Source organism: Apodemus sylvaticus, chromosome 20 (genome assembly GCF_947179515.1).
Source record: "Apodemus sylvaticus chromosome 20, mApoSyl1.1, whole genome shotgun sequence".
Classification (NCBI taxonomy): Eukaryota; Metazoa; Chordata; class Mammalia; order Rodentia; family Muridae; genus Apodemus; species Apodemus sylvaticus.
Window position 1 is genome coordinate 58,143,296 of NC_067491.1, and position 144,179 is coordinate 58,287,474.

The window sequence follows — 144,179 nt, forward strand, 5'->3', positions numbered from 1 at the left end:
TTATTATTAAGAGTTTTACTGATCGCTCATTCTTGTGGAAGTGTTTTAAACATTTTTAAATTATCTAATCATTTTGACCTTTAAAGAAAAGTTATCAATTACTACTTTCTGACCTCATTGTAACAAAAGAGATATCAGGCTGTTTATATTAACTTCCAGAGTCCAAGGTAAATTTTTTTCAAAATAACATAAATTGAACTTCCCTGAGAAGAGGAATCTTAGTATACATAGTATTTCTGAACTTCTTTCATCAAGGAAAACCTGTCAAGTATTATCATAAAACATGGTAGTATGAGGGACCATTAATATGGGAGATATTTCCCTAATTTATTAAAAAATGGGATTAGAAAAAAATTAGTGAAAAACACCCTTACCAATAATAACCACAAATAATGTAAACTATTTTGGTGTAACTCTAACAAAGGAAATCAAAGACATGTATGAAAACAAATTCAAGTCCTTGAAGAAATAAACTGAAGAAGATGTCAGAAGATGGAAACCTCTTTCATCCTCATGGATGAATTTGATTAACCTAGTGAACATTGGAAATTTAGAGTGTTCCCTAAATTTTACAAATTTCATAAAGGAATTTACAGATACAGTGTAATTACTATGAAAATTCTCAGACAATTATTTACAGACCTTCAAAGAGCAATTCTCAACTTCATATGGAAAAACAAAAACCAAGGATAGCTAAATGAACCTGAACAATAAAAGAACTTCTGGAGAAATCACCATCCTTTCCCTCAAAATGTAATACTGAGCAATGGTATAAAGCATTTATGGTTTCCTATAAAATGAAAGTAGTTGATCGGTGGAATGAAATCAGTTCCCTGTAGTACATTTACGGAGACTTGATTTTTACAGAAGCCAAACCTTACAATGGAAAAAAGAAAGCATCTTCAACAAATGATGTCTCTCCCACTGAATATATGCTTGTAGAAGAATGCAAATAGACCAATATTTATCACTCTGAGGACACCCAAAACCAAGTGCATCAAAAACCTCAACATAATACCAAGATACACAGAGTCTAATAGAAGAGAAAGTGGGAAATAGTTTTGAACCCATTGGCAGAGAAGACAATTTCCTGGACGGATCATGAAACCATTGATAACTAAACCTGAAACACTTCCATAAGGCAAAGGACATTATCAATAGGACAAAAATTGCAGCTGATAGACTGTGAAAAGATCTTCATTAACATTACATTCAGTAGAAGCCTAATATTCTAAATAATAAGTAATTCAAGAAATTAGATTCCTTAATTTGAAAAGCTAATAACAAAATTTTTAAAATGTGGTAAAGATCTAAATAGAGAATTCCCAAAGGGTAGCCTTGAATGTCTTAGAAGCAGTTAAAGAAATGTTCAACAACCCTAGTCATCAGGGAAATGCAAGTGAAAATGACCCTGAGAAATCATCTTACACCAATCAAAATGGCTAAGATAAAAAGAAAAGCTCAAGAGATAGCATATGGTAGTAAGGATATAAAGAAAGGGCAGCACTCCTCCGTTTCTGGTGGGATTGCAAACTTGTACAATCACACAGGAAAACAATGTGGCATTTTCTCAGAAAACTGTAAATAGTACTACGTGAAGACGTGTGTATATATACTGCTCCTGGGCATATAACCAAAACTGCTCTACCATATCAGAAAGACACTTGCTCTCCTATCTTTATAGTAGCCTTGTTCATAATAGCCAGAAACTGGAAACAACCCAGATAGGCCTCAATGAAAAAATAGATTCAGAAAATGTGGATCATTCACATAGTGGTCTACTATTCAGCTATTAAAACACTCGGCCATTATAAATTTTCAAGGAAAATGGATGGAACTAGAAAATATCCTCCCCAATGAGGTAACCCAGACCCAAAAGGCATGCACAGTATTTGCAAACTCTTGAGAGGACATTAGTCATAAAGTATATATTAGCCCTGATTCAATCCACAGACCCAATGAAGCTAAACAAAGCAGGATACTGAAGCGAGGATATATGAATCTCTCTTAGAAGTGGTTTGAAACGGTCATAATGGGTAGAGTGAGGGAGGAACTGGGTGTGAGAGGGAAGGTGGTAGGGAATGGTGGTCTCAGTATCAGGTGTTGGGAGAGAATGAAAGGCAATCTGTAGCTGCCATCAGTATAGGGTTTGGGGGAGTCACAAGGAAGTGTCAGAGTCATCGCTTTAGGAAGGGTACCAGTAGAAAATTCGGGTGACCATAGCTGAGAAAAATAGCCGTGGAGATATAGTACATGAAGAGGACAAACAACTCCTATAGCCATGCTGGTCCTGCCTTGGGGGGATAAGGACAACAACACAGACACAAAAAGTTTGACCCCAAATCTGTCCTATTTAAAAGAAATGCAAGGATGGAAGAGAGATTGATAGAATGGCCAACCAATAATTGGCCCAATTTAAGATCCATCCTGGGGCAATACTCAGTCCCTGAAACAGTTAGTGATATTCTTTTATGCTTGCAGAAAAAGACCTAGCACAAGTGTCCTCCAAGGTGCTTCACCCAACAGTAGACAGACACAGATGAAGATATCCACAGCCTAACACTGGGCAGAGCTAAGGGTCTCTTATGGAAGGATTGAGGCCCAGAATAGTTTAGGAACTGCACAGGAAGACCAAGAGTCTAGTAACCTCAAACCTTGGGGGCTCTGTCAAAATAATCCACCAATCAAAGGCCATGCATGAGATAGACATAGTCTCCACACCCTCAAAATATGTAGTAGATGTGCAGCTCAAACTCCATGTTGGTTCCAAATAGCTGAAGTGGGGGCTGTCCTTAAGCTATCTGTGGGACTCACTCCACAACTTAGCTGCCTTCCTTGGCCAGAGTGGGAGAGTATGAGGCTAATCCTGTAGAGACATGATGTGGCAGAGTGGCAATAAATCCAGGGGGCCCACACCCTCTCAGCAGAGTTGGGGAGGGGGAGGACTGTTAGGGTGTGAACCGGGAGGGGCAGCATTCTATATGGAAATTGAATAAAACAATTAGTGAAAAAATAATCTCACAATGACACATAAAAAATGGAGTGGTGTCAGGTGGTCCTTAGTTGTTTAAGAATCATGGGTGAGAAATCCATGATTAGCAGGATAGTAAACAGAAATACTGCACGTTCTCCATTTCTATTAATTTTCCAGTTTTCTGCTTTAACTCCTGTCCTTATTTCCATTGATGAGAAACATGTCTGTCCTCAGTTTACTATTGGGACGCTGTTTGATCACAATAGAAACCACAACTAAGACAACTAGATAGGCAGTCACAGTCAGTTCTCAGGTGGCCTTTGCTTTTAAGCCTTTGGCAGACACACAACAAACTGAGAGGATGTTCTTTTATTTTTAAGTCTCATCTTGGAAAAATGGCAACAAAACCAATGCGAGGAAAGTAGGATTCTCTTCAGAACATCACAGTTGGAGGGTGAAGTTCATCATGGCAGGGAATCAGGACAGCAGTGATTTGAGGAAACTGGGCAGATTTTGTCCACATTCAGGAGGAGGAAAGCGATGGCTGTTGCTGGCCAAACTTCATTTCCACTTTTCATTCAATAGCCAAGTGGGGTAAAACAGCAAGTTTGTACGTTTTTAAAAATAAATTTTAATTAATACACCTTCTATTATAAAATATGTACTTGGGCACTGATTAGGAGCTAAGCATTTTGTATCTTGTATTAAATATTTTTCAGATTCCTCGGTCTGTCTGCAGTGAGAGCTGCAGCCCTGGATTCAGGAAAGTTGTCCTGGAGGGAAGGCCTACCTGTTGCTTTGACTGCAGTCCTTGCCCAGACAATGAGATTTCCAATGAGACAAGTGAAGGACAAGTCTCTCAGAGGATTTTACATCCTCTCTACGGCGCACTGACAAAACTAAGTAATGAAAAAAATTAGACAAGAGAACTACGTGGCAATTACATTACTTCAGATTCGCAACTAAATCTTTAAGTCTATGCTCTTTCTTTAAATTTTTTTATTGTTTGTTTTATTTGTTTACATTTCAAATATTATCTCCCTTCTTGTTTTGTCCTCAGCAAACCCTCCAATCTCATCCCTCCTGCTTCTATGATGATGCCACCCCCACCCACACAACACCTTCCTACTTCAGAGTCCTAGCATTCTCCACCACTGCGTCATCCACCCTCTACAGGACTAAAGGGCTCCCCTCCCACTGATGCCAGATAAGGTAATCTTCTGTTGCATATGCAGCTGTACCCATGGGTCCCTCCATGTGTTCTGGTTCGTAGATACTGTTCTTCCTATGGAGTTGCAACCCCTTCAGCTCCTGCAGGCCTTCATCTAACTCCTCCATTGGGATTCTTGTGCTCAGTCCAGCGGTTGGCTGTGAGCATCCCCATCTGTATTTCTCAGGCTCTGTCAGTAGACACCTGTATCTGGCTCCTCTGAGCAAGCACTTTTATTGTTATTAGTTATATTCTTTATTTACATTTCAAATGTCGTCCCCATTCCTGATTTCCCCCCGAAAATCCCCTAACTCATCCTCCCTCCCCCTGCTCACCATTCCACGGACTCTCACTTCCCTGTCTTGGGGATCCCCTATACTGGGGCATCTAGCTTTCTCAGTACCAAGGGCCTCTCCTCCCTTTGATGTCCAACAAGGCCATCCTCTGCTTCATATGTATCTGGACCCATGGGTCCCTCCATGTGTACTATATGGTTGATGGTTTAGTCCCTGGGAGCTCTGGGGGAGCTGGGTGGTTCATATTGTTGTTCTTCCTATGGCGCTGCAACCCCTTCAGCTCCTTGGGTCTCTTCTCTAGCTTGTCCATTGTGCTCAGTTCAATGGTTGGCTGAGAGCATCCACTTCTATATTTGTCAATCACTGGCAGAGCCTCCCAGGTGACAGCTATATCAGGCTCCTATCAACAAGCACTTGTTGGCATCCACAATAGTGTCCAGGTTTTGTAACTGTATATGAGATGGATCCCTAGGTGGAGCAGTCTCTGGTTTATCTCTCCCTCAGTCTCTGATCTACACTTTGTCTCTGTATCTCCTCCTGTGGGTATTTAGTTCCCCCTACTAAGAAGGACTAGAGTATCCATAATTTGTTCTTCCTTCCTCTTGAGCTTCATTTAGTCTGTGAATTGTATCCTGCCCCTCTTCTCCCCTCATCCTCTGCTCTGTCAACCAATTTTCTCCCTCTAGCTCCCATTATTATTTTCTTCTATCTTCTAAGTAGGACTGAAGGATCCACAATTTGGTCTTCTTTCAGCTTGATCTTCATAGTTTGTCCACTGTATGGTGGGTATTACAAGCCTTTTGCCTAATAGCCACATCACTATGAGAGAGTAGTATATATGTTTCATGTTCTTTTGCTGCTCAACATTTTCAGTGAGGATGGTATTTTCTACTTCCATCCATTTGAATGCAAAACTCAAAGTTGCCATTTCTAATAGCTAAATAGCAGTCCATTGTGTATTTGCTTGATAAGTATTGTATCCATTCTTTCATTGATGGGCATCTGGGTTGTTTCAAGTTCTGGCTATTATAAAAAAGGCTGATATGATCATATTGGAGCATCTTTTGGATATATGCCCAGGAGTGGTGTAACTGGATCCTCAGGTAGTACTATTTACAATTTTCTGAGAAACTTTCACACTTATTTCAAGAGTGGTTTTACCAGCTTCCATTCCCACCAGCAATAGAAGAGTTTGCCTCTTTCTCCACATCCTTACCAGCATTTGCTGTCACCTGAGAGTTTGATTTTAGCTATTCTAAAGGGTGTGTGGTGGAATCTGAAGTTCATTTTGATTTACATTTCCCTGATGACTAAGAATGTTGAACAATTCACTAGGAGCTTCTAAGCCACTTGAGATTCCTTATTTGGAAAGTCTTTTATTAGCTCTGTATTCCATTTTTAATAGCATTACCTGGTTCTCTGGAGTCTTTATGCTAATGTCTTTGATCCACTTCACTTGAAGTTTTGTTCAGGGTGATAGATATACATCTATTTTCATTCCTCTACATCAGACATCACATTAGCTCACCACTATTATTTAGATGCTTTCTCTTTTCCCCATTGTATGATTTTGGGTTTTTGTCAGAAATTTAAGTGTCTGTAGGCATGTGGCTTTGAGGATTGATTCCATTGATCAATATGTTTGTTCCTAGACTAGTATCATGCAGATTTTATTACTATTACTTAAGGTCAAGGATGGGGTTACCTCCAAAAGTTCTATTATAGTTCAGGATTCCCTTACTGATGCTGGGATTTTGTTTTTCCATATAAAGTTAAGATTACTATTTCAAGGTCTGTAAAGAATTGTATTGAAATTTTTATGGGAATTGGATTGAATACGTAGGTTACTTTTGGTTTGGTAATCATTTACATTATGTTAATTTCGATTTCAAGGACATGAGAGATCTTTGGATATTCTGATATCTTTCTCAATGTTTTCTTCAGTGATTTCAAGATAATTTCTTATAGGTTTTCAGTTGCATGGCTAGAATTACATGAAGATATTTATATTATTTATAAATATTGTAAAGTAATCTGTTTCCCTAATTTCTTTCTCAGCTCATTTATCATTTGTGTAAAGAAGGAATATGGCATTTTTAATGTTAATTTTGTATTCAGCCACTTTTTTCTGATTTTTAATATTTCTTTAATTATTATTTCTTTTTTCTTTTTTATTAATTTTATTAATTTTATTCGATACATTTTTTATTTACATTTCAAATGATTTCCCCTTTTCTGGTCCCCTACTCCCCGAGTGTTCATCAGTTGTACGTGTTCTCTGGTAGAAATTTTTGGAATTATTTATGTTTATTATCATATCATCGGTCAAAAGCAATACTTTGACTTCTTTCTTTCCAATTTGTAGCCACTTGATCTGTTTTAGTTCTCTGACTGTTCCAGCTACTACTTCAACCTCTGTATTGAATAGATTAGTGAGAGTGGGCAACATTGTCTTGTCCCTGATCTTAGTGGAATTAGCTAAGTTTCTGTCCATTTAATTTGATGTTAGATACTGGCTTTCTGTATGTTGTTTGTGTAAAATTTAGATCTTTGACATATATCCCTGATTTTCAAACACTTAAAAAATGAATTAATGTCACATTTTCTTTATTTTAATTAATTCTTTACACTCCATATTTTATTCCCCCCCATTGATTCACCAACTGTTCAACATCTCATACTTCCTTCACATCCTCTGTCTCCACATGGAGGTCCAGACCCCCACCCTGCCTGACCTCTAAACTCCTTGAGGTCTCCAGTCTCTTGATGGTTAGGTGCATCATCTCATAACACTGACCCATCAGTCCTCTACTGTATGTGTGCTGGGAGCTGGTATATGCTGCCTGTTTGGTGGTCCAGTGATCGAAAGATCACATAAGTCCAGATTAATTGAGACTGCTGGTCCTCCTACAGGATCGCTCTTCTCCTCAGCTTCTTTCAACCTTCACTAGTTCAACAACAGGGGTCAGCTGCTTCTGTCTATTGGTTGGGTACAAATATCTGCATCTGACACTTTCTGCTGCTTTTTGGGATTTCCAGTGCTCTGTCAAGATAGGAGGTTCCTTTCTGTGAATGAATTGGTATCACATTTTCATAATGTTTGCTTCAGCATTTAATGAGATGATCAATATGTTTTTTTTTCTTCAATTTTTTTATATGGTGAATCAGGCAGAAGGATTTTCATGTATTGAACCATCTTTGGATCTCAGGGATGAATCCTACTGAGTTATGGTTTATGACATTTTTGATGTGTTCTTGGAATTGGTTTGTGAGTTTTGATTTTTATAGATTGTTTTTAGTATTTCTGCATCAATATGCATAAGTGAAATAGGTCCGAAATTATTTTTGTTTGTTGAGTCTGTGAAATTTGTGTATCAGTTTGACCGTGGACTCATAAAATGAGTTTGGCAGTGCTCCTGCTTCTATTTGGTGGAGTAATCCGTGAAGCATTGGTTTTAGCCCTCCTTTAAAAGTCTGGGAGAATTCTGAAATAAAACCACTTGGCCCTGGGTATTTTTTTTTATTTGATATATTTTTTATTTACATTTCAAATGATTTCCCCCTTTTCTGTTCCCCCCACTACCCAAAAGTCCCATAAGCCCTCTTCCCTCCCCCTGTTCTCCCATACACCCCTTCCCACTTCCCTGTTCTGGTTTTGCCCTATACTGCTACATTGAGTCTTTCCAGAACTAGGGGCCACTTCTACATTATTCTTGCACATCATTTGATGTGTGGATTATGTTTTGGGTATTCCAATTTTCTAGGGTATTTTTAATCAAGAGACATTTCATGACTGCTTCTCTTTTTTTTTTTTTTTTTTTTTTTTTTTTTTTTTTTTTAGGGTTTTACAGATATTTATATAGGATACCTGATCTTGATTTAACTTTAGTAAGTATGGAATTTGTTTAGAAATTCAGCCAGTTCATTAAGCTTTTCCAGTGTTGTGGAGTATAAGCTTTGAAGCAAGCTAACACTTTTTTTTCTTGTGTGTTTTTGCCTCCCTTTTCATTTCTGAATTTTTTTATTTATATATATTTATTTATGTTTGATCAGATATTTTCTTTACTTACATTTCAAATGTTATCCCCTTTCCTCGTTTCCCCTCTGAAAACGCCCTATTCCATCGCCCCTCCCCCAGTTCACCATCGTACACACTCATGCTTCCTTGTCCTGGCATTCCCCTATACTGAAGCAGCGAATCTTCTCAGGACCAATGGATTCTCTTCCCTTTGATGTCCAACAAGGCCATCTTCTGCTACATACGAAGCAGGAACCATGGGTTCCTCCATGTGTACTCTTTGGTTGGTAGTTTAGTCCCTGGGAGCTCTGGGGGGGGGGGGTTCTGGTTGGTTCATATTGTTGTTGCTTCTATGGGACTACAAGTTCCTTCAGCTCCTTGGGTCCTTTCTCTAGGTCCTCCATTGGGGACCTTATGATCAGTTCAGTGGTTTTCTGAGATCATCCACCTCTGCATTTGTCTGGTACTGGCAGAGCCTCTCAATAGACAGCTATTTCGGGCTACTGTCAGCAAGTGCTTGTTGGCATCCACAATAGTGATTGGGTTTGGTGACTATATATGGGATTGATCTCTCTGTGGGGCAGTCTCTGGAAGGTTTTTCATTCAGGCTCTGCTCACACTTGGTCTCTTTATCTCCTCCCATGGGCATTTTGTGCCCCCTTCTAAGAAGGACCAAAGTATTCCAGACTTTGTTTGGTCTGGGAATTGTATCTTAGGTATTCTGAGCTTCTAGGCTAATATCCACTTATCAGTGAGCACATACCATGTGTGTTCTTTTGTGATTGGGTTATCTCACTTGGGATGATATCTTCTGCTTCCATTCATTTCCCTAAGAATTTCAAAATTAATAAATTCATTGTTTTTAATAGCTGAATAGTGTATTCTATTGTGTAAATGTACCACATTTTCTGTATCCATTCCACTGTTGAGGAACATGTAGGTTCTTCCCAGCTTCTGGCTGCTATGAACATAGTGTAGCATGTGTCCTTATTACATGTTGGAGAATCATCTGGGTATATGCCCAGCAGTGGTAAAGCTGGGTCATTAGGTAATACTATGTCCAATTTTCTGAGGAAACAGCAAACTGACTTCAGAGTGGTTGTACCAGCTTGCAGTCCCACCAGTAGTGGGGGGGGGTGTTCCTCTTTCTCCACATCCTTGCCAGCACCTGCTGTCACTTGAGTTTTTGATCTTAGCCATTCTTACTGGGGTGAGGCAGAAATTCAGGGTTGTTTTGATTTGCATTTCCCTGATGACTAAGGATCTTGAACATTTCTTTAGGTGTTTCTCAGTAAGAGAAAGAAATTACAAAAATAACATCCTACACAGTAATCACCAACAATATAAAGTATCTTGATGTGACTCTAACCAAACAAGTCAAAGATCTGTATGACAAGAACTTCAAGTCACTGAAGAAAGAAATTGAAGAAGACCTCAGAAGATGGAAAGATCTCCCATGCTTGTGGATTGGCAGGATTAATATAGTAAAAATGACCATCTTGTTAAAAGCAATATACAGATTAAATGCTGTCCCCATCCAAATTCCAACTCAATTTTTCAGAGTTAGAAAGAGCAATTCTCAAATTCATCTGGCATAACAAAAAAACCCAGGATAGTAAAAACGATTCTCAAAAATAAAAGAACTTCTGTGGGAATCCAGGATCCTGGACCTCAAACTGTACTACAGAGCAACAGTGTTTAAAAAGTGAATGGTAAACTGGTACAGTGACAGACTGGTAGATCAGTGCAATGGAATTGAAGACCCAGAAATGAAACAACACACCTATGGTCACTTGATGTTTGACAAAGTAGGTAAAACCATCCAGTGAGAAAAAGATTATCATTTCATCAAATGGTTATGGTTTAACTGGTGATCAGCTTGCAGAAGAATGCAAATTGATCCATTATTATCTCCTTGTACAAAGCTCAAGTTCAATTGGATCAAGGACCTCCACATAAAACCAGATCCACTGAAACTAATAGAAGAGTAAGTGGGGAAGAGCCTCGAGCACATGGACACAGGGGAAAATTCCCTGAACAGAGCATCAATGACTTATGCTCTAAGATAAAGAATTGGCAAATGGGACTTCATAAAATTACAAAGTTTCTGTAAGACAAAGGACACTGTCAATAGAACAAACACAATGGCAACCAACAAATTGAGAAAAGATCTTTACCAACCGGATATCCGGTAGAGGTCTAATATCCAATGTACACAAAGAATTTAAGAAGTTAGATTCCAGAGAACAAAAGAAACCTATTAACAATGGGGTACAGAGCTAAACAAAGAATTCTCAAGTGTGGGTTTTATTTATTTTGATACGATTGCTATGTAGTTAATATGGTGAGGTTTTCTCTATCTTATTGATTTTCTCGATGAACTAGTTCTTGTCTTCATTGATTAATTTTATTCCTTTTGCTCTAACTGATTGATTTCAGCCCTGATTTGATTATTTCCTCTTCTTGCCTCCTCTTCCTTGTTTTTCATTTTTCTAGAGCTCTCACATATATGTTTAAATTACTCTTTTGAGAATTTTCAAATTAAATTCTTTATAAAGACACTCAGTGCAGTGATCCTTCCTCTTAGCACTATTTTTACTGTTTCCCAAGAATTTGGGTTTGCTGTGCTTTGTTTTTATTGAAATCTAAAAATTTCTTTATTTCTCCCCTAATCCAGAGATCATTGAGTAATGAGTTCTTCAGTTTTCATGAGTGTTTAAGTTTCATGGTATTTCTGTTGTTGAAGTCCAAATTTCCTCCAAGGTTCTCTCATAACAGAAAAAAATGATGTTTCAATTTTCTTGTATCCATGAAGGATGCTTTGTGACTGATTATCTGGTAAATATTGGGGGGAAGAATCCATTAGGTGCTCAGAAGACAGTATATTCTTTTGTGTTTGTGTGAAATATTCTCTAGATGCCTTTTAAGTGCATTTGATTCATAATGTCTGTAAGTTTTGTTATTTCTCTGTTTAGTTTCTGACTAAATAACATGTCAATTGGTGAAAACAGAGTGTTGAAATTAACCACTAGTAATGACCAGAGTTTGACATGTGGTTCAAGCTTTATCAATGTTTCATTTACAAATGTTCATGCCTTTGAACTGGAGGCATGCATGTTGAGAGTTGAAATATCATCTTAGTAGATTTTTCCTTTGCTGAGTATAAATTATCCATTCCCATCTCCTTTTATTAATTTTAGTTGGAAGTTTATTTTAATAAGTATAAGAATAATTATTTCAGCTTACTTCTACGGCTTTTTGTCCTGGAAATTTTTTTCAGAACTTACTCTAAGGTAATGTCTATTGGTATTGCTGAGTTCTTTGTTTTATACAGCAAAATGAAAGCAACTTAGTCAGGGTTTCTGTTCCTGCACAAACATCATGACCACGAAGGAAGTTGGGGAGGAAAGGGTTTATTCAGCTTACACTTCCACACTGCTGTTCATCACTAAAGGAAGTCAGGACTGGAACTCAAGCAGGTCAGGAAGCAGGAGCTGATGCAGAGGCCATGGAGGGATGTTACTTTTGGGCTAGCATCCCTGGCTTTCTCGGTCTGCTTTCTTATGGAAAGCAAGACTACCAGCCCAGGGATGGCAACACTGACAAGGGGCCCTTCCCTGTAATCACTAAATGAGAAAATGCCCCACAGCTGGATCTCATGGAGCCATTTTCCCAAATGAAGCACCTGTCTCTGTGGTAAGTCCAACCTGTGTCAGGCTGACACACAAAACCAGCCAGTACAGAGAGTTCCTGTTTTTGTACTTGTTCTGTTAGTCTGTGTCATTTATTGAGAAATTGAATCAATAGATGGTGAGAAATATTAATGATCAGTGTTTGTTTATCCCTATTATTTGATGTTGGTGTTGTGTGTATATGGGTTTGTGTGTGTTTAAATTGATTTTCCTTGTATGGAATTACCTATTTCTTGTGTTTCCTTCAAATTAGCTATCATCTTTCTGTTTGAGTTTTCCTTCTAGCATTTTGTTTTAGGAATGGATTTTTGGATAGATATTGTTTAAATCCAGACTTGTCTTGAATTATGGTTGTTTACTCCATCTATTGTGATTGACAGTTTTGCTGGTTATAGGACTCTAGGTTGGCATGTGTGATGTTTTCATAGGTTTTAGATATCTGTCCAGGCCCTTCAGTTTTTAGAGAATCTATTGAAAATGCACAATTCTAACAGGTCTGCCATGGAATGATACCTGGTCTTTTCCCTCAGTGCTTAGTCTTTCTTAGTCCTCTACATTCTGCATTTTCATTATTTTGTTGAGGGAGGACTTTTCTGGCCCACTCTATTTTGTGTTACACAAGCATCTTTTATGTTTATAGGTATTTCTCTCTTTACATTGTGATTTTTTCTAATATAATTTTGTTGAAAATACTTTCTTACCCTGGGATCTGGGACTCTTTACCTTCTACTATTCCGATCATTCTAAGGTTACTTGTTTTCTTTGTATTCCAGATTTCTTGGCTTTTTTGTTTCAGGGATATTTTAGCGTTAACATTTTCTTTTACTGATGTGTCAGTTTCTATTTTTGTATGCCTGAGATTCTCTCCTACATCCTTTCATCTTATTGGTGATCCTTGCATTTGTTGTTCTGTAAGCTTCTTTAGGGTTTCCATCTGCTGTTTACCCTCAGTTTGTATTTTCATTCTGGCTTCTATTTTCACTTTCATTTCCTGAACAGCTTTACTTACTTCCCTGGTTAACTCTAGTTTCTGCTATTACTTTAAGAGATTTATTTGTTTCCTCTGTAAAGTCCTATATTTGTCTGATTGTAGTGGGAGCAATCTCACTGCAAAAGCACATTTGCAGTAGACCAGCTCATCAAATACTAACAAGTGGAAAATGACTTGTCAGATGATTTAACAAGATCAGAGTAATGCAAAAGTTCACAACTAGCTGAAATATTTCATTTGGCTCTCTAAATGCCCCAGGTATATATCTTTTTTAACTTTGGAAGAACCATTGATGCACTTGATAAATCTTTTACACTGTTGTGCAGTTACACCACGTCAGGAAACACTTTGCACTATGCCCCATTTCTGACCAAGAGAGTGTAGTGGGAGCAATCTCACTGCAAGATATGAAATAAGACAACAGAATTTAGGAAGTATTAAATATATTTATATTCGCCTTATTTAATTTAATTTAAAAATATCTACTTTTCTACAAGAAAGGGTATCTGAATATAAAGTATTCATATAAAGTAAATATAGAGTAAGATCTATTAAATTTCATTCATGCTTCTGATTAAATCTTTTATAATAGAGTGATGCGGTGCACAGTCATTTGAAAAAGGATCTTTCTGATATTCTTCCTTTTCCTTTTCTATGTGCACAAGTGCAAGTGTCATGGTCACAATGAACACAATGATCATGTGCTTTAGAGTGGCTAGAATTATGAACCTTAACACTGGAGTTTTAATTTACGCGTGTGTAATTGAACTCATTTTCTGATTTTTTATTATTAATCCATTTTGCAATAGTTTAGTGGAAGGTATTTTTTTAATGAGAAAATATTTTGGAATCATAAAAGCAGGCAAGCATGAAAACCCCAAGCTGAAGTGTTTCCCAATAAAATGAAGTCTGCATGTTTGATCCATTTTATATACTGGTGTTTATAAAACTATAACTTTTTTCAGCAAATTATTGCTAGTAATGCCTTCAGTTACAAGGATATTTGGTGGATATCAAACCACCCAGAACATCCTAATCATTTAACCGTAGAATTTTTGGTGTAAGGTGATTTAAATTAAGAAAATAACATGACAATAGTACTATGGAAGTGAAAGTATATGGTAATAAACAAAAGAATAAGATCTTTTTATTTTTTTATTTTTTATTTTATTTATTTATTTATTTTGGATTTTTGGAGGCAGGGCTTCTCTGTATAGCCCTGGCTGTCCTGGAACTCACTCAGTAGACCAGGCTGGTGTCGAACTCAGAAATCTGCCTGCGTCTGCCTCCCAGAGTGCTGGGATTACATGTGTGTGCAACCACTGCCTGGCAAAGAACAAGTTCTTTATCCACACATGACACTAATATTTGTTACATTGTGAATATTCTTGCATTGTCCCTTAAGCCCTATTTCTAACTCACTGTCTCAAAATCTGTACCTCAGAGCTAATCCACTTGTCAGTGAGAACATGCCATGTTCATCTTCCTGGGTCTGGGTAAGCTTGCTCTGGATAAATTTTTCTAGTTCCAAATTCCATGATGCCCTATTAAAAAGTTGAGTACTATGGCAGTATGTAAACTTAACACATTTTTGTCTATTCTTTGACTGAGGGATATCTAGATTGCTTCTGGTTTCTGGCTGTTATTCAGTAAGTTGCAAAGAACATGGTTGAGCAAATGTCCTTGGGCACAACAGTAGAATATTTTGATGTAAGCTCAGCAGTGGTATGGCTGGCTATTGAGTTGCTGATGGACAAGGTCTCTGTAAATGTTTGCCATGAATGGAGGAGCAAGCACACCCTTTCCTTGAGGTCCTCACCAGTGTCAACTGTCACTTTTGTTTCTGATCTTAGCCAAGCAGACATGTGTAAGATGAAATCATGGAATCATTTTGATTTACATTTTTCTGTTGAATTTTGAATATTTATTTAAATGTTTCCCAGACACTTAAGATTTTTCTGTTGAAAATTCTGTTTAGATATGTACTGCATTTTAATTGAAATATTTGATTTGTTCTTTTCTAGTCTCTTGAGTACTCTAAATATTTTGGATAAAAGCTATCTGCAAGAAGTGGAATTGGTGAAAATCTTTCTGCATTATGAAGACTGCTGTTTTGAACAACTGGTCTTTCATTGGCTTTACCAAACCTTTTTTATTATCATTTTATTAGCTGTGATAATGTACAGCAACTGCATGATTGGTGTTCTGTTCAGAAAGTCTTTCCTCTTCAATGCGTGCAACGGTTTGCCCTAATTTCTCTAGGATTAGATTCAGTATTTCTGGTCTAATGTTAATATCTTTGATCTATTTGGAATTTAGGTTTGTGCAAAAAGCTAGATGTGCATCTAATTGCATTCTATAATCATTGGCATCTAGTGAGACCACAACAATTCATGGAAAATGCTTTCTTATTTACAATTGTATAATTTTTGGATTTTTATCTGAGATCAAGTGTCCATAGGTGTGTTGATTCCAATAAGGGTTTTTTGTTTAATTCTATTAATAAACCTGTTTGTTTTAAGCTAAAACAATGATGGTTTTATTAATATTGCTCTGTAGCATAGTTTGAAATCAGGGAAAGTAATACCTTGGGATTTTCTTTATTGTACATAATTGTTTTATCTACAGTGGGATTTTAATTCTACGTATGAAGTTACATATTCTTTTAAGTTTTGAAAAGTATTCTGTTGTAATTTTGATAATGATTAAGTTGAAACAGATTTCTTTTTATTGGAAGGCCATTTTCATTATGTTAATCCTACTATTACATCAGCTCTTGAGATCTTTCTGTCTTCTGACATCTTCAATTTATTTTCAATGACTGAACATTTTTATTATACATGTTTTTTAACTTGCTTGGTGTTTGTTACCACAAGATTTTTTAATATAATTTGGGGCTGTTGTAAAGGGTGGTTCACTAGCAATTTCGTCCTTGGTCTCCTTATTGATTGCATATAGGGTGGTTATTGATAATTTTTAGTTAGTTTAGTATATGCGACTTTGGACTCACTTATTTATATTATCGTATCATCTGTGAATAGTGGTATTTTGATAGCTTCCTTTTCAATTTGAATTCCCATAAACCGCTTTTCTGTTTTATTGTTCAATCTACAACTTCAAGTACTATGTTAAATAGTTCTGGAGATAGTGGACAGCTTTGTCTTGTTCCTGATGTTCGAAGAATTGCTTTCTTGGATTTAGGCTTGGTATAAACTGGCTTTCTTAAGTGTATGTCCCTTATACCACAGATCAGTAGAAAACTATTTATCTTTAAAGGTTTCTCCATATTTTCAAATGCTGTTTCAGCATTTAATGACATGATCATGCACTTTTTTTCAGGTTTTTCATATTGTGGATTACATTGAAAGATTTGTATATATTTAACCATTTCCTCATCTCAGAGATGAAACCCGGTTGATCATAGTAGATGATGTTGTCAATGCCCTTTCAGTTCTTTGCAAGTCCTTTATTCAGTAGTTTCACCTACTTTCAGTAGAAATTTTTCTACAACAGGCTTTCTTATACTCTGTGGTGTTTGGTCATTAGGTGTCAGTGGCATCATAAAAGGAATTGGGCAATGTTCCTTTTGAATGTATTTCTAGGAAGATCAGCATTAGTCTTTCTTTGAGAGTCTTGTTGAATTCTCCTCTAAAACCATCTGACCTTCAGTTTTTGTTTTTGTTTTTGCTTTGCTTTAATTGAATTATTTTAGTGACTTCTTCTATATCCTTTGGGGCTACAGGTCAATTTGCACTGCTTATCTGATTTTCATTTAACTGTGGTAAGTAGTATTTATGAAGAAAACTGTCCCTTTCTTTTACCAATTGTTTGGAAGAAGAGTCTTTAAAGGAGGAACTAATGATTATTTGAATTTCTTTGTTTTCTTAGGTTGTTTGCCTCTTTTTCTTTCTGAATTTGATAATTTGGGTACAGCTTTCGTGTCTTTTGGGCAGTTTGGATAAACATTTTTTCATCTTGTTTTGTTTTAGAGAATCAACTCTTGTTTAACTAATTGTTTTGTTCTTTCTGTTTCAGTTTTAATAATTTCAGCCATGTGTTTGACTATTTCCTACCATGCACTTATCTTGCATGTGTTTGCTTCTTTTTATTGTAGAATATTCTGGTGTGCTATTAAGTTGAATGTAGAAGATCTCTCTAATTTCTTTATGAAAGTACATACTGCTTTAACATTTCCTCTTAGTCCAACTTCATTGAGTCCCACAACTTTGAGTATGATCTGTATTCATTTTCATTCAATGGCAACGAAGTTTTGAATTTCTTCCTTTATTTATACCTTGATCCAGTAGTCATTCTGAAGAGATACCTTCAGTTTCCATGAGTTACTATGCTATTTGTTGTTCTGTCATTCATGATAGCTTACAAATGATGTCATTGTTGATAGCCTGTTAATTAGTATTTGCCTGATCAAATATAAAGGTTTATTTCAATGTTTTTACGAGTTTAAACATACTTTGTGAATAATTATGTGGCCATTTTCTAAGAGTGTTAGAGGAGGTGCTCAGAAGAAAGTATTTTCTTTTGTGTTTGGGTGAAATACTTTTTAGTTATCTGCTATGTCCATTTGGTTCATATTGTCTATTACATCTACAATTTCTATGTTTAGTTTTTGTCTGGTATGTCCAGACTATTGGTGAGAGTGGAATATTGAAATCTTGCACTACAAGGGAGTGAAGGATGATGGGATTTGAGCTTTAGTAATGTTTCTTTTCAAATATTGGTGCCCTTGAATTTGAGGCATAGTTGTTGAGAATTGAAGTATAATATTGGTAGATTTTTCCTTGGTAAGTATGAAGTCCACTTCCCCATCTCCTTTTGGCAATTTAAGCTGGAAGTCTATCTTGTTAGATGCTACCTTACTGATCTTCGTGGATATTGGTTGGGAAACTCCTTCCAGGCTTTTATTCTGAGATAATTTTTTTTTTTTTATATTTGATGTTGAGGAGTTTTTGTATTATAAAAATAAAATAGTAACATCTTGATTTTGTAGTCATTTTATTTGGTTGTGTTGTTTTTCAGAGAATTATTTCCATTGTTAATGAGAGACAATGATTAATGATTATTAACACTTGTTAGTTTATTTTAGGTATTGATGTAGGTGGTAGTGGTGGAGTGTATGTTTGCATTGCTTCTTTTGTAATGTTGGTATGAGATTATTTATTGTCTGAATTTTCAGGGCTACATTTGACCTCCTTTAGTTTGAATTTTTCTACAAGTACATTGTGTATTTTGTCTTTCTCATGGACTATCTCGTTTTCTTCATCTATTGTTATTGAAGGTTTCACTGGGTAAAATACTATCCATGGATATCTGTGGTCTCTTGGAGTCTATATGAAATCTGCCTTGGCCCACATGGATTTTAGAGTCTCTCTTAAGAATTCTGATTTAATTCTATTTGGTATGCCTTTATTTATTACTTTCCATTTTCTCTCTTTAATTTTAATCTTTTTTTGTATTTCTTCTTTTCTTTTCTTTTGTGTACTTAGTGTTTTGATTATTATGTAGCAGGAATGTTTACTTAGCTTGTCTTTTTGGTATTTTGTAAGTTTCTTGCATGATTATAGGCAATTCTTTCTATAGGATATGACATTTTTATTCTAAGGCTTTGTTAAAATATCCTGGATTTCTGACACGGGGATTCTCTACTTCTGCTATTTCTATGTGTCTAAACTTTGTTTTTTATATTGTCCAAGATTTTTCTGGATGTTTTGGGTCTGGAATTTTTTTTAAATTTCACATTTTATTTGAAAGATGTGTCTATTTTATCTATGCTGTCTTCTTTTTTCTTATACAAATACATTATTTATCGTTTTTGTTTATATTTAAAATGAGAATTCCCTTTCCAGTTACACTTTCACAAAGACCCCCATCACATTGCCCCTCAACCCCCTACTCTTTACCTCTAAGAGGGTGCTCCTCCACCCACTCACCCCCTTCTGCCTCACCCATCTAGCATCCCTTTACACAGGGAATCATGCCTCCTTCCCCTTCCTTGATGTCAGAGAAGGCCATCCTCTTCTCCATATGTATCAGGAATCATGTCTTGTTTCATGTACAATCTTTGGTTGCTTGTTTAGTCCCTGGGAGACCTGGATGGTCCAGTTACATGATGTTGCTCTTCATATGGAGCTGCAATCCCCTTCAGCTCCTACAGTTCTTCCCCTTCTCTTCTATTGGGGTCCCTGCGTTCAGTCCAGTAGTTGCCTGTTAGTTTCTCCATTAGTAATAATCAGTTGCTGGCATAACCTCTCAGAGAACAGTCATACCAGGCTCCTTACAGCAAGCCCTTGACATCAACAATATTGTGGGGGTTTGGTTCTACAGGTAGGATGAATTCCTAGTAGGGGTGGCCTCTAGAAGGGTTTTCATTCTGTCTGTCTTCCATTTTTGTCTCTCTCTTTCCTTTGGACAGGAATATTTCTGGGTTTAAAGTTTTGAATTACATGGGTGCCATCATGATTCAACTGGGGGTCATGACGATCTACTGGAGGTTGTCTGTACAGGTTTTGTTTCTCTTTCTTGGATATTACTACTAAATCCATCCACATTGCACCCTGGGAGCCCCTCACTTTTCTGGAGTCTGGGACTGTCTTCTGGCTACCCCCATTTCCCCATCTCCACTGCTACTTGTTTCTGTTTTATTTTCTGTCTTCTCCCCTGTCTCTTCCATTACCTGTTCATGCCCCTCCCTTTTGCCCTCCTGCTCCTCTATCCCTCTCCGGTTGCTCTTGTTCTCTAACTCTGTTGGTGTGCTTTATAGTTCTTTAATTATGTTTAGGTATGGAATTGAATTCCGGATCTCTCCTATACTTTTATAATGAGGGGGTGTTTTATTTTGTCAAAAGTTTTTCAGGATCCAATGAGAAGATCATGTGGGGTTTTTTTTGTTTGACAATGTTTATATAATGGATTAAGTTGATGGATTTCCATGTATTGAACCATCTCTGCAACCCTGAGATGGAGCACAATTGATCATGGTGACTAATCATTTTCATGTGTTTTGGATTCATTTTGCTAGAATTCTATTGAATATTTTTACAGCAATATTCATAAGGGAAATTGTTAACTGTTCTGAAGTTCTCTTTCTTTGTTGGGTCTTTGTGTAGTTTAGCATAAATGAGGCTTTACAAAGCATAAATGAGGCTTTGTAAAATGTATTGGGTAGTGTTCCTTCTGTTTTTATTTTGTGAAAGAGTTTGAGATTATTGGTATTAGGACATCTTTTTTGTTAATTTTTTTTATTCGATATAATATATTTACATTTCAAGTGATTTCCCCTTTTCTACCCCCCCCCACTCCCCGAAAGTCTTGTAAGCCCCCTTCTCTTCGCCTGTCCTCCCACCCACCCCTTCCCACTTCGCCGTTCTGGTTTTGCCGAATACTGTTTCACTGAGTCTTTCCAGAACAAGGGGCCACTCCTCCTTTCTTCTTGTACCTCATTTGATGTGTGGATTATGTTTTGGGTATTCCAGTTTTCAAGGTTAATAACCACTTATTAGTGATTGCATACCATGATTCACCTTTTGAGTCAGGGTTACTTCACTTAGTATAATGTTCTCTAGCTCCATTCATTTGCCTAAGAATTTCATGAATTCATTGTTTCTAATGGCTGAATAGTACTCCATTGTGTAGATATACCACATTTTTTGCATCCACTCTTCTGTTGAGGGATACCTGGGTTCTTTCCAGCATCTGGCAATTATAAATAGGGCTGCTATGAACATAGTAGAGCATGCATCCTTATTACATGGTGGGGAATCCTCTGGGGATATGCCCAGGAGTGGTATAGCAGGATCTTCTGGAAGTGAGGTGTCCAGTTTTCGGAGGAACCGCCAGACTGATTTCCAGAGTGGTTGTACCAATTTGCAACCCCACCAGCAGTGGAGGAGTGCTCCTCTTTCTCCACACCCTCTCCAACACCTGCTGTCTCCTGAATTTTTAATCTTAGCCATTCTGACTGGTGTAAGATGAAATCTTAGGGTTGTTTTGATTTGCATTTCCCTAATGACTAATGAAGTTGAGCATTTTTTAAGATGCTTCTCCACCATCTGAAGTTCTTCAGGTGAGAATTCTTTGTTCAACTCTGTACCCCATTTTTTATAGGGTTGTTCAGTTTTCTGGAGTCTAACTTCTTGAGTTCTTTATATTTTGGATATTAGCCCTCTATCTGATGTAGGATTGGTGAAGATCTTTTCCCAATTAGTTGGTTGCCGATTTTTCCACTCGATGGTGTCCTTTGCCTTACAGAAACTTTGGTATTAGGACATCTTTAATTCTGATAGAAATCTACCCTCAAATCTTCAGGCCCTGTGATTTTTTTTAAATTTCTTTTTATTTTTTTGGTTGGCAAAGTTTTAATGCCTGCATCTCTTTCTTTCTTTCTTTCTTTCTTTCTTTCTTTCTTTCTTTCTTTCTTTCTTTCTTTCTTTCTTTCTTTCTTTTTTATTGAGTATCTTCTTCATTTACATTGCCAATGGTAAACCTTTCCCAATTTACCCCTCCCGAAGGCCCCCTCCCAAACGAGTCCCTACACCTCCTCCCATCCCCTGCCTCCATGTATATGCCCCTATACCGGACACAGTCCCAACTTCCCCCCAACATTTCCCCTGTTCGTTTCCCTTTGTTGCGGCCTCTCTTGAGCCTTTACATGACCAAAGACAACAAGCCTTCCTCTGACACATTTTTGGCTAGAACCATGTGTACCCCTTTGTTGAGAGTTCAGTCCCTGGGAGTCTTGGGGTGTCTGCGTGTCCGAAGTCATTGTTCTTTCCAGGGGGCTATATACTCCTTCAGTCCTCCGGGCCACCCTCCATATCCTCCGTTGGGGACCACAAGCTCAGTCCAATAGTTGGTTGCTAGTTTCTGCCTCTATTTATAAGGATCTGGAAGGGCCCTTCTGGAGACAGCCATGGCATGCTCCTTTTGGTACATGCTTCTTGTCATAGTATCAGGGTTTGGTGACTGTTTATAGGATGAATCTCCACATAGGGCAGTCACTGTGTGGCCTTTACTTCAGACTCTGCTCCACACATTACCACCCTTATTGCTCCTGAGAGTATTATGGATACAGAAACTGTGGTATATATACACAATGGAATACTATTCAGCTATTAAAAACAATGAATTCGTGAAATTTTTAGGCAAATGGATGGAACTGGAAAGTGTCATCCAGAGTGAGGTAACCTAGTCACAAATGAATGCACATGGTATGCACTCACTGATAAGCAGATGCTAGTCCAAAAGCTTAAAATAAACAATTTACAATTCACCCATAACAGGAAGCTCAAGAAGAAGGAGGACTTAAGTGAGGGTGCTATGGTTCCTCTCAGAAAGGGGCTTACAGTTTTGTTGAGTATAGGCTATGGTATTAGGACCTGATAATTTCTTTAAATTTCCTCCATCTCTGTTGCTATGAATCCCTTTTCATCTATGACATTGTTAATTTGGATACTGTCTCTGTGTTGTCTACTTAGTTTGGCTAAGTATTTCCACTATCTTGTTGATAAAGAAACAGCAACTGCTTTTGCTGATTCTTTATATAGTTCTTTTTGTTTCTACTTGGTTGATTTCATCCTCGAGTTTGATTACTTCCAGCTGTCTACTCCTCTTTGGTGTATTTACTTATTTCTGTAAGAGAGCTTTCAGGTGTGCTGTTAAACTGCTAGTGTATGCTCCCTCCAGTTACTTTTTGGAGGCACTCAGAGCTATGAGATTTCCTCTTAGCACTGCTTACACTGTGCCCCATAAGTGTGGGTATGTTGTGTCTTTCATTTTCATTGACTTCTAAAAGTCTTTCATTTGCTTCTTTATTTCTTCCCTGACCAAGTTACCATTGAGGAGATAGATGTTCACCTTCCATGTGTACATGGTCTTCCCATTTTTGTAGTTATCGAAGATCAGCCTCATTCTGTGGTGGTCTGGTAGAATACATGGTATTAACGCAAAATTCTTGGATCTGTTGATGTTTATTTTGTGTCCAAATTATATGGTAGATTTTTGAGAAGGTACCATGGTGAGAAGAAGGTTTATTATTTTGCTTTAGGGTTAAATCATCTGTAGTTATCAGTTAAATCCATTTGTTTCATAACTTCTGTTAGTTTCACTGTGTCTCTCTCTTCAGTTTCTGTATCCATGATCTGACCATTTGTTAGATTGAAGTATTAAAGTGCCCCACTCTTATTGTGAGGTTCACTGTGTGCTTTGAGCTTTTATAAAATTTCTATTATGAATGTGGGTGCCCTTGCATTTGTAGCACAGATGTTCAGAATTGAGAGCTTTCCTTGGCAGATTTTTCATCTGATGAGTATGAAGTGTCCTTCCTTATCTTTTTTGAAATCTTTTGGTTGTAAGTAGATTTTATACAGTATTGGAATCGCTACTCCAGCTTCTTTCCTGAGACCATTTGCTTTGAAAATTGTTTTCCAGCCCTTTACCCTGAAGTAGTTTCTGTTTTTGTCTGTGAGGTATGCTTCCTGTATGCAGCAAAATGCTGTATCTTGTTCATATATCCAGTCTGTTAGTCTATATCTTTTTATTGGGGAGTTGAGACTATTGATATTAAGAGATGTTAGGAAATAGTGATTGTTGTTTCCTGTTATTTTTGTTGTTAGAGATGAAATTATGTTCTTTTCTTTTGGGTATCTTCATTGGGGTTCCTTGAAAGAAGATTACTTTCTTCTATTTCTAGGGTGTAGTTTCCCTCCTCTTCTTGGAATTTTCATCTGTTATCCTTTGTAGGGCTGATATGTAGAAAGATAGTAGCCTGGGCTGGCATTTGTCTTCTCTTAGGGTTTGTATGATATCTGCTGAGGATCTTCTAGCTCTCATAGTTTCTGTTGAGAAGTCTTGTGTAATCCTGATAGGTCTGCCTTTATATGTTACCTGACCTTTTAAACTTACTGCTTTTAATATTCTTTATTTGTTTTGTGCATTTTGTGATTTGTCTGTTATGTAATGGGAGGAATTTTTGTTCTGGTTCAGTCTGTTTGGAGTTCTGTAGGCTTATGGGCATCTCTTTCTTTAGGTTATGGAAGTTTTCTTCTATAATTTTATTGAAGATATTTAATCGCCCTCTCTGTCGGGAATCTTTGTTCTATTCTATACCTATTATCCTTAGGTTTAGTCTTCTCATTATGTCTTGGATTCACAGGATGTTTTGAGTTAGGAACTTTTTTTCATTTTGTGGTTTCTTTGATTGTTGTGTCAATATTTTCTATGGTGTGTTCTTCATCTTAGATTCTCTGTTCTATATTTTGTATTCTCTTAGTGACGCTTGCATCTATGAGTCCTGATCTCTTTCCTAGTTTTTCTATCTTCAGTGTTGTCTCCCTTTGTTTCCTTTTTTGTTTCTATTTCCATTTTTAATCATGGATGGTTTTGTTCAGTTCCTTAACCTATTTGGTTGTGTTTTCCTGTAATTCTTTAAGGCATTTTTGTGTTTCCTCTTTAACACTTTCTACCTGTTTTCCTGTATTCTCCTGTATTTCTTTAAGGGAGTTATTTATGTCCTTACAGTCCTCTGTCATTATCATGAGATTTGATTTTAAATGAGAGCCTTGATTTTCTGGCGTATAGAAAGTAGATTGTTGTCATATGCAGGGCTTGCTGTGGTGGGAGATCTGGGTTCTGCTGATGACAAGTAGCATTGGTTTCTGTTGTTTATGTTCTTGCCCTTGGCTCTTGCCATCTACTTATCTCTGGTGTTAGTTGGTATTCCTGTCCCTGATTGTGTCTTGTCCCTTCTGCAAGTCTGCGTGTCAGCACTCCTTCGATATCAGTTCTTTCTGGAAGGAATTCTCTCTGTGGCCCAGGGTCAACTCTGGGCACAGACAGAAACCCAAGGGATCCTATCTCACACTTCTCATTGGTTCCTTTGATCTGAGGGCTCTGGTCAGGTCCCTCAGAGCAGATTGTTAGTCTTATCTGTGCTCATAGGTTTGTCATCACTACTTGGAGACTAACTCTCTATTGGCAGTATTTTGCTATAGAGAGCTGGTGCACAGGTTCAGCTCTGGGATGGAAACCAGAAGTGAAACTAGATGTTGTTTTTGGGCAGGGAAAATATCCTGTCCATGTTGCAGCTTCAGAGCTTACGTGGGCTTCCATGAGTGCTCATCAGTGAGGAAAGGCAGAAATCACCGAATCACTTGAGGCTAGGCGTTCATATGTTATTCTGACCTTCAGACCTGACTGTCCTCTTTAGCAGTGCAGTCCTACTATGTTGACTCCTTTCTTTCTCCTGTATTTTAGAATCATTTAGCGGAGTGCATCTAACTTAGCCAAAAAGTCAAAAAGTGATAACTTAGGTACTTTTAACAATATTTGTGACTTCACAGTGGAATTTTTCTACTTTTTCATTTTCTTTGAGATAGGATTAATGTATATCCAGGGTTGTCTGGAAGCAGGATACAGACAGACTCATTTGGAATTTACAGATAGGCCTGCCTCTGCATGTTTAATAAGGTTGTATGTAGTAGACTCATGCACCCACCAGTGGTACAGATAATGACAGATGCTTTTCAATATTTTAAGGCATAGGAGTTTTAGGTGGGCAGATTATCAGAAAACTTTGAAACTCTCCACTGAAATACCTGCCACTATGTCCTGGATGTGGTCCACTTTACTTCTCTGCTCATCTTCAGGTCCATCCAGAAACCACAGTGTCCTGCTAGCAAGACTCCCACCTTTGATTTCTGCTTTGAAGTATCCTTATATCTCCTGGAAGTTTTGCTATTCACTTTCTTCCCAGCTATTGGTAGTCAGATATATCTTACATCCAAAAGGAAAGTGAGGAAGGATGTATGTTCACAAAATATCAGGCCAGTGATGGTCTGTAGAAATAGCAAAACCAAGAACTGACAACTAAGCTAGCACTTTACTCCCTGAATGATTAGAATTCAGCAATCCAATAATAGTGACAAAACATCACACAATTTGCCCCAGCATAGAAACTTGCCACCAATCTTGATCCTCTTCCTAGTTTTCTTTATTACTTACTTTCTTTCTTTCTTTCTTTCTTTCTTTCTTTCTTTCTTTCTTTCTTTTTTTTTTTTTTTTTTTTTTTTGGTTTTTTGGATTTGGTTTTTTTTTTTTTGAGACAGGGTTTCTCTGTTCCCTGAGACAGAGTTCCCTGGCTTTCCTGGAACTCACCCTGTAGACCAGGCTGGCCTCGAACTCAGAAATCCACCTGCCTCTGCCTCCCAGAGTGATGGGATTACTGGCGTGTGCCACCACCACCCAGTTTTCTTAAGGAAATGAGTCTGGTATAGTATATAAAGTAGACAAAACCAGAAACCTAGTAAGCGTGAATATATCTGAGACCCTGGCACCCTGGTACCCAGGCACCCACTAGAGATTGTAGGCATCTCCTAACTCACTACTACATTCCTGAATTGGAAATTTGCCATATTTTCCACATAAGGACATAAGACATGTGATCACATACCACAAAACATAGTTTTCCATGCAAATGAGGTACCTAGTGGCTCTGAGGGTTTACACACTATGATTCGCTTTCTAGCTATTCCATCTTGCAAAACGTATTTAATCTCTGGCCCACACAGAGAACGTTGCATCCATCTATTTTCCAGGGTAAACCAAAAATGAACAGTTTGGTCAAAAGCCAAATCTTGCCACAGATAGACTGGAATCACAAAGCTAGCCCTTTCATAATAGTAAATCACATGAATCTGGTGACGTCATGAAAAATAAACTATTTTACATAGTTTGGCATACTGGAAGATAAGAAGAGTGGATAATTTGTCAAGAAATATATTTTATTCTACGATGGAATTATGTTATATTTCCACATCTGGAAGTCAGAGAAAGCAAACTCCCTTGGATATATAATTAACAAGTTTTGCTCTTCAGTATATCATTTGAAATGAAGAATTTGTTGAAGGACTGTGTGTTCTAAGCAAACACAAGCTTTCAGAATATAAAAGCCATTGTTCTAAAGTTATAGGTATAATAGTTATAAGTTCCCAATATGAATGCTGTGATACTTCTATGCAGGATGAATATACAAAACTACCAACTTGTTTTGGCAATGTTATTTGCCATCAATGAAATCAACTTGAACCCTCATGTTTTACCAAACACGTCTCTGGGACTTGAGATATATAATCTCCCAGATGCTGAAAGGAACATTCTGAAGAGTGTATTCTATTGGCTCACAGGTTTGAGCATATTTATCCCTAATTACAATTGTAGAAAAAAGTGGAAATCGGCTGCTACACTTACTGGAATATCATGGAAATCATCTGAAATTATTGGGACATTGCTGGGTCTTTACAAATTTCCTCAGGTAAGTGCACATTATGTGAGTCGTGGGAAGCCAGCTTTCTTTTCTCAGAATTAGCTGTTTGCAAAATGAAAAGGAGAGATTTTGATTAATTGGCATTAAAGAGCAAATACAAAGAGAAGTATGGACACAGTCTGTTATTTTTTACTTTGATGTAGAGTAAGGAGGGTGAATAGTACACGAGGCAATTTAAAACTTTAATACTTTTCAATAATTTTTCTGAAAACACTCAGGAGATTAGATGTGACATTAAGAACTATTGAGCAGAGTATCAACTTTATAAATTAAATCGGGTTTTTAAGACTAAGACTATTTACATGGCATTTATTGTTCTACTTTTTAAAATACTGATTTCCTTTCAGCTTCCTGTTGGGCCTTTTGATCATGCAAAGACTGACACAAATCAGTTTACATCTCTGTACCAGGTAGCCCCCAAAGACACAGTTCTGTTCTGTGGTATTGCCTCTTTGATGCTTCATTTCAGCTGGACCTGGGTGGGACTGCTCATCACAGATGACCACAAAGGTTCTCAGTTTGCATCAGATTTTAGAATGGAGATGGAAAAGAACAAAGCCTGCATAGCTATTATGGAAACAGTATCATATGTGGGAGAATCAATATATCATTCACTAACTTATGATCAGATGCGTACTCTAGAGTCATCAGCAAATGTGATTGTAATTTATGGACCCATTAATTTCCTATTAACTGTAATAGTAAATATCCATAGAAAGTACACAATGAATAAAATCTGGGTTATGAATAAAAACTGGATTAGCCCAAGTATTCATCCATATACAGTGTTACATTTATCCCATGGGGCTCTCACTTTTTCACCCCATCATTGGGAGATTGTTGGTTTCACAAAATTTATGTGGGAAGCCAATCCTGTTAAGTACCCAGAAGATACTTTTCTTCTTATCTTGTGGATGATTTTTTTCAATTGCTCAACATTGCCTTCTGCACCTAAAATCATCGAAAAATGTGTGCCCAATGCATCTCTGGGATTGTTGCCAAGGAGTCTTTTTGAAATGGTCATGACTGAAGAGAGTTACAATGTGTACAATGCTGTGTATGCAGTGGCCCACAGTCTCCATGAGAAGAATCTCGATCAAATACAAGTTCAACCACAGGCAAATAGTGATAGAACTCTGTTATCCCCCTGGCAGGTAATGTGCCTTTCTTTGTATTTTAAATTCACCAACATGACACAGTTGCTTTAAAAGCTCTCAAACTAGTAATGCTATATTATTTTTTCCATTCAATAATCTATAAGACATAGTGCATATTTCAGTGCTTAGATATCAATATAGTTCAATGTCTATGTATATGATGAATGGCCTGTAGAAGATTCTGTTCAACACACTAATTTTTCTTTTTGTGGAAATAGCCGAGACAGCTTGGCATGGTGGCACATGCCTGTAATCCCAGTACTTGGGAGGCAGAAGTAGGCAGATTTCTGAGTTCGAGGCCAGCTTTGTGTACAGAGTGAGTTCCAGGACAGCTAGGACTACACAGAGAAACCCTGTCTTGAAAAAGAACCAAAAAACCCCAAGCAAACAAAAAAAGAAATGGCAGAGATATTTGTCTTGATAATTTCTCAGTAAAAAAACCAAGATTTTCATTAATGTGCCGATCCCTGAAGAATCTTCATGTCTTAGAGTTGGGAATACCCAGGGGATGCTCCACTATCTCAGAGAAGTTGATGGGGACTGGGTGGTGAGATGGATTAGTCTAAAAAGAGGAACTGCAATCAGGATGGAACTGAATAATTACATTGAAAAGCATACAAAAACTATAAAAAAGGAAATGTAGATCCAAATTCTAGAGTAGATTTAGAAAGTAGAATGGGAATTGCCAAGAAAAGGTGATTAGAGGGTAAAGGCAATGAAAATGTTGTTTAGAGGATACCAGACTTTAGATAAGTAAGAATAATTTGTTGTTTCACAGCATGACATATAGTTAGTTGTGATGGGTAGTCATAGTTGTCAATGTGACTGCATCTGCAATCCAAATCCAAGTGCCAAGCTGCTGGGTCTCCTGGAGTTTCCCTGATTAAGCTGTCTTGAGAGGCATGTGTCAGGCGACTTTGGGGCATTAGGCCATTGGATCTAGGGAAATTTTGTGTGTCTTTGTATTCATAGGAACAATAAGCACTCTCTAAGTCAGTGTAGCATACAGGGCAACTGTGTACCTCTGGGTTTCATAAAAGTCAACATACATGTAAATCATGGCTACCAATTCATGTTAGGCTATGCTTTCTAGTTTGAAAACTGCCATTGTATTCTATGTTGTTAAGTTTATAAAACATTTGATTGTTTGAAATGCATGTTCCCATTCTTGCAAATAAACCAGAACAAAAAGAAAAAAGAAAAAAGAAAAAAAATCCAGGTTTTCAAGTTCATTTTACACAAAATATATCCAAAACTCCTGTATGCCATTAGAATAAGTATGTATTCTAAATCAGCCCACTCCCGATTATTCACCAAACTCAAATAACCTCATCTTAAGCATTGAGGCTGTGAAAATGTCAGAAAATATAAGGATATACCTAGTTTTTCAAAGAAGTTGAGATCCGTTCACTCCATAGTCCTTGAACATTTGGTAGTACTTGGAATAGTAATAAGATCATTTCTTTAAACCATGGCAAAGTAATAGGCTCTTTTGTAGCATTTGATAGATTCTTGGAATTATATTTAATTCTGTTAGATAATAGTGATAGAAATGAAGTAGTTTCAATCTTTTGAAAAGGGATAAAAAGTTGTGACTTGTTTGCTGTATTATCTTTGATCCTTTGGCTCTTCTTGGCCTGGCATATTCTATGCAAATTGACATTTAAGGAAAAAATTATATTTATTTTCTCCTAAGCTTTCTTTTGTTGTGTTCAATCCCATAGATAATTAATTAAAACAGTGTTAACATCATACATTATTGTCAGGAAATAACTCCTTATTCATAATTAAATTATAAATCCATAACTTCAACTTCATCATAATATTTCTCATATCTTTTAGCTTCACCCTTTTCTGAAGACTATTCAATTCAAAAACTCTGTTGGTGACCCTGTGGTTCTGGACTGGAAAAGGATGGCTGATCCAGAGTATGATATTAACAACGTTTGGAACTTTCCATCAGGTCTTTCACTATTGGTGAAAGTGGGAACATTTGTTCCTAGTGCTTCCAAGGAGGAGCAGCGGATGATATCTGAATACATGATTAACTGGCCCATAGGATTTACAGAGGTGTGATTCTAAGTAAATCTTATATGCTTCTTGAAGTAGTAAATCTTGGTTGTTAATAATTACCCCATCAATACACTAATAACTATTATTATTAAGAGTTTTACTGATCGCTCATTCTTGTGGAAGTGTTTTAAATATTTTTAAATTATCTAATCATTTTGACATTTAAAGAAACGTTATCAATTACTACTTTCTGACATCATTGTAACAAAAGAGATATCAGGCGGTTTTCATTAACTTCTAGAGTCCAAGGTAAATTTTTTTCAAAATAACATAAATTGAACTTCCCTGAGAAGAGGAATCTTAGCATGCATGGTATTTCTGAACTTTTTTCATCAAGGAAAACCTGTCGAGTATTATCATAAAACATGGTAGTATGAGGGACCATTAATATGGGAGATATTTCCCTAATTTATTAAAAAATGGGATTAGAAAAAAATAGTGAAAAAACACCCTTACCAATAATAACCACAAATAATGTAAACTATTTTGGTGTAACTCTAACCAAGGAAATCAAAGACATGTATGAAAACAAATTCAAGTCCTTGGAGAAATAAATTGAAGAAGATGTCAGAAGATGGAAACCTCTTTCATCCTCATGGATGAATTTGATTAACCTAGTGAACATTGGAAATTTAGAGTGTTACCTAAATTTTACAAATTTCATAAAGGAATTTACAGATACAGTATAATTCCTATGAAACTTCTCACACAATTATTTACAGACCTTCAAAGAGCAATTCTGAACTTCATATGAAAAAACAAAAACCATGGATAGCTAAATGAACCTGAACAAAAAAAGAACTTCTGGAGAAATCACCATCCTTGACCTCAAAATGTAATACTGAGCAATGGTATAAAACCTTTATGGTTTCCTACAAAAAGAAAGTAGTTGATTGGTGGAATGAAATCAGTTCCCTGTAGTACATTTATGCACACTTGATTTTTGACAGAAGCCGAACCTTACAATGGAAAAAAGAAAGCATCTTCAACAAATGATGTCTCTCCTACTGAATATATGCTTGTAGAAGAATGCAAATAGATCAATATTTATCACTCTGAAGACACCCAAGACCAAGTGCATCAAAAACATTAACATAATACCAAGATACACAGAGTCTAATAGAAGAGAAAGTGGGAAATAGCTTTGAAACCATTGGCAGAGAAGACAATTTCCTGGATGGATCATGAAACCATTGATAACTGAACCTGAAACGCTTCCATAAGGCAAAGGACATTATCAATAGGACAAAAGTGGCAGCTGATAGACTGTGAAAAGGTCTTCATTAACATTACATTCAGTGGAAGTCTAATATTCTAAATAATAAGTAATTCAAGAAATTAGATTCCTTAATTTGAAAAGCTAATAACAAAATTTTTAAAATGTGGTAAAGAACTAAATAGAGAATTCCCAAAGGAGGAGCCTTGAATGTCTTAGAAGCAGTTAAAGAAATGGTCAACAACTATAGTCATCAGGGAAATGCAAGTGAAAATGACCCTGAGAAATCATCTTACACCAATCAAAATGGCTAAGAGAAAAAGAAATGCTCAAGAGATAGCATATGGTAGTAAGGATATAAAGAAAGGGCAGCACTCCTCCGTTTCTGGTGGGATTGCAAACTTGTACAATCACACAGGAAATCAATCGGGCATTTTCTCAGAAAACTGGAAATAGTACTACTCATAGACGTGTATATATACTGCTCCTGGGCATATAACCAAAACTTCTCTACCATATCAGAAAGACACTTGCTCTACTATCTTTATAGCATCCTTATACATAATAGCCAGAAACTGGAAACAACCCAGATAGGCCTCAATGGAAAAATAGATTCAGAAAATGTGGTTCATTCACATAGTGGTCCACTATTCAGCTATTAAAACACTCGGCCATTATAAATTTTCAAGGAAAATGGATGGAAGTAGAAAACATCCTCCCCAATGAGGTAACCCAGACCCAAAAGGCATGCACAGTGTTTGCACACTCTTGAGAGGACATTAGTAATAAAGTACATGATAGCCCTGATTCAATCCACAGACCCAATGAAGCTAAACAAAGCAGGATACTGAAGCGAGGATACGTGAATCTCACTTTGAAGTGGCTTGAAACTGTCATAATGGGTAGAGTGAGGGAGGAACTGGGTGTGAGAGGGAAGGTGGTAGGGAATGGTGGTCTCAGTATCAGGTGTTGGGAGATTTAGAAGAATGAAAGGCAATCTGTAGCTGCCAGCAGTGGAGGGTTTGGGGGAATCACAAGGAAGTGTCAGAAACATGGCTTTAGGAAGGGTACCAGTAGAAAATTCAGGTGACCATAGCTGAGAAAAATAGCAGTGGAGATATAGTACATGAAGAGGACAAACAACTCCTATAGCCATGCTGGTCCTGCCTTGGGGGGATAAGGACAACAACACAGACACAAACATTTTGACACAAAATTTGTCCTATTTAAAAGAAATGCAAGGATGGAAGAGAGATTGATAGGAAGGCCAACCAATAATTGGCCCAATTTGAGATCCATCCTGGGGCAATACTCAGTCCAGAAACAGTTAATGATATTTTGTTATGCTTGCAGAAAAAGACCTAGCACAAGTGTCCTCCAAGATGCTTCACCCAACAGTAGACAGACACAGATGAATAGATCCACAGCCTAACACTGGGTCTCTTGTGGAAGGATTGAGGCCCAGAATAGTTTAGGAAATGCACAGGAAGACCAAGAGTCTAGGATCCTCAAACCTTGGGGGCTCTGACAAAATAATCCACCAATCAAAGTCCATACATGAGATAGACATAATCTCAACACCCTCAAAATATGTAGTAGATATGCAGCTCAAACTCCATGTTGGTTCCAAATAGCTGAAGTGGGGGCTGTCCTTAAGCTATCTGTGGGACTCACTCCACAACTTTGCTGCCTTCCTTGGCCAGAGTGGGAGAGTATGAAGCTAATCCTGTAGAGACATGATGTGGCAGAGTGGCCGTAAATCCAGGGGGCCCACACCCTCTCAGCAGAGTCGGGCAGGGGGAGGAGTGTTAGGGTGTGGACCAGGAGAGGAAGCATCCTGTATGTAAACTGAATACAACAATTAGTGAAAAAAATTACCTCACAATGACACATAAAATGGAGTGGTGTCAGGTGGTCCTTAGTTGTTTAAGAATCATGGGTGAGGGGCAGCAGCGGCGGCAGCAGTGTAGCAGTAGCTGGTCCAGCTGAAGGGCCATCAGCAGCAGAGCCAGGGCAACACAGGGACCAGTTAGGCCCTGTGCCCACGACCACTGACCTTCGCTGACCAGCCGGGCGGCAAGCAGCTGCAGTTGTGCTGCGCCTTTCCTGCACGGAGGCCACTTCAGAACTCGGCCTCCCACCAGTCAGGAGGGGTGCATCCATCTTGGTTCCGGACTCCGAGGATCGGACAGATTGAGGTACACAAACATAATCTGAGGCCAACACCGCGGTGCTCTGAGCCCGACGGGCATTGGCCTGCACCCAGGCCCTGGGCGGGTCGGGGGGCCATCGGGGTGCCAACCCAGCCAGGGGTATTTTTTCCCAGGCCTGCATGCGCGCCGCCACCATTTTGCCTGCAGGACGACAGAGAGCTCTGGCGGGCAGACCTGTAACAGGCATAGCCTGAGGCTAACAAAGCGAGGGTCTAGGCCCCAAAAGGCACAGGACTGACCCCAAGGACTGGGCGGCTTGGTGGGCCATCTGTGAGTCAACCAGCCCAGGGGATTGTTAGCCCAGCAGACTCTCCCGGCGCTTTCAGGGAGCTCGGGCGCGAACGCCCGCCATCCTAGTCACCTGGCAGAACCAATTAACAGTCATAGCCCTAGGGGAACTTTGCTCAGACCTTGGCCTCCCAGGCTTTTGCCTGGACTCAGGGACTGGGCGGCCAGGCTAACCTTGTATGCTACAGCCGGGATGGCGGATCGGCTACCCAGCGGAGTGAGCGGAACACAGGGGAGATCACAGCAGCATACACCATCGGCAATCCCTGGGGGTGCACAGAGGCTCCATCTGCTCCACAGACACAATCTGGGGCAAGGCCTCAGGCGGAAGCCCTCAGCCCTACTCCCTCCGCTTTCTGATCCAGATCAGCCTGGGCCGCAGCACCACATCTCCAAGTCCTGCAGGTGGCTGGCTGGGCTTCCGGGCGGCCAGCTGGGAGAAGTCAGTGTGCTCCAGTGAATCCAGCGGGCCCCAGCGGGAGCCTTCGGGTGCCTGCTTTGGTATCTGAACAGCCTGGGCAGCAGCACTCTGTCTACAAGCAGTGCAGGAGGTAAGCTGTGCACCAGAGGCCAACTGGGAAGGGGCAGCTTGCACGGGTGAGTCCAACACTGACAAGATTAACACCAGTGAGAACTAGATGGCAAAAGGCAAACGCAGGAACGTCACTAACAGAAATCAAGGCAATATGGCAACATCTGAACCCAATTCTCCTCTACCAACATGTCCTGGATACCCCATCACACCAGTACAACAAGATTTGGATTTAAAATCACTGGTCATGATGCTGGTACAGGAACACATGAAGGACATACTTAAAGAAATTCAGGAGAAAATGGATAAAAATGTTAGAAGCCCTTGCAAGGGAAACACAAAAATCATTGAAAGAAATCCAGGAGAATACAAAAGCCAACAAGGAGGAAATGCAAAAAACACTTAAAGAAATACAGGAGAACTTTGGTCAACAGGCTGAGGTCATGAAAAAGGAAACACAAAAATCTCTTAAAGAATTCCAGGAAAACACAAACATGCAAGTGAAGGAGCTAAGCAAAACCATCCAGGATCTAAAATCAGAAGTAGAAACAACTAAGAAAACTCAAAGGGAGACAACTTTGGAGATAGAAAGCCTTGGGAAGAAATCGGGGGACAGAGATGCAAATATCAACAACAGAATACAGGAGATAGAAGAAAGAATCTCAGATGCTGAAGATTCCATAGAAACCATGGACTCAAGAGTTAAAGAAAATGCAAAATGCAAAAAGCTTGTAACCCAAAATATCCAGGAAATCCAGAACACAATGGGAAGACCAAACCTAAGGATTATAGGCATAGATGAGAGTGAAGATTTACAACTTGAAGGGCCAGCAAATATCTTCAATAAAATTATGGAAGAAAACTTCCCTAACCTAAAGAGAGAGATGCCCATGAATATACAAGAAGCCTACAGAACTCCAAACAGACTGGACCAGAACAGAAATACTTCCCGTCACATAATAATCAAAACACCAAATGTTCTAAACAAAGAAAGAATACTAAAGGCAGTAAGAGAAAAAAGGCCAAGTAACATATAAAGGAAGACATATCGGAATCACAGCAGACTTTTCACCTAGTCTATGAAGGCTAGAAGGTCCTCGGCAGATCTCATGCAGACTCTAAAAGAACACAAATGCCAGCCAAAACTACTATATCCAGCAAAACTCTCAATCACCATAGATGGAGAAACTAAGATATTTCATGACAAAACCAAGTTTACCCAATATCTATCCACAAACCCGGCCCTAAAAAGGATAATAGGAGGACAACACCAATACAAGGAGGGAAACTTCACCCTGGAAAAAGCAAGATAGTAACCTTTCATCAAACCCAAAAGAAGAAAAGCATTCAAATTTAAAAAATAACGTCAAAGATGATAGGAAGTAACAATCACCATTCCTTAATATCTCTTAACATCAATGGACTTAATGCCCCAATAAAAAGACACAGACTAACTGACTGGATACGTAAACAGGACCCTACATTTTGCTTCTTACAGGAAACACACCTCAGGGTCAAAGACAAACACTACCTTAGAGGAAAAGGCTGGAAGACAATTTTACAAGCAAATGGTCTCAGGAAACAAGCTGGAGTAGCCATTTTAATATCAGATAAAATTGACAGTGACAGGCAGGCATCAATGGAACAGGATTGAAGATCCAGAAATGAACCCACACACCTATGGCCGCTTGATCCTCGACAAAGGGGCTGAAAACATCCAATGGAAAAAAGATAGCCTTTTCAACAAATGGTGCTGGTTCAACTGGAGGTCAGCATGCAGAAGAATGAGAATTGATCCATCCTTGTCTCCTTGTACTAAGCTCAAATCCAAATGGATCAAGGACCTCCACATAAAGCCAGACACTCTGAAGCTACTAGAAAAGAAACTGGGGAAGACCCTTGAGGACATCGGTACAGGGAGAAAGTTTCTGAACAGAACAACAATAGCGTATGCTCTAAGAGCAAGAATTGGCAAATGGGACCTCATAAGGTTACAGAGTTCCTGTAAGGCAAAGTCACCATCAAGAGGACAGATCGGCAACCAACAAATTGCGAAAAGATCTTCACCAACCCTACATCAGATAGAGGGCTAATATCCAATATATATAAAGAACTCAAGAAGTTAAACTCCAGAAAACCGAACAACCGTATTAAAAAATGGGGTACAGAGTTAAACAAAGAATTCTCACCTGAAGAACTTCGGATGGCGGAGAAGCATCTTAAAAAATGCTCAACTTCATTAGTCATTAGGGAAATGCAAATCAAAACAACCCTAAGATTTCATCTTACACCAGTCAGAATGGCTAAGATTAAAAATTCAGGAGACAGCAGGTGTTGGAGAGGGTGTGGAGAAAGAGGAACACTCCTCCACTGCTGGTGGGGTTGCAAATTGGTACAACCACTCTGGAAATCAGTCTGGCAGTTCCTCCGAAAACTGGGCACCTCACTTCCAGAAGATCCTGCTATACCACTCCTTGGCATATATCCAGAGGATTCCCCACCATGTAATAAGGATACATGCTCTACTATGTTCATAGCAGCCCTATTTATAATTGCCAGATGCTGGAAAGAACCCAGGTATCCCTCAACAGAAGAGTGGATGCAAAAAATGTGGTATATCTACACAATGGAGTACTATTCAGCCATTAGAAACAATGAATTCATGAAATTCTTAGGCAAATGGATGGAGCTAGAGAACATCATACTAAGTGAGGTAACCCAGACTCAAAAGGTGAATCATGGTATGCACTCACTAATAAGTGGTTATTAACCTAGAAAACTGGAATACCCAAAACATAATCCACACATCAAATGAGATACAAGAAGAAAGGAGGAGTGGCCACTGGATCTGGAAGGACTCAGTGAAACAGTATTCGGCAAAACCAGAACGGGGAAGTGGGAAGGGGTGGGAGGGAGGACAGGGGAAGAGAAGGGGGCTTACGGGAATATCGGGGAGTGGGGGGGCTAGAAAAGGGGAAATCATTTCAAATGTAAATAAATTATATCGAATAAAAAAAAAACCAAAAAAAAAAAAAAAAGAATCATGGGTGAGAAACCCATGATTAGCAGGATAGTAAACAGAAATACTGCACGTTCTCCATTTCTATTAATTTTCCAGTTTTCTGCTTTAACTCCTGTCCTTATTTCCATTGATGAGAAACATGTCTGTCCTCAGTTTGCTTATGGTATGCTGTTTGATCATAATAGAAACCACAACTAAGACAACTAGAAAGGCAGTCACAATCAGTTTTCAGATGGCCTTTGATTTTAAGCCTTTGGCAGACACACAACAAACTGAGAGGATGTCCTTTAATTTTTATGTCTCATCTTGGAAAAATGGGGGCAACAAAACCAATGCGAGGAAAGTAGGATTCCCTTCAGAACATCACAGTTGGAGAGTGAAGTTCATCATGGCAGGGAATCAGGACAGCAGTGATTTGAGGAAACTGGGCAGATTCTGTCCACATTCAGGAGGAGGAAAGCAATGGCTGTTGCTGGCCAAACTTCATTTCCACTTTTCATTCAATAGCCAAGTGGGGTAAAACAGCAAGTTTGTACGTTTTTAAATATAAATTTTAATTGATACACCTTCTATTATAAAATATGTACTTGGGCACTGATTAGGAACTAAGCATTTTGTTTCTTGTATTAAATATTTTTCAGACTCCTCGGTCTGACTGCAGTGAGAGCTGCAGCCCTGGATTCAGGAAAGTTGTTCTGGAGGGAAGGCCTACCTGTTGCTTTGACTGCAGTCCTTGCCCAGACAATGAGATTTCCAATGAGACAGGTGAAGGACAAGTTGATCAGAGGGTTTTACATCTTCTCCATGGCGCACTGACAAAACTAAGTAATGGAAAAAAATTAGACAAGAGAACTACGTGGCAATTACATTACTTCAGATTCATAACTAAATCTTTAAGTCTATGCGCTTTCTTTAAATTTTTTATTGTATGTTTTATTTGTTTACATTTCAAATATTATCTCCCTTCTTGTTTTGTCCTAAGCAAACACCCAATCCCATCCCTCCTGCTTCTATGATGATGCCACCCCCACCCCCACAACACCTTCCTACTTCAGAGCCCTAGCATTCTCCACCACTGGGTCATCCACCCTCCACAGGTTTAAAGGGCTCCCCTCCCACTGATGCCAGATAAGGTAATCTTTTGGTGCATATGCAGCTGTACCCATGGTTCTCTCCATGTGTTCTGGTTGGTTGATACTGTTCTTCCTATGGATTTGCAACCCCTTCAGCTCCTGCAGGCCTTTGTCTAACTCCTCCATTGGGATTCTTGTGCTCAGTCCAATGATTGGCTGTGAGCATCCCCATCTGTATTTCTCAGGCTCTGTCAGTAGACACCTGTATCTGGCTCCTCTGAGCAAGCACTTTTATTGTTATTAGTTATATTCTTTATTTACATTTCAAATGTCGTCCCCATTCCTGATTTCCCCCCGAAAATCCCCTAACTCATCGCCCCTCCCCCTGCTCACCATTCCATGGAATCTCACTTCACTGTCTTGGGGTTCCCCTATACTGGGGCATCTAGCTTTCTCAGGACCAAGGGCCTCTCCTCCCTTTGATGTTCAACAAGGCTATCCTCTGCTCTTCATATGTATCTGGAGCTATGGGTCCATCCCTGTGTACTCTGTGGTTGATGGTTTAGTCCCTGGGAGCTCTGGGGGAGCTGGGTGGTTCATATTGTTGTTCTTCCTATGGCGCTGCAGCCCTTCAGCTCCTTGGGTCTTTTCTCTAGCTCGTCCATTAAGCTCAGTTCAATGGTTGGCTGAGAGCATCCACCTCTATATTTGTCAATCACTGGCAGAGCCTCCCAGGTGACAGCTATATCAGGCTCCTATCAATAAGCACTTGTTGGCATCCACAATAGTGTCCAGGTTTTGTAAATGTATATGAAATGGATCTCTAGGTGGGGCAGTCTCTGGTTTATCTCTCCCTCAGTCTCTGATCTACACTTTGTCTCTGTATCTCCTCCTGTGGGTATTTAGTTCCCCCTAGTAAGAAGGACTAGAGTATCCATAATTTGTTCTTCCTTCATCTTGAGCTTCATTTAGTCTGTGAATTGTATCCTGCCCCTCTTTTCCCCTCATCCTCTGCTCTGTCAACCAATTTTCTCCGTCTAGCTCCCATTATTATTTTCTTCCATCTTCTAAGTAGGACTGAAGGATCCACAATATGGTCTTCTTTCAGCTTGATCTTCATAGTTTGTCCATTGTATGGTGGGTATTACAAGCCTTTTGCCTAATAGCCACATCACTATGAGAGAGTAGCACATATGTTTCTGTGTTCTTTTGCTGCTCGACATTTTCAGTGAGGATGGTATTTTCTACTTCCACCCATTTGAATGCAAAACTCAAAGTTGCCATTTCTAATAGCTAAGTAGTACTCCATTGCGTATTTGCATGATAAGTATTGTATCCATTCTTTCATTGATGGACATCTGGGTTGTTTCAAGTTCTGGCTATTATAAAAAAGGTTGATATGATCATATTGGAGCGTCTTTTGGATATATGCCCAGGAGTGGTGTAACTGGATCCTCAGGTAGTACTATTTACAATTTTCTGAGAAACTAACAGACTGATTTCAAGAGTGGTTGTACCAGCTTCCATTCCCACCAGCAATAGAAGAGTTTGCCTCTTTCTCCACATCCTTACCAGCATTTGCTGTCACCTGAGAGTTTGATTTTAGTTATTCTAAAGGGTGTGTGGTGGAATCTGAGGGTCATTTTGATTTACATTTCCCTGATGACTAAGAATGTTGAACAATTCACTAGGAGCTTCTCAGCCACTTGAGATTCCTTATTTGGAAAGTCTTTTATTAGCTCTGTATTCCATTTTTAATAGCATTACCTGGTTCTCTGGAATCTTTATGCTAACGTCTTTGATCAACTTCACTTGAAGTTTTGTTCAGGGTGATAGATATACATCTATTTTCTTTCCTCTACATCAGACATCTTATTAGCTCACCACTATTATTTAGATACTTTCTTTTTTCCCTATTGTATGATTTTGGGTTTTTGTCAGAAATTTAAGTGTCTGTAGGTATGTGGCTTTGAGGATTGATTCCATTGATCAATATGTTTGTTCCTAGACCAGTAGCATGCAGATTTTATTACTATTACTTAAGGTCAAGGATGGGGTTACCTCCAAAAGTTCTGTTATAGTTCAGGATTCCCTTAGTGATGCTGGGATTTTGTTTTTCCATATAAAGTTAAGATTACTATTTCAAGGTCTGTAAAGAATTGTATTGAAATTTTTATGGAAATTGGATTGAATATGTAGGTTACTTTTGGTTTGGTAATCATTTACATTATGTTAATTTCAATTTCAAGGACATGAGAGATCTTTGGATATTCTGATATCTTTCTCAATGTTTTCTTCAGTGATTTCAAGATAATTTCTTATAGGTTTTCAGTTGCACGGCTAGAATTACATGAAGATATTTATATTATTTATAAATATTGTAAAGTAATCTGTTTCCCTAATTTCTTTCTCAGCTCATTTATCATTTGTGTAAAGAAGGAATATGGCATTTTTAATGTTAATTTTGTATTCAGCCACTTTTTTCTGATTTTTAATATTTCTTTAATTATTATTTCTTTTTTCTTTTTTATTAATTTTATTAATGTTATTCGATACATTTTTTATTTACATTTCAAATGATTTCCCCTTTTCTGGTCCCCTACTCCCCGAGTGTTCATCAGTTGTACGTGTTTTAGAGATATTTATATAGGATACCTGATCTTGATTTAACTTTAGTAAGTATGGAATTTGTTTAGAAATTCAGCCAGTTCATTAAGCTTTTCCAGTTTTGTGGAGTATAAGTTTGAAGTAAGCTAACACTTTTTTTTTTCTTGTCTGTGCTTTTGCCTCCCTTTTCATTTCTGATTTTATTTATTTATATATATTTATTTATGTTTGATCAGATATTTTCTTTACTTACATTTCAAACGTTATCCCCTTTCCTCTTTTCCCCTCTGAAAACGCCCTATTCCATCGCCCCTCCCCCAGCTCACCAACCTACACACTCATGCTTCCTTGTCCTGGCATTCCCCTATACTGAGGCATCAAATCTTCTCAGGACCAAGGGATTCTCCTCCCTTTGATGTCCAACAAGGCCATCCTCTGCTACATACGAAGCGGGAACCATGGGTTCCTCCATGTGTACTCTTTGGTTGGTGGTTTAGTCCCTGGGAGCTCTGGGGAGGTTCTGGTTGGTTCATATTGTTGTTGCTTCTATGGGACTACAAGTTCCTTCAGCTCCTTGGGTCCTTTCTCTAGGTCCTCCATTGGGGACCTTATGATCAGTTCAGTGGTTTTCTGATATCATCCACCTCTGTATTTGTCAGGTACTGGCAGAGCCTCTCAAGAGACAGTTATTTCGGGCTACTGTTAGCAAGTGCTTGTTGGCATCCACAATAGTGATTGGATTTGGTGACTATATATGGGATTGATCTCTCTGTGGGGCATCTCTCTCTGGAAGGTCTTTCATTCAGGCTCTGCTCACACTTGGTCTCTTTATCTCCTCCCATGGGCATTTTGTGCCCCCTTCTAAGAAGGACCAAAGTATTCATACTTTGGTGTTCCTTCTTCTTGAGCTTTGTTTGGTCTGGGAATTGTAACTTAGGTATTCTGAACTTCTAGGCTAATATCCACTTATCAGTGAGCACATACCATGTGTGTTCTTTTGTGATTGGGTTATCTCACTTGGGATGATATCTTCTCCTTCCATTCATTTCCCTAATAATTTCAAAATTAATAAATTCATTGTTTTTAATAGCTGAATAGTGTATTCTATTGTGTAAATGTACCACATTTTCTGTATCCATTCCAGTGTTGAGGAACATGTAGGTTCTTCCCAGCTTCTGGCTGCTATGAACATAGTGTAGCATGTGTCCTTATTACATGTTGGAGAATCATCTGGGTATATGCCCTGCAGTGGTAAAGCTGGGTCATCAGGTAATACTATGTCCAATTTTCTGAGGAAACAGCAAACTGACTTCAGAGTGGTTGTACCAGCTTGCAGTCCCACCAGCAGTGGGGGGGGGTGTTCCTCTTTCTCCACATCCTTGCTAGCACCTGCTGTCACTTGAGTTTTTGATCTTAGCCATTCTTACTGGGGTGAGGCAGAAATTCAGGGTTGTTTTGATTTGCATTTCCCTGATGACTAAGGATCTTGAACATTTCTTTAGGTGTTTCTCAGTAAGAGAAAGAAATTACAAAAATAACATCCTACACAGTAATCACCAACAATATAAAGTATCTTGATGTGACTCTAACCAAACAAGTCAAAGATCTGTATGACAAGAACTTCAAGTCACTGAAGAAAGAAATTGAAGAAGACCTCAGAAGATGGAAAGATCTCCCATGCTTGTGGATTGGCAGGATTAATATAGTAAAAATGACCATCTTGTCAAAAGCAATATACAGATTAAATGCTGTCCCCATCCAAATTCCAACTCAATTTTTCAGAGTTAGAAAGAGCAATTCTCAAATTCATCTGGCATAACAAAAAACCCAGGATAGTAAAAACGATTCTCAAAAATAAAAGAACTTCTGTGGGAATCCAGGATCCTGGACCTCAAACTGTACTACAGAGCAACAGTGTTTAAAAAGTGAATGGTAAACTGGTACAGTGACAGACTGGTAGATCAGTGCAATGGAATTGAAGACCCAGAAATGAAACAACACACCTATGGTCACTTGATGTTTGACAAAGTAGGGAAAACCATCCAGTGAGAAAAAGATAGCCATTTCATCAAATGGTTATGGTTTAACTGGTGATCAGCTTGCAGAAGAATGCAAATTGATCCTTTATTTTCTCCTTGTACAAAGCTCAAGTTCAATTGGATCAAGGACCTCCACATAAAACCAGATACACTGAAACTAATAGAAGAGGAAGTGTGGAAGAGCCTCGAGCACATGGACACAGGGGAAAATTTCCTGAACAGAGCACCAATGACTTATGCTCTAAGATAAAGAATTGGCAAATGGGACTTCATAAAATTACAAAGTTTCTGTAAGACTAAGGACACTGTCAATAGAACAAACACAATGGCAACCAACTAATTGAGAAAAGATCTTTACCAACCGGATATCCGGTAGAGGTCTAATATCCAATGTACACAAAGAATTTAAGAAGTTAGATTCCAGAGAACAAAAGAAACCTATTAACAATGGGGTACAGAGCTAAACAAAGAATTCTCAAGTGTGGGTTTTATTTATTTTGATACGATTGCTATGTAGTTAATATGGTGAGATTTTGTCTATCTTATTGATTTTCTCGATGAACTAGTTCTTGTCTTCATTGATTAATTTTATTCCTTTTGCTCTAACTGATTGATTTCAGCCCTGATTTGATTATTTCCTCTTCTTGCCTCCTATTCCTGGTATTTCCTTTTTCTAGAGCTCTCACATATATGTTTAAATTACTCTTTTGAGAATATTCAAATTAAAATCTTTATAAAGACACTCAGTGCAGTGATCCTTCCTCTTAGCACTATTTTTACTGTTTCCCAAGAATTTGGTTTTGCTGTGCTTTGTTTTTATTGAAATCTAAAAATTTCTTTATTTCTCCCCTAATCCAGAGATCATTGAGTAATGAGTTCTTCAGTTTTCATGAGTGTTTAGGTTTCATGGTATTTCTGTTGTTGAAGTCCAAATTTCCTCCAAGGTTCTCTCATAACAGAAAAAATGATGTTTCAATTTTCTTGTATCCATGAAGGATGCTTTGTGACTGATTATCTGGTAAATATTGGGGGGAAGAATCCATTAGGTGCTGAGAAGACAGTATATTCTTTTGTGTTTTTGTGAAATATTCTCTAGATGCCTTTTAAGTGCATTTGATTCATAATCTCTGTAAGTTTTGTTATTTCTCTGTTTAGTTTCTGACTAAATAACATATCAATTGGTGAAAACAGGGCATTGAAATTAACCACTAATAATGATCAGAGTTTGACATGTGGTTCAAGCTTTATCAATGTTTCATTTACAAATGTTCATGCCTTTGAACTGGAGGCATGCATGTTGAGAATTGAAATATCATCTTAGTAGATTTTTTCCTTTGCGGAGTATGAATTATCCATTCCCATCTCCTTTTATTAATTTTAGGTGGAAGTTTATTTTAATAAGTATAAGAATGATTATTTCAGCTTACTTCTAGGGCTTTTTGTCCTGGAAATTTTTTTCAGAACTTACTCTAAGGTAATGTCTATTGGTATTGCTGAGTTGTTTGTTTTATACAGCAAAATGAAAGCATCTTAGTCAGGGTTTCTATTTCTGCACAAACATCATGACCATGAAGGAAGTTGGGGAGGAAAGGGTTTATTCAGCTTACACTTCCACATTGCTGTTCATCACTAAAGGAAGTAAGGACTGGAACTCAAGCAGGTCAGGAAGCAGGAGCTGATGCAGAGGCCATAGAGGGATGTTACTTTTGGGCTAGCATCCCTGGCTTTCTCGGCCTGCTTTCTTATGGAAAGCAAGACTACCAGCCCAGGGATGGCAACACTGACAAGGGGCCCTTCCCTGTAATCACTAATTGAGAAAAAGCCCCACAGCTGGATCTCATGGAGCCATTTTCTCAAATGAAGCACCTGTCTTTTTGGTAAGTCCAACCTGTGTCAGGTTGACACACAAAACCAGCCAGTACAGAGTGTTCCTGTTTTTGTACTTGTTCTGTTAGTCTTTGTCATTTATTGAGAAATTGAAAATCCATAGATGGTGAGAAATATTAATGATCAGTGTTTGTTCATCCCTATTATTTGATGTTGGTGTTGTGTGTATATGGGTTTGTGTGTGTTTAAATTGATTTTCCTTGTATGGAATTACCTATTTCTTGTGTTTCCTTCAAATTAGCTATCATCTTTCTGTTGGAGTTTTCCTTCTAGCATTTTGTTTTATGAGTGGATTTTTGGATAAATATTGTTTAAATCCAGACTTGTCTTGAATTATGGTTGTTTACTCCATCTATTGTGATTGACAGTTTTGCTGGTTATAGGACTCTAGGTTGGCATGTGTGATGTTTTCATAGGTTTTAAGATATCTGTTCAGGCCCTTCAGTTTTGAGAGAATCTATTGAAAATGCACAATTCTAACAGGTCTGCCATGGAATGATACCTGGTCTTTTCCCTCAGTGCTTAGTCTTTCTTAGTCCTCTACATTCTTCATTTTCATTATTTTGTTGAGGGAGGACTCACTTTGTTTTCTGGCCCACTCTATTTTGTGTTACACAAGCATCTTTTATGTTTATAGGTATTTCTCTCTTTACATTGTGATTTTTTCTAATATAATTTTGTTGAAAATACTTTCTCACCCTGGGATCTGGGACTCTTTACCTTCTACTATTCCGATCATTCTAAGGTTACTTGTTTTCCTTGTATTCCAGATTTCTTGGCTGTTTTATTTCAGGGATATTTTAGCATTAACATTTTCTTTTACTGATGTGCCAGTTTCTATTTTTGTATGCCTGAGATTCTCTCCTACATCCTTTCATCTTATTGGTGATCCTTGCATTTGTTGTTCTGTAAGCTTCTTTAGGTTTTCCATCTGCAGTTTACCCTCAGTTTGTATTTTCATTCTGGCTTCTATTTCCACTTTCATTTCCTGAACAGCTTTACTTACTTCCCTGGTTAACTGTAGTTTCTGCTATTACTCTAAGAGATTTATTTGTTTCCTCTGTAAAGTCCTATATTTGTCTGATTGTGTTTTCATTTTCTTTTGTAAGCATTTTATTCCTTTCCTCTTTAACGGCCTCTATCATTTTCATAAGACTGGATTTAAGGGCAACGTGGTTCAGTTGTGTTAAGATTTGCAGGGCTTGCTGTTGTAGAGTAAGTTTGCCCTGTTGGTGTCATAATATTATTGAATTTTGTGTTTGAGTTCATTTCATGCCTTTAGGCATCTAGATGTTTTTTTTTAATAATAAAACAATAAATAAAACAATAAATAATTCGACAACATAAGGAGGTCAAAGGGATACAAATTGGAAAGGAAGAAGTTAAACTATCATTATTTGCAGATGACATGATAGTCTACCTAAGTGACCCAAAAAACTCCACTAGAGAACTCCTACAGCAATCTAGATGTTTTAGTCACTGCATGTTCCTGTTATGATATATATTGGGATGATGGCTAACCACCGTGATCTTGGTGTGATAGTCCCCTGGTGTATATTTTGGGGCTATATGGTTCTAGAATAGCAGGTCTTAAAAAGATGGCAAGAGACTTGGCAGAAAATTTTATATCTGGCAGGGACGATCTCCTCAGAGCCATGCCTGACAAAGTTTTTTTGGGCAGGGACGATTAGAGAAGGAAAGAAATCTAAATGTTTTGGTTCTGGATCAACAGACTTGATGAACCTGGGCAGAGATGTAGTGGGAGAATAGAAGTCTGGTGCAGATTTCTGGATAACTATATTTCCTCATCTATTAATTTCCATTATTTGACTGTAAAATATTTTATATAAGGTATTTCTCTGCTACATATAGACTACCTAATTGCCTGTTAATTCGGTTATAGTTCCTGTATGCAGATTGAAGACATATAAATTTCACTTATGAATTTAATGTGGTTGTAGAAGGACCACTTCAACTGTCTCCCCAAAATGCTTTTTTTTTTATTACAGACTGAAGTTCAGACACTTTAGAGATATGTACATTTGGAGGGATGGAATAGAATAAAGGTTTAGACCTACATCACAGTATCAGATTGCATTGATTAAAAATACAGCTACATATATGTTGAACACTCAAAAGTTAAAGAAATTACTGATCAAAGGAATTTGAATACAGGGAAATATAATAAACATATATTTCAAGACAAACCATACGCCTTATACGAAATAAATTTTGTCTTATAGATCAGTTGCCATAAATTAATGAATATTGTTTATAAGATATAATATTAAAAGCTAGCATAACACAGCAACAAATATAATCTAACAACATAGCAGAACAGATTTATGTAAAATTGTTACATTAGCATGAATAGTCACATTGAGAAAATGTTAACTATTTGACAGGAGAGCTTAAGAAAGCATAGGAAAGATACAAAAATACAGAACTGAGTGTAAAAAGAAGTAAATGTAGTCTTTATGTATCTTTTAAGGAAAAGTGAAACTAAAATAGTTTTTGAAATAAAGCCTTTACAAAAATACGGAAAGTTATTTGTGACAAGAAATATGTGATTAAATAATATTAGGAGCATTTATTTTTCTCCTCTGAGTTTTATTCACAAAGATTTAGTTCTTAAAATCTATTCTGGAGGAAAAAAGAAAACATAAATTTAACTATTAAGTAGTTCTTTTCCTGGAAATGTTTCAAAAAGTTTTCCAAAACAGTAAACTAATAGCCACGAAATTATCTCAATTTGAAAAGGAATTTACATCCCCTACTCTACCCTTAATTTCATCACAGAACCCAGTAGTAGTTAAAAGAGAAAAGGCCTACTAACTTTTCTCAAACATCCATATATTCACTATAATACCTGTGAGAACTTCCTTCCATCAAAAAATGAAAGGGGCTGGGGAAAGATAAGGAATGGTTTGAAGACATATTTAGTAGTTTCCAACCAACATCACATGAGAAGAAAATATTTTCAAACTGAAAAAAATTTATAAATAAAAATGAATTTGTGTCATATATCCCAGACTAAAAAATCATTTTACATAAGAAATTCAATGAAAAATGTTTATTTCAAAATTGATTTCGCATCTTCTATTGGAAATTTAGAAATATTTTTGAGAACTGGAATAAAAATTGAATTAGTTATTGCCATGTAATTTGGTATTTTCTAGTTTGAAAATATATGCTTCAACTGTATTACAAAATATAAATAAAAGAGAGGTAAAAAGCAAAAAAATAAGAATACTTCAATATACAACTAAAATAAATCGGCTCTAGGTATGAGATTTTATGGGTGTTTTCATTGTCAATTTGACACAATCAAGATTTATGTAATAAAAGAAAACCACAATTGAAAATCCTTTGAAGGGCTGGACTGTAGCAAAACGTTTTATACATCCTCATGTTTAGTGGTTGCTGTGGGCTGCGCTGCCTCACTGAGTTGGTGTAGCTCTGAGGAGGTGATAATAAGCTACATAACAAAGCAGGTCAGGGAAAATAGTAGAGGCAGGGCGGGCAGCACCACACCCCAGTGGACTCACCTTCAGTTCTTACCTCCTTATTCTACCTTCAGTTCCTGCATGGTTTCCTCAGTGATATATTTATAATGTATAATGTGAAAAATACCCTGTTCTCCAGAAAAGGATACTCTTCATGGGGTTTTTTGAAAGGAGTATAAACCTTACCTTGTGTGATTATTATTATTTAGAATACTCATATCTCCATACCAAAAGTGACAAGGGAACATGGTTGTAATAACAATCCAATGAGTTTGAAGCATAAAAAATATTAGGATCAAGGGAAACTTGACCATGCATTCATGATCAACTTCATTTCTACCAGGTATGAATCAGTGTGTGCACTGTCCAGAAACTCATTATGCAAATGCAGAGAAGACACACTGCCTGGAGAAAACTGTCACCTTTCTGGCCTATGATGATCCCTTGGGGAAGGGACTCACACTCGTGTCCTTTGGATTTTCTACTCTCACAGCTCTTGTTATTGGGGTTTTTATAAACCACAGAGACACTCCAGTAGTGAAGGCCAATAACAGATCTCTCAGTTACATCCTGCTCATCACTTTGACCCTCTGTTTCCTCTGTCCATTGCTCTTCCTTGGTCTTCCACACACAGCCACATGTATCCTGCAACAGAATGTGTTTGGACTTCTGTTCACAGTGACTCTATCCACTGTGTTGGCCAAAACCATCACTGTAGTTATGGCCTTCAAGATTACAGCTCCAGGAAGAAAGATCAGATGGTTGCAGATATCACAGGTCCCTAAGTGTGTCATTCCAGCTTGCACTCTGATACAAGTACTTCTCTCTGGCATATGGCTGGGAACATCCCCTCCCTTTATTGACATGGATGCTCACTTTGAACAGGGACACATCATCATTCTTTGCAACAAGGGCTCAGCTGTTGCCTTCCACTGTGCTCTGGCCTACCTGGGAGTCATGGCCTTGGGTAGTTACCTCATGGCTTTCTTGTCCAGGAACCTTCCTGACACATTTAATGAATCCAAGTCCATGGCTTTCAGCATGCTTGTGTTCTGCAGTGTATGGGTCACGTTCCTCCCTGTCTACCACAGCACCACTGGGAAGGTCAGGGTAGCCATGGAAATGTTCTCTATCCTGGCTTCCAGTGCAAGCATTCTAATTATAATCTTTGTCCCTAAGTGCTACATTGTTTTGTTTAGGCCAGAATTAAACACACTTCCTCATAACAGGGATGAAAGACACCACAGGGGCAAATATTTACTTAAAACATAGTTCACATGATTCTTCATCTAAACTGAATTTCACTGGATCTCTACCGATCTGACCATCACGTATTAGGTCACATGTTTTTCCTGTGATGGCTTTGTGGGTATGGCTTCTTCTCACCAGATATTATATTCTGACCTTAATTCCCTGGAAACCCATGATGAAGTAAGGAATCGATTTTCTGAAGTTGGACTAGTGCATTTCCAGTCCCCAAAATAAGTAAACATATGTAATATAACTTTAGAAAACCCTTTTGAAAACAATCATTACATTGAGATGATTGCATGAGCTCTTATTGTTTCCACTGACTTAAATTATTAATTTTTCCTATTGAAATCTCTCACATTTTGCAGTAAGGACACTCTATTCACCAAATCATGTGATTGTCCTGGGGCTTTTTCTCTAAATTCTTATTTCTAAATCATGTTAATTACTTCAACCAGTGGTGTTTTTTACTTTAAGGACTTTTCATTTCTCTCAGTGCTGACTATGCAATGTCTTTCTGGTGGCATTGATTTCTAACAGTTTCAGATATCATGAATTTCACACAGTTTGACTGCCACATAAATCTTCTTACCACAACATTCCTCATAAATTTTTACATTTTCAAATCTTTCAGTACTGTTCTTATTTCAAATGAAGTCCTGAAACAGCAATCAGCAGAAACCATGGCATAGCTAAATGTGACCCATTCTTCATGTTTCTCCTGCTAAATAAGCAATTAGTTCTCTGAGTCTGCGGTCAGCATCATGTGGGCGAATCCCTGACACTGCTTCACATATGTACAATGTGTAACATGATTATATAGACCAATAAAATTCTTGTTCCTCTAGAACCATAAGTTAATTGTGACATCACTCTAACCATTATTCTCTACCTTCTTATCCAAAATTATGAAAAATGTCCTTTAACTCTTCCCACCACATTTTGAAAATTTTGTGTATCTCAAAATCTAAAATTATTTCTTGACACCATATAAAGATAACAGTGGATTAAATCCTGAGTCTTTGCAAACAAACAATGTGCTCTAAAATTATGCATAATTTTTAGCACATATAATTCTTTACTTTTAAAATCTATTCAAAATGTGGGCATGTAACCCACATTTTCAGACTAAGTTAGCAGACCACTTGCCCAAAACTCACAATGGTAATGGTTTGCTCCTAACATGAATTAAAATTTGCTTGACCATCTTAAATCTGTGGTTCACAAGCTCTATAACTCTGTGACCCTTTAATATATTCCCAAATATTCTGGTTACTCCAATAATAATATTATTTTCATGGATAATTCATCACAATAATTCTGCTACCATTATGAATCATTAAATAATTATCTCCTGATCAAAGGTATTTGGTGACTCTTGGGAAGAGTCCTGTGAACACAGATGGGACATGACTCAAGGGTTGAGAATCAGTGCTCTCACTGAATTTACAGTAATTTCAGAACTTCAAAGGCATCTTTCTTTTCTTTCAAGAAAAAATAAACTAATTCCAGTATACTCTCGTTTTCTTCCCTCCTTCTTCCTTCTTTCCTTCCTTCACTCCTTCCTCTCTGCTTCCTCTCCTATGTTTTTCCTTTTCTACTGATAAAATCTTCCTTGAAGCCAAAATTATCTGTCTTCAACTAAAAGCTAATTGTCTAGATAACCATCAGCAGCTTTGGCAGTCTAAATATTTTAGGGGAATATTTTTTATTCTCTCTGAACCAAAGACTGCTATTAATAGCTATAATGGACTCATTTATTTACTGTACTTTAATTCAGTTTAAACATTTATTACCAACTCACATATTCGCCAACCATTGGCAACTTATCCCTTTTGTTAAAAATTGATTCTTTTCTTAAACAAAATATCCTGATTACAGTTTTATCCCAATTTAATCTTCCCAATTTTGCTCTACTCTCATCCCTTCAGGATCTAGTCCATTTCTGTTTCTCATTAGAAAAGAATAGGATTCTGTAAGACAAAAACAAAACATACTAGCAAATCATATAAGAAAAAAAGCCCATCTCATTGAACTAGGACAAGGCAAATCAACCTAATGAAAGGAGACTAAAAGAATTCTTTTTATATTAATTATTTTAATTGTAAACACAGATATTTACAGTTAAGGGTCTTTATGGACTGTAGAGTTTCAAGATATTTAACATATGTTTTAGAAAGGTTGAGACTCAGTCTCATATCTGTTTTATGATATAATTAGAAATTGTACTTAGCAAGTCTCTTTGTGATTATTTGTTCTAGTGGTAAAGCTACCAATGGTACTTCATATTTTTTATTTATTATTATCAGTATTATTACTAATCCCCAATTTATTTTTACAGTTCAGTCTCTATCCCTTTCCCACTCTGCCCTCTGACATTTCCTCACCCCATTCCTCCACCACAGTCTCCAAGGGAATGGCCCAACCTCCAACATCCCCACCCCCATCACACACCACCAGGCCTACACATTTCCTGGTACCTCAAGTCTCTCAAGAGATAGGTGTGTCTACTCTCAGTGAGGCCATTTCAGTGAGTCCTCATGTGTGTGTGTGTGGGGGGGGGGCCTTGGGCCAGCTAGTGTATGGTGGCTGTTCACATCCCGAAGCAGACACCTGAAGGATCCCACTGGGGCCCACTGGATTCACCAGAGCACACCGACTTCTCCCAGCTGGCTGCCCAGAAGCCCCTCTAGCCTCTTACAGGACTTGGAGATGCGGTGTTGCCGCCCAGGCTAATCTGGATCTGGAAGCGGAGAGAGCTGAGGGCTCCTGCCAGAGGCCTCAGGACTGGAACCCAAGCTCTGGGCCACAGGAGCAAGCTGTGCTGCGAGCTCCCAGACTGCCTCTGGTTGCACACCGGGTCTCCCGCACTGCCTGAGACCTAGTGCTGTGGTCCTGGCCATTCAGATCCCAAAGCAGGCACCCGAAGGCTCCTGCTGGGGCCCGCTGGATTCACCAGAGCACACCGATTTCTCCCCGCTGGCCGCCGGGAAGCCCCTCTTAGGAGCCTTATTTATAATAGCCAGAAGCTGGGAAGAACCCAGATGTCCCTCAAAGGAGGAATGGGTACAGAAAATGTGGTATATTTACACAATGGAATACTACTCAGAAATTAGAAACAATGAATTCACAAAATTTTTAGGCAAATAATTTGATCTGGAAAATATCCTAAGTGAGGTATCCAAATCACAAAAGAATACACATAGAATGCAATCTCTGATAAGTGGATATTAATTAGCCCAGAAGCTCTGAATTCGGGAGGCACAAATCGCATAACAAATGACTCCCATGAAGAAGTATGGAGAGGTTCCTGATCCTGGAAAAGATTGATCCAGCATTGGAGGGGAATATAAGGACAGAGAAAAAGGAGGAAGGTGATTGGAGAATGGGTGGAGAGAAAAGGTTTATGGGACATATGTGGAGGGGGATCTGCGAAAGAGGAAATCATTTGGAATGTAAACAAAGAATATAGAAAATAAAAATATTAAAATGAAAAAAAGCATAAAAGAAAAGTAAATGAAGACTATATTCAGTAAAAATAAATAAATAAATATTCAGACATTAAAAAAAAAGATATGGCAATATCTTTCAGGAAATAACATCTATAAAACATAGGTAGCCTACTTCAAAGACATCCAAAGTATTTCTAGTAAAAAGCAGGAGGGCAAAGTTGTGGCTAATTGAAGATGCAATAAGGCACAGGGGACAGCATTCAGTTCACCTGGTTAACAAGAAAACACCCTTTTGCAGTTGGAGGCAGGAGAAACAAATGAACCTTATCTAACTGTAATGTGTACATGTGGGAAATTACTGAAGATAGGTTGTTTTTTTTTTTTTTTTAAATCAATGTGACAAACGCCTGAAGTTCTGGTACATACATAACTGAAAGACCCAGGCAATGAGTACTTGTATTAAGTTTGCAGTTAAATATTTTTAATCCTTTTATTTAATCCCTTCTTACCTTTGGCAAAAAGCCACAGAGACCAACTGCTGAGATACTCCCAGAGTTCTCCACGACCAAGAAACAGAAACACCTACCAACTCTTTTACCCAGAGGCCTTTGCTCCTTTGTACTACACCCAGTTAACTGGTCCACCCAGAGGCCTTTGTGTCCTGTCCTCATGCTATGCCCTGCTAAATAAATACTTCACCAGAGACCTTGCATTCTGGTTGCAGGACAAAAGAGCTCATGGTACACATTTCTGCCCATAGCCACTGTACAGGAGGCAGTCACAAAGACTTCTGCCATCACTGCTGACAGGAACGCACTCTAGCTGGAGGTGGCAGAAGAGCAAAGGGAGCCTTCATTTTCTAAGCGGAAGATGGGGATTATGAAGATGAATTTCTGAAGACACAAAGTGAGTTGGAATGAATTTCATGTCCTATTAGAACGGTGTGGGTTTTAAGGTACTGCAGTGAACAAGGTGTGAATGGAGACCTGGCCTCTGCCCCGTCAGGAAGAGCTCTGTGTTTCAAGGTCTTGCAGAAGTCTGGGTGTATCAGTTGCAGAGCTGGTTGGGTTGTAGGGAAGAAGGAATTTGTTTCTGTGTGACAGGAGGTGAAATACTGGCAATCAAGCAGAGAAAACAACGTCTAAGCCTCCCACAGTGTTGCTTGAGTGCTGAGGTACAGTTAAGCAGCTAAACACATGAATGATGCAAGTTCGGCACTTTCTTCTGGCGTTACCTTGTTGGAATCTTTATACTCAGAAAGGTTTGAAACATCAGGGCATGCTTGTTATGGATTATCCCATAAACTGACTGGTTTGGAATCCTATGCTAATGTTGACACACAAGCCCTTGGAGATAAAGTCTGTTGTCACAGCATATCTCCAACAGCTGCGGAGCCAGAATCCTGGGCTGACATTCAGGGCTGTACAGAGAGCATTATATGGACAAGAATAAGGGAACTTGTCATGCCTAGTTCTTCATTAGAATACTTAAATGTAACCTCCCTCCAATGAGTTTACCACAGGCACAGTGCTTTGAGTCATGCCTTACACCTCCATAGCAGGTCCAGGGAGAGCTTGTTTTTTTTCAGTCTCTTTTGTGACCACCTGGATAGCAAAGCATCTCCTTTTCAAGGTCTGTGCCCACTTATAAGGACTCAAGTCATGATTTCCATTTAGAGTTTTGTGCCAAGAGAAGCTAATTCTTATGGAATTGGCAAAAGGAAAAAGAACTTGCAGTTTCTCTCTGCATGGCATAACAAAAGTAACTATTTTCTTTTGTTTCAAAGGACAGCAAAGTTGGTATAAATTGTCATGATATTATGGGTGGTACTAACTTTGTCTTTTCATATTAATCTTTTCATTCATAGTTGAATGTCTTTATAGGAAAAAGAATCTTTTATACAGTCAAGAATCCTTATGATTGGGGGAGCACTGACAAATGCATGGCTTTATACAAAGGTCAGTTGAGTTGCATGTATTCTTAAGGTTTTCATTGTTTGCTGTATTGGAAAGTTTTTATTTTGCTGTCCTAAAAAAGGTACACCACCACAAACTTAGGAACCATAAGAGTTAAAATATAAACTCTTGTGTTAAATCATATACATTGGAAAATTGATACTGATGTATTTTAACAAAGTGACAGGGCCCTTCTATGTATGTGGACAGGGTCGGGAGAAAGAAGTAGACGGGTTGTTATAGTTAAATTTCAATGGATACACACATGGATTTCTCATAAGTAACACTCTCCAATTTGTGTAAATAACATGTGCAAGCAATATATATATAAAGTTGAAGCTCTACCACCCTCAGTAAGACAATAGTGATAGACAGATGGTGCAGTGCTTCCTGGTATTAAGAAAGTCCTGTTTTGAGTCTCAGCAACACGTTGACTCACAACCACCTGTGACATCAGTTTGAGAGATCAGGACTTGAGATGTGCTCTTCAGGACTCCTGGCAACACTCATTGCACATAAACTTCATATAAGCATGCACACACGTACACATGCACACACACACACACACACACACACACACGGACACAGCTAAATGTAAAAAATGTAAATAGTATGTACTTTTAGTAATACAGTAATGATGAGTGTTTGTAAAAATAACATGGGAAGGGTTGGGTATCTTTTCACATGTAGAGACATTTACTTGACAGAGTTTGATAATAAATGATGACAATAGGTCAAGGATTCTTTTTTATGTAAATGAAGGACATGGAAACAAGGCTTACTTAGGCTAATGCTTTAATGGTTGTACTAGCAATATCAGAGTTTCTTTTTTCTTGAGGTTTTAGTTAAATGAATAAAATAATATTGTAAAACTCTTGAATGAACCTCTTGAACATTTTTTCAAGTATTGAGAGAAAACCATGACAGGCTAGCAGTAACCGTTAGAGCTGCCAACACAAGGGAATGAAGAGGACAAAGGAAGCCATTCCTGTCACAGTGGATGTCACCAGGCAGTCTATGTAAGGCTAAAGATAACTGTGGAAAAGGCCGACTATACAAAAATGCATTCATAATCTTTGGTTGGTAGCAGAAAGATAGAAAGAGGAAGAGAAGGAAGAGGAGGATGAGGAAGAAGAGGAGGAAGAAGACAAAAATTACTTTTCTAAAGTAGGATTGTGGTGGTTTGAATTAAAACGCGCCCCATACACTCACAGAGATTGGCACGATTAAGTGGTGTGACTTTGCTGGAGCACATAGGACATGTTGGAGGATGTATGTGACTGAGGGTGGGCCTCGAGGTTTCAAATGCTCAACCCAGGCTCAGGGTCCTTCTCTCTTCCTTCTCCCTTCCAATCCAGATGTAGATTTCTCAGTTAACTCTGCAGTACCATGTCTGCCTGTATGCCACCATGTCTCCTGTCATAATAATAATGGTTGTATTTCACCTCTGAAATACCACCCAGCCCCAATTCAGTATTCTCCATTTTAAGAGTTGCAATGGTTATGGTTCCTCTTCACAGGAATCAAACACTAAGATGGAAACTGGTGCCATGGCCTGTGGTGTTGCCAAGATCGGATGGATCATGCTTTCATCTGGAGGAATACAGAAGACTTTCAGACTTCGAACTAAAGTGCAGATGGACAATTCAAGCAGGGTTTATTGGGTTATAGTAGTAGGATCATGGAAGACTGTGATGCTTGGGGTTATTTAAACTGTGAGGGCTCAGTTAGAGAAGATTCAGGGGAGAATATTATTAGTATAGTGCCTAGAAAAATATTCTTGTGATATTTTGGCTAAGAGCATTGCTGCTTTCTACAATTATGTTAACATCAGTCTGAGGCTATATTGAACATAATATGCATTAAAAGTTTTGACAGAGGACACTTAAATCAGCCTAGCATTGACTGTGTCATGTGGTTCTTTTTGGTCTGACTTATGCAGTTTTATAATGAAAAGGAACAATCTGAACTAGGAAAAATACAAAATGTACAGTGTGAAAAAGAGAGCACCAGGACATTTAAAGCAACTAAATCCTGTACACAAGGACATTTAAAAAAATGTAAAGAAGTGCCTGATGCTAGATGAAATACAAGGAATGGTTGACATCAAGGTAAGACAAAACCCAGCCAAGCTTCCAACTCATGAAAAGGCCTGATTCATACCTTAATACTAGCACTACGGAGGCAGAGACAAGTAGACTTCAGAGTTCAAGGCCACCATGTTTTTTCAGAGCAATTTCTAAGTCGTTCAACCTTAGGCACTGAAGAAACCCATTGAAAACAGAAATCTGGTGAAAAATGTATTTGAAAAATAAGAATATTTTGATAAGGGGGTTATTTTCCAGCCCAACAAGTAACAAAACTTGGCAGCCTTGGCCTTGTGGTCATGTCAGAGTCAAGGTTACAAGAAGGAGGTTGTGAAATCTCCCTCCATGTTGAAGGGAATTCTCAGAGGTCAGACATGTTAGGGGTGTCCCTGCATAGAGGTCAAGAGAGGCCATTGCATGAATCTGTGAAGGTGAAGCCTGGATTGCCTTGGAGACGCCAAGATGTTAAGGATGCCAGAGCCCTGGGATATCTGCTGAAGAAAGCTGCTAACACAGGGCCGAATCACCCCAAGAAAAATAGTGTGTTGCCTCAACAAGTATGAAAGGAGTTGGAGATCTGAAGAGTGTTTTGACATCATACATGAAGATGCAGAGTTTGGAGTCTGTTCAGCTGGTTTTTAGTCTCCCTTGGCCCAGTATTTCCTCATTACATCCTCTTTATACCCTTTGGGAATGGTAATGCATATATCCCCTGCCATTATTTCTTGAAAGTATGTGACTTGCTTCTTCATTGTGATTTTACAGGGGATTACCGTGAGATTGCATGAGACTCAGTGCTTTCAAATGAAGCTGTTCCTGTGATAGACAATGGGGACATTCTAAGTAAGACTAAATGATTTTTGCATGATGATGATGGACTATTGATGCAATGGAGAAGAATGTAGTAGTTTGAGTGAAAATGGCCCTAAAGTGGCACAGGGAGTGACACTTTTAGGAGGTATGGCCTTGTTGGAGTAAGTGTGGCACTGTTGGAGGAATTGGGTCACTGGGAATGGGCCTTGACTTTCCAAATGCTCAAGCCAGGTCCAAAATCTCTTCCTCAGGAGCTTTCCAATTCAGTTGTAGAACTCTTAGCTATCTCTTCAACATTATGTCTACCTGTATTCAACCATGCTTCACAATAGGATGATAATGGACTATAACACTGAACTATAAGCAAGCCCCAATTAAATATTTTTCTTCAGAAGACTTGTTGAGTTCTGGCTGCCTTCCCAGAGGCCATTTAAGTGCCAGGGACCCTATGTAAGACCACACCTAATGCCCACAATTTCCCTTTAAAGTAGGCCTAACATCACCAAAAGGCACCCAATGCTCTGGGTTCTATATTCTGGTCCATGACTCTGGAAGCTTTCCCAGAGGCCATGTGGGCACTAGGGACCCAAGATAAGACATGGTCCCCTGCATACTAGCTCCCCTTAAAGTATACCCAAAAACCATAAACTACACCCCATCTCCTGGGCAACCATATTAGACACTACAATGTTGCTAGAAGATCTTTACATTCCCAGAGGTCATGCCTGTTCTAGGGATCAAGAGGTGTTGGTGGTTCCCCAAATCCAAATCCAAGAGGTTCTCCAGGCCAAAAAATCTTAGAAAAGAGACCACACTGGACCTGAAGTCTGGCTGATCACCAGAACTGCAGGCAACCCAGGACAGAAGATCAGAACAGCAACAAAATTCGAGGAAAACAATACTCCTGTGGTGGAATTAGGGCTGAGGAGGAGGGCAACTCTGTAGGAGGATCAGCAGTCTCAATTAACTTGGACGCCTGAACTCTCTCAAACACTAGACCACCAAACAGGCAGCATACATCAGTTGATATGAGGCTCCCAACATATGTACAGCAGAGGACTGCTGGATCTGTGTTCAATCAGAGATGATGCACTAAACCCTCAAGAGACTGGAGGCCCAAGGAAGTTTAGAGGTCAGGTGGGGTGGGGTGGGAGTTTGGAAAATACTGTGGAGAGAGGGGGTAGGGAGGAGGTGGGATGTGGAATAGTCGGGAGGGTGGATGGGGGGGAGGAAATAAAATATGGTATGTAAATTTTTTTTAAAAAATTAAAAAGAAAGAAAAGACCAAACCTCAGAATAATAGCAATAGAAAAAATATTCCCAGGTCAAAGGATCAGGAAATAACTTCAATAAAATTATAGAGGAAAATTTCCCTAAACTAAAGAGATATCTATAAATGTACATGTAGCTTACAAAACACCACATAGATTGAGCCAGAAAAGATCTTCCACCAAAAGATAATCAAATATATATGTATAGGTACTTATGTATATATTATATATGTATATATGTATATATATTACTAAAAAAGTATATATAGCAAAAATATTTAAAGCAGAAAGGGAAAGACAGAAAGTAACATATGAAGGCAAATGTGTTTAAATTTCAACAGAATTCTCAACAGATACTCTAAAACCCAGAAAGACCTAGAAAGCTGACTTACAGACTTTAAGACACCAGATATGTCATTCCAGACTATGATATCCAGCAAACCTCTCAATCAACAGAGATGGAGAAAATAAGATATTCTGTGAGAAAAAACACTAAATAACATCTACAAATCCAGCCCAAAGAAGATACTAGAAGGACAAATCCATTCTGAGCAGGTTAACAACACCAAAGAAAACACAGCAAATAAGAAGTTGCACAGGAGAAAAACCAAAGGAAGGTACACACACACACACACACACACACACACACACACACACACACACCAGGTCTCCAGTACCTAAGAGGTCATCTTGCATACAGCTCCACAAGTGAGCCCAGTTCTCTGCTAAGTGGAAGCAAGGCCCAGATCTGAGTGCACCATCATCATGCTGGTCTGGAGACGGTCTCAAGACACAGATTTACTGTACACTTGTACTAGGGCAAACCTAGTATTTAGGCCACGAAAGGCCACTCTAGGACAGACCCAAAACCTAGGCTGCAAGTAAATGCTACACACACTCAGATGCTTGGTATCTTAAACATTGAATACGTACTGGATCTAAGGGCAACTCAAGTTCCTTTGGTCAGCCAAAACTCATGGGGTAGAGGCCATATATTTATTGCACAAAGACTGGTCAAGTAGCCTCTAGAATCAAATAGTGACTGCTTTGTAATATTAGTAACCAGGAGGACACGCAATGACCTCTTAAGTGTCCAGTGTCGAGAGGACCCAGCCCATTTTTATTACAAGGCAGGGCTAGTGCGCAAGCAGCCACATACTGTTCCTCAAGGCAAAAGCAGTGACCAAGGATGGGACTGCAGATTGACACCGTAACAGGACAACACCTAGGGGAGGCAAAGAAAGGTCATGTTACAGGAGGGAGCAATAGCCAGGGACCACCATATTGTACTTACATGTCGGATAAAATATCCACAGCCTATCCCCTAAGTGACCTCATAGAAGACACAATTCCATGGAGCTGGGTCTTAGGCTGTGTACAAAGCAGATCAGTATCTATGCGGCACTATCATACTTTTTACTATTTTAAGCATTTGTACCTAGCAGATGCACACACTGATCCACCCCAAGACGGATCTAGTATCCTTGGTGCCAAGTATATAATGAACAGGTGTCAGGCTTCTATCAAGATTGTCACCAATGAATCAATGATATCACATGACATTAGTAGTATTCTGGGAGCTCAAACTTCTTCCCTTTAGGGAAGGTTCAATACCACTGGGCCATTGGCATGTGTAGCAGGAACAGAGGTTCTCTAGAGCTTATTTTGGGAACAGGACACCCACTTCTATCAGCAGCCCCTCCCATGACCCTATGGGGGACTATTTGTTCAAATAAAGTTTCAGCTTATTGTTGTACCACATATTCCCCTACGACAGGGGCCCACAATCCTCTGCCAGCAGCTTTTGAATTTTCTGCCTAGACCTATGGCTAGGACATACAATTACTAGTCCATCCCATGGACATACTCCCTAGATGAACATACTATATCCACTGAAGAACCTTTTAACAGTCGTGTCATGAATGAACTTTCCATCCTACCACGCCCAGGTTGCACACCCTTAACTGGAGTACATAGAGGGGCCTCTGAATAAAAGTGCCTTGCTTGTTGAGATCACTCTGGAGGATGTTCTTGACAGGGCCCCCGCCTATTGTTCCAAAGGAAGAAACATATACTGGCTGTGTGACAGACACTGCCAGAAAGTTCCTCCACATCAACGATGGCTTCTGAGAACATCTTCAAGCCATCAACTCTTTAAGGGACTGAAGTCAACAGGCAATGTAAAAACAAGTACAGAAAAATTCTAGTCATAGTAAATGTTTGTGAAGGTCTCAATACCTGGGGTTATGATAAGGGCTTGAACCCATGAAATGCTTGCTCAAGACACAAGTCAAGGAAGAAGAATGCCTAAAAATGCAAGAGATACAAACCTGTCACCACAACACAAAGGACCTAGAAAAAATGTGAGTTGATTAGTCTGTGCTTCACATTAGCAACCTGCTTCAGAGAAAGAAAGGGCCATGAAATCCTGACATTTATGTCAAGATAGGTAAAATGAGAGTGTAATATTCTGAGAAAAGGAAGCTACAAAAGGAGGAAAATATTGGATAGAGGGACCCAACACCTGATGCTAAAATGATGTTGGCTTAAGAATGGGAATGAGCCAGTGTGTAGCAGGAAGAATTCAGAGATGTACTTAAAGCCATGAATGTGGTAGATTATCATCAATTACCCAGGTTCTGTTCACCAAGCCCAGTAGAATGGTGACTGGTGGCATTGGGCAGCTGAAATTTCTTTTGAAAAGAAAATAATCATCCTTCTTTTGCAGATACAGATGTTTATTCAAGGTTGCCATGTGTGTGTGTGTGGAGGGGCTCTTCTAGGTAACACTTCTGTTGCTGGCACAGCATGGTACCAAGCTCTCTGTCCGCATCCTGGGTCTTCACCCAGACACACAATACCTAAAATCAACAACCATACAGATTCCACACTCTGGGTCCTTTGAAAATTGATCAGTTCTGCACACATGTGTTGATGTCACTGCTGTGGGTAGTGCCAACCCAAAGAGCACCCAGTTATCTCTCTTTGCCCCCATGCATACAAGAATGGAGGTGATGGAAGGACGGAACTTGAGAAGTGCCTTGCCCTTGTCACTTGGCTCTTGCCGGAACAGAAAGGAACTGTTCCCAGTGAGGAAATTCCTCAAGATGTCTCAGATAGTGTTCTCTTAAAACCGTGGTAAGGGTAAGGTGCAGATGTTCCTGGAATCAGAACACATCTTTCTTTCTTGTTCTTAGCCTACCCACTTGTGGGCCTGGCTTTGCCCTACCTCTGTATCAATGAACAGGTGCCTCTTCTATCAAGAAGACCTGAATAAAAAAGGATTTGCTAAGAATTACAAAAAGTCCAATTGTGCATCCCTTGGAAATAACTACCCACTCACAGTGGCCTGAGCCAGGAAGATGCCATGTGCCCCTCTTCCACCCGGGTTGTCTGTGATGAAAAAGGCGTCAATTCCCAGGTCCCTACAGGTGAGGCTGGCTGCAAACCTTGTTCTGTGTTGAGTGATGTCACTGGTGTTTTCTGCAGTTTCCAGAGCATCAGGCTTTGGAATGCTCACTGATTGGCTCCAGAAGCATCTGGCCTTTCCCTTCCTGCAATAGACATGAGAATGAAGCAGCAGCACACACAGCAGAAGCAGGAGCAGCAGGAGCAGCAGGAGCAGCAGGAGCAGGAGCAGCAGCAGTAGCAGTAGCAGCAGCAGTATTGCAGAAGTAGCAAGGACATGATCATGCCAGGAGACAGCTCTAAGGGAAAACTGATCAATTTACACCAAATAGTTTGTAATACAGAGTGGTGTCAGGGGACAGAGGGGTTGAGTTCCTCTTTAACACATTTGAAGCTCTCTTTGTCTTTATACTTGGTGGGAATGGGGCAAGTCACCATGGGCCACCCAAAGGAAAACTTACAATGTCCTGTCAGGGGGACTCATCTGTTTTACCATCAACATTGCCCCCCACCCCCACCCCCACCGCACTGCAATGCTTCTTACCAGCACCTTCTCTGGAGTCAAATGTCAAGCACTTCAGATCTCACCTTGGATCTCCTCAAAAGATGGTGCATAGGTAAGCCTCACCTTGCACATGGCTGTGTACCCTGGGCCAAAGTGGGGAACAATGCCCATGCTCACTTCCCATGACTCCCAGAAAAGATGAGAATAGGGAGTTACTTTGTCAGAAGTGTGTGGAGACAAGAGAAAATTGATTTGGGTAAAGGTTACAGAAGGCAGTCACTCAAACTATGAAATTACCTTGTTTGTAACGTGGGCTCTCTCCACTTCAAGGAAATAGAATTAGTACTGACTGTGCCTCTTTGTGTGACTCTGTGTGTGCGTGTTGTGTGGGTGTGTTGTGTGTCCAACCAGAAGTAAAGTATACTCATCAAATGGCTCAAATTTGAGTGCAACATGCACAATCAGAGACTAGAGCTGGTAGTTTTGTGAGGGCTTCAGGATCTCTTTCAGTGTAACTATGCAGTAATCAGGATGCTCTGCTCTGCATCAGAGCTGTGGGTCTGAACCATCTCTGCCCACTCTGTATTCACTTCTGGACTCCAATGGATACTCATGGCTTCGCAGTTCTGTTACCACATCTTATAATATCAGACATATCTGTTGGATACATGCAACAGGTCAGGTCTTCTGGGTTCCTTCCTCTGCCTCCAGGACCACTCTCTCCTCAGCTCACAAGTACACCTGGAGACAGGCTGCTGAGCTGGCATTCTCACTGTTCATGAAGGTTCTCTGAAGTCTGGTGTTTCTTCTCAGTATCCTTGGTAACCACTAGCACTCCATGGATGTTTCTTCCAGGGGTTTCTGAGTGCTGTGAAGATTAACTCACTGGGCCACAGCTATCCTGGGACTGCTGCCCAGTGTGGAACTCCCTACATGGGACGGGCAGGAAGAGAATTATTCAGAACTTCTCAGAATCTTCCTTCAGACTTCAGGGGAAAATAACCTTTTGCCTCTAATTTAAGCCTGCACTATAGACAGTTCTTCCCTCTGCCATACAGCCACCTGAAATTCCTGTGTGTCTCTGTCCTCCCTGCTCCTGTCTGTATCCTCAGCAGACTCCTCTCCACTCTCTGGTATCATCCTCCAGGGACCACAGGGCCTCTGATAGCCCTTGAAACAGACAGAAGAAATCTTAGAAACCTGCAGGACTTATGCTTGGCTGTGCTGGCCCTGTGATGGCATGGGACCTCAGGCTGATTCCACCCAAGTGCTCCATTGATCCCTTCACACATTTCCAGCATCCTTACCTAGCATTAGGCCACTATCCTCTGCTGTCTACATGTTGCTCAAGTTTTGAGGAAGGGTGTAGTCTTAGGAGGAGGAAGAACAGGATGGGATTTTTCTCTCTGGCATGATAGACCCAATGTCACCAACACCCTTAATGTGCATGCTGGAATATGTTAAGGGAAGGAGAAACTAGAGAGTGCATCCTTTCCAATCACACCCCACCTACTTGTTTCAGCCTGTGTCTCTGAAGCACTCTTCATTGGCTGCCATGACCTTGTTATTTTTCACTGGGAGGCAGCAACACAAGTTCCTTAAGGCTTTTGGAAATCCTCTTCTTCAGGCCCCTCCAGGCCCGCTTTCTCAGTGGGACTCTGGGCATACCCTGGGACCTCCTTCGGAGCTGCTCCTGATGGACTGTTTCCCTTGAGGATGAGCTAGTGTCTTGTAAGGATTCGATGCCTATATTCTCTTCCTGGTTCTTCTCAATGGGGGAAGGGCTGCTGGTTCTGGACTCCCAGGAGGACATGCTGCTACTTGTGTCTGTAGCACTGGAGCTCTCTTGGACCATATCTTGCGTGTTTTCAAAGGTTGAGGATTGTGTGGATATGAAAAGTGACCATGGGGCTCCTGATGATGAGGTTAGCGTTGTTGTTGTTGCCTTTCATTTTCTTGATGATGATTTTGTGGAATTGATGCTTCTCTCCTCCTCTCTGAATGTACTCTTTCCAACATGAGGCATAAGCCCCTGGAGTGGGGAGGTGTTCTCCAGAAAGCTACTCTCAAGGGAAGATGCTTTATCTTGGAGTGCACTGTCTCTCGGAAGGGAAGGTGGCCAATAACTAAATAGTATAATATTACACCGAGACTCCAGATGTCAGTTGGGAGGCCATCATATTGTTTGTGATCAAACACTTCAGGAGCACAATATTGTGGTGTGCCACAAAATCCTTTGAACTTTTCCCCAGAGGCCAGTCTTTTGCCTAAGCCAAAGTCAGTAAGTTTCACATGCCCCTCCCAATCCAATAGGATGTTCTCGGCCTTGATATCTCGGTGGACAATATTCTGACTGTGGATATAGTTGACGGCCAAAGAGAGTTCTGTAAATATCCTACGTGCCTCTTCCTCGTCCAGATGCCCACACTTGTTGATGTGTTTCAGCAGGGATCCCCGGACTGCATATTCCATCACCAGGTACGTTTTGTGCCTTGTCTCGAATATCTGGAACAACTGTATTATGCGACTATGGTTCAGGGATTTCACAAGATCTATCTCAGAGATGACCAGGAAGTCTATATTTGTGCCCCTTTTCAATATCTTGATGGCTACCATGGTCTGGGTCATAAGGTGGAGAGCCACTTTGACTTCTGCAAAAGACCCTTTATCTAGGGTGCCCAGGATATAGTAATGCTGTGCCAGGGGGTTCCCTTCATGACAACTGGCCTTGAGGTCCCCCGACATCGCACTTCCCTTCTCTTGGTCACCAGGAGCTACAGCAAGCAAAGATGGCAGGGAAAACAGATCAGAATTCCTTCTAAGATAGGTTACTACTAGAGATTCTGAGATTAAGAGACACAGACACTTCCATAGACGAGTCTGCCTCTGCCTAAGGACACGGGGAAACCAGAACAAAGCAAAGACAAACACAGAGGATGGAAAGAAGGAAGAAATCTCAGAGCAGAAAGAGAGCAAGGGTGATGGAAGACAAAATTTTAGCCAGGAGAACAAGGATCCCCATTTCAAAGGAGCAGAACATTGACAAGCTTACCCAAGACGTCCATCATGAAGGACTGAGCTAAAGGCCACACTTGAACATCAAGATAGCTTTACCCAGAAATGCGTGGGATGCAACTTGCCCCAGTAGATACAGTATCTACACGGGATGGGGGCAAAAGTCACACAGCACCTATGAATAAGAATGAAAATTTGTCAGTATTTTTCTGGAATGGATGTTGAGGTCACTCTGTTATACAGAACATCTTAGTCCAACAGAGACAAATACCACAATTTTTTCCTTATATGCAGGATACTGGTGGTTTGAAGTTGAATTAAAGGAAAGGGGAACTCTGAGGGGACTGGAGGATAAGAGGCAGGATGAGCTAGAGAGTAACAGACAGTGACAAAGTCAAAAGAGAAGTTAGGAAAACAAATATGGATGTTGGCCAGGGAGGGACGCTACTCAGTTTTCTTCCCACATTTCATCCCAGCACTCAGGAGACAGGCAAATCTTTGAGTTTGAAGCTACCCTGGTCTACACAGAAAGTTACAGGTTGGCCAAGGCCATACAAAGAAACCCAGTCTCCCAGGAACAATAAAACAAACTGAAGAAGGAAAGAGAAAGGAAGAAAGGAAGGAGAAAGGAGGGGGAAGGAAGGAAAACACATGGAAGCTAATCCAGAAAGCAAAATGAAAATAATTAAACAAACAAGCCAACAACAAGAAGGGAAAGCTGTAAACAAAGCCCCCAAATAATCAAAGTCACATAAACAGAAACCCAAACCTCTGAGTTCACGGAAACAGCAGGAAAGAACTCAGTCTGTGGACGTGTAGCTGATGTTCAATGTCGAAATCCAAACAATCACCGACGTCCAAATCTGATCCAACCACCGAGTCCTTCAGTTCACCACCAAAAAGCTCTCTGCACAGAAGGACACAAAACAGCCCTGACAGTGCACTATATGATCAGCTCTTGGTCATTCCTCACAATGGCTCTCTGTGACATCAGAGCATTAGTGACCAATCAGAGCTGGCACAACCCACAGGGATTTTTCTCACTCCTTAGTACCAAGGGGCTCTGTCTGTTACTGTTCATTTCACTGAGAGCAAGCACTGGACAAGAGACACCTTAAGGGAGGGAGAGCTTTATTTAGATTCATGGCATGAGGGGTTTGGAGGGAATGTTGAGGTTCCCCCACTACTGTTTTAGTCTCATGTCAAAAGGAATGTTTTAGATGGGGTGGGGACAAGAGAATCTCTCTCTCTCTCTCTCTCTCTCTCTCTCTCTCTCTCTCTCTCTCATGTATTTGTGTGTGTGTGTGCACACATTTGAGTGTGTGTTTCCAACCAGATGTACAAAAAAGTACAACAAACTTCACTTCGGAGATTTGGGGGTGAGGAAGCATCCAGGAGAGGGGTTCTCTCCTCCAAGACCAAGCAATCAAAGCTTGTCCTGGATTCTTAGCGGGCACAGATTTCTAAGGGTAGACATTTCCCATAGAAACAGTTGAAGATTGCTGGAATGTCATGTCCTGATCTTCTGGAGCTCAGAGTTTGGTGTTTTTTTTTTTTTCTCAGGAACTGGTGGGGTTTTTTGCTTAGTGATTACTCAGTTTTGTTTTTTGGTGTTTGTATTTATTTGTTTCACCCTGTTTCTTCCACATATGTTCCATTGGCCAGGCTGGGAAGTCCTTTCAGGCCACAGGTTGCTTTGACTTAGATTCTAGGGCTCAGTCATGGAGCTCTTCAGGATGGGTGGAAAGGACACTGCCCCATGCAGCCCCTGTGGTGGCACCTCATGTTGATGGCAGGAAGAGGGTGGAGAGTAAGCACACCGCAGTGGTGGCTCCTGCTGAGGTACCTCACGGTGGTCACAGGCTGAGGTACCTCACGGTGGTCACAGGCTGAGGCAGAAAAGGACGTGCAGTGGACTTGGCAGCTTCACAGCTGTAACCTCACAGGAATGGGGACAGGGAACGATAACAACTCAGGCACTACAATCTGAGCAGAATGTAATAAAGCTTACAACTAACATCAAATAAATCCCTAAGAAATGTACAAACTCCTGGAAATAAAAAAATAAAAAGCATTACTGAATAATTATGTTAATGAAGAAAAAGATTTTCAAAATGTGAAAGCGTAAAATTCCAACATTACATAATCAGTGTCACATACTTAAAGTAGTCCTATGAGGTAAATAGATACCTATAAGTGCTAACATTAATAAAAGAAATCAGCAAAACAAATGTTTTAATTTAATGAAACCTGAAAATTTGAGGAAAAAAAATTCAAACTTGGTTGTTCTGTAAGACTCTGGTGAGCCTTCGCTTAGCGGGATCTCCTGAATGAACAACTCAGAGTCAGGAATCGATGCAAAAAACAAGAGGAATTAGTCTTTCTAACATGTTGGGTCACCCTACACATTGAGAGAGAACGACCAAGTGCAACCCACCCAGCAGGTCTTTATACAGTCCTCAGGGCAGCCGCCATTAGGCACAATGTGATTGGAGGAGGGGGGAAGAGGAGGAAGAGGAGGAGGAAGAGGAGGAGGAAGGGGAGGAGGAAGGGAAGGAGGAAAGGGAGGAGGAAGGGGAGGAGGAAGGAGAGGAGGAAGGGGAGGAGGAGGAGGAAGAGGAGGAGGAAGAGGAAGGGGGAGGAGGAGGAGGAAAGAAAAAAATGAAAAGGAGGAAATTAAGAAAGAAGATACAATACTAAAAAATATTCCACAACACACTTGCAAACAGTGCAGTGGCAGCAGCGGGGGAAGATGGCCGAGGCTGTTCCGCAGGGTGCATGGACCGTGGAGCAGGGAGCAGCTGCCCAAGAAGGAAGGACATCATCAAGTTTCTGCAGGATCCCGGTTCAGATTCGTTTCTCACAGAGCATAAATTACTCGGAAACATAAAAAAATGTAACTAAAACTGCTAATGAGGACAATTTGGTTAGTGCTATAACCATCTTTTTGAAAGTGTCTCAAGATTGCTGAAACCGGTAGTAAAGCATCTGAACAGGTGAGAAACGTGAAGCTTGGTGACGATAAACCCAAAGAATCCAAGTCTGAGTAGACTCTCAAGGGTCCACCAAAATATACAAAATCTATTCTAAAAAAAAAAAAAAAAAAAAAGGAGATAAAAACCAACATTCCTAAAAAGCGAGATGTTGTTCACTGCTGGTAAATGGGGACACTCCCAGATGGAACTGTTTTTGATCCTAATATTCAAACAAGGTCAAAGAAGAAAAATGCCAAGCCTTTTAAGTTTTAAGGTTGGAGTAGGAAAGGTTAACAGAAGATGGGATGGAGCACTCTTGTCTATGAATAAAGAAGAAAAGGCTCGACTGGAGATTGAACCAGAATGGGCCTACAGAAAGAAAGGACAGCCTGATGCCAGAATTCCACCAAACTCCAAGCTCACTTTTGAAGTGGAACTAGTAGATATTGACTGAAACCGGTACTTCAGATCGGACGTCAGCAAGGATAAAAACCTAATGTGGCCAATTGGAGCTTGTTACTATCGTGAGGGAAGAGTCAACAGGAAAATTTAAAGAGTTAAAGTTTATTTACTTGATCTCAACTTTTGAGAAATTTAATTCCCTGTAACTCCCCTTAAGTCTCAGACATATTCCTACAGTCATGTAAAGTATTCAAGAGAGCTGCTTTTACTTTTACCTCATAAACTAAAAGGCTCAATAAAAATGCCATGGATTGTTAAAATAACACCATACTTGCAAACAGAATACAAACATGCATCACAAAGATGTCCCACCATGTTGACTTGAACCACCTGAATATAAGGATAGTTAAATATATGCAAGTCTGTAATGTAATAAGCCACATAAGTGAAGTTAATTATTCAATCTAGATCATCTAGATGCAGAAAATTTATTTGATAAATACGTTATGCCCTCATGATAAAAGTCTTAGGAGAATGTAGAACCACAGGGACAATACTTCAGCCTAGTGAAAAGATATATGTGAGTAACCCTCAGCCGACATTATCTGATATGGATTAAAGATTAAATCAATCAACCCCTCTGAATTCAGTAATGGGACAGAGACACCTGGGGCTCCCAAACATTGTCAATAGCACTTGCTATCTTCACTGTTCTCAAAGTGCAGCTGAGGTAATAAGCAAGGGAAGGAAATTAGAGGCACACAATCAGGAAGGAAGATATCCAGCTATCCCAGTGTACAGTGGACAAGATGCTAGATATTAGAGATCCCAGGAATCTGAACAAAAACCTTCTAGAAATGACAAATTCAGCAATGTGGCAGCATAGAGATTCAATATGCATAAATCAATAGCTTTTCTATACATCAAAAATTAAAAAATGAGAAAGATCATGAGCATACTCCACTCCACCAGACTCAAAGAAAATAAAGTGCCTGGAAATGAACGACGAAGAGGTGATAGGAATCTACAATGGAAGTTTTCAACCTCTGAAGAAAGACATAAAGACAATGTATTATTCCTGGATTGGTAAAGTGAATATTACATCAAATGAATGAGTATTATACCAAAACTTTTTTTTTCCTTTTTTTTAATTCGATATATGTTTTATTTACATTTCAAATGATTTCCCCTTTCCTAGCCCCCCCACTCCCTGAAAGTCCCAAAAGCCCCCGTCTCTCCCCCTGTCCTCCCACCCACCCCTTCCCACTTCCCCGTTCTGGTTTTGCCGAATACTGCTTCACTGAGTCTTTCCAGAACAAGGGGCCACTCCTCCTTTCTTCTTGTACATCATTTGATGTATGGATTATGTTTGGTGCATTCCAGTTTTCTAGGTTAATATCCACTTATTAGTGAGTACATACCATGATTCACCTTTTGAGTCTGGGTTACCTCACTTAGTATGATGTTCTCAAGCTCCATCCATTTGCCTAAGAATTTCATGAATTCATTGTTTCTAATGGCTGAATAGTACTCCATTGTGTAGATATAGCACATTTTTTGCATCCACTCTTCAGTTGAGGGATACCTGGGTTCTTTCCAGCATCTGGCAATTATAAATAGGGCTACTATGAACACAGTAGAGCATATATCCTCATTACATGGTGGGGAATCCTCTGGGTATATGCCCAGGAATGGTATAGCAGGATCTTCTGGAAGTGAGGTGCCCAGTTTTCGGAGGAACCGCCAGACTGATTTCCAGAGTGGTTTTACCAATTTGCAACCCCACCAGCAGTGGAGGAGTGTTCCTCTTTCTCCACACCCTCTCCAACACCTGCTGTCTGAACAGAACACCAATACCGTATGCTCTAAGATCAAGAATTGACAAATTGGACCTCATATAATTACAAATTTTCTGTAAGGCAAAGGACACCATCAAGAGGACAAATCAGCAACCAACCAATTGGGAAAAGATCTTCACCAATCCTACATCAGAAATAGGGCTAATATCCAATATATATAAAGAACTCAAGAAGTTAGACTCCAGAAAACCAAATAACCCTATTAAAAATGGGGTACAGAGTTCAAGAATTCTCACCTGAAGAACTTTGAATGGCGGAGAAGCATCTTAAAAAATGTTCAACTTCATTAGTCATTAGGGAAATGCAAATCAAAACAACCCAGAGATTTCACCTTACAGCAGTCAGAATGGCTAAGATACCAAAACTTTTTATATGTTTGATTCAACCCCCTGAAAATCCTCATCTCATCCTTCGTTTCAATAGAAAAAAGTGAACCTTACGTTCATATGGAACCACAAAAGAACTCAGGGTACCAATAGCATCAGAAGCAAAGAGGAAAATATGGTAGGGAATACCATTCCATGTCTTAAGATGTATTACAGAGCCATAATAATAGGGTCAATTTGGTCCTGACCCATAAAAGATCAAATAAACAAAATCAAGGATGCACACATGACTTCATGTTGTGAGGTAATTGCACTAGCAAACAAAAATGTTTTTTAATATTTTTTGTTTAATATTTCTTTTTACTTATTCACTTTACGTACCATTTACTGCTCTTTTCCTGGCTACTCCATCATATCACCCAACCCTGTTTCCTTTCTGAGCCAGTGGGTGCCACCTCTGGTTACGCATCCACCCTGGCACATCAAGTCTTTGTTATGCTAAGTGCATCCTCTACTACTGAGGCCAGAAAAGGCAGCAAAGAGAGAATATATCCCATATCTAGGCAACAGCTCTTAGGATAGATAGTTCCTGCTCTAGTTGTTCGGGACCTGCATGAAGAGCAAGCTGCATATTTGTTATATATGTATGGGGAGGGGTAGGTCTACACCTGTGTGTTCTTTAGTTGGTGGTTCAGTCCCTGAGAATCCCAAGGATACAGGTTAGTAGATTCTGTCTGTCTTCCTGTGGAATTCCCATTCCCTTAGGGCCCACAATCCTTCCTATTCTTCCATAAGAGTCCCCAAGCTCCATCCAGATTGGCTGTGGCTGTCTGGATCTGTCTGAGTCATCTGCTGGGTGGAGCCTCTCAGAGGACAGAAGACAGTCATGCTAGCCTCCCTTCTGAAAGCATAATAGAGTATTATTAATAGTGTCAGGGATTGGTGCTTGCCCCTGGGATGATTTTCAAATGGGGGCAAGGATTAGTTGGCTGTTCCCTCAGTTTCTGCTCCATTCCTCATGGCTGCATTTTTTTGTAGACAGGATAAATTTTTGGTTGGAATTTTAAGATGGGTTGGTGTACTGGCTGGTTTTGAGTGTCAACATGACACAGGCTGTAGTTATCACTGAGAAAGGAGCTTCAGTTGGGGAAGTGCCTCCATGAGATCCAACTGTGAGGCATTTTCTCAATTAGTGATCAGGGGGGGAGGGCCCCTTGTGGGTGGTACCATCTCTGGGCTGTATTCTAGGGTTCTATAAGAGAGCAGGCTGAGCAAGCCAGGGGAAGCAAGCCAGTAAGAAACATCTCTCCATGGCCTCCGCATCAGTTCCAGTCCTGACTCTTTTAGTGATGAACTGCAACGTGGAAGTGTAAGCTCAATAAACCCTTTCCTCCCAAGCTTTCTTCTTGGTCATGATGTTTGTGCCAGAATAGAAACCCTACTAAGACAGTTGGTGTCCCTATGACTCCCCTGGTCTTCCTACTTCCTTGTTTCAGGACGTGGCCTCTTCAGTTTCTGTATCCCCAATTCTTGGAGTCACAGCTAAAGACATCTCCATTGATTCTGGAGGGTCTTCCTTTTCCCAGGTCTCTGGCTTTTCTTGAAGATGTCACCTATACACCCTCCTATGAGAAGCAGAATTCCATTTATTCTAATGGCTTCTAGACATCCCTTCTGTCCTTCCCCACACCTGATCCTTCCCCATTCCCCTTTCTATCTCCTCTCCCACCCAGTTCCCAGTTTCCTCCCTCTATCTACCTCTTATCACTATTTTATTCCTCCGTCTACATGATGTTCAAGCATCCTTGCTTGTACCATCCTTCATGTGTAGCTTCTTTAGGTTTGTGGAATGTAGCAGGAGTATCCTGTTGCTTATGTCTAATCTACACTTACAAGTGAGTACATACCATGCAAACATGTAAAACATTTTCTTTATCCATTCTTCATTGGAGAGACATCTAGGTTGTTTCCAATTTCTGGCTCCTACATGTACAACTGCTATGAAGAGGATTATCAAGTGTCTCATGGGATGGGGAGCATCTCTTGTGTATATGCCCAGGAGTGGCATACCTGGATCTTGAGGTGGAACTATTCTCAGTTTTCAGAAAAACTGCCAACTTGATTTCCACAGTGCTTGTACAAATCTGCAATCCCAGCAGTAATGGAGGAGAGTTCCCCTTGCTCCACATCCTCACCAGCATGTGCTGCCACTTCAGTTTTTTTATCTTAGCCATCCTTACCCATGTAAGATGGAATCTCAGTTACGCTGAGATTTCCCTGGTGAGTAAGGACTTTGAAAATTTCCTTATGAGCTGCTCAGCCATTTGAGATTGTTATGTTGCAAAATCTCTGTTTAGCTTTGTGGCACATTTATTAACTGGGTTAATTTGGGTTGTTGCTATTTAACTTCTTGAGCAAGACATCTCTGTCAAGGTTGGTGAAGGTCCTTTGACAATCTGTAGGCTACTGTTTTGTCTTGCTGACAGTGTCCTTTGCCTTACAAAAGCTTCGCAGTTTCATGAAGTTCCCTTAATCAATCATTGATCTCAGAACCTGAGGCATTGGTGTTCTGCTTAGGAAGTTTTCTTCTGTCAGAATGAGTCTGTAGCTGTTTTCCAGCCTTTTACTCTGAGGTAGTGTTTGTTTTTGACACTGAGTCTGTTAGGCTATGTCTTTTCTATTGGGGAATTGAGTCCATTGATGTTAAGAGATATTAAGGCATAGTGAATGTTGCTTCCGGCTATTTTTGATGTAATTTTTATATTTGTATGATTATCTTCTTTTGGGTTTGGTGAAGGAAGATTAATTTTTGCTTTTTCTAGTGTGTATTTTCCCTCCTTTTGTTGGTGTTTTCCATTCATTATCCTTTGAAAGGCTGGATTTGTGGAAAGATATTGTGTAAATTTGGTTTTGTCATGAAATACCTTGGTTTCTCCCTCTATGGTAATTGAGGTATTTGCTGTATATAGCAGTCTGGGTTGGCATTTGTGTTCGCTGAGGGTCTCGATGACACCTGCCCAGGATCTTCTGACTTTCATAGTCTCTGGTGAGAAATTCAGAGTAATTCTGATAGGTCAACTTTTATATGTTACTTGACCTTTGCCTGACTGCTTTCAATATTCTTTCTTTGTTTAGTACATTTGGTGTTTTAGTTATTATGTGAGGGGAGGAATTTCTTTTCTGGTAAAAATCTATTTAGAGTTCTGTAGACTTCTTGTATGTTCATGGGCATCTCCTTCTTTAGGTTAGGGACATTTTCTTCTATAATTTTATTGAACACATTTGCTGGCCCTTTTAGTTGGAAATCTTCACTCTCTTTTATACCTATAATCCTTAGGTTTGGTCTTGTCATTTTGTCCTGGATTTCCTGGATGTTTTGGGTCAGGAGCTTTTTGCATTTTGCATTTTCATTGACTGTTGTGTCAATGCTTTCTATGGTATCTTATGAGATTCTCTCTTCTCTCTCTTATATTCTGTTGTTGATGCTTGGATCCGAGACTCCTGACTTCTTTCCTAGGTGTTCTATGTCCTGAGTTGTTTTCCTTTGTGATTTCTTTATTGTTTCTACCTTCATTTTTAGATCCTGTACGGCTTTGTTCAATTCCTTCACCTGTTTTGTTGTGTTTTCCCTTAGTTCTTCAAGGGTTTCTCCCTGTTTACTTGTGTTCTCCTGTGTTTCTTTTAGGGAGTTATTTATGTCATTCTTGAAGGCCTCCATATTCCCTTGATTTCTGTTAGTAACATTCTTATGTTTGCCTTTTGCCCTCTGGTTATCTCTGGTGTTAGTTGGTCCTGCTGTCACTGGCACTGTGATTGTACCTCCTGTGTGCCTGCAAGCCTATCTCAGCACCCCTGGGTGACCAGCTTTCCCCTGGCACAGATTGCTGTGGGGCTTCCCAGATCCTGGGTGCAAGTTGGGTCCTGGCAGACCAAGTCCCAAGTGACCTTACACTGGGGTGTTCTCTGTGTTCCTGGCTGCAACAGCCTGCTCAGTCACAGGAGAGAAAATGTTGGTCTTACCTTTAATTTCGGGACTCAATGCAGAGCAGATATCCCCTAGCAGATTAGGTACACTGATGGCTGTGGTGGCACTGCCCAGCTCCTGGGTGCAGGTGGGACCCTGGGAGGGCCGTGTCCCAAGTCCTCTTCTACTCAGGTGATCTCTGTGTACTTGTCTGCACCTCTACAGAGTCACAGGAGCAAAAATAGTGGCGCCTCATCTCTAAAGGCGGGGCTCCCTCTAACCACCTCCCTGCAGGGTAGATGACCCCTGGCAAGGTAGGTGCCCAGCTGTCTGTGGTGCTGCCAAGCTCCTGGGTGTAGGTGGAGCCCTGGTGGGGTGTGTCCCAAGCGCTCTTATACTCAGGTGATCCCCGGGTACCTGTCTACACCTCTACACAGTCACAAGAGCAAAGATTCAAAACAGTTCTTAACAATAACAGAATGGCTGGGGAATCACCATCCCTGACTTCGAGCTTTACTACAGAGCAATAGTGATAAAAGCTGCATGGTGTTGGTACAGAGACAGACATGCTGATGAATGGAATAGAATTGAAGACCCAGAAATAAAACCACACACTTATGGACACTTGATCTTTAACAAAGAAGCTGAAAATATACAATGGAAAAAAGAAAGCATCTTCAATAAACAGTGTTGGTCTAATTGGCTGTCTGTATGTAGAAAAATGAAAATAGATCCATATTTGTTACCTTGTGCAAAGCTCAAGTCCAAGTGCATCAAAAACCTCAACATAAAACCAGATACACTAAATATAATAGACAAGAAAGTGGGAAAGAGCCTTGAACCCACTGACATGGGGAAAACTTATTAAACAGAAGTCCAAGTGCTCATTCTCTACCATCAAGAATTGACAAATGGGATCTCATGAAACTGGAAAGCTTCTGTAAGGCAAAGGAAATAATCAATATGACAAATTGGCAACCTACAGAATGGGAAAATATCCTCACTAACACCACATCCAATAGAGGGCTAATATCCAAATTTATTAAGATCTCAAGAAGCTAACACACACACACACAAAAACCCAAACCAAAAATGTATAGAACTAAACCAAGATTTCATAACTGAGGAATCGAATGGCTATGAAGCACCTACAAAATGTTCAGAGTCCTTCCTGATCAGGGAAATGCAAATCAAAATGACCCTGAGATTCCACCTTACACCAACCAGAATGGCTAAGATCAAAACCTCAGGTGAAAACACTTGTTGGAGGGGATGTGGAAAAAGAGGAATACTCCTCCATTGCTTGTGGGATTGCAAGCAGGTACAACCACTCTGGAAATCAATCTGGAGTTTCCTCAGAAAACTGGAAATAGATATTTCTGAAGACCCAGCTATACCACACTTGGAAATATACTCAAAAGATGCCCTACCATGCCACAGGGGTACGTGTTCCACTGTGTTCATAGCAGCCTTATTTGTGATATCCAGAAGCTGGAAACAACCTAGATATCCCAGGACAGAAGAATGGATTCTGGAAATGTGGTTCATTTACACAATGGAATACTACTCAGCTGTTAATAACAAGGATATCCTGAGCTTTGCAGGCAAATGGATAGATTTAGAAAATATCATCCTGAGTGAAGTAGCTCAGACCAGACCCCAAAGGAAATGTATGGTATATACTCAGTAATAAGTTAAAAAAAAAAAAAAAACGAACCAAACAAACAAAAGACAGAATACCTGAGATAGTCCATAGAACTCAAAAAGGTCAACAAGCTGAAGTGCCAAGTGAGGACGCCTCAGTTTCACTTGCAAGAGAGAAGACAGTAATCACATGTGAGGAGGAAGGGAGGGACCTGGGAAGAAAAGTAGACATGGCAGGGAAGAAGAGGGAGAGGGGAGAGAGGGGAACCTGATCTGACATTTGTGGAGGGAAAACGATTGAAGCCCTGAGAGCCAGCAAAAAGAATGGAAATAGTCAACCTTAGAAGATAGGCTGGGGGGACCCTCCAGGATGCCCCAGAGACCTGGGAGTTGAGATACTCACAGGACTAAAAGGAAGGGACCCTAGATAAAATGCCTGACAGTAGAGAGAGGGAACTTATAGAGCCTATCTCCAGCAGGAAGACAGGACTTCAAATGAGTGAGAGGGGTACCATCCCACAGTCATAACTCTGACCCATAATTGTTCCTGTCTGAAAGAATACGGGAATGGAACTTGAGAGGAGCCTGAGGAAAAGAAGGCCCAGCAACAGATTCAAAGTGGGATCCAGTGCAAGGGAAGGTCCCAAGCACTATTACTGATGCTATAGAGCGCTCACAAAAAGGGACCTAGCATGACAACACTCTGGGAGACCCAAAAAGCATCTGAAAGAGTCAGATGCAGATGATTGGACCCAACCAATGAGCAGAAACAGCTGACCCCTGCTGTTGAATTAGGGAAGGCTGAATGAAGCAGAGGGCAACCTTGTAGGAGGTCCAGCAGTCTCAATTAATCTGGACCCCCGGATTGTCTCAAACACTGGACCACCAAACAGACAGCATATTCCAGCTGATATGAGACCCCTAGTACACATAAAATAAAGGACTGTCAGGTCTGTGTTCAGTCAGAGGTGATACACCTAACTCTCAAGAGACTGGAGGACCCAGGAAGTTTGGAGGTCAGGTGGGGTGGGGTTTAGCGATATCCACGTGGAAACAGGGGGAGGGGAAGTGGTATGGCATGTGGAACAGGTGCAGGGTAGACAGGGGTTGGCAGGGTAGAGAATAAAATATGGAGTGTACAAAAATAATTAATTTCAAAAATTATATTAAAAAAGAATAATAGGAAAAGAAGAGAGTGAAGATTCCCAACTCCAAGGACCAGAATAATGTCTTAAGCAAAATCATAGAAGAAAATTTCCCCAACCTGAAGCGAGAGATGGCCATAAATGTACAAAAAGTCAAATAGATTGGACCAGAAAAGAAAAATCCTCTATTCACATAATAATCAACATACTAAATATATATAACAAAGAAAATATTAAAAGTTGTAAGAGAAAAAGGCCAAGTAACGTAAAATTGCAGACCTCTATAATTACACCAGGCTTCTCAAAAGTCTATGAAAGCCAAAAGAGCCTGGATAGAGATTATGCAGACCTTAATAGAACAAAAAACATCAACTGAGGCTTCAGTCGACTTGAAAACTCTCAATCATCATAGACGAAGAAACCAAAACATTCCATGACAAAAGCAAATTTAAGCAATATCTACCTACCAATCTTCCATGATCAAAGCAATCATCCACCATGATCAAGTAGGCTTCATCACAGGGATACAGGGATGGTCTTAATATACAGAAATCTATCAATGTAATCCACTATATGAAGGAACTCAAAGGAAAAAAAAACACATTATAACTTCATTAGATGCTGAGAAAGTATTTGACAAAATCCATCACCCCTTAATGATACATGTAATTCACTATATAAAAAAACTCAAAGAAAAAAATCACATGACCATTTCATTAGATGCAGAGAAAGTATTTGACAAAATCCAATACCCTATATGATAAAAGTTTAGGAAAGATCATAAATTCAAGGAACATACCTGATAATATAAAAGCAATAAACAGCAAAGCAGTAGCCAACATCAAACTAAATGGAGAGAAACTTGAATCAATCCCTCTAAAATCAAGAACTAGACAAGGCTGTCCATTCTCTCCCTACCTGTTCAATATAGTACTCAAAGACCTAGCAAAAGCAATTAGACAACCAAAGAAGGTAAAATGCAAATAAATTGGAATGGAAGAAATCAAAATATCACTATTTGTAGATGATATTTGCCTATGGGAGTACTACTCAGTTATTAAAAACAACAAATTCATGGAATTCTTACGCAAATGGGTGGAACTAGAAAATATCATCCTGAGTGAGGTAACCCAGTCACAAAATAACACACATGGCATGCACTCACTAAAAAGTGGATATTAGCCCAGAAGCTTGGATCACCCAAGATAGAATTCATAGACCAAATGAAGCTCAAGAAGAAGGAAGACTTCAGTACTTCTTAGAAGGGGGAACTAAATACCCACAGGAGGAGATACAGAGACAAAATGTGGAGCAGAGACTGAAGGGAAGGCCATCCAGATACTGCCCCACTTGGGGAACCATCCCTCATACAGTCACCAAACCCAGAAACCATTGTGGATATCAGCAAGTGCTTCCTGAAAGGAAGATGATATGGCTGTCTCCTGAGAGGCTCTGTAGGTGCCTGACAAATACAGAAGTGCATACTCTCAGCCAACTAATGAACTAAGCAGAGGGTCCCCAATGAAGGAGCTAGAGAAAGGACCCAGGTAGATGAAGGATCTTGCAGCCTCGTAGGAGGAGCAAATATAAGAACTAACCAGCACCCCCAGAACTCCCAGGGACTAAACCACCAACCAAAGAGAACACATGGAGAAACCCATGGCTCCAGCCACATATGTTGAAGGGAATGGCCCTGTCAGACCTCAATGAGAGGAGAGGCCCTGGGTCCTGTGAAGGCTCCACGCCCCAGTGACAGGGAATGCCAGGATAGGGAAGCGGGTGTGGGTGGGGTAGTAAGCAGGTGGAGGAGGGATGGGATAGGGGTTTTTGGAGGGGAAATGAGGAGAGGGGATAACATTTGAAATGTGAATAAAAAAATATCTAATAAAAAAAGTGAGGGAAATAAAAAGTAACAAACACATTGAAAGTAAGAGCATTGTTATATCAGAGCAGGAGGAGGAAGCAAGATTAGAAGGAGAATGCAGAGTTTAATATCTTAAATATAAGGCAACTTTATAAAATAACAGCAATATGCACAATGCAGACAGAAAGAGGCAAAACGAAGAAACTACAGAGAGAGTGGAAGGAGCAGGTAGGACCCTCCTTACCACAGGACAGAACAGGTACTTTCTTAATAGCAAGGCAAGCTTAGTCTTACTAAAGAGGACAAAGCTTTCTGCTATGGACTTGGGTTAAATTCATTTAGCAACAAACTTGAAGAAGCTTTTCTTTCTCTATGCAATAAAGATTGGAGCTCATTTTTCATCCAGAATGAATGAGTTCATTCTGCACTGGTGCTTATCTTTTGCTCCAAATGCATTTGTAAGTATAGATGTGTGTGTGTGTGTGTGTGTGTGTGTGTGTGTGTGTGTGTGTGTGTGTGTGTGTAATTATGAGATAAGGATGTAGTTTGGCACAACTGGTTATAATGGAGATATATGAATGTGTAAGCATGAATCCATATATAATTTTATGTGAGTTTATCCATGTTTACTTATGTAAAAACATTCTTCTGCAAATTTGACTCTCTTCTTCTGATTCAATAGAAGTTTATTGCTCCAAATCTCCCCCTAGCCAAACAAGCAAGAGGCATCTGGACATGAGGGGAAGGGTTCTAGCAAGCAATCCCTCACTTAATCCACCGCTGTTTTAAAATAAGGTCCTAAGTGCCAGTCTGATTTGAAGATGCTACAATTTTGGTTGTATGGTTTTGGCTTCTTTATCAAAAGACGTGTCCACAGGTGTGTGGGTTTAATTCTGGTTCTTTGACTCTATTCGGTTGATTAACGGACTCTCCGAGTCCGCTATAATGCAATTTATTTCACTATTGTCTGTAGTACAGCTTGAGGTCAGGGATGGTGATTCTTTCAGAAGTCTTTACTTGTTCAGAATTGTTTCATTCATCCTGGTTTTTTGTTTTTCCATGTGAAACTGAGCATTGCTCTTTCCATGTCAGAAAATTATTGTGTTGCTATTTTGATGGGGATTGCATTGAATCAGTAGATTTCTTTTAGTAAGATGCCCATTTCACTGTATTAAACCTATCAATCCATTAGAATGAGAGATCTTTCCATCCTCTGCTTCCCCAGAATTGCAATATTTTTTTCTTCAATTTATTTTTTAAAAATATCTCTTTGCAGCCTGACTGCAGTCCCCCATCTCCTCTTCTTGTTATGATCTTACAAATCCCTCTCCCTCCATATTCCCCTCTACCCTGCTCACAGAGAAGAGGAAGACCCTCTTGGATACCAACCTAGCCTGGGACATCTAGTCCCAGGGGAAGGTGACAGCATGGCAATTCTAAACCTTCCTTCTTTCAGTGATCTACTGTCTGAGAAATCTAAAGTCCCACCTCTGTCTCCCTGTCCAGTCATTTGCTACCAGCAAATTTATTTAGCATTTAGCACAATCTGGGAGGAAGGATAGTGTCTCACAGTTAGACATGCAAATTCTCCTATAATTTGGGAACCCCATTAAGATAATATTAGCAATAAACCAAATCTACAACTGTATATAATTACTTGTAAGTGGATATTAGCCAAAGAGTAAAGAAGAAGGTTGAGGCTTCCATCAGGCGTGAGTGCCTGGGCAGGGCCATGCTGCACCACTTCTGATGGGGTGGAACCCTTCAGGTTCAGGGATGCACTGCCTCATCAGTCTTCCTAGGATCCCGCTGGATGGAGGAGACCGGGCTCTGGGAGGCCAAACTCAACTGGTCCATCCACAGTGTGGGGCATTGCTCGCAGGAGGCGCTGCTGTGACTGCTGCTGATCACTTCCACGGGCGCGCTGGGCGGTGGATTCCTCCTCCTGCTCCTGGACATGAGTGGCAATGACCTCGCAGTGCTGGGACCCGACCTGCTGACACTGAGCGTCCCGCACATGCTGCTGGCCAGGAACAACCAGCTGGGCGGCCCAGGATCGCTGCCCAAGGGTCTGCCTGGCCCAGTCGCTGATCTGCTGCAGCCTCCAGGTGCTCAACCTCAGCTGCAACAGCTTCCAGGAGCTGCCCGCCTCCCTGCTGGAGCTGCCAGAGTCTATGGGGGTCAGAAGAGGGCACCAGATCCCCTTGAACTGGAGTTAGAAGGTGCTGCTGTGAGCTACTCTGTGGGTGCTGGGATCTGAACCCTCATCCTCTGCAAGTGCACTGAGCGCTCCCAATCCCAGAGTCCACTCTCCAGTCCCTCATCACTTTAAAGGTTGAGGCAAGGACTTTCACTCAACCTGGAGCTGTGCAGTCCTGTTGGACTGGCCAGCAAGCTGCAGTCCTGGGATAAGGAATGCACTGCCTACTTTGATGTGATTATTAGGGTGGCTAAGGTCCTCTGGCTTGCACAGGGGACACTGTCCTGGCTGACCGTCTCCCCAGCTCCTTAGGCAGCTTCTAGTTATTAGCTGTGTTATGTATGTGCATGCCTTGGATATTTTTTGTTGTTGCAAAACCGTGACTCTTGTCTGTGTCTGGTTGTGACTGTACTTAAGATCAAACCCACAGCTGTGACTTGACACCGAGTCACAGGGACAGTGGATACTGAGGTCATTGTCTATTTCATGGCTCACATGAGGGAACTGAGGGTGGCCCTGTTAGAATGAGTTCTGTGGTCTGCATAGCAGTCAACAGGATTGGACATACATTTCACTTTTGTTTTCTGGGTGCTGGGGTGGGGCTGGGGACTCTGCTTTAGCCTTATTGTATCTGCTAAGGTTGGAGAGCAGCTCTGGGGGTGCCCCGGTTGGGGAATGACTCCTGAGAGTCTCCAAAGCATAGGTCTTGGCTGCTGCTCGAGCAGTGACAAATATCTTTGTAAGATGAGGTGATGACCAGCAACCCAGACCACCAGCTGTCACAGCAGTGGCTGTGACTGTACTATTGGGAGCCTGACCGTGTGCTCCTGCTGGCCATGGCTGCTCCAGGAGCAGGCAGGGGTTGGAGTTGGTGAGCTTAGGGTCAGGAGGGGAGACGGTTGCTCCAGGGCCTCCTGAGGGAGGGTTCCGTGTGCAAGCCTTCCTTCAGGTTAAATTTTGTTTCTCAATTTTAGTTTTATTTTATGTGTATGGGTGGTTCGCCTGCATATTTCCGTATACCACATGCATGGCCAGTAATTGTGGAGGCCAGAATTGAGAACCAGAGTTACAGATAGTTGTGAGCCACCATGTGGGTGCTGGAAATTGAACTGAGGTCCTTTGGAAGAGCAGCCAGTGCTCTTAACAGTTACACCATCTCTCCAGTTCCCCACGGGTTAAATTTTTATTTTTATTCCAGGGGATCTGTATTAGATTCTGAAAACCCACAAGGTAGTCCACACACAACAGTTTGCAACTTCAGTTCCAGGGGATCTGATGCCTCCTTCTGGCTTCTTCAGGCATTGCATGCATGTGGTACACAGAGATGTGTCAAAACACCCATACACATACAATAAAAAGTCCTAAAGACAATTTATTTTATTACTTTTAAGTGTGTGTGTGTGTGTGTGTGTGTGTGTGTGTGTGAGAGAGAGAGAGCTTGGCAGAGGTGGTGCACGCCTTTAATCCCAGCGCTTCGGGGGCAGATGCGGGTGGATTTCTGAGTTTGAAGCCAGCCTGGTCTAGAGAGTGAGTTCCAGAAAAGCCAGGGCTACACAGAGAAACCCTGATTTGAAAAAAACCAAAAAAAACAAAACAAAAAAGTGTGTGTGTGTCAGTGTGTGTGTGTGTGCATGACTACAGGTACCCTCAGACGCCAAAGGCCTCAGATTTCCTGGAGTCGGACTTATAGGGAGTTGTGAAGAGTAGGATGTGGGCGCCAGGAACTGAACTTGGGTCCTTTGCAGAAGCAGTCAGGGCCCTTAACTGCTGAGCCACCTCTCTGGCCCTGTTTGCCTGAGTTTCGAGTTGCACTCCTCTGTGGCTGCCAGCTCCCCAAGGAGCTTGCGGCTCTGCCTCTGGGTCTTCAAGACCTGAGCGGCTGTCCTTTCTCCCAGACTGTCCTACTCTGGCCACTCCTCCTTTGGCATGTACTGCATGTTGTTCCTGGCAGTGAGTACCCATCTCTTTCCAGGGGGACCTTATGGGGCCACGCCTTCCCTGTGCCTTGGTCTTCCCTTCTGCACAATGGGGTGTGTGGAGGAGGCACTAAGGGTGGGAGGCCTTTCGACTCTCGCCACGGGCTGGGCAAGCTGTGGACACTCGTGGGCCCAGCTGACGGCAGGCTGATGTCCCGATAGCTGTATGTGAAGGCCTGGCTCTGCTGGAAGTGGGCCCGGCTGCTGAGGCCCACTGTTCAGTTCTTCTTGGTGGCTTTTGCCATCTATGTGTGCTATACCCAAGTGTCTGACCACAAGCACCACTGGAGTGATGTCCTCGTCGGCCTCCTGCAGGGAGCCCTGGTGGCCTGCCTCACGGTGAGTGCTGCTTGCCTGACCTACAGGATCTGCTCTGCCCGCCTCAGATGCCCGTGACCTCTGCCTGCTGTTTTGTCTCCAAGAGCTTGCCCATTGCTGCTACTTTTGTTTCCAACCCAATTCCCGGTAAAAGAAATCTCAATCGCTTAACAAAACAAGGTACAAGCCTAGATTGGGCAGATCTCCCGCTACACTACTCTATTCCCATCTATATTAGTCCCTGTAACTTGCACTTTCTCCAGGCCTGAGCTTCTTTCTGCATCCTAGCTGTGGATCCCCGTAGCCCCTCCCCTCCTATTTATCCTTCATAGCCCCTCCCCTCCTATTTATCCCCCGTGGCTCCTCCACTCGACTCTCAGCTCCTCCCCCTTCCTCCTGCCCAATCATTGGCTCAAGCCTTTATTTGAAAAGTTAAGAAGAGGGCCTTCTGCAAGGACAGTGGGGAGAAGTCAGTGTGCTCTGCTGAATCCAGCGGGCCCGGCAGGAGCCTTCAAGGGCCTGCTTTGGGATCTGAACAGCCTGGGCCACAACACTCGGTCTCCAGGAAGTGCGGCAGACCTTGTGTACACCCTGAGGCAGTCTGGGAGCACACAGCTTGATCTGGTGACATGGAGCTTAGGTTCCAGTCCTTAGACCTCTGGCGGGAGCCCTCAGATCTCTTGGCTTCCAGATCCATATCAGCCTGGGTGGCAACACCTCATCTCCACGTCCTGCAAGAGGCAAGAGGGGCTTCCGTGCAGCCAGCTGGGAGAAGTCAGTGTGCTCTGGTGAACCCAGCAGGCTCAAGAAGGAGCCTTCATGTGTCTGCTTTGGGATCTGAACAGCCTGGGCCACAGCACTCAGTCTCCAGGCAGTTCAGGAGGTAAGCTGTGCACCAGAGGCCACCTGGGAAGGGGCAGCTTGCAGTGGTGAGTCCAGCATTGACAAGACCAACTAACAAAAGTGAGAACTAAATGGCAAAAGGCAAACGCAGGAATGTCACTAACAAAAATCAAGGCAATATGGCAACATCTGAACCCAATTCTACTTTACCAGCATATCCTGGATACCCCATCACACAAGTAAAACAAGATTTGGATTTAAAATCACTGGTCATGATGCTGGTACAGGAACACATGAAGGACATACTTAAAGAAATTCAGGAGAAAATGGATCAAAAGTTAGAAGCCCTTGCAAGGGAAACACAAAAATCATTGAAAGAAATCCAGGAGAATACAAAAGCCAATAATGAGGAAACACAAAAAACACTTAAAGAAATACAGGAGAACTTTGGTCAACAGGCTGAGGTCATGAAAGAGGAAACACAAAAATCACTTAAAGAATTGCAGGAAAGCACAAACAAGCAAGTGAAGGAGCTAAGCAAAACCATCCAGAGGGCGACGGCGACGGAGGCGGAGGCGGCGGCGGCAGAGCAGCAGTGGCTGGTCCGGCTGAAGGGCCATCAGCAGTGGAACCAAGGCGACACAGGGTCCAGTTAGGCCCTACGCCCACGGCCACTGACCTTCGCTGACCAGCCGGGCAGCAAGCAGGTGCAGTTGTGCGGCGCCTTTCCTGCACGGAAGCCACTTCAGAACTCGGCTTCCCACCAGTCAGGAGAGGTGCATCCATATTGGTACCGGACACCAGGGATCGGACAGACTGAGGTACACAAACATAATCCGAGGCCAACACCTCGGTGGTCTGAGCCCGATGGGCGTTGGCCTGCACCCAGGCCCTGGGCTGGTCGGGGGGCCATCGGGGTGCCAACCCAGCCAGGAGGTTTTTTGCCCAGGCCTGCGCACGCACCGCCATTTTGCCTGCAGGACGACAGAGAGCTCTGGCGGGCAGACCTGTAACAGGCATAGCCTGAGGCTAACAAAGCAGGGGTCTAGGCCCCAAAAGGCACAGGACTGACCCCAAGAACTGGGCGGCTTGGTGGGCCATCTGTGAGTCAACCCACCCAGGAGGTTGTTAGCACAGCAGACTCTCCCGGCACTTTCAGGGAGCACGGGCGCGCACGCCCACCATCCTAGTCACCTGGCAGACCCAATTAACAGTCATAGACCTAGGGGAACTTTGCTCGGACCTTGGCCTCCCAGGCTTTTGCCTGGACTCAGGGACTGGGCGGCCAGGCTAACCTTGTGTGTGCCAGCGCGGTTGGCGGATCAGCTGCCCAGCGGAGTGAGCGGAACACAGGGGACGTCACAGCAGCATACACCATCTGCATTCCCTGGGGGTGCACACGGGCTCCATCTGGTCCACAGACACAATCTGGGGCAAGGCCTCAGGCAGAAGCCCTCAGCTCTACTCTTTCGGCTTCAGGATCCAGATCAGCCTGGGCGGCAGCACCACATATCCAAGTCTTGCAAGAGGCTAGCTGGGCTTCCGGGCGGCCATCTGAGAGAAGTCAGTGTGCTCCAGTGAATCCAGCGGGCCCCAGCGGGAGCCTTCGGGTGCCTGCTTTGGGATCTGAACAGCCTGGGCAGCAGCACCCTGTCTACAAGCAGTGCAGGAGGTAAGCTGTGCACCAGAGGCCAACGGGGAAGGGGCAGCTTGCACTGGTGAGTCCAGCACTGACAAGACAAACTAACACCAGTAAGAACTAGATGGCAAAAGGCAAACACAGGAACGTCACTAACAGAAATCAAGGCAATATGGCAACATCTGAACCCAATTCTCCTCTACCAACATGTCCTGGATACCCCATCACACCACTAAAACAAGATCTGGATTTAAAATCACTGGTCATGATGCTGGTACAGGAACACATGAAGGACATACTTAAAGAAAATCAGGAGAAAATGGATCAAAAGTTAGAAGCCCTTGCAAGGGAAACACAAAAATCATTGAAAGAAATCCAGGAGAATACAAAAGCCAACAAGGAGGAAATGCAAAAAACACTTAAAGAAATACAGGAGAACTTTGGTCAACAGGCTGATGTCATGAAAGACGAAACACAAAAATCTCTTAAAGAAATACAGGAGAACTTTGGTCAACAGGCTGAGCTCATGAAAGAGGAAACACAAAAATCTCTTAAAGAATTGCAGGAAAGCACAAACAAGCAAGTGATTTAGCTAAGCAAAACCATCCAGGATCTAAAATCAGAAGTAGAAACAACTAAGAAAACTCAAAGGAGACAACTTTGGATATAGAAAACCTTGGGAAGAAATCAGGGGACAGAGATGCAAATATCAACAACAGAATACAAGAGATAGAAGAAAGAATCTCAGATGCTGAAGATTCCATAGAAACCATGGACTCAACAGTTAAAGAAAATGCAAAATGCAAAAAGCTTGTAACCCAAAATATCCAGGAAATCCAGGACACAATGAGAAGACCAAACCTAAGGATTATAGGCATACATGAGAGTGAAGATTTACAACTTAAAGGGCCAGCAAATATCTTCAATAAAATTATGGAAGAAAACTTCCCTAACCTAAAGAGAGAGAAGCCCATGAATATACAAGAAGCCTACAGAACTCCAAACAGACTGGACCAGAACAGAAATACTTCCTGTCACATAATAATCAAAACACCAAATGTTCTAAACAAAGAAAGAATACTAAAGGCAGTAAGAGAAAAAGGCCAAGTAGCATATAAAGGAAGACCTATCAGAATCACAGCAGACATTTCACCTGAGACTATGAAGGCTAGAAGGTCCTGGGCAGATCTCATGCAGACTCTAAGAGAACACAAATGCCAACCAAAACTACTATATCCAGCAAAACTCTCAATCACCATAGATGGAGAAACTAAGATATTTCATGTCAAAACCAAGTTTACCCAATATCTATCCACAAACCCAGCCCTAAAAAGGATAATAGGAGGACAACACCAATAGAAGGAGGGAAACTTCACCCTGGAAAAAGCAAGATAGTAACCTTTCATCAAACCCAAAAGAAGTTAAGCATTCAAATTTAAAAAATAACGTCAAAAATGATAGGAAGTAACAATCACTATTCCTTAATATCTCTTAACATCAATGGACTTAATGCCCCAATAAAAAGACACAGACTAACTGACTGGATACGTAAACAGGACCCTACATTTTGCTGCTTACAGGAAACACACCTCAGGGTCAAAGACAAACACTACCTTAGAGTAAAAGGCTGGAAGACAATTTTACAAGCAAATGGTCTCAGGAAACAAGCTGGAGTGGCCATGTTAATATCAGATAAAATTGACTTTCAACCCAAAGTCATCAAAAGAGACCCTGAGGGACACTTCTTGCTGGTCAAATGAAAAATACAAAAAGAAGAACTGTCAATCCTGAATATCTATGCCCCAAATGCAAGGGCACCCTCTTTCGTAAAAGAAACTTTATTAAAACTAAAAGCACACATTGCACCTAACACAATAATTGTGGGTGACTTCAACACTGCAATTTTCTCAATGGACCGATCAGGAAAACAGAAACTAAACAGGGACACAATGAAACTAATTGAAGCTTTGGACCAATTAGATTTAACAGACATATGTAGAACATTCTATCCTAAAACAAAAGAATATACCTTTTTCTCAGCACCTCATGGTACCTTCTCCAAAATCGACCATATAATTGGTCACAAGACAGACCTCAACAAATATAAGAAGATAGAACTAATCCCATGCCTCCTATCTGATCACTATGGAGTAAAAGTGGTCTTCAATAGCAACAGAAACAACAGAAAACCCACATACACGTGGAAACTGAACAATACTCTACTCAATGATACCTTGGTCAAGGAAGAAATAAGGAAAGAAATTAAAGACTTTTTAGAACACAATGAAAATGAAAACACAACATACCCAAATCTATGGGACACAATGAAAGCAGTGCTAAGAGGAAAACTCATAGCCCTGAGTGCCTCCAAAAAGAAAATGGAGAGAGCATACATTACCAGCTTAATGACACACCTGAAAGCCCTAGAACAAAAAGAAGCTATTTCGCACAGGAGGAGTAGAAGACAGGAAATCATCAAACTCAGGGCCGAAATCAATCAAGTAGAAACAAAGAGAACCATACAAAAAATCAACAAAACCACGAGCTGCTTCTTTGAGAAAATCAACAAGATAGATAAACCCTTAGCCAGACTGACCAAAGAACACAGAGAAAGTATCCAAATTAGCAAACTTAGAAATGAAAAGGGAGATATAACAACGGAAACTGAGGAAATCCAAAAATCATCAGATCCTACTACAAGAGCCTGTACTCAACACAACTGGAGAATCTGGAGAAAATGGACAATTTCCTTGACAGATACCAAATACCAAAATTAAATCAGGATCAACTGGACCATCTAAACAGTCCCATAATGTCTAAAGAAATAGAAGGAGTCATAGAAATTCTTCCAAACAAAAAAAGCACAGGACCAGATGGCTTCAGTGCAGAATTCTACCAGACCTTCAAAGAAGAGTTAACACCAATACTCTTCAAACTATTCCACAAAATAGAAACAGAAGGAACACTACCCAATTCCTTCTACGAAGCCACAATTACGCTGATACCAAAGCCACACAAAGATCCAACAAAGAAAGAGAACTTCAGACCAATTTCCCTTATGAACATTGATGCAAAAATAGTCAATAAAATTCTTGCCAACCGAATCCAAGAACACATCAAAACGATCATCCACCATGATCAAGTAGGCTTTATCCCGGGAATGCAGGGTTGGTTCAATATACGGAAATCCATCAATACAATCCATTACATAAACAAACTCAAAGAACAAAACCACATGGTCATTTCATTGAATGCTGAAAAAGCATTTGACAAAATTCAGCATCCTTTCATGCTTAAAGTCTTGGAGAGAACAGGAATTCAAGGCCCATACCTAAACATAGTAAAAGCAATATACAGCAAACCGGTAGCCAGCATCAAACTAAATGGAGAGAAACTTGAAGCAATCCCACTGAAATCAGGGAACAGACAAGGCTGTCCCCTTTCTCCTTATCTTTTCAATATTGTACTTGAGGTACTAGCTCGGGCAATTCGACAACATAAGGAGGTCAAAGGGATACAAATTGGAAAGGAAGAAGTCAAACTATCATTATTTGCAGACGACATGATCGTCTACCTAAGTGACCCAAAGAACTCCACTAGAGAGCTCCTACAGCTGATAAACAACTTCAGCAAAGTGGCAGGTTATAAAATCAACTCAAGCAAATCAGTGGCCTTCCTATACTCAAAGGATAAGCAGGCTGAGAAAGAAATTAGGGAAGTGAACCCCTTCACAATAGCCACAAACAGTATAAAGTATCTTGGGGTGACTCTTACCAAACATGTGAAAGATCTGTATGACAAGAACTTCAAGTCTCTGAAGAAGGAAATGGAAGAAGACCTCAAAAAATGGGAAAACCTCCCATGCTCATGGATCGGTAGAATCAATATAGTTAAAATGGCCATTTTGCCTAAAGAACTATACAGATTCAATGCAATACCCATCAAAATCCCAACTCAATTCTTCACAGAGTTAGAAAGAGCAATTATCAAATTCATCTGGAACAACAAAAAACCCAGGATTGCTAAAACTATTCTCAGCAACAAAAGAAAATCTGGGGGGAATCAGGATCCCTGACCACAAGCAATACTACAGAGCAATAGTGTTAAAAACTGCATGGTATTGGTACAGTGACAGGCAGGTGGATCAATGGAACAGGATTGAAGATCCAGAAATGAACCCACACACCTATGGCCACTTGATCCTCAACAAAGAGGCTGAAAACATCCAATGGAAAAAAGATAGCCTTTTCAACAAATGGTGCTTGTTCAACTGGAGGTCAGCATGCAGAAGAATGCAAATTGATCCATCGTTGTCTCCTTGTACTAAGCTCAAATCCAAATGGATCAAGGACCTCCACATAAAGCCAAACAGTCTGAAGCTAATAGAAAAGAAACTGGGGAAGACCCTTGAGGACATCGGTACAGGGAGAAAGTTTCTGAACAGAACACCAATAGCGTATGTTCTAAGAGCAAGAATTGACAAATGGGACCTCATAAAATTACAAAGTTTCTGTAAGGCAAAGGATACCATCAAGAGAACAAATCAGCAACCAACAAATTGGGAAAAGATCTTCACCAATCCTACATCAGATAGAGGGCTAATATCCAATATATATAAAGAATTCAAGAAGTTAGACTCCAGAAAACCAAACAACCCTATTAAAAAATGGGGTACAGAGCTAAACAAAGAATTCTCACCTGAAGAACTTCGGATGGCGGAGAAGCATCTTAAAAAATGCTCAACTTCATTAGTCATTAGGGAAATGCAAATCAAAACAACCCTAAGATTTCATCTTACACCAGTCAGAATGGCTAAGATTAAAAATTCAGGAGACAGCAGGTGTTGGAGAGGGTGTGGAGAAAGAGGAACACTCCTCCCCTGCTGGTGGGGTTGCAAATTGGTACAACCACTCTGGAAAGCAGTCTGGCGGTTCCTCCGAAAACTGGGCACCTCACTTCCAGAAGATCCTGCTATACCACTCTTGGGCATATACCCAGAAGACTCCCCACCATGTAATAAGGATACATGTTCTACTATGTTCATAGCAGCCCTATTTATAATTGCCAGATGCTGGAAAGAACCCAGGTATCCCTCAACAGAAGAGTGGATGCAAAAAATGTGGTATATCTACACAATGGAGTACTATTCAGCCATTAGAAACAATGAATTCATGAAATTCTTAGGCAAATGGATGGAGATGGAGAATATCATACTAAGTGAGGTAACTCAGACTCAAAAGGTGAATCATGGTATGCACTCACTAATAAGTGGATATTAACCTAGAAAACTGGAATACCCAAAACATAATCCACACATCAAATGAGGTACAAGAAGAAAGGAGGAGTGGCCCCTGGTTCTGGAAAGACTCAGTGAAACAGTATTCGGCAAAACCAGAACGGGGAAGTGGGAAGGGGTGGGTGGGAGGACAGGGGAAGAGAAGGGGACTTACGGGACTTTCGGGGAGTGGGGGGGGGCTAGAAAAGGGAAATCATTTGAAATGTAAATAAATTATATCGAATAAAAAAAAAACATCCAGGATCTAAAATCAGAAGTAGAAAGAACTAAGAAAAGTCAATGGGAGACAATTTTGGAGATAGAAAGCATTGGGAAGAAATCAGGGGACATAGATGCAAATATCAACAAAAGAATACAAGAGATAGAAGAAAGAATCTCAGATGCTGAAGTTACCATAGAAACCATGGACTCAACAGTTAAAGAAAATGCAAAATGCAAAAAGCTTGTAACCCAAAATATCCAGGAAATCCAGGACACAATGAGAAGACCAAACCTAAGGATTATATGCATAGATGGGAGTGGATTTACAACTTAAAAGGCCAGAATATATCTTCAATAAAATTATGGAAGAAAACTTCCCCAACCTCAAGGGAGAGATGCCCATGAATATACAAGAAGCCTACAGAACTCCAAACAGACTGGACCAGAACAAAAATACTTCCCGTCACATAATAATCAAAACACCAAATGTACTAAACAAAGAAAGAATACTAAAGGCAGTAAGAGAAAAAGGCCAAGTAACATATAAAGGAAGACCTATCAGAATCACAGCAGATTTTTCACCTGAGACTATGAAGGCTAGAAGATCCTGGGCAGATCTCATGCAGACTCTAAGAGACCACAAATGCCCGCCAAAACTACTATACCCAGCAAAACTCTCAATCATCATAGATGGAGAAACTAAGATATTCCATGACAAAACCAAGTTTACCCAATATCTACCCACAAACCCAGCCCTACAAAGGATAATAGGAGGAAAACACCAATACAAGGAGGGAAACTTCACCCTGGAAAAAGCAAGATAGTAACCTTTCATCAAATCCAAAAGAAGTTAAGCAATCAAATTTAAAAAAATAATGTCAAAAATGACAGGAAGTAACAATCACTATTCCTTAATATCTCTTAACATCAATGGACTCAATGCCCCAATAAAAAGACATAGACTAACTGACTGGATACGTAAGCAGGACCCTACATATTGCTGCTTACAGGAAACACACCTCAGGGTCAAAGACAAACACTACCTTAGAGTAAAAGGCTGGAAGACAAGTTTACAAGCAAATGGTCTCAGAAAATAAGCTGGAGTAGCCATTTTAATATCAGATAAAATTGACTTTCAACCCAAAGTCATCAAAAGAGACTCTGAGGGAGACTTGCTGGTCAAAGGAAAAATACAACAAGAAGAACTCTCAATCATGAACAACTATGCTCCAAATGCAACGGCACCATCTTAAGTAAAAGAAACTTTATTAAAGCTCAAAGCACAAATTGCACCTAACACAATAATTGTGGGTGACTTCAACACTGCAATTTTCTCAATGGACCGATCAGGAAAACAGAAACTAAACAGGGACACAATGAAACTAATTGAAGCTTTGGTCCAATTAGATTTAACAGATATATATAGAACATTCTATCCAAAAGCAAAATAATATACCTTTTTCTCATCACCTCATGGTACCTTCTCCAAAAGACCATATAATTGGTCATAAGACAGACCTCAACAAATATAAGAAGATCAAACTAATCCCCTGCCTCCTATCAGATCACTGTGGAGCAAAAGTGATCTTCAATAGCAACAAAAACAACAGAAAACCCACATACACGTGGAAATTGAACAATATTCTACTCACTGATATCTTGGTCAAGGAAGAAATAAAGAAAGAAATAAAGACTTTTTAGAACACAATGAAAATGAAGACACAACATACCCAAATCTATGGGACACAACGAAAGCAGTGATAACAGGAAAACTCATAGCCCTGAGTGCCTCCAAGAAGGAAATGGAGAGAGCATACACTACCAGCTTAACGACAACCTTAACGCCCTGGAACAAAAAGAAGCTATTTTACCCAGGAGGAGTAGAAGACAGGAAATCATCAAACTCAGGGCCGAAATCAATCAAGTAGAAACAAAGAGAACCATACAAAGAATCAACAAAGCCAGGAGCTGGTTCTTCGAGAAAATCAACAAGATAGATAAACCCTTAGCCCGACTAACCAAAGGGCACAGAAGCAGTATCCAGATTAACAAACTTAGAAATGAAAAGGGAGATATAACAACAGAAACTGAGGAAATTCAAGAAAGCATTAGATCCTACTACAAAAGCCTATGCTCAACACAACTGGAGAATCTAGAGGAAATGGACAGTTTCCTAGACAGATATCCGACACCAAAACTAAATCAGGATCAAATAGATCAACTAAACAGTCCCATAACACCTGAAGAAATAAAAAGGGTCATAGAAAGTCTCCCAACCAAAAAAGCCGGGACCAGATGGCTTCAGTGCAGAGTTCTATCAAACCTTCCTAGAAGACCTAACACCAATACTCTTCAAACTATTCCACATAATAGAAACAGAAGGAACTCTACCCAACTCGTTCTATGAAGCCACAATTACACTGATACCAAAACCACACAAAGATACAACAAAGAAAGAGAACTTCAAGCCAATTTCTCTTATGAATATTGATGCAAAAATACTTAATAAAATTCTTGCCAACCGAATCCAAGAACACATCAAAATGATCATCCACCATGATCAAGTAGGCTTCATCCCAGGGATGCAGGGATGGTTCAATATATGGAAATCCATCAATGCTATCCACTACATAAACAAATTCAAAGAAAAAAACATATGATCATCTCATTAGATGCAGAAAAAGCATTTGACAAAATCCACCATCCTTTCATGCTAAAAGTATTGGAAAGAACAGGAATTCAAGACCCATACCTAAACATCATTAAAGCAATATAGAACAAACCGGTAGCCAACATCAAACTAAATGGAGAGAAACTTGAAGCAATCCCACTAAAATCAGGGACTAGACAAGGCTGTCCTCTCTCTCCATATCTTTTCAATATAGTATTTGAAGTTCTAGCTAGAGCAATTAGACAACATAAAGAGGTCAAGGGGATACAAATTGGAAAGGAAGAAGTCAAATCATCACTATTTGCAGATGACATCATAGTCTATTTAAGTGACCCGATATCCTCCTCCAGGGAACTCCTACAGCTGGTAAACAACTTCAGCAAAGTGGCTGGTTATAAAATCAACTCAAGAAAATCAGTTGCCTTCCTATACTCAAAGGATAAGCAGGCTGAGAAAGAAGTTAGGGAAATGACACCCTTCAAAATAGCCACAAACAATACAAAGTATCTTGGTGTGACTCTAACAAAACAAATGAAAGATCTATATGGCAAGAACTTCAGGTCTCTGAAGAAGGGAATCGAAGAAGACGTCAGAAAATGGAAAAATCTGCCATGCTCGTGGATTGGCAGGATTAATATAGTTAAAATGGCCATCTTGCCAAAAGCGATCTACAGATTCAATGCAATGCCCATCAAAATCCCAACTCAGTTCTTCACAGAGTTAGAAAAAGCAATTCTCAAATTCATCTGGAATAACAAGAAACCCAGGATAGCTAAAACTACTCTCAACAACAAAAGAAATTCTGGGGGAATCAGTATCCCTGACTTCCAGCAATACTACAGAGCAATAGTGTTAAAAACTGCATGGTATTGGCATAGTGATAAATAAGTGGACCAATGGAATAGAATTGAAGATTCAGAAATGAATATACACACCTATGGTCACTTGATCTTCGACAAAGGAGCCAAAAACATCCAGTGGAAAAAAGATAGCCTTTTCAACAAATGGTGCTGGATATATTGGAGGTCAGCATGCAGAAGAATGCACATTGATCCATTCTTATCTCCATGTACTAAACTTCATTCCAAGTGGATCAAGGACCTCCATGTAAAACCAGAAACACTGAAACTAATAGAAAAGAAACTGGGGAAGACCCTTGAGGACATGGGCACAGGGGAAAAGTTCCTGGACAGATCACCAATAGCTTAGGCTTTAAGATCAAGAATTGACAAATGGGACCTCATAAAATTACAAAGTTTCTGTAAGGCAAAGGACACTGTTAAAAGGACAAAAACGGCAACCATCAAATTGGGAAAGGATATTCACCAACCCCACATCTGATAGAGGGCTAATATCCAATATATACAAAGAACTCAAGAAGTTAGACCCCAGGGAACCAAATAACCCTACTAAAAATGGGGTACAGATCTTAACAAAGAATTTTCACCTGAAGAAATTCGGGTGACCGAGAGGCACCTTAAGAAGTGCTCAACATCATTAGTCATTAGGGAAATGCAGATCAAAACAACCCTGAGATTTCACCTTACACCAGTCAGAATGGCTAAGATCAAAAACTCAGGAGACAGCAGGTGTTGGCGAGGATTTGGAGAAAGAGGAACACTCCTCCAGTGCTGGTGGAGCTGTAAGATGGATGGTACAACCACTGTGGAAATCAGTCTGGAGGTTCCTCAGAAAACTGGACATGAGACTTCCAAAGGACCCTGCTATACTTCTCCTGGGCATATACCCAAAAGATTCCCCGGCATGCAATAAAGACACATGCTCCATTATGTTCATTGCAGCCTTATTTATAATAGCCAGAAGCTGGAAAGAACCCAAATGCCCCCAAAGGAGGAATGGATACAGAAAATGTGGTATATTTCCACATTGGAATACTACTCGGCAATTAGAAACAATGAATTCACAGAATTTTTAGGCAAATGGTTTGATCTGGAAAATATCATCCGAAGTGAGGTAACCCAATCACAAAAGAATACACATGGAATGCAATCTCTGATAAGTGGATATTAATTAGCCCAGAAGCTCTGAATACCCAAGGCACAAATTGCATAAGAAATGACTCCCATGAAGAAGTATGGAGAGGGTCCTGATCCTGGAACGGATCGATCTAGCCTTGGAAGGGATTATAAAGACAGAGAAAAAGGAGGGAGGTAATTGGAGAAGGGATGGAGAGAAGAAGTTTTATGGGACATATGGGGAGGGGGGATCCGGGAAAGGGGAAATCATTTGAAATGTAAACAAAGAATATACAAAATAAAAATATTAAAAAAAAAAAGAAAAGTTAAGGTGGGGAGAAGCTTCACAAGGCAACTCCTCATCTGCAGCCCTTCTGAGGAGTGGAATTGGCATCAAACAGCCCCTCACTGCTGGCCCCACCCATCCACATGACTACCCCCACACACCTTCTCCCTCAGGGCCCCCAGAAGACGTTCTTTTTATTCCAGTCCTACTCACTGCCTTTCCTGCTCCCTAGGTCCACTATGTTTCAGATTTCTTCAAATCGCTGCCGCCCCGGCCCTGCCATGAGGGTGAAGAGCCAGAGCGCAAGCCCAGTCTGTCGCTGACGCTGACCCTTGGTGACTGGCCCTAGCTGCTATGGAAGCTGGATAGTCACCCGTGGGCCAGTCATGTGTTGGCCCCATGCCCCTGATCAGGCACTCCTGGCTTTGGAGCTGTCCCGGGGTCCTGGCTGGTGACTGTGGACCAGGGTCTTGGGTGCCTGTGTGGCCCTGAGTGTGGGCAGGGCCCATCGTCAGCATTCCTTGACTATCGCATGGCCTCAAAAGATGCGGTCCTGCTAGGAGGGCTTCTCTGGTCACCAGTGGGTTTTCGAGGACGGCCATCCCAGCATGGCCCCGGGAATGGTTGGCCTGAGACTGTTCATGAAGTCAGCACCCTCCTTGACGGCCCTGAAGGTGATGAACACCTTGTTAGCCTGCGTGGGCAGGTGGCCTTGGGAAGATGGCTGCCAACCCTTGGACTGCCTGGAAAGTCACACGTTGCTTTTGGTCTGAATCCTTTCCTCACGCCTGGGGAAGATTACTGCTCGGGGCCTCCAAGCCCCTCCCTCAGGCTTGATGTGCTGTCCTGTCCCCACTCTGACCATGTGGACCAAATGTGTAGCCAGGCATTGGAAGTAGGTCCTCCTGGATCTGCCCTTCCTGATTGTTACAAAACACTTTAAGTTACTGTCTCATGGGAGGGTGTGTTATAAACTTTGTACCAAATGTCTTTGCTGTGCATGTTGCTTTTCAAGCTCTCCTGGTGAGGTAGAAGGCTTTCCTGCACCTACCTAACCTCTCAGTGCATCATTGTGCAGGACTTGCCAGTCTTAGCAGAGACTTGGAGGACAGAGACCTGTCCTGGGTGTCTTGTATATAGGCCAAGACAGAGGCCTCATAGGCCGTGTGGCCTTCCTATGTGCGTGGTGGATACTTATCCTAGGTCCAGCTTAGAAAACAGACACCCTTCACGGTCAGTGCTGGTGAGGTGCCTGATTGTGCTCCCAGGGTGCCTGGCCGGTCGCCCAGGGGCAGCAGGAGGGGTGTAGGTCTTGCTGTATCCCAGGACAAGGTGTGTGTTTCTCTGGGAATGGGAGGGCTCCTTATGTCCTTCAGGTCTTTGGGTCTGGGAGCATGGGGGGACAGTCAAAAGTACCAATTCCCCCCTCCATTTCCTTCTTCTCCTTAGGGGCTGGGTCAGGATCCTCTGTATGCCACTGGCAGACACTAAAATCCAGGAGACCCAAGGAATTCAGCCCAACTCAGAGAGCATGCTGGATGCCTCTGCCCTTGGTAGCTGGTGTTCAGCCTTTGACAGCCTGCATTTTCACGGGGATCCTCCCTGTTAAGTGACTGCGTGCCAGCATCCTCCAGGCAATGCTCTGCACTGCAGGGTCCTACAGGTCCCAGCTGTTCTGTTAGAGGCAGAAGTTCCCAGTGAAAAGGCAGGCTCACTTCCTGAGCACAGCAGGGCTCTGCTTGTACAGATCCTCTGTTTGGCCTGACTGCAGCTGAGCTGAGCCCTTCCCAGGCTCCCATGCCTGCCTCTCTGCCCCACTGCCCAGTTCTGGCTCTGTTTAGCAGGCACAGAGAGTGTGGGTGTGGGATGCGTGCCTGTGACACTGGCACTGGGCGGTTGAGGTAGTAGAATGGGGAATGTGTGACCAGCTTGGGCGACAGTGATTCTCCTGTGTGCCTGCACATGTTCATGTGTGTGTGTGTGTGTGTGTGTGTGTGTGTGTGTGTGTTTGCATGTGGAGGTCAGAGGGCAACCTCAAGTGTCCATTCTTAGATGTTTTCTTTCTTTCTCTTCTTCTTCTTCTTCTTCTTCTTCTTCTTCTTCTTCTTCTTCTTCTTCTTCTTCTTCTTCTTCTTCTTCTTCTTCTTCTTCTTCTTCTTCTTCTTCTTTAAATAAAACAAGGTCTCTCATTGGCCTGGAACCTCACCAAGTAGGCGACCTCATATTGTGGATTTCACACTTCACGTCAAGTCCCTAAAACAGTGGTTCTCAACATGGGGAAGTCACAACCCCCACAAGGTTCATGTACCAGACATCCTGCAAATCAGATATTTACATGATGGTTCATAATTGTATCAAAATTACAGTCATGCTGTAGCAATGGAATAATTTTGTGGTTGGAGAGATGGCCCAGTGGCTAGTGTGCATGGTAACTCATGACTGCCGGTTCGCTTCATCATCAGTGGTACCTGATACCTTCTTCTGACCACTGGGCACTGGGTACTGAACACGTGTGCCCATACCACGCCCTACCTAATCCAATACATTTAAAATAAAAGAAAATCATTTTATTTATTTATTTATTTATTTATTTATTTATTTATTTATTTATTTATTCACTCTTATTTATTCATTCATTCACCTGGTTGATGCCCTCCCTCTTGGTCGTCCCCTCACTCAATCCCTCCCCCCTGTCACCCATCTCCTTCTCCTCTTAGAGGACGTCCCTTCGGTATCCCACACCCTTGTGCATCAAGTCTTTGCAGGATTACGCATATCCTCTTTCACTGAGACCAGACCAAGTTAGGGAAACATATTTCACAGCTTTAGGGATACACGCCACTCCACCTGTTGGAAGACCCACATGAAGATCTAATTACACATTTGCTACATATGCGTGGGGAGTCCTAGGTCCAGCCCATTCAATCATCTTTGGTTGGTGATTCAGTCTCTGAGAGCCCACAGGGGTCCAGGTTAGTTGACCCTGTTGGTTTTCCTGTGAGTTCCTATCCCCTTCCAGGCCCTCAATCCTTCCCCCAACTCTTCCATGAGATTCTTGTAATGGCTGTCCCTGGTTGTCAGCTTGACTACATGTGGAATGAACTACAATTCAGAATTGAGGGGCATACTTGTGATCCAGGTCTTGAGGCTGGAAGATACAAGTTTCTGATTTGGATCTTGGCATGGAGATCTTGAGGCATAGTGGCCATGAAAAGCTTAGGCACAGGCAAGGTGGTACACACCTTTAATCCCAGGGGACTGATGCAAGGAGATCTCTGAGTTCCAGGTCAGCCTAGGACAAAGCAAGTTCCAGATCCAGGTGTGGTGGCATACTCCTTTAATCTGGGTCACACCTTCTGCTGGAGACCTACATAAGGACATTGAAGGAGGACTATTCGCTCTTCTTTGCCCACTTGCACTTACTTGCCAGCACATCTGTTGGAACCTACTTCTACAGAATATCAGCTGAAAAAACCAGCCTCGTGGGGACTGAGCAACTACTAGATCCTTGGACTTCCCATCCACAGCTGACCATTGTTGGATTAGTTGGATTACAGACTGTAAGTCATCACAATAAATTCCTTCAATATAGAGAGTCATTCCATAAGTTCTGTGACTCTAGAGAACCCTGACTAATACAAGTCCCCCTTGTGATGCTTCCAGCCCCCAACCCTCTGAGTTGCAGATTTCCATTTATTCTCCTGGCCTTCTGGGCCCTTCTGTCTCCCCACCTGATCATGAACCCTGTATCACCTCATTCACCTCCCTGTCCCCTGTCTCACCCAGTTCTCCCCCTCCGTCTATCTCCTATGATTGTTTTATTCCCTCTTCTAAGTGAGATTCAAATATCCTCACTTGAACCTTCCTTCTTGCTTACCTTCCTTTGGTCTGTGGAGTATAGCATCGGTATCCTGTATTTTATGGCTAATATCTACAATGAAAACAGCGCTTAAAGGAAAAACCATAGCTATGAGTCATTTCCCTGTCCCCCAAAGAAAGAAAAAGATGGAGAGATCATACACTATCAGCTTAACAGCACTCCTGAAAGCTCTAGAACAAAATGAAGAAAATATACCCAAGAGGAGTACCCAGCAGGAAATAATCCAACTTAGAACTGAAATTAACCAAGTAGAAACAAAAAGAACTACATGGAAACCAACAAAACCAGGGGTTGGTTCTTTGAGAAAATCAAAGGGAGACATAAGGACAGAAACAGAAGAAATGCAAAAATATTATTAGATCTTACTACAGAACCCTATACTCAACAAAACTAGAAATTCTGGATGAAATGGACAATTTTCTAGACAGATACCAGGTACCAAAATTAAATCATGATCAGACTAACTATTTAAATATTCCCATAAGCCCTAAGGAAATAGAAGCAGCCATTAAAAGTCTCCAAACAAAAAAAAAAAGCACAAGACCAAGTTGTTTTAATAAGCCACAATTATGCTTATACCTAAACCACACAATGACCCACTATAGAAAGAAAATTTCAGATTAATTTTCCTTATGAATATTGATGCAAAATACTCAATAAAATTCTCACAAAAAATTAAAGAACACATCAAAACAATCATTTACTATGATCAAGTAGGCTTCATCCAGGAATGCAAGGATGAGTCAATATATAAAATGTTCACCAACACAATAACTCATTACAGGAACAAAGTCAAAGAGAAAAACCACACGAACACTTATTTCATTAGATGCTGAAAAATCATTTGACAAAATTTAACACCCCTTCATTGTAAACGTCTTGGAAAAGTCAGGAATTCAAGGCCCATACATAAATATAGTAAAGGCAATGCAGAGAAAATCAGTATCCATCTTCAAACTAAATAAAGAGAAACTTGAAGCAATCCCACTAAAATCAGGGACTAGACAAGGCTGTCTACTCTCTCCTTACCTATCCAATATAGTACTCAAAATCCTAGGCAGAGCAATTAGACAACAAAAGGAGGTCAAAGAGATGCATATTGGACTGGAAGAAGTCAAAATATCGCTATTTGCAGATGATATGACAGTATATTTAAGTGACACCAAAAGTTCCAACAGAGAGCTCCTACAGTTGAAATACAACTTCAGCAAGCGGCTGAATATAAAATTAAATCAAACAAATCAGTAGCATTTCTCTACTCAAAGGATAAAAAGGCTGAGAAAAAAATCAGGGAAACAACATGCTTCACAATAGTCACAAATAATATAAAAACCTTGTGATTCTAACCAAGCAAGTGAAAGATCTCTATGACAAGAACTTCAAGTTCCTGAAGAAAGAATTTGAAGATGATTTCAGAAGATGGAAAGATCTCCCATCCTCACTGATTGGCAGGATTGATATAGTAAAAATGGCCATCTTGCCAAAAGCCATCTACAGATTAAATGCAACCCCCAGGAAAATTGCAACTCAATTCTGTATAGAGTTCAAAAGGGCAATATGCAAATTTATTTAGAATAACCAAAGCTTCAGGATATCAAAAACTGTTCTCAACAATAAAAGAACTTCTGTGAGAATCATCACCATCCCTGACCCCAGGCTGTGTTACAGAGCAATAGTCATAAAAACTACATGGTAGTGGAACAAAGACGGGCAGGTAGATCAGTGGAATAGAACTGAAGACACAGAAATGAACCCACACACCTATGGTCACTTGATCTGTGACAGAGGAGCTTAAACCACCCAGTGGAAAAGAACATTTTCAACAAGTGGTGCTGGTTCAACTGGAGGTCAGCATGTAGAAGAATGCAAATGGATCCACTCTTATCTTCTCATACAAAGCTCAAGTCCAAGTGGATCAAGGACCTCCACATAAAACCAGATACACTGAAACCAATAGAAGAGAAAGTGGGGAAGAGCCTCGAGCACATGGGCACAGGGGAAATTTTCCTGAACAGAGCACCAATGACTTGTGCTCTAAAATCAATAATTGACAAATGGGACCTCATATAATTTCACAGCTTCTGTAAGGCAAAGGACACTGTCAAGAGGGCAAAACTGCCATCAACAGATTGGGAAAAGATCTTTACCAACCCTCCATACAACAGAGGGATAATACACAATAGGTACAAGCATCTCAAAAAGTTAGACTGAAGAGAAACATGTAGCCCTAGTAAAAGCGGTGTACAGAGTTAAACAAATAAATCGCAACTGAGGAATATCAAATGGCCGAGAAGCACCTAAAGAAATGTTCACCATCATATGATCAGTGGAGCAGCTGGGACAGGAGCCCTCCTGTCACCATTTGCACCAGGGAGCCCGGCAGCTCCACTTCTCTCTGTGCACTGCCCACCAGGAGAGTGGGATCTCCCAGCAGAGCCTTCACTTCTGGGCGCGGAGGTGAGATCCACACTTTGTCTCCAATAACTGTCTGGAGGGGAAAGGTTGTGAATGCATGGGGCATCCAGTGGAGCAGCTGGGACAGGAGCAGTCCAGTCACCATCTGCACCCTGGAGCCGAGAGGCTTCACAGCCATCTGCACACAGATCCTGTCAGAAGAGAGTTGGTCTCCTAAGAGTGCTGACACAGGCTTACAGGCCCACAGGAGGGACAAGCTCCAGCCAAAGAAATGAAGAACAATGAACACCAGAGATAACCAGATGGCATATGGAAGCACAAGGCCATAAGCAACAGAAACCAAGGCTACTTGGCATATCAGAAACCAGTTCTCCCACCATAACAATCCTAGATACCCCAACACACCGGAAATGAATGAGCTGTATTTAAAATCACATCTCATGATGCTAATAGAGGACTTTAACATTAAAACCCTGAAAATATTTAATACAAGATACAAAATGCTTAGCTCCTAATCAGTACCCAAGTACATATTTTATAATAGAAGGTGTATTAATAAAATTTATATTTAAAAACGTACAAACTTGCTGTTTTACCCCACTTGGCTATTGAATGAAAAGTGGAAATGAAGTTTGGCCAGCAACAGCCATCGCTTTTCTCCTCCTGAATTTGGACAGAATCTGCCCAGTTTCCTCAAATCACTGCTGTCCTGATTCCCTGCCATGATGAACTTCACCCTCCAACTGTGATGTTCTGAAGGGAATCCTACTTTCCTCGCATTAGTTTTGTTGTCTCCATTTTTCCAAGATGAGACGTAAAAATAAAAGAACATCCTCTCAGTTTGTTGTGTGTCTGCCAAAGGCTTAAAAGCAAAGGCCACCTGAAAACTGACTGTGACTGCCTTTCTAGTTGTCTTAGTTCCGGTTTCTATTGTGATCAAACACCGTGCCAATAGTAAACTGAGGACAGACATGTTTCTCATCAATGGAAATAAGGACAGGAGTTAAAGCAGAAAACTGGAAAATTAATAGAAAGGGAGAACGTGCAGTATTTCTGTTTACTATCCTGCTAATCATGGGTTTCTCACCCATGATTCTTAAACAACTAAGGATCACCTGTCACCACTCCATTTTTTTATGTGTCATTGTGAGATTATTTTTTCACTAATTGTTTTATTCAATTTCCATTTAGGATGGTGCCCCTCCTGGTCCACACCCTAACAGTCCTCCCCCTCCCCAACTCTGCTGAGAGGGTGTGGGCCCCCTGGATTTACTGCCACTCTGCCACATCATGTCTGTACAGGATTAGCTTCATACTCTCCCACTCTGGCCAAGGAAGGCAGCTAAGTTGTGGAGTGAGTCCTACAGATAGCTTAAGGACAGCCCCCACTTCAGCTTTTTGGAACCAACATGGAGTTTGAGCTGCACATCTACTACATATTTTGAGGGTGTTGAGACTATGTCTATCTCATATATGGCCTTTGATTGGTGGATTATTTTGTCAGAGCCCCCAAGGGTTGAGATTCCTAGACTCGTGGTCTTCCTGTGCAGTTCCTAAACTATTCTGGGCCTCAGTCCTTCCATAAGAGACCCTTAGCTCTGTCCAGTGTTAGGTTGTGGATCTCTTCATCTGTGTCTGTCTACTGTTGGGTGAAGCACCTTGGAGGACACATGCGCTAGGTCTTTTTCTGCAAGCATAACAAAATATCATTAACTGTTTCAGGGACTGAGTATTGCCCCAGGATGGATCTCAAAATGGGCCAATTATTGGTTGGCCATTCTATCAATCTCTCTTCCATCCTGGCATTTCTTTTAAATAGGACAAATTCTGGGTCAAAAATGTTTGTGTCTGTGTTGTTGTCCTTATCCCCCCAAGGCAGGACCAGCATGGCTATAGGAGTTGCTTGTCCTCTTCATGTTACACATCTCCACTGCTATTTTTCTCAGCTATGGTCACCTGAATTTTCTACTGGTACCCTTCCTAAAGCCATGTTTCTGACACTTCTTGTGATTCCCCCAAACCTTCCACTGCTGGCAGCTACAGATTGCCTTTCATTCTTCTAACTCTCCCAACATCTGATACTGAGACCACCATTCCCTACCACCTTCCCTCTCACAGGCAGGTCCTTCCTCCATCTACCAATCATGAATATTTAAAAACCACTTCTAAGTGAGATTCAAGTATGCTCGCTTCAGTATCTTGCTTTGTTTATCTTCATTGGGTCTGTGGATTGAATCAGGGCTATCATGTACTTTATGACTAATGTCCTCTCAAGAGTGAGCAAATACAGTGCATGCCTTTTGGGTCTGGGTTACCTCATTGAGGAGGATATTTTCTAGTTCCATCCGTTTTCCTTGAAAATTTATAATGGCAGAGTGTTTTAGTAGCTGAATATTAGACCACTATGTGAATGAACCACATTTTCTGAATCTATTTTTCCATAGAGGCTTATCTGGGTTGTTTCCAGTTTCTGGCTATTATGGATAAGGATGCTATAAAGATAGGAGAGCAAGTGTCTTTCTGATATGGTAGAGCAGTTTTGGGTATATGCCCAGAAGCAGTATATATACGTCTTCACGTAGTACTATTTCCAGTTTTCTGAGAAAATGCCAGATTGTTTTCCTGTGTGATTGTACAAGTTTGCAATCCCACCAGCAATGGTGGAGTGCTGCCCTTTCTCTATATCCTTACTACCGTATGCAATCTCTTGAGCATTTCTTTTTCTCTTAGCCATTTTGATTGGTGTAAGATGATTTCTCAGGGTCATTTTCACTTGCATTTCCCTGATGACTATGGTTGTTGAACATTTCTTTAACTGCTTCTAAGACATTCAAGGCCCCTCTTTTGAGAATTCTCTATTTAGTTCTTTACCACATTTTAAAAATTTTGTTATTAGCTTTTCAAATTAAGGAATCTAATTTCTTGAATTACTTATTATTTAGAATATCAGACTTCTACTGAATGTAATGTTAATGAAGATCTTTTCAGTCTATCAGCTGCCACTTTTGTCCTATTGATAATGTCCTTTGCCTTATGGAAGTGTTTCAGGTTCAGTTATCAATGGTTTCATGATCCGTCCAGGAAATTGTCTTCTCTGCCAATGGTTTCAAAGCTATTTCCCACTTTCTCTTCTATTAGACTCTGTGTATCTTGGTATTATGTTAAGGTTTTTGATGCACTTGGTCTTGGGTGTCTTCAGAGTAATAAATATTGGTCTATTTGCATTCTTCTACAAGCATATATTCAGTAGGACAGACATCATTTGTTGAAGATGCTTTCTTTTTTTTTTCCATTGTAAGGTTCAGCTTCTGTCAAAAATCAAGTGTCCATAAATGTACTACAGGGAACTGATTTCATTCCACCGATCAACTACTTTCATTTTATAGGAAACCATAAAGGTTTTATACCATTGCTCAGTATTTCATTTTGAGGGCAAGGATGGTGATTTCAGCAGAAGTTCTTTTATTGTTCAGGTTCATTTAGCTATCCTTGGTTTTTGTTTTTCCATATGAAGTTGAGAATTGCTCTTTGAAGGTCTGTAAATAATTGTGTGAGAATTTTCATAGGAATTACACTGTATCTGTAGATTCCTTTATTAAATTTGTAAAATTTAGGTAACACTCTAAACTTCCAATTTTGACTAGGTTAATCAAATTCATCCATGAGGATGAAAGAGGTTTCCATCTTCACACATCTTCTTCAATTTATTTCTTCAAGGACTTGAATTTGTTTTCATACACGTCTTTGATTTCCTTGGTTAGAGTTACACCAAAATAGTTTACATTATTTGTGGTTATTATTGGTAAGGGTGTTTTTTCACTAATTTTTTTCTAATCCCATTTTTTAATAAATTAGGGAAATATCTCCCATATTAATAGTCCCTCATACTACCATGTTTTATGGTAATACTCGACAGGTTTTCCTTGATGAAAGAAGTTCAGAAATACTATGTATACTAAGATTCCTCTTCTCAGGGAAGTTCATTTGATGTTATTTTGAAAAAAATTTACATTGGACTCTAGAAGTTAATGTAAACAGCCTGATATCTCTTTTGTTACAATGATGTCAGAATGTAGTAATTGATAACGTTTCTTTAAATGTCAAAATGATTAGATAATTTAAAAATATTTAAAACACTTCCACAAGAATGAGCGATCAGTAAAACTCTTAATAATAATAGTTATTAGTGTATTGATGGGGTAATTATTAACAACCAAGATTTACTACGTCAAGAAGCATATAAAATTTACTTAGAATCACACCTCTGTAAATCCTATGGGCCAGTTAATCATGTATTCAGATATCATCAGCTGTTCCTCCTTAGAAGCACTAGGAACAAATGTACCCACTTTCACCAATAGTGAAAGACCTGATGGAAAGTTCCAAACGTTGTTAATATCATACTCTGGATCAGCCATCCTTTTCCAGTCCAGAACCACAAGGTCACCAACAGAGTTTTTGAATTGAATATTCTTCAGAAAAGGGTGAAGCTAAAAGATATGAGAAATCTTATGATGAAGTTGAAATTATGGATTTATAATTTAATTATGAATAAGGAGTTATTTCCTGACAATAAAGTATGATGTTAACACTGTTTTAATTAATTATCTATGAGATTGAACACAACAAAAGAAAGCTTAGGAGAAAATAAATATAATTTTTGTCTTAAATGTCAGTTTGCATAGAATATGCCAGGCCAAGAAGAACCAAATGATCAAATATAGTTCAGCAAACAAGTCACAACTTTTTATCCCTTTTCAAAAGATTGAAACTACTTCATTTCTATCACTATTATCTAATAGAATAAAATATAATTCTAAAAATCTATAAAATGCTACAAAAGACCCTATTACTTTGCCATGGTTTAAAGATACTATCTTATTACTATTCCAAATACTACCAAATGTTCAAGGACTATGGAGTGAACAGATCTCAACATCTTTGAAAAACTAGGTATATCCTTATATTCCCTGACATTTTCACAGCCTCAATGTTTAAGATGAGGTTATTTGAGTTTGGTGGATAATCAGGAGTGGGCTGATTTAGAGTACATACTTATTCTAATGGCATACAGGAATTTTGTATATATTTTGTGTAAAATGAACTTGAAAACCTGGATTTTTTCTTTTTTCTTTTTTCTTTTTGTTCTGGTTTATTTGCAAGAATGAGAACATGCATTTCAAACAATCAAATGTTTTATAAACTTAGCAACATAGAATACTATGGCAGTTTTCAAACTAGAAAGCATAGCCTAACATGAATTGGTAGCCATGATTTACATGTATGTTGACTTCTCTGAAACCCAGAGGTACACAGTTGTCCTGTATGCTTCACTGACTTAAAGAGTGCTTATTGTTCCTATGAATAAAAAGTCACACAAAATTTCCCTAGATCCAATGACCTAATGGCCCAAAGTCACCTGACACATGCCTCTCAAGACAGCTTAACCAGGGTAACTCCAGGAGACCCAGCAGCTTGGCACTTGGATTTGGATTGCAGATACAGTCACATTGACAACTATGACGACCCATCACAACTAACTGTAAGTCATGCTGTGAAACAAAAAATTATTCTTATTTATCTAAAGTCTGGTATCCTCTAAACAACATTTTCATTGCCTTTACCTTCTAATCACCTTTTCTTGGCAATTCCCATTCTACTTTCTAAATCTACTCTAGAATTTGGATCTACATTTCTTTTTTATAGTTTTTGTATGCTTTTCAATGTAATTATTCAGTTCCATCCTGATTGCAGTTCCTCTTTTTAGACTAATCCATCTCACCACCCAACCCCCATCAACTTCTCTGAGATGGTGGAGCATCCCCTGGGTATTGCCAACTCTAAGACATGAAGATTCTTCAGGGATCGGCACATTAATGAAAATCTTGGTTTTTCTACTGAGAAATTAGCAAGACAAATATCTCTGCTATTTCCTTTTTTGTTTGCTTGGGTGTTTTTTGTTCTTTTTCAAGACAGGGTTTCTCTGTGTAGTCCTAGCTGTCCTGGAACTCACGCTGTAGACCAGGCTGGCCTCGAACTCAGAAATCTGCCTACTTCTGCCTCCGAAGTGCTGGGATTACAGGCATGTGCCACCATGCCCAGCTATCTCTGCTATTTCTACAAAAAGAAGAATTAGTGTGTTGAACAGAATCTTCTACAGGCCACTCATCATATAAATAGACATTGAACTATATTGATATCTAAGCACTGAAATATGCACTATGTCTTATAGGTTATTGAATGGAAAAATAATATAGCATTACTAGTTTGAGAGCTTTTAAAGCATCTGTGTCATGTTGGTGAATTTAAAATACAAAGAAAGGCACATTACCTGCCAGGGTGATAACAGAGTCCTATCAATATTTGCCAGTGGTTGAACTTGTATTTGATTGAGATTCTTCTCATGGAGACTGTGGGCCACTGCATACGCAGCATTGTACACATTGTAACTCTCTTCAGTCATGACCATTTCAAAAAGACTCCTTGGCAACAATCCCAAAGAGGCATTGGGCAGACAGTTTTCGATGATTTTACGTGCAGAATGCAATCTTGAGCAATTGAAAAAAATCATCCACAAGATATGAAGAAAAGTATCTTCTGGGTACTTAACAGGATTGGCTTCCTGCATAAATTTTGTGAAACCAACAATCTCCCCATGATGGGGTGAAAAAGTGAGAGCCCCATAGGATAAATGTAACACTGTATATGGATGAATACTTGGGCTAATCCATTTTTATTCATAACCCAGATTTTATTCATCATGTACTTTCTATATATATCTACTATTACAGTTAATAGGAAATTAATGGGTCCATAAATTACAATCACATCTGCTGATGACTCTAGAGTACGCATCTGATAATAGGTTAGCGAATGATATGTTGAATTCCCACAAACGATACTGTTTCCACAAAAGCTATGCAGGATTTGTTCTTTTCCATCTCCATTCTAAAATCTGATGCAAACTGAAAACCTTTGTGGTCAAATGTGATGAGCAGTCCCACCCAGGTCCAGCTGAAATGAAGCATCAAAGAGGCAATACCACAGAACAGAGCTGTGTCTTTGGGGGCTACCTGGTACACAGATATAAACTGATTTGTGTCAATCTCTGCATGATCAAAAGGCCCAACAGTAAGCTGAAAGGAAATCAGTATTTTAAAAAGGAGAACAATAAATGCCATTTAAATAGTCTTAGTCTTAAAAACCTGATTTAAGTTATAAAGTTGATACTCTGCTCAATACTTCTTAATGTCACATCTCACCTCCTGAGTGTTTCCAGAAAAAGTATTAAAAGTATCAAAATTTTAAATTGCCTTGTGTACTGTTCATCCTTCTTACTCTACATCAAAGTAAAAAATAACAGACTGTGTCCGTATTTGTCTTTGTATTTGTTCTTTAATGCCAATTAGTCAAAATCTCTCCTTTTCATTTTGCAATCAGCTAATTCTGAGGAACAAAAAGCTGGCTTCCCACCACTCACATCATGTGCACTCACCTGAGGAAATTTGTAAAGACCCAACAATGTCCCAATGATTTCAGATGATTTCCATTATATTCCAGTAATGGTAGCAGCCGATTTCCACTTTTGTCTACAATTGTAATTAGGGATAAATATGCTCAAACCTGTGAGCCAATAGAATACACTCTTCAAATTGTTCCTTTCAGCCTCTGCGAGATTATATATCTCAAGTCCCAGAGACGTGTTTGGTAAAACATGAGGGTTCAAGTTGATTTCATTGATGGCAAATAACATTGCCAAAACAAGTTGGTAGTTTCGTATATCCACCCTGCATAGAAGTATCACAGCATTCATATTGGGAACTCATAACTATTATACCTACAACTTTAGAGCAATGGCTTTTATATTCTGAAAGCTTGTGTTTGCTTAGAACACACAGTCCTTCAACAAATTCTTCATTTCAAATGATATACTGAAGAGCAAAACTTGTTAATTATATATCCAAGAGAGTTTGCTTTCTTTGACTTCCAGATGTGGAAATATAACATAATTCCATTGTAGAATAAAATATATTTCTTCACAAATTATCCACTCTTCTTATCTTCCAGTATGCCAAACTATGTAAAATAGTTTATTTTTCATGAAGTCACCAGATTCATGTGATATAATATTATGAAAGTGCTCACTTTCTGATTTCAGTCTATCTGTGGCAAGATTTGGCTTTTGAACAAACTGTTCATTTTTGGTTTACCCTGGAAAATAGATGGATGCAACGTTCTCTGTGTGGGCCAGAGATTAAATACCTTTTGCAAGATGGAATGGCTAGAAAGGGAATCATATTGTGTAAACCCTCAGAGCCACTAGGTACCTCATTTGCAAGGAAAACTATGTTTTGTGGTGTGTGATCACATGTCTTATGTCCTTATGTGGAAAATATGGCAAATATCCAATTCAGGAATGTAGTAGGGAGTTAGGAGATGCCTACAACCTCTGGTGGGTGCCTGGAGACCAGGGTGCCAGGGTCTCAGACATACTCAAGCTTACTAGGTTTCTGTCTTTGTCTACTATCCCAGACTCATCTCCTTAAGAAAACTAGGAGCTGGGTGGTGGTGGCACACGCCTGTAATCCCAGCACTCTGGGAGGCAGACGCAGGCAGATTTCTGAGTTCGAGGCCAGCCTGGTCTACAGGGTGAATTCCAGGACAGCCAAGGAACTCTGTCTCAGGGAACAGAGAAACCCGGTCTCAAAAAAAACCAAATCCAAAAAAAAAAAGAAGAAAGAAAGAAAGAAAGAAAGAAAGAAAGAAAGAAAGAAAGAAAGAAAGAAAGAAAGAAAGAAAGAAAAAAAAAGAAAGAAAAATAGGAAAAGGATCAAGATTGGTGGCAAGTTTCTATGTTGGCGCACATTGTGTGATGTTTTGTCACTATTATTAGATTGCTGAATTCTAATCTTTCAGGGAGTAAAGCACTGGCTTAGTTGTCAGTTCTTGGTTTTGCTATTTCTACAGACCATCACTGGCTTGATATTTTGTGAACATACATCCTTCCTCACTTGCCGTTTGGATGTAAGATATATCTGACTACCAATAGCTGGGAAGAAAGTGAATAGCGAAACTTCCAGGAGATATAGGGATACTTCAAAGCAGAAATCAAAGGGGGGAGTCTTGCTAGCAGGACACTGTGGTTTCTGGATGGACCTGAAGATGAGCAGAGAAGTAAAGTGGACCAGATCCAGGACATAGTGGCAGGTATTACAGTGGAGAGTTTCAAAGTTTTCTGGTAATCTGCCCACCTAAAACTCCTATGCCTTAAAATATTGAAAAGCATCTGTCATTATCTATACCACTGGCGGGTGCGTGAGTCTACTACATACAACCTTATTAAACATGCAGAAGCAGGCCTATCTGTAAATTCCAAATGAGTCTGTCTATATCTTGCTTCCAGACAACCCTGGATATACATTAACCCTATCTCAAAGAAAATGAAAAAGTAGAAAAATTTCACTGTGAAATCACAAATATTGTTAAAAGTACCTAAGTTATCGCTTCTTGACCTTTTGGCTAAGTTAGATGCTCTCCACTAAATGATTCTAAAATACAGGAGAAAAAAAGGAGTCAACATAGTAGGACTTCACTGCTAAAGAGGACAGTCAGGTATGGAGGTCAGAATAACGTATGAACGCCTAGCCTCAAGTGATTTGGTGATTTCTGCTTTTCCTCACTGATGAGCACTCATAGAAGCCCACATAAGTTCTGAAGCTGCAACATTGACAGGATATTTTCCCTGCCCACAAACAACATCTAGTTTCACTTCTGGTTTCTATCCCAGAAGTGAACCTGTGCACCAGCTCTCTATACCAAAATACTGCCAATAGAGAGTTAGTCTCCAAGTAGTGATGACAAACCTATGAGCAGTGATAAGACTACCAATCTGCTCTGAGGGACCTGACCAGAGTCCTCAGATCGCAGGAATCAAGGAGAAGTGTGAGATAGAATCACTTGGGTTTCAGTCTCTGCCCAGAGTTAACCATGGGCCACAGAGAGAATTCCTCCTAGAGAGAACTGATATCAAAGGAGTGCTGACACGCAGACTTGCAGAAGGGACAAGCCACAATCAGCGACAAAAATACCAACTAACACCAGAGATAACTAGATGGCAAGAGCCAAGGGGAAGAACATAAACAACAGAAACCAAGGCTACTTGTCATCAGCATAACCCACATCTCCCACCACAGCAAGCCCTGGATACACCAATAAACCAGAAATCAAGGCTCTCATTTAAAATCAAATCTCATGATAATGATAGAGGACTGTAAGGACATAAATAACTCCCTTAAAGAAATACAGGAAAATGCAGAAAAACAGGTAGAAAGTATTAAAGAGGAAACACAAAAATACCTTAAAGAATTATAGGAAAACACAACCAAATATATTAAGGAACTGAACAAAACCATCCATGATTAAAAATGGAAATAGAAACAACAAAGGAAACAAAAGGAGACAACACTGAAGATAGAAAAACTAGGAGAGAGACCAGGACTCATAGATGCAAACACCACCAACAGAATACAAAAGATAGAAGAGAGAATCTAAGGTGCAGAAGACACCATAGAAAATATTGACACAACAATCAAAGAAACCACAAAATGAAAAAAGTTCCTAACTCAAAACATCCTGGGAATCCAAGACACAATGAAAAGACAAAACCTAAGGATAATAGGTATAGAATAGAACAAAGATTCCCGACAGAGAGGGCAAGTAAATATCTTCAATAAAATTATAGAAGAAAACTTCCATAACCTAAAGAAAGAGATGCCCATGAATATATAAGAAGCCTACATAACTCCAAACAGACTGAACCAGAACAGAAATTCCTCCCATTACATAATAGTCAAAACACAAAATGCACAAAACAAATAAAGAATATTAAAAGCGGTAAGTTTAAAAGGTCAGGTAACATATAAAGGCAGACCTATCAGGATTACACCAGACTTCTAAACAGAAACTACGAGAGCTAGAAGATCCTCAGCAGATATCATACAAACCCTAAGAGAAGATAAATGCCAGCCCAGGCTACTATCATTCTACAAATTCAGCCCTGCAAAGGGTAACAAATGGAAAATTCCAACAGGAGGAGGGAAACTACAACCTAGAAACAGAAGAAAGTAATCTTCTTTCAAGGAACCCCAAAGAAAATACCCAAAAGAAAAGAACATAATTTCATCTCTAACAACAAAAATAACAGGAAACAACAATCACTATTTCCTAACATCTCTTAATATCAATAGACTCAGTTCCCCAATAAAAAGATATAGACTAACAGACTGGATATGTGAACAGGATACAGCATTTTGCTGCATACAGGAAGCATAGCTCACAGACAAAAACAGAAACTACCTCAGGGTAAAGGGCTGGAAAACAATTTTCAAAGCAAATGATCTCAGGAAAGAAGCTGGAGTAGCGATTCCAATATTGAATAAAATCTACTTACAACCAAAAGTTTTCAAAAAAGATAAGGAAGGACACTTCATACTCAACATATCAAAAATATTCCAAGGAGAGCTCTCAATTCTGAACATCTGTGCTACAATTGCAAGGACACCCACATTCATAATAGAAATTTTATTAAAGTTCAAAGCACACAGTGAACCTCACAATAACAGTGGGTCACTTTAATATTTCAATCTAACCAATGGTCAGATCATGGATACAGAAACTAAAGAGAGAGACACAGTGAAACTAACAGAATTTATGAAACAAATGGATTTAACTGCTAATTACAGATGATTTAACCCTAAAGCAAAATAATAAACCTTCTTCTCACCATGGTACCTTCTCAAATTATCTACCATATAATTTGGACACAAAATAAACATCAACAGATCCAAGAATTTTGAGTTAATCCCATGTATTCTATCAGACCACCACTGAATGAGGCTGATCTTCGATAAATACAAAAACAGAAAGCCCGTGTACACATGGAAGTTGAACACCTATCTCCTCAATGTTAACTTGGTCAGGAAAGAAATAAAGAAGGAAATGAAAGACTTTTAGAATTCAATGAAAATGAAAGACACAACATACCCAAACTTATGGGGCACAGTGAAAGCAGTGCTAAGAGGAAAGCTCATAGCTCTGAGTGCCTCCAAAAAGTAACTGGAGGGAGCATACACTAGCAGTTTAACAGCACACCTGAAAGCTCTCTTACAGAAATAAGCAAATACACCAAAGAGGAGTAGAGAGCTGGAAATAATCAAACTCGAGGATGAAATCAACCAAGTAGAAACAAAAAGAACTATATAAAGAATCAGCAAAAGCAGTGGCTGTTTCTTTATCAACATGATAGTGGAAATACTTAGCCAAACTAATTAGACAACACAGAGATAGTATCCAAATTTACAATGTCATAAATGAAAAGGGAGACATAGCAACAGAGATGGAGGAAATTTAAAGAAATTATCAGGTCCTAATACCATAGATTATACTCAACAAAACTGGAAGTCCCTTTCTCAGAGGAACCATAGCACCCTCACTTAAGTCCTCCTTCTTCTTGAGATTCCTGTTCTGGGTGAATTGTAAATTGTTTATTTTGAGCTTTTGGACTAGCATCCGCTTATTAGTGAGTGCATACCATGTGCATTCATTTGTGACTAGGTTACCTCACTCAGCATGACACTTTCCAGTTCCATCCATTTGCCTAAGAATTTCATGAATTCATTGTTTTTAATAGCTGAATAGTATTCCATTGTGTATATATACCACAGTTTCTGTATCCATAATACTCACAGGAGCAATAAGGGAGGCAATGTGTGGAGCAGAGTCTGAAGTAAAGGCCACCCAGTGACTGCCCTACGTGGAGATTCATCCTATAAATAGTCACCAAACCCTGATACTACGACAAGAAGCATGTACCAAAAGGAGCATGCCATGGCTGTCTCCAGAGGGGCCCTGCCAGAGCCTTACAAATACAGAGGCAGAAACTAGCAACCAATTATTAGACTGGGCTTCTGGTCCCCAACGGAGGATATGGAGGGTGGTCCGGAGGACTGAAGGAGTATATAGCCCCTTGGGAAGAACAATGACTTCAGACACCCAGACACCCTAAGACTCCCAGGGACTGAACTATCAACAAAGGGGTACACATTGTTCCAGCCAAAAATGTGTCAGAGGAAGACCTTGTTAGGCATCAGTGAGAGGAGTGGTCTTTGGTCATGTAAAGGCTCAATAGAGGCCCCAACAAAGGGAAACGAACAGGGGTAATGTGGGGGGGGGGGAAGGTGGGACTGTGTCGGGTAGAGGGGCATATATGTGGAGGCAGGGGGTGGGAGGAGGTGTAGGGAATCTTTGGGGAGGGGGGCTTTTGGGAGTTGGTAAATTGGGAAAGGTTTTACCATTGGCAATCTAAATGAAGAAGATACTCAATAAAAAAAATAGTAAAAATAAATTAATAAATAAATGCACAGGGCCAGAAGATTTGAGGGTAGATTTCGATCAGAATTAAAGACGTCTTAATACCAATAAACCCAAACTCTTTCACAAAATAAAAACAGAAGGAACACTACCCAATACATTTTACAAAGCCTCATTTATGCTTTGTAAAGCCTCATTTATGCTAAACCACACAAAGACCCAACAAAGTAAGAGAATTTCAGAACAGTTAACAATTTCCCTTATGAATATTGCTGTAAAAATATTCAATAGAATTCTAGCAAAATGAATCCAAGAACACATCAAAATGATTATTCACCATGATCAATTGTGCTTCATCTCAGGGTTGCAGAGATGGTTCAATATATGGAAATCCATCAACTTAATCCATTATATAAACAATGTCAAACAAACAGAAACCCACATGATCTTCTCATTGGATCCTGAAAAACTTTTGACAAAATAAAACACCCCCTCATGCTAAAAGTATAGGAGAGATCCGGAATTCAATTCCATACCTAAACATAATTAAAGAACTATAAAGCAAACCAACAGAGTTAGAGAACAGGAGTAACCAAAGAGGGATAGAGGAGCAGGAGGGCAAAAAGGAGGGGCATGAACAGGTAATAGAAGAGACGGGGGAGAAGACAGAAAATAAAACAGAAACAAGTAGCAGTGGAGATGGGGAAATGGGGGTAGCCAGAAGACAGTCCCAGACTCCAGAAAAGTGAGAGGCTCCCAGGATGCAATGGGGATGGCTTTAGTAGTGATATCCAAGAAAGAGATACAAAACCTCTACACACAACCTCCAGTGGATAGTCATGACCCCCAGTTGAATCATGATGCCACCCATGTAATTCAAAACTTTAAACCCAGAAATATTCCTGTCCAAAGGAAAGAGAGAGACAAAAATGGAAAAGAGACTGAAGTAAAAGCCATCTAGAGGCCACCACGAGAGGAATTCATCCTACCTGTAGAAGCAAACACCCACAATATTGTTGATGTTAAGGGCTTGCTGGAAGGAGCCTGGTATGACTGTTCTCTGAGAGGTTATGCCAGCAACTGATTATTACTAATGGAGAAACTAACAGGCAACTACTGGACTGAACGCAGGGACCCCAATAGAAGAGAAGGGGAAGAACTGTAGGAGCTGAAGGGGATTGCAACCCCATATGAAGAGCAACATCAAGTAACTGGACCATCCAGGCTTCCCAGGGACTAAACAAGCAACCAAAGATTGTACATGAACCAAGACATGATTCCAGATACATATGGAGAAGAGAATGGCCTTCTCTGACATCAAGGGAGGGGAAGGAGGCATGATTCTCTGTGTAAAGGGATGCTAGACAGGTGAGCCAAAAGGGGGTGAGTGGGTGGAGGAGCACCCTCTTAGAGGTAAAGAGTAGGGGGGTGAGGGGCAATGTGATTGGGAGCTTTGTGGAAGTGGAACTGGGAAGGGAATTCTCATTATAAATATAAACAAAAAATGATAAATAATGTATTTGTATAAGAAAAAAGAAGACAGCATAGATAAAATAGATATATCATTCAAATAAAATGTTAAATTTTAAAAAATTCCAGACCCAAAACATCCAGAAAAATCTTGGACAATAAAAAAAACAAAGTTTATACACGTAGAAATAGGAGAAGTAGAGAATCCCCATGTCAGAAATGGAGGATATTTTAACAAAGCCTTAGAATAAAAATGTCATATCCTATAGAAAGTTGCCTATAATCATGCAAGAAGCTTACAAAATACCAAAAAGACAAGCTAAGTAAACATTCCTGCTACATAATAATCAAAACACTAAGTACACAAACGAAAAGAAGAAATACAAAAAAAGATTAAAACTAAAAGAGAAAATAGAAAGTAATATATAAAGGCATACCAAATAGAATTACATCAGAATTCTTAAGAGACACTCTAAAAGCCATTTGGGCCCAGGCAGATTTCATATAGACTCCAAGAGACCACAAGATATCCATGGATAGTATTTTACCCAGTGAAACCTTCCCTAACAATAGATGAAGAAAACGAGATAGACCATGAGAAAGACAAAGTACAGAATGTACTTGTAGAAAAATTCAAACTAAAGGATATCAAATGTAGCCCTGAAAATTCAGGCAATAAATAATCTCATACCAGCATAACAAAAGCAGCAAAGCAAACATACACTCCACCCTACCACCAACATCAATACCTAAAATAAAATAACAAGAGTTAAAAATCATTAATCATTGTCTCTCATTACCAGTGGACATAATTCCCTGAAAAACAAAACAACCAAATAAAATGACTACAAAATCAAGATGCTACTTTGCTGCATAATACAAACACTCCTCAACATCAAAGATAAAAAAAAAAAAAATTATCTCAGAATTAAGGCCTGGAAGGGGTTTCCAAACCAATATCCAAGAAGATCAGTAAGGTCACGTCTAACAAGATAGACTTCCAGCTAAAATTGCCAAAAGGAGATGGGGAAGTGGACTTCATACTTACCAAGGAAACATCTACCAATAGTATACTTCAATTCTCAACAACTATGACTCAAATTCAAGGGCACCAATATTTGAAAAGAAACATTACTAAAGCTCAAATCCCATCATCCTTCACACCCTTGTAGTGCAAGATTTCAATATTCCACGCTCACCAATAGTCTGGACATACCAGACAAAAACTAAACATAGAAATTGTAGATGTAATAAACAATATGAACCAAATGGACATAGCAGATAACTAAAAAGTGTTTCGCCCAAACACAAAAGAAAATACTTTCTTCTGAGCACCTCCTCTAACACTCTTAGAAAATTACCACATAATTATTCACAAAGTATATTTAAACTCATAAAAACATTGAAATAAACCTTTATATTTGAACAGGAAAATACTAATTAACAGGCTATCAACAATGACATCACTTGTAAGCTATCATCAATGACAGAACAACAAATAGCATAGTAACTCATGGACACTGAAGATATCTCTTCAGAATAACTACTGGATCAAGTTATAAATAAAGGAAGAAATTAAAAACTTTGTTGCTATTCAATGAAAATGAATACAGATCATAATCAAAGTTGTGGACTCAATGACGTTGTGCTAAGAGGAAATGTTAAAGCAGTATGTACTTTCATAAAGAAATTGGAGAGATCTTCTACATTCAACTTAACAGCACACCAGAATATTCTACAATACAAAGAAGCAAACACATGCAAGATAATTGCATGGTAGGAAATAGTCAAACACATGGCTGAAATTATTACAACTGAAACAGAAAGAACAAAACAATCAGTTAAACAAGAGTTGATTCTCTAAAACAAACAGGATGAAAAAAAATGTTTATCCAAACTGCCTAAAAGACATGAAAGCTGTACCCAAATTAACAAATTCAGAAAGAAAAAGAGGCAAACAACCAAAGATAACAAAGAAATTCAAATAATCATTAGTTCCGCCTTTAAAGACCCTTCTTCCACATAATTGGTAAAAGAGGTAAAAGAAGGGGACAGTTTTCTTCATAAATACCACTTACCACAGTTAAATGAAAATCAGAAAAGCAGTGCAAATTGACCTGTAGCCCCAAAGGATATAGAAGAAGTCATTAAAATCATTCAATCAAAGCAAAGCAACAACAACAACAAAAACTGAAGGTCAGATGGTTTTAGAGGAGAATTCAACAAGACTCTCAAAGAAAGACTAATGCTAATCTTCCTAGAAATATATTCAAAAGGAACATTGCCCAATTCATTTTATGATGCCACTGACACTCTAATGACCAAACACCACAGAGTATAAGAAATCCTGTTGGAGAAAAATTTCTACTGAAAGTAGGTGAAACTACTCAATAAAAGACTTGCAAAGAACTGAAAGGGCATTAACAACATCATCTACTATGATCAACCGGGTCTCATCTCTGAGATGAAGAAATGGTTAAATATATACAAATCTTTCAATGTAATCCACAGTATGAAAAACCTGAAAAAAGTGTATAATCATGTCATTAAATGCTGAAACAGCATTTGAAAACATGGAGAAACCTTTAAAGATAAAGAGTTTTCTACTGATCTGTGGTATAAGGGACATACACTTAAGAAAGCCAGTTTACACCAAGCCTAAATCCAAGAAAGCAATTCTTCAAACATCAGGAAGAAGACAAAGCTGTCCACTATCTCCAGAACTATTTAATATAGTACTTGAAGTTGTAGATTTAACAATAAAACAAAAAAGGAGTTTATGGGAATTCAAATTGAAAAGGAAGCTATCAAAATATCACTATTCACAGATGATATGATCATATAAATAAGTGAGTCCAAAGTCACATATACTAAACTAACCAAATATTATCAATAACCATCTTATATGGAATCAATAAGGAGACCAAGGAAGAAATTGCTAGTGAACTACTCTATACAACAGCCACAAATTATATAAAAATCTTGTGGTAACAGACACCAAGCAAGTTAAAAACATGTATAATAAAAATGTTCAGTCATTGAAAATAAATTGAAGATGTCAGAAGACAGAAAGATCTCAAGAGCTGATGTAATAGTAGGATCAACATAATGAAAATGGCCTTGTAATCAATAGAAATCTCCTGTTTCAACTTAATCATTATCAACATTACAACAGAAAACTTTTCAAAACTTAAAAGAATATGTAACTTCATACGTAGAAATAAAATCCCACTGTAGATAAAACAATTATGTACAATAAATAAAATCCCAAGGTATTACTTTCCCTGATATCAAACTGTACTACACAGCAATCGTAATAAAACCATCAAACAGGTTTATTAATAGAATTAAACGAAAAAACCCTTATTGGAATCCATACACCTATGGAAAATTGATCTCAGATAAAAATCCAAAAATTATACAATTGTAAATAAGAAAGTATTTTCCATGAATTGTTGTCGTCTCACTAGATGTCAATGATTATAGAATGCAATTAGTTGCACATCCAGGTTTTGCACAAACCTAAATTCCAAATAGATCAAAGATATTAACATTAGACCAGAAATACTGAATCTAATCCTAGAGAAATTAGGGCAAACCGTTGCATGCATTGAAGAGGAAAGACTTTCTGAACAGAACACCAATCATGCAGTTGCTGTACATTATCACAGCTAATAAAATGATAATAAAAAAAGGTTTGGTAAGGCCAAGGATAGACCAGTTGTTCAAAACAGCAGTCTTCAGAATGCAGAAAGATTTTCACCAATTCCACTTCTTGCAGATAGCTATTATCCAAAATATTTAGAGTACTCAAGAGACTAGAAAACAACAAATCAAATATTTCAATTAAAATGCAGTACAGATCTAAACAGAATTTTCAACAGAAAAATCTTAAGTGTCTGGGAAACATTTAAATAAATGTTCAAAATTCAACAGAAAAATGTAAATCAAAATGATTCCGTGATTTCATCTTACACATGTCTGCTTGGCTAAGATCAGAAACAAAAGTGACAGTTGACGCTGGTGAGGACCTCAAGGAAAGGGTGTGCTTGCTCCTCCATTCATGGCAAACTTCTACAGTGACCTTGTCCATCAGCAACTCAATAGCCAGCCATACCTCTTCTGAGCATACATCAAAATATTCTACAGTTGTGCCCAAGGACATTTGCTCAACCATGTTCTTTGCAACTTACTGCATAACAGCCAGAAACCAGAAGCAATCTAGATATCCCTCAGTCAAAGAATAGACAAAAATGTGCTAAGTTTACATACTGCCATAGTACACAACTCTTTAATAGAGCATCATGGAATTTGGAAGTAGAATTATTTATCCAGAGCAAGCTTATCCAGACCCAGGAAGATGAACATGGCATGTTCTCAGTGACAAGTGGATTAGTTCTGAGGTACAGATTTGGAGAGAGCAAGTAAGAAATAGGGATTAAGGGACAATGCAAGAATAGCCCCAATGTAACAAATATTAGTGTCATGTGTGTATAAAGAACTTGTTCTTTGCCAGGCGGTGGTTGCACACACATGTAATCCCAGCACTCTGGGAGACAGAGGCAGACAGATTTCTGAGTTCGACGCCAGCCTGGTCTACTGAGTGAGTTCCAGGACAGCCAGGGCTATACAGAGAATCCCTGTCTCCAAAAAACAAAAACAACAAACAAAAAACAAAAACAAAACAAAAAAAAAAACCAAAAGAACTTGTTCTTTTGTTTATTACTATGTACTTTCACTTCCACAGTACTATTGTCATGTTATTTTGTTAATTTAAATCACCTTACACCAAAAATACTACGGTTTAATGATTAGGATGTTTTGGGTAATTTGAAATCCACCAAATATCCTTGTAACTGAAGGCATCACTAGCAATATTTTTGCTGAAAAAAGTTAGTTATTTAAACACCAGTATATAAAATGGATCAAACATGTAGACTTCATTTTATTGGGAAACACTTCAGCTTGGGGTTTTCATGCTTGCCTGCTGTTTATGATTCCAAAATATTTTTTTTATTAAAAAAATACCTTCCACTAAACTATTGCAAAATGGATTAATAATAAAAAATCAGAAAATGAGTTCAATTACACACACGTATATTGAAACTCCAGTGTTAAGGCTCATAATTCTAGCCACTCTAAAGCACATGATCATTGTGTTCATTGTGACCCTGACGCTTGCACTTGTGCACATAGAAACAGAAAAGGAAGAATATCAGAAAGATCCTTTTTCAAAATGGCTGTGCACCGCATCACTCTATTATAAAAGATTTAATCAGAAGCATGAATGAAATTTAATAGATCTTACTCTATATTTACTTTATATGAATACTTTATATTCAGATACCCTTTCTTGTAGAAAACTAGATAATTTTAAATTACATTAAATAAGGCGAATATAAATATATTTAATATATTTATACTTTATACATATATTTATCATACATGAAAAAAGAAATCACTTCCCAAATTCTGTTTTCTTATTTCATATCTGGTTAAATCATCTGACAAGTCATTTTCCACTTGTTAGCATTTGATGAGCTGTTCTATTGCAAATGTGCTTTTGCAGTGAGATTGCTCCCACTACACTGTCTGGACAGACATGGGGCATAGTGCAAAGTGGTACCTGACGTGGTGCAACTGCACAACAGTGTAAAAGATTTATCAAGTGCATCCATGGCTCTTGCAAAGTTAAAAAAGATATATACCTGGGGCATTTAGAGAGCCACATGAAATATTTCAGCTAGTTGTGAACTTTTGGATTACTCTGATCATCTTTAATATTAAAATTTATTTCAAAATATGAAAAGATGTCTTCTTCACCTAATGATGTTTTATTTCTGAATCATTTCCCTTCTACACTGTCTTGACCTAACAATTTATCAACATACCAATTTGCTAGCAAAGTGTTAGCAATGTTTCTACTTAGACTAAATCCACTTAGACATTCAGCAATTTTCCAGCAACTGACCAGAAGCAGGACATTCATTGCACAGTTTTCCTTCTCCAGGTTGAATTCAGAGTTGAGTGTGTACTTTGTTTCTCTATTTCAGTTCTTTAGTTTATATATACCCTGATAGAAATTTCATCATGCTACAATATACACTTTATTTCCTTGAAAAATTATTGTACATTGCTATTTATGTCTGAGATTACCAAGGAAGTTGAAGCAAACTTTGTCTAGATCTGCTGTTCCTGCAGATATTAGACTGTCTAGGAAAGAGCCTTCAGTGACATAATCTCAGAATATTCCTGTATGAATAAATTAATGAAATCAAGTATTGCATAGTGGAAATTTATAAATTAAATAGGTTGTAATGGATAAAAATCTGAAATCATATGAATTAAAAAATATTAGCTTTCAATACTCTGCAAAATGGTAAGGATAGAAAATAAAAGTGAAGAGAGATAAATTTCTAATTCTGCCATCACTGCATTCAAACCTGTGTCAGCTGACACAAACAACACTGATCACTCTAGAACCTGAGGAGGTATTACAATGTCACAGATTTCAAAGGTATTACCTGCTCTAATACAATCACAAATGAAACTCCGCGATTCTCTGAAGTGTTGTGTTAGGCTACTGCCAACATCCCTTGTAGTAGAGGACTGGCATGAAATGTGCTCACAGTCTGAGGAATTACAGACAGCATGGTGAAAGGTGATCAAACTGCAATGACCAAATATGAAACACAAAACTCTGTAATGAAATATTTCTCTTCTCACTTGAGAGGACATAAGGAGTCATCAAGAAAAGAAAATTAAACAGAGGATCTTGGAAGGGAATATATGAAGGAAACCTCATGAGGAGAAATTTTTGGAATAAGGTTCAAATCCACACTTAAAGTAGGACAAATGAATATTTAAAAATGAGTTGATACAAATCACTTACCATAAATCATTAGATGTGCCCAAAGGTAATGTTTTCCAATCTATTTTTAAACTTGAAGCAGTGTCACCTATGAGAGGAAAAAATGCACCAATGACCACAGACCAATCATGTTGCAGTACATGTTCTGATTCTGTTAGGCCAAAAGGGGGTGCAATGATCCAGAGGGGTGTTCGCTTCTGTAAAAACCAGAAGATAAAAAGCCAAGAGAAGAGCATATTAAGAGATGTTTCTGCCAAGATCTAAGTCGTGGGATGGTACAACCTATGGTGTGTTACATATATATATATATATATATTCAGTGCTCATATGTGTTTGCATCTGTGCCCTGTGTGTGTGTGAGTGTGTGTGTGTTTGCACTGTTGTTGTTGACATGATGACAGAATATTACACTCTAATCAGCTAGAGATATGTGCAAGGATACTTCCATTCACCTTGTGAGAATTCTATGGCACTTTATCCTTCAGGCTATCCATATGAGTCACCTCACTCAGTGACAAACAGGTTACAGCATCAAAGGGCATGCTTTCATTTCCACTAGGAATCACAATAATTACTCCAAGACTGAAACACCCCAGTGTTGCTTTCTGCCTCTGTATTTATGGCCTAAAATGTTTACCAAGAAAGAATTTATTCGAGAGCCTTTCAAGATAATGCGCACATATCACATCAAAGGAAATCATTGTTGGAAAAATATAAATACACATTAAAGACCCATACCAAGAACTGATGAACTTAATTAAAGGTGCACCATGCTCCAAAAAACTTAATAGTATTGGTCTTAAGTTCACTTTTTACTCTCGTATGGTTCTTAGGGTTCTGAGACAATTCTATCTTTCATACATGCATGTCTACATACCAATACTTGGCCAGTTTACTCCTGCATACCCTTGTGTCACATTTGTGTCACATTGTTGTGTAACCTACTACCAAGGTGAAGTTATTACTTCAGATGCATAACTTAATTTCAAGGTAGAAATCAGGTTAATAATTTGTTCTTTATCCATCCTGGAACAATGAATATATATATATATATATATATATATATATATATATATATATATATATATATATATATATATATATGTGTGTGTGTGTGTGTGTGTGTGTGTGTGTGTGTGTGTGTGTGTGTGTGTGTATGTATATGCATATGTATATGTATATGTATATGTATATGTATATGTATATCTATATGTATATCTATATGTATATAATTCATATTCATTGCCCTCTTAACAACTCATTCCTTTTTTTCTTTTTTTGACATGAGGGTATTAGAGCAATTCCCCCCATTTCTCCAAAGAACATATCATATGCTGTGGGGGTCTCTATGTTTCTTTCATGGAGTCACTCAACAAATGTATCATAAGCAGGGACTGTTTTCAATCAATAAAACAATTTAAGGCAGAATAAATACATTGTTCTGTAGTGTAGACGTGCTTGCATTTTCCTGTTAGTTTGATTGCCATGAAGGTTGTACAACATAATAACTAAAAGAATGTATAGGCACGTGTAGGTGAATGATACAGGTAAGCAAAAACTTCTGTAAATTAAGAAAAAACCCTATCCCACCCTCCCTCCCCCTGCATCTATGAGGATTCTCCCCCACTCACCACTCATTCCTGCCTCTATTCCCTACCATTGTCCTATACTGGGGCATCAAACCTTCATAGGACCAAGTTCCTCCCTTCCCACTGTTGCCAGATAATCCCATCCTCTGCTACCAATACAGCTGGAGCCATGGTCCCTCCATGTGTATTCTTTGGTTGTTGGTTTAATTCCTCAGAGCTCTGGGGGGGTCTGGTTTGTGGATTTGTTGTACTTCCGATGGGGTTGCAAACCTCATCATCTTATTCATCCTTCCCCTAACTCCTCCACTGGGGTCCCCATGTTCAGTCTGATGGTTGGCTGCAAGCATCCTTGCCTGTATCAGTAAGGGTCTGGCAGAGCCTCTCAGGAGAGAGCCTTATCAGGCTCCCATCAGCAAGTACTTGTTGGCATCAACAATAGAGAATGAGTTTGGTGGCTGCATATGGGATAGATTCCCTGGTGGGGCAGTCTATGGATGGCCTCTCCTTCAGTCTCTGTACCATTCTTTGTCCCTGTATTTCCTTTAGACAGGAGTAATTGTACATTAAAATTTTAAGAAGGGTGAGTGACCCCATCCCTCAACCAGGGGCTGTGCCTAACCTCTGGATATGGTCTCTATAGTTTCTCTCTCCATATTTTGTTAATATTCCAGCTAAAGTCATCCCCATTGGGTCCTGGGAGCCTCTTGCTTTCCTTGCTCTGGGACTTCCTATTGGCTACCCCCAGTTCCCATCTGCCATTGGTACAGACCTCCGTCCAATTTCCTGACCCTCTTTACACATCCCTAGTCTCCTCCCACACCTGATCCTGCTCCATCTTTTTTTCTCTCCCTCCTCTCTTCCTTCAAAGTCCCTCCCACCCTCTACCTCTTGTGATTATTTTGTTCTCTTTTCTAAATAGAAGTGAAGCATCCGCAGATTGATATTCCTTCTTCATGACCTTCCTGTTATCTGTAAGGCAAAGGACACAGTCAATAGGACAAAGCAACAACCTTCAGAATGGGAAAAGATCTTTACCAACCCTACATCTGATAAAAGGATAATATGTGCCACTGATGCCTGTCATTTCTACTGGGGCAGACTCTTTCCAGGTCTGCCATAGTGAAAACACCATTTTCTGATACATTCTAGAGAATCAGCTGCACTCAGAGCATTTGAGAACCAGAAGCACTCAGGGACTTTGGGTCTGCTATAGTGAAGACAACGTCTCCTGATGCATCATAAAGAGCCCACTGCACTCAGGGCACTTGGTCCCTCTGCAGGAGTGTGGAGTGGCCTGGGAGCATGGTGATGATCCTGGACCACAGAGCTACATACACAAACACCACCACAGGAGAGCTCGTCTCCCAAGAGTGCCTACATACCAGTGTGCACAGAGAGAACAGGAATCCCAGGAGTACAGATACACAGGCTTGCAGGACAGAGAAGCCACAGTCAGAGACAGCAAGACCAGCTAACACCAGAGATAACCAGATGGCAAAAGGCAAACATGAGAACATTACCAACAGAAATCAAGGCAACATGGCACCATCCAAATCTAGATCTCCCATAACAGCCAATCCTGGACACACCTAACACAACACAAAGGCAAGATCTAGATTGAAAAATCACATCTCATGATGCTGACAGAGGACTTCAAGAAGGACGTAAATAATTCCCTTAAAGAAATACAGGAGAACATGAGTCAACAAGAAGCCCTTAAAAAACGAAACACAAAAATCCTTTAAAGAAATACAAGCAAACATGGGTCAACAGGTAGAAGCCCTTAAAGAGGAATCACAAAAACTCCTTAAAGAATTATAGGAAAACACAAACAAGCGAAGGAACTGAACAAAACCATCCAGAGTCTAAATATGGAAGTAGAAACAGCAAAGAAATCACAAAGAGAGACAACTCTGGAGATAGAAAACATTGTAAAGAAATCAGGAGTCATAGGTGCAAACATCAGCAACAGAATACAGGAGAAAGAAGAATCTCAGGGGCTGAAGATACCAGAGAAAGCATGGACTCAACAATCAGAGAAAATGCAAAATACAAAACGTTTGTAACTCAAATCATGCAGGAAATCCAGGACAGAATGAGAAGATTATATACCTAAGCATTATAGGTATTGAAGATAGAAAAATTTACAACTTAAAGTGACAGTAAATATCTTCAACAAAAATTATAGAAGAAAACGTCCCTAACCTAAAGAGAGAGATGCCCATGAATATACAAGAAGCCTACAGAACTCCAAATAGACTGGACCAAAACAGAAACCCCTCCCATCACATAATTTAAACACCAAATGCACAAAACAAAGAAAAAATATTAAAAGCAGTAAGGGAAAAAGGTCAAGAAACATATAAAAGCAGACCTATCAGAATTACACTAGACTTCTCACCAGAAACTGTGAAAGCTAGAAGATACTGGGTAGATGTCACAAATCCTAAGAGAACATGAATGTCACTCCAGGCTACTATACCCAGAAAAACTCTCAATTACCATAGTCAAAGAAAACAAGACATTCCATGACAAAACCAAATTTACACAATATCTTTCCATAAACCCAGCTCTACAAAGGATAATGAGTAGAAAATACCAACAAAGGAGGGAAATTACACCCTAGGAAAAAAAAAGCAAGAAAGTAATCTTCTTTCACCAAACCCAAAAGAAGATAGCCACACAATCAGTATTCCACTTTTAACAATGTAAATAACAGAAAGTAGCAATCACTTTTCCTTAATATCTCTTAACATCAATGGTCTCAATTCCCCAATAAAAAGCCATAGACTAACAGACTGGATATGTTAAGAGGACCCAACAATTTTCTTCATACGAGAAACCCACCTCAGTAACAAAGACAGTCACTACCGCACAGTCAAAAGTTGGAAAACAATTTTCCAAGCAAACGGTCCCAAGAAACAAGCTGGAGTGCCCATTCTTATATCAAATAAAATCAACTTTCAACCAAAAGTTGTCAAAAAAAGATAAGGAGGGACACTTCATAGTGGTCAAAGGAAAAATCTACCAAGATGAACTCTCAGTTGTGAACTTCTATGCTCCAAATGCAGGGATACCCACATTAATAAAAGAAACTTTATTAAAGCTCAAAGCATACATTGGACCCCACACAATAACAGTGGGAGACTTCAACACCCCACACTCAGCAATGGACAAATCATGGAAACACAAGCTAAACAGAGAAACAGTAAAACTAACTGAAGTTATGGACTAAATGGATCTAACAGATATTAATAGAACATTCCACCCTAAACAAAAAGAATATACTTTCTTCTCAGCACCTCATGGTACCTTCTCCAAAATTGACTGTATAATTAACTGATCTAAAAAGAGGTCTCAACAGATACAGGAATATTGAAATAATTCCATGCACCCTATCAGATCACTACGGCCTAAGGCTGGACTTTAGTTCAAACAAAAACAGCAGAAAATATACATAATCAGGGACGCTGAACAATGTTCTACTCAATTATAGCTTTCTCAAGGAAGAAATAAAGAAAGAAATTAAAGATTTTATAGAAATTAGTGAACATGAGGACACATCATCATGCCAAAACTTATGGGATACAATGAAAGCAGTGCTAAGAGGAAAACTCAGAGCTCTAAGTATCTCCAAAAAAATGGAGCTTACGCTAGCAGCTTGACAACACACCTTAAAGTTATAGAACAAAAGAAAGGAAATACACCCAAGAGGAGTAAACTTCAGGAAATAACCAAACTCAGGACTGAAATCAACCAAATAGAAACAAAAAGAACTATACAAAGAATCAACGAAACCAGGAGGTGGTTCTATGAGAAAATCAACCAGAGAGATAAACCCTTAGCCAGACTAACCAGAGGGCACAAAGGCTCTCCCCAAATTAATAAAATCAGAAATGAAAAGGGAGATATAACAATAGAAACTAGCCAGGCGGTAGTGTCACATGCCTTTAATTCCCAGCACTTGGGAGGCAGAGGCAGGCAGATTCCAGAGTTCAAAGCCAGCCTAGTCTACAGAGTGAGTTCCAGGACAGCCAGGGATATACAGAGAAACCCTGTCTCATGGAAAAAAAATAGAAACTGTGGAAATTAAGAAATCACCAGATACTACTACAAGAGCTAATACTCAACAAAATTGGAAAATCTGAACAAAATGGACAATTTTCTAGACACATACCAGGTGACAGCGTTAAAACGGGATCAGATAAACCATCTAAATAGCATCTAAATAGTTACATTAATCCTGTTGAAATAGAAGCAGTTGTTAAGAGTCTCCCAAGCAAAAAAAAAAAAAAAAAAAAAAAAAAAAAAAAAAAAAAAAAACCAGGACCAGATGGGTTTAGTGGGGAATTCTATCAGATCGTCAAAGAAGAGTTAATACCAATACTCTTCAAACTATTCCACAAAATAGAAACAGAAGGAACACCAGACAATTCATTCTATGAAGCCACAATAATACTTATACCTAAACCAAACAAAGACCAAACAAGGAAAGAAAAGTTAAGACCAATTTCCTTTATGAACATTGATGCAAAAATACTCAACAAAACTCTGGCAAGCCGAATCAAAGAATGCATCAAAACAATAATTCACCATCATCAAGTAGGCTTTATCTCAGGGATGCAGGGATGGTACAATATATGGAAATCCATCAATGTAAGCCACTACAAAAACAAAATTAAAAAAACCCACATGGTCATTTTATTAGATGCTGAAATCTCTTTTGCCAAAATTCAGCATCCCTTCATGATAAAAAACTTGGAGAGATCAGGAATTCAAGGCCCATACACAAATATAGTGAAAGCAATTTACTGTAAAGCGGTAGCCACTACCTTATTAGGACTACACATTATAAATCCACCTGTGACAAGAGCTCTCTATCCCAAACTGTAGTAGGCAAATTTGGCATAAGGCTGAATTTGTCCTGAATTGCCTTGTTCATCTTTCCAGGTTAGAAGCTTAGTGCTTTGCTTTGGGTTATTGGCATAACCAATCCCTCAGAGGTGAGTGAGCGTATCTGACAAGGGCCAAGTTGAAAGCCAGTCTTGTCCTCTAATAATTGTCACTTCAGCTCCAGCATTTATTAATCCTTCAAAGTTTTTTCCCTCAATTGTTAATTTAAGGTTAGATCTCTTACTAGTAATAGATTGAACCCAGTACACAACAGAGGAACCAAAGCCACTCTGTCCTCTCTTACTGGAATCTGGAAGGTAGTTGATACAAGGGAACTAAGTTGAGCAATTCTTTGGTTAGCAGGTATAGTTATAATACCATGAAGGGAAGCAGCTACAATTTTAATTTCTCCCTCATAATCATTGTCTATGACACCTGGATAACACTGCAGTTCTTTTACAATAGCACTGCTTCGTCCTAGAAGCAATCCACAAGTTTCTGCAGGCAAAGATCCAAAAACTCCTGTAGGCAGGGTCTGAACTCCCATTTCTGGGGTTAATACAACATGGGAGGTGGAATAGATGTCCAGTCCTGAGCTGCCTTGTGTTGCCCTGAAAATTCAAAAACAGATGTCCCTGGCCTGGCAGCGGCTTCATGGCCCCACAAAATGCTTGGTGTGGGCATCTGGGGGGAGGCTGGCCCCTCTGCCTGAGGCTGGCCCCTCTGCCTGAGGCTGGCCCTTCTGCCTGTTTCCCGACACGGAACAGCCCTGAATATATCTTAGATTTACAGTCCCTGGCCCAGTGATTACCTTTCCTGCATCTAGGACAACCTCCTGGAGATAATTTGATTGCCCACTTACAGAGCCTCTGTTCCTAGGGCAATCACTTCTAAAATGACCCAAACCTCCACATTTAAAACACATTTTATTCTCTGTCTCTGTGAGAGTATTGCTTGCCTGGTGGTTCCTTGCAAAGCTGTAGCCATAGCTAGACTTTGATTGTATGAAGGCCCAATCTCTGCACAAAGGCAAATATACCCAGCTAAGTCTATCCGTCCCTTGTAAGGTCTAATGGTGGTGTGACAAGCTGCATTAGCATTCTCATAAGCCAACTGTGTGACAAAGATTCTGCTTGAGAATTTCCAAAAATTCTACCTGATTTCAGTAGCCTATCCACAAAATCCTGAAAAAAGTTCATCAGGTGCCTGTCTAATGCTTGCTAAACTTCCACTGAGATCCCCTTTAGTCGATAATTGATTCCACGAATGGTGAGTGGTGGGCAGCCATTGCAACCTGTGCAAACACTCCAACAGGGAACCCAATCTGATTAGCATTGACTCCATATTGACCTTCTCCTAGTAGCATGTTAGTGTCCCAATCTGAATTACCTGATTCATCCCAGCAGTTCTCTTACTAGCTTCACAAAATTCAGAATTCCAAAGCAAGAAATCTCCTCCTGACAAAGTAGCCTTACATAGAATCTTCCAATCTTGTGGGGTTAAGTTTGACTGTATCACAGTATCCAATAAAGCTTGTGGAAAAGGACCGAGGGCTATGATGTGCCACAGCTGTCTTTAATTCCTTTATCACTTCGAACTCCAAGGTTTGATATTGTCTAACTATATTCTGCTAGTCTATGATCTCAACGACAAATTTAGATGTGTCCTGTCTTTCCCTGTGAGCCTGACTTACACCTCTTTCTAGTGGTGATTGGTGTGTCTCAGGATCACTGCTCCTTTCTGCACTTGATACCCTTTCTGCAACTTAATTTCAAACTCCAATTTATGTAATTGCATCTCCATCTTGGTATCATCTCCTACAGTAGAGGCCACAGGCAGAGCAGAAGGTACACTAGGAGGCCAATCCTCACCATAATATTAGGCAGCTCCTTCATCTGAATGAGCTTCCTCCTCTAATGTTAGTGCACCAATAGTGTCTCGATATCATTCTAAGTTACAGTTGAGAAGACTCTTTTCTGAAGAAGTCCTCTCTGGCAGGCTTCCTTCTTGAGATTCCTCAAGTTCTCCCTGTGTGATATCTGGTGCCTGCGAGATCTCCTCATCAGTAGCATCTTTTATAAGCATCCGGAGGCAGACGGTAGTATTATCTGCCTCGGTAGCTCTTTGTGCTTTTCCAATTTTTTCCCAGGTTCTCTTATATAAAGTTCTTTTTTTCTCGGAACCATGGGCAACAAGAATCTATCTGATCTAAAAAAAAACCTTCTAACCATTGTTTTTCAAACCCTACTCTTCTCTCCTGAAGCAGTTCTTGAAGGCTGCAAACAAACACCTGTTTTGAAGTTCCTATCCCATTTCCCACTGTCACCTCCTAAGCAAGCTCAGTGTTGGGTCTAACTGTCCCACTTAGCCTGTATCCTTCTGCACCAACAACATCAGCATCAAAAAGATGAAATTTTAGACTAGTGTTAGTATTTAGCTCCTGTATTTACTCACCATGCATGATACTGTCTTTTTCTATTTTCTGCAAAGCTCGGGTGCCAATCTTTAATTGCCCGCAGTTATGTCGAACAGGTTCCCTGGAAGGGAAGCTGGGGATGCATGGGAAGGTGGCAAAAAGAGATGGAGACCAAGACAACAGCACCTGCTCAAAGCCTCAAGGTTTAATGGAGGACTCAGAATTTTAAGGTTTCAGGCAAGACGCTTCCCCCAAATTCCAGGGTGTGTTCTGGGAACTGGTCTGGCTGTTCACTTGGCATGGGCTCCACTGCTCAGACAGCTGGGTGGGTCACCTGCTTAATTCAAGAATTTGTAAATCTGGAGGAACAAAGAACTTCACCTAGGTCTGAGTGCTCCACCCTAGGTGGAGAGGATTATGGCTAACACAGGAATTTCTGCCCAGAGGCTGGGAGAAGAACTTCATCTTTGTCAATGTCAAGTTCCTGCCAGGTGGCATGGCACCCCAATAAGGCTCTCTACACTGGATGTTTTCAGTCAGGAGCTTTTTGCATTTTGCGTTTCTTTGACTGCTGTGTCAATGTTATCTATCTTCTGCACCCGAGATTCTCTCTTCTTTCTCTTGTATTCTGTTGGTGATGCTTGCATCTATTACTCCTGATTTCTTTCCTAGGTTTCCTATCTCCAGTGTTGCCTCTCTTTGTGATTTCTTAAATTTTCAACTTCCATTTTTAGTTCCTGGATTGTTTTATTCAGTTCCTTCACCTGTTTGAGTGTGTTTTTCTGTAATTCTTTAAGGGCTTCTATCTGTTTACCTGTGTTCTCCTGTATTTCTTTAAGTAAGATACTAATGTTATTCTTTTTTTTTTATTCGATATAATTTATTTACATTTCAAATGATTTCCCCTTTTCTAGCCCCCCCACTCCCCGAAAGTCCCGCAAGCCCCCTTCTCTTCCCCTGTCCTCCCACCCACCCCTTCCCACTTCCCCATTCTGGTTTTGCTGAATACTCTTTCACTGAATCTTTCCAGAACCAGGGGACACTCCTCCTTTCTTCTTGTACCTCATTTGATGTGTGGATAATGTTTTGGGTATTTCAGTTTACTAGGTTAATATCCACTTATTAGTGAGTGCATACCATGATTCACCTTTTGAGTCTGGGTTACCTCACTTAGTATGATGTTCTCTAGCTCCATCCATTTGCCTAAGAATTTCATGAATTCATTGTTTCTAATGGCTGAATAGTACTCCATTGTGTAGATATACCACATTTTTTGCATCCACTCTTCTGTTGAGGGATACCTGGGTTCTTTCCAGCATCTGGCAATTATAAATAGGGCTGCTATGAACATAGTAGAGCATGTATCCTTATTACATGGTGGGGAGTCCTCTGGGTATATGCCCAGGAGTGGTATAGCAGGATCTTCTGGAAGTGAGGTTCCCAGTTTTCGGAGGAACCGCCAGACTGCTTTCCAGAGTGGTTGTACCAATTTGCAACCCCACCAGCAGTGGAGGAGTGTTCCTCTTTCTCCACACCCTCTCCAACACTTGCTGTCTCCTGAATTTTTAATCTTAGCCATTCAGACTAGTGTAAGATGAAATCTTAGGGTTGTTTTGATTTGCATTTCTCTAATGACTAATGAAGTTGAGCATTTTTTAAGATGCTTCTCCGCCATCCGAAGTTCTTCAGGTGAGAATTCTTTGTTTAACTCTGTACCCCATTTTTTAATAGGATTGTTCGGTTTTCTGGAGTCTAACTTCTTGAGTTCTTTATATATATTGGATATTAGCCCTCTATCTGATGTAGGATTGGTGAAGATCTTTTCCCAATTTGTTGGTTGCCGATTTGTCCTCTTGATGGTGTCCTTTGCCTTACAGAAACTTTGTAATTTTATGAGGTCCCATTTTTCAACTCTTGCTCTTAGAGCATACACTATTGGTGTTCTGTTCAGAAACTTTCTCCCTGTACCGATGTCCTCAAGGGTCTTCCCCAATTTCTTTTCTAGTAGCTTCAGAGTGTCTGGCTTTATGTGGAGGTTCTTGATCCATTTGGATTTGAGCTTAGTACAAGGAGACAAGGATGGATCAATTCGCATTCTTCTACATGCTGACCTCCAGTTGAACCAGCACCATTTGTTGAAAAGGCTATCTTTTTTCCATTGGATGTTTTCAGCCTCTTTGTCGAGGATCAAGTGGCCATAGGTGTGTGGGTTCATTTCTGGATCTTCAATCCTGTTCCATTGATCCTCCTGCCTGTCACTGTACCAATACCATGCAGATTTTAACACTATTGCTCTGTAGTATTGCCTGAGGTCAGGGATACTGATTCCCCTAGATTTTCTTTTGTTGCTGAGAATAGTTTTAGCTATCCTGGTTTTTTTGTTGTTCCAGATGAATTTGAGAATTGCTTTTTCTAACTCTGTGAAGAACTGAGTTGGGATTTTGATGGGTATTGCATTGAATCTGTATAGTTCTTTAGGCAAAATGACCATTTTAACTATTTTGATTCTACCGATCCATGAGCATGGGAGGTTTTCCCATTTTTTGAGGTCTTCTTCCATTTCCTTCTTCAGAGTCTTGAAGTTCTTGTCATACAGATCTTTCACATGTTTTGTAAGAGTCACCCCAAGATACTTTATACAGTTTGTGGCTATTGTGAAGGGGGTCATTTCCCTAATTTCTTTCTCAGCCTGCTTATCCTTTGAGTATAGGAAGGCCACTGATTTGCTTGAGTTGATTTTATAACCTGCCACTTTGCTGAAGTTGTTTATCAGCTGTAAGAGCTCACTAGTGGAGTTTTTTGGGTCACTTAGGTAGACGATCATGTCGTCTGCAAATAATGATAGTTTGACTTCTTCCTTTCCAATTTGTATCCCTTTGACCTCCTTATGTTGTCAAATTGCCCGAGCTAGTACCTCAAGTATAATATTGAAAAGATAAGGAGAAAGGGGGCAGCCCTGTCTGGTCCCTGATTTCAGTGGGATTGCTTCAAGCTTCTCTCCATTTAGTTTGATGCTGGCTACCGGTTTGCTGTATATTGGTTTTACTATGTTTAGGTATGGGCCTTGAATTCCAGATCTCTCCAAGACTTTAAGCATGAAAGGATGCTGAATTTTGTCAAATGCTTTTTCAGCTTCCAATAAAATGTCCATGTGGTTTTGTTCTTTGAGTTTGTTTATGTAGTGGATTGTATTGATGGATTTCCGTATATTGAACCAACCCTGCATTCCCGGGATAAAGCCAACTTGATCATGGTGGATGATCGTTTTGATGTGTTTTTGGATTCGGTTGGCAAGAATTATATTGAGTATTTTTGCATCGATGTTCATAAGGGAAATTGGTCTGAAGTTCTCTTTCTTTGTTGGATCTTTGTGTGGCTTTGGTATCAGTGTAATTGTGACTTCGTAGAAGGAATTGGGTAGTGTTCCTTCTGTTTCTATTTTGTGGAATAGTTTGAAGAGTATTGGTGTTAACTCTTCTTTGAAGGTCTGGTAGAATTCTGCACTGAAGCCATCTGGTCCTGTGCTTTTTTTTGGTTGGAAAAGTTTCTATGACTCCTTCTATTTCTTTAGGCATTATGGGACTGTTTAGATGGTCTAGTTGGTCCTGATTTAATTTTGGTATTTGGTATCTGTAAAGGAAATTGTCCATTTCCTCCAGATTCTCCAGTTGTGTTGAGTACAGGCTCTTGTAGTAGGATCTGATGATTTTTTGGATTTCCTCAGTTTCCGTTGTTATATCTCCTTTTTCATTTCTAAGTTTGTTAATTTGGATACTTTCTCTGTGCCCTTTGGTCAGTCTGGCTAAGGGTTTATCTATCTTGTTGATTTTCTCAAAGAACCAGCTCCTGGTTTTGTTAATTTTTTTTATGGTTCTCTTTGTTTCTACTTGATTGATTTCGGCCCTGAGTTTGATAATTTCCTGCCTTCTACTCCTCCTGGGTGAAATAGCTTCTTTTTGTTCCAGGGCTTTCAGGTGTGTCATTAAGCTGGCAGTGTATGCTCTCTCCATTTTCTTTTTGGAGGCACTCAGGGCTATGAGTTTTCCTCTTAGCACTGCTTTCATTGTGTCCCATAGATTTGGGTATGTTGTGTTTTCATTTTCATTGTGTTCTAAAAAGTCTTTAATTTCTTTCTTTATTTCTTCCTTGACCGAGGTATCATTGAGTAGAGTATTGTTCAGTTTCCACCTGTATGTGGGTTTTCTGTTGTTTCTGTTGCTATTGAAGACCACTTTTACTCCATGGTGATCAGATAGGAGGCATTGGATTAGTTCTATCTTCTTATATATGTTGAGGTGTGTCTTGTGACCAATTATATGGTCGATTATGGAGAAGGTGCCATGAGTTGCTGAGAAAAAGGTATATTCTTTTGTTTTAGGATAGAATGTTCTATATATATCTGTTAAATCTAATTGGTCCAAAGCTTCAATTAGTTTCATTGTGTCCCTATTTAGTTTCTGTTTTCCTGATCGGTCGATTGAGGAAAGTGCAGTGTTGAAGTCACGCACAATTATTGTGTTAGGTGCAATGTGTGCTTTTAGTTTTAATAAAGTTTCTTTTACGAAAGAGGGTGCCCTTGCATTTGGGGCATAGATGTTCAGGATTGCCAATTCTTCTTTTTGTATTTTTCCTTTGACTAGCAAGGAGTGTCCCTCAGAGTCTCTTTTGATGCCTTTGGTTTGAAAGTCAATTTTATCTGATATTAAAATGGCTACTCCAGCTTGTTTCCTGAGACCATTTGCTTGTAAAATTGTCTTCCAGCCTTTTACTCTAAGGTAGTGTTTGTCTTTGACCCTGAGGTGTGTTTCCTGTAAGCAGCAAAATGTAGGGTCCTGTTTACGTATCCAGTCAGTTAGTCTGTGTCTTTTTATTGGGGCATTAAGTCCATTGATGCTAAGAGGTACTAAGGAATAGTGATTGTTACTTCCTATCATTTTTGACGTTATTTTTTAAATTTGATTGCTTAACTTCTTTTGGGTTTGATGAAAGGTTACTATCTTGCTTTTTCCAGGGTGAAGTTTCCCTCCTTGTATTGGTGTTGTCCTCCTATTATCCTTTTTAGGGCTGGGTTTGTGGATAGATATTGGGTAAACTTGGTTTTGTCATGAAATATCTTAGTTTCTCCATCTATGGTGATTGAGAGTTTTTCTGGGTATAGTAGTTTTGGTTGGCATTTGTGTTCTCTTAGAGTCTGCATGAGATCTGCCCAGGACCTTCTAGCATTCATAGTCTCAGGTGAAAAGTCTGCTGTGATTCTGATAGGTCTTCCTTTATATGTTACTTGGCCTTTTTCTCTTACTGCCTTTAGTATTCTTTCTTTGTTTAGAACATTTGGTGTTTTGATTATTATGTGATGGGAAGTATTTCTATTCTGGTCCAGTATGTTAGGAGTTCTGTAGGCTTCTTTTATATTCATGGGCATCTCTCTCTTTAGGTTAGGGAAGTTTTCTTCCATAATTTTATTGAAGATATTTTCTGGCCCTTTAAGTTGTAAATCTTCACTCTCATCTATGCCTATAATCCTTAGGTTTGGTCTTCTCATTGTGTCCTGAATTTCCTGGATATTTTGGGTTACAAGCTTTTTGCATTTTGCATTTTCTTTAACTGTTGAGTCCATGGTTTCTATGGAATCTTCAGCATCTTTGATTCTTTCTTCTATCTCTTGTATTCTGTTGTTGATATTTGCATCTCTGTCCCCTGATTTCTTCCCAAGGCTTTCTATCTCCAAAGTTGTCTCCCTTTGAGCTTTATTAGTTGTTTCTACTTCTGATTTTAGATCCTGGATGGTTTTGCTTAGCTCCTTCACTTGCTTGTTTGTGCTTTCCTGTAATTCTTTAAGAGATTTTTGTGTTTCCTCTTTCATAATCTCAGCCTGTTGACCAAAGTTCTCCTGTATTTCTTTAAGTGTTTTTTGCATTTCCTCCTTGTTGGCTTTTGTATTCTCCTGGATTTCTTTCAATGATTTTTCTGTTTCACTTGCAAGGGCTTCTAACTTTTGATCCATTTTCTCCTGAATTTCTTTAAGTATGTCCTTCATGTGTTCCTGTACCAGCATCATGACCAGTGATTTTAAATCCAAATCTTGTTTTACTGGTGTGATGGCGTATCCAGGACATGCTGGTAGAGGAGAATTGGGTTCAGATGTTGCCATATTGCCTTGATTTCTGTTAGTGACGTTCCTGCGTTTGCCTTTTGCCATCTAGTTCTCACTGGTGTTACTTGGTCTTGTCAGTGCTGGACTCACCAGTGCAAGCTCCCCTTTCCCCGTTGGCCTCTGGTGCACAGCTTACCACCTGCACTGCCTGTAGACAGGGTGCTGCTGCCCAGGCTGATCAGATCCTGAAGCCGGCACCCGAAAGGCTCCCGATGGGGCCCGCTGGATTCACTGGAGCACACTGACTTCTCCCAGCTGGCCGCCCGGAATCCCAGCTAGCCTCTGGCAGGATCTGGAGATGTGGTGCGGCCACCCAGGCTGCTCTGGATCCGGAAGCGGAGAGAGTTGAGCTGAGGGCTTCTGCCTGAGGCCTTGCCCCAGATTGTGTCTGTGGACCAGATGGAGCCCATGTGTACCCTCACGGAGTACTGAAGTTGTATGGTGCTGTGACCTCCCCTGTGTTCCGCTCACTCCGCTGGGCAGCCGAAGCCCCAACTGGGCTGGCACACACCAGGTTAGCCTGGCTGCCCAGGCCCTGAGTCCAGGCAAAAATCTGGAGGCCAAGGTCCGAGCAAAGTTCCCCTAGGGCTATGACTGTTAATAGGGTCCGCCAGGTGACCAGGATGGCGGGCGTGCGCGCCCGTGCTCCCTGAAAGCACCGGGAGAGTCTGCTGTGCTAACAACCTCCTGGGCGGGTTGACTCACAGATGGCCCATCAAGCGGCCCAGTTTTGGGGTCAGTCCTGTGCCTTTTGGGGCCTAGACCCCCACTTTTTTAGCCTCAGGCTATGCCCGTTATGGCTCTGCCCGCCAGAGCTCTCTGTCGTCCTCCAGGCAAAATGGCGGCGCGCACCCAGGACCGGGCAAAAAAAACTCCTGGCTGGGTTGGCACCCCGATAGCCCCCTGATCAGCCCAGGGCCTGGTTGCAGGCCAACGCCAGTCGGGCTCAGACCACCGCGGTGTTGGCCTCGGATTATGTTTGTGTACCTCAGTCTGTCCGATCCCTGGAGTCTGAAACCAAGATGGATGAGCCTCTCCTGACTGGTGGGAGGCCGAGTTCTGAAGTGGCTTCCGTGCAGGAAAGGCGCCGCACAACCGCAGCTGCTTGCTGCCCGACTGGTCAGCGAAGCTCAGTGGTCGTGGGCGCAGGGCCTAACTGGACCCTGTGTCTCCTTGGTTCCACTGCTGATGGCCCTTCAGCTGGACCAGCCACTGCTCTCTTCAATAAAATTATAGAAGAAAATTCCCTAACCTAAAGAAAGAGATGCCCATGAACATACAAGAAGCCTACAGAACTCTAAATAGATTTTTACCAGAAAAGAAATTCCTCCCCTCACATAATAATTAAAACACCAAATGTACTAAACAAAGAAAGAATATTGAAAGCAGTAACGGGAAACGGTCAAGTATCATATAAAGGTTGACCTATCAGAATTACACTGAATTTCTCACCAGACTCTATGAAAGTCAGAAGAGCCTGGGCAGGTGTCATAGAGACCCTCAGGGAACACAAATGCCAACCCAGACTGCTATATCCAGCAAATATCTCAATTACCATAGAAGGAGAAACCAAGGTATTTCATGACGAAAACAAATTTACACCATATCTTTCCACAAATCCAGCCTTTCAAAGGATAATGAATGGAAAACAACAACAAAAGGAGGGAAAATACACACTAGAAAAAGCAAGAAATTAATCTTCCTTCAACAAACCCAAAAGAAGATAATCATACAAGTATAAAAATTACATCAAAAATAGCCGGAAGCAACATTCACTATTCCTTAATATCTCTTAACATCAATGGACTCAATTCCCCAATAAAAAAGATATAGCGTAACAGACTCAGTGTCAAAGACAAACACTACCTCAGTGTAAAAGGCTGGAAAACAGCTACAGACTCATTCTGACAGAAGAAAACTTCCTAAGCAGAACACCAATGGCTCAGGTTCTGAGATCAATGATTGATTAAGGGAACTTCATGAAACTGCAAAGCTTTTGTAAGGCAAAGGACACTGTCAGCAAGACAAAACAGTAGCCTACAGATTGGCAAAGGACCTTCACCAACCTTGACAGAGATGTCTTGCACAAGAAGTTAAATAGCAACAACCCAAATTAACCCAATTAATAAATGGGGCACAAAGCTAAACAGAGATTTCTCAACATAGAAATCTCAAATGGCTGAGCAGCTCATAAGGAAATGTTCAAAGTCCTTACTCACCAGGGAAATCTCAGCATAACTGAGATTCCATCTTACATGGGTAAGGATGGCTAAGATAAAAAACTCAAGTGGCAGCACATGCTGGTGAGGATGTGGAGCAAGGGGAACTCTATTACTGCTGGGATTGCAGATTTGTACAAGCACTGTGGAAATCAAGTTGGCAGTTTTTCTGAAAACTGAGAATAGTTCTACCTCAAGACCCAGCTATGCCACTCCTGGGCATATACACATGAGATGCTCCCCATCCCACGAGACACTTGATAATCCTCTTCATAGCAGTTGTACATGTAGGAGCCAGAAATTGGAAACAACCTAGATGTCTCTCCAATAAAGACTGGATAAAGAAAATGTTTTACATGTTTGCATGGTATGTACTCGCTTGTAAATGGAGATTAGACATAAGCAACAGGATACTCCTGCTACATTCCACAAA

General features: G+C 40.0%; 3 protein-coding genes and 1 pseudogene across 3 annotated transcripts; 3 read left to right on the plus strand and 1 right to left on the minus strand.

Moving 5' to 3' along the window:
- Nucleotides 1-27,213: 27,213 nt before the first annotated feature.
- LOC127671147 (vomeronasal type-2 receptor 116-like) lies at nt 27,214-50,401 on the plus strand. The gene is made up of 5 exons (XM_052165822.1): nt 27,214-27,504; nt 27,864-28,670; nt 30,516-30,743; nt 38,659-38,782; nt 49,473-50,401. Exons 1-5 carry the CDS (start codon nt 27,214-27,216, stop codon nt 50,399-50,401), a joined length of 2,379 nt encoding a protein of 792 aa, XP_052021782.1.
- Nucleotides 50,402-65,435: 15,034 nt separating this feature from the next.
- Nucleotides 65,436-66,616, minus strand: LOC127670632 (sperm motility kinase X-like). Its single transcript, XM_052165097.1, has 2 exons — nt 66,019-66,616; nt 65,436-65,728 (listed from the first exon to the last, which is right to left on the minus strand). The coding sequence occupies exons 1-2, from the start codon at nt 66,614-66,616 to the stop codon at nt 65,436-65,438; spliced, it is 891 nt and encodes a 296-aa protein (XP_052021057.1).
- A 3,022-nt stretch (nt 66,617-69,638) lies between these two features.
- LOC127671179 (peptidyl-prolyl cis-trans isomerase FKBP3-like) lies at nt 69,639-70,315 on the plus strand (annotated as a pseudogene).
- A 13,625-nt stretch (nt 70,316-83,940) lies between these two features.
- LOC127670633 (phospholipid phosphatase 2-like) lies at nt 83,941-98,820 on the plus strand. The gene is made up of 4 exons (XM_052165098.1): nt 83,941-84,014; nt 85,161-85,215; nt 85,404-85,580; nt 98,704-98,820. The coding sequence occupies exons 1-4, from the start codon at nt 83,941-83,943 to the stop codon at nt 98,818-98,820; spliced, it is 423 nt and encodes a 140-aa protein (XP_052021058.1).
- Nucleotides 98,821-144,179: the final 45,359 nt, after the last annotated feature.

Excerpts from the sequence above, each read along its gene's own strand:
- LOC127671147 (XM_052165822.1), top strand. The coding sequence starts at position 27,214 with ATGAATATACAAAACTACCAACTTGTTTTGGCAATGTTATTTGCCATC. Across the intron at positions 27,505-27,863 it reads GTCTTTACAAATTTCCTCAG|CTTCCTGTTGGGCCTTTTGA; the intron begins GTAAGTGCACAT and ends ATTTCCTTTCAG. Across the intron at positions 38,783-49,472 it reads TGAGATTTCCAATGAGACAG|GTATGAATCAGTGTGTGCAC; the intron begins GTGAAGGACAAG and ends CATTTCTACCAG.
- LOC127670632 (XM_052165097.1), bottom strand. The coding sequence starts at position 66,616 with ATGTCGGGGGACCTCAAGGCCAGTTGTCATGAAGGGAACCCCCTGGCA. Across the intron at positions 65,729-66,018 it reads AACTGACATCTGGAGTCTCG|ATATGGTCCAAGAGAGCTCC; the intron begins GTGTAATATTAT and ends AAAACACGCAAG.
- LOC127670633 (XM_052165098.1), top strand. The coding sequence starts at position 83,941 with ATGACTCCTGAGAGTCTCCAAAGCATAGGTCTTGGCTGCTGCTCGAGC. Across the intron at positions 85,216-85,403 it reads ACTGCATGTTGTTCCTGGCA|CTGTATGTGAAGGCCTGGCT; the intron begins GTGAGTACCCAT and ends ATGTCCCGATAG. Across the intron at positions 85,581-98,703 it reads CCCTGGTGGCCTGCCTCACG|GTCCACTATGTTTCAGATTT; the intron begins GTGAGTGCTGCT and ends CCTGCTCCCTAG.